Raw genomic sequence first — 144,179 nt, 5'->3', positions numbered from 1 at the left:
TCTATCTTTGTTGTCCACACTTCCTTCAGAGTTTTCTTGAGCGCTGTGTATTTCTTCTTTCTCTCAACTTTGGTCCATTTAGTTTCTCCCAACGTGTTTAGTCCTGGTTCTTTTGTTTTTTTGGCTTTTGTTTCAGATTTCAACTCTCGGATTTATTTTCTTAGGTCTCTCATGTTCTCTTTTATTTTTGGATCTTGAGCTTTAGAGAACCTTCCAGATATCTTGTCCTTGACATAATCTTCAGCCTTTACAAGCATCAAAAACTATGTTTTACCCCTTATTCTGGACATAGGGTTCTCTCTTGCTCTCTTTCAGCTCTCTTTTTCTTGTAGTGCTCTCGACATCTAGGTTTTTTATTTGGAAAATTGTAAATCCGGACATCTACTGTCATTTCTTCTTGTTCGCTCAGGTTATACAAGCATTCATTGTATGCATCATCATCTCATTCAAAATGCTCTAGAGAGTTGTAAAACTCTTCTTCCTCTCCTTTTACCATTTTATCTCCCTTGGGTTGCTCGAGGATGCATCTCTGTCTTCCCCTTGTACCACATTGAGCATAAAATACAGAACCACATCTTATCCGTCCTTGTCGCAGAACTTCATTGTGGGTCCATCATCAAGAGCACACACATCTAGGGTTTCTAGAATATGAGTCCATTCCAATGGCTCAAGATCTTCTTCGGGAAATGGTTTGGGAATGTATTCCTTATCTTCAATAGCTCTTTCAAGAATACACTCTTCTCGTTTCAAGATCCCACAATGTGATGCACCACACATCCATAGCTCTTTGGGCTTACCTAACCATGTTAGGAGTTCTGATCCTACTAATGTAGCTGAATCAAACTCCTCCACCGGGGTTCGATTCACATCCTTGTAACTATGGCCTTTTAGGTGGTTTAATTGTGTTGTGGTTTCCATGTGTCTGAGGTATATATGATCATATCCCCAGTCAAAACCATCTTAAGTTGTCTCATAAAGGGTCGTCCAAGTATGATATCATAAATGTTCTGCTTGTCAAAAGCAACTATAGCAAAGGTATGCTCATACTCTATGCCACAAGAGGTAGCAATTACTTTGTCTAGAAGTCCTAAGGGCTTCTCCATGTATCCATCGACTAGTTGTAGTTTCATCCTGGTAGCTCTCAAGGCAAATTTTCCCCATTTTTTCCATATCTCTTTGGTTGTGATAGCAACACCAGCTCCACTATCAAGAACTTCCATGGTTTTTACAGTTTGGAATTCTATTGGAAGCGTAGTATTTCCATCTTCACCGTCGCAATACTCTCCTATCTTGTTTAGTGGCACTCGTCTTGTGCTTATCTGAGGCTTTTCCAACTCTCTGATTCCTTCTTGAATCCTTAAAGTCGGGTCTTTTGCTCCAAACTTCTCTAAGAATTTTCCAACTGTAGCCCACATGTTTGGTCATATTTGGAGAAGCTCTGCTAGCATAATAGTGCAAGTCATAGGTATAGACAATATGTCTATCAATCCTTTGGAGTCCATTGTCTTCTTTGAGGAAAGTCTTTGTGAAGGGACTGCCTTCACATCTTATTTTGCTTCATACTCTCTCATAAGTGTAGGGCAAGGTTCTCAGAGATAGAGGTTGGCTATCCAAAGATCTCACGGATCCTTTGTGTCCCCTATATGAGCGAATATCTAGATCTGCTAGAGATCCCGCCTCAAATTTCTCAATAGGAGGAAGAACACATCCCTCTCATTACTGGTTTGGTTAACTCTTTGACTCAACTCATCCACTTCATTTGCTTCTCATATTTGTCTCAAAAGCTCGTCTAAGTCATCGTCCTCTTTGTAGGCCTTTGGTATTGTAGGATGGAAGCCTCTTGATTCCTGATTTGTGGTGTTCATCACTTCCCTTGGCTTTTTTATTAATTTCTCGGTGGGTTTTATTTCAGCTTTGGGATTATCAGCTATCCTTCCATGCTCATGTCTCGGTGGGACCCCTAGTGTGGGATCTAAAATCTCTATCATACCCTTCAGTTTTTATGTTGATGGTTCTAACAAAGCTTGGGCTGTTTGGATCATCTTCTAACACATTTTCAGCCTTTTCTTTTCCAACTCTGCATATGGGTACGTCATCCATCTTTGTTCTTGAGTCTAGTTAATCTTGAGTCGTGCCTCATAAGCTCTCATAAGTGCATCTAGGGGTCATTCACTTTCTCAACAAGTACAAACCCGCCCGAACTTGCACGCTTTGGTCTCTTTTTCTCATTACGTTCTCCGATCTCTAGAATTTAAAGGATTAGTTTGATTCTAAAAAAATCTCTCTAACCTATCCCTAGTTTGTTTTAACTCCTCAGCTAGGGCTGTCGATTCATGTTCCTTCCTAGCTTTCATGCACACTTTCCTAGCCTCCCAAGTGTCGCGTTGACTTTTTCGTTCATAACTAGCACATCTATTTTGGGTTCCTCAATTATTGGTTCTTCCCTTGATTTTTGAGCTTGCACTCTTGTGACAACCTGTATAGGTATCACCGTTTCATTCTCAGAACCACTACTTGACGGCATTCCCCCTAGTATGTTTCACATTGTTTTCACTTTTTTATTTGGGTTTTTTGAACAGTCATTGATCAAGTGAGTAATGCCGCAATCTAGACAATATATATAATAATTTTTGCATGAGGACAGTCTTTCATAAGGTAGTCATCACCACACTTGTAGCACGGTCCTAAAGGTTGGTGTGGCACTCTTGGAGCCACCCCCTATTGATAGGCATGCCTTTGTCTTGCTAATCGACCGTTGGTTATGAACAATAATGTTCTCTCATCTAAGTTGTATCTCCCTTCACCTAGAGCATGAGTAATTGTTGGTGGTCACATTCCCAATCATGCTCCAGGGTTCCGGTGTTTTTGGCTCTTCGAGTGGATAGTATGTTGAACTAGCCATGTATTCACTTGGCTCTTTGTAATACACAAGCACAAGCACTAGGGATTTTTCCTCCGATTCATCTATAGTGGGTGCGTACTTAATGCCAACTGATCTAGCTCCTGGCAGAGGTGGCTGCTTCCCCAAAAGTGGTTATGTTCATTCAACCCCCTCTGGTCCTAGCAAAGTCCCTATTATATACCTAGGCATTGGTGGTACATGAGGAGGTGCTACTTGGGCTGGTGGGGCATATTGTCGCTCTCTCACATATCCCTTGTTGTAGTAACACTCTGTACCATGATTCATCTATTTTTGTTCAATGGCACACCACTTAGGTTGCTTAGCCTCCTGTGGCTTTGCAAACGGGCTTCTCCTTTTGAGCACTTCCTCAATAAGTCTCTCTTGATTTACAGTTGCTTCACTCTTTTGTGTTGACTTTGTGGTCTTAGCTCCACTATGCTTTGATGATGAATTATTATTTAAATCCTTATAGTCGCCTTCTTTGTAGACAACACAGTTGTCTACTAGGTATAGAGCCTCCTTGGTCAACTCGTTTAGAGTTGAGATCTTCTTCATATGCAAATCCTTTTAAAGGTCCGCATTTCTTAGTCCTTGGATAAATATCAACATTAGTGGGGACTGAGTTGGTAACTCTTCCATAGGGTAGAATTTTACGTAGTGTTTCAACCTTAAAGCTGATTTCCTAACGAATACTCCTTCTCTTTGCTTGAACTTATCGATTTGCAAGACCGTATTATGACATATCCCTCTTTAAGAGAATTCCTTGTTAAACTCGTCAAATACCTCCTCCATTGACTCAAAATCTCTACGCTCAATAGAGTCAAACCAAGTGGCGGCATCCTTCTCTAGAGTTAACCCAAATCCTACGAACTATATGGGAAGTTCTAGTACTTCCTCAAACTTAATGACATGCACAAATACTGCCACGTGATCCCTTGGATCCCTATTTCCAAAATATTTCTTGTTAACCTAATTTTGGACTTGAGAAGGTTTGATCCTCCAGTGATCCATCATTCTAAGCATAGGATCCTCCATTCCTCCTCTATGAGCTCTTTTTGGCCTAGGATATGGTACATGGTCCTCCCCTAGGGGTGCTCCTAATCCATAATTCCTCATTGGTCTAGCAAGTGGTGTGATCCTATGCTCGGCTTCTTTCTTCTTGTTCTCCTTCTCAATGTGGTGCTTCAGTCCTAGTTGGATTTGGCATTTTCATTCTACTCTCATCCTGGTATTGCTGATGGAGTGGTGGTTTTGGTGGTGCTTCTATCCTTGAGAGAGAGTGATATCCATCCCCTTTTGTGTTCAGGTCTGGTGTCACAAACTGCTTGATTCATGCTTAAAATGATAGTGGCGATGTTTGTGAGTTTTGAGGGTTGGAAAATGGTTGTTTATCTAATTGTATTGTGGTGTCATAATCGTCTTAGAAGCAATTTGTAGACTTGCTGGGGGTTTCTATGGGCTTTTGCTTCTCATTTGAAGCCTGTGCCATCAATTATGGCGTTGTCACTCTCCCTACATCTTCTAGGTGAATTGGCTCACATTCTTGTCCGTATTTATTAACAAAAATAATATGGTTTTCATTTATCAAATCATACAAAAACAAGTACAAGACTTTGTCTATGCTTAATTCATTCACATGGGGTTCCATCCACTGGTAGTAAGAGGTGACTCTTTGTTAGCAGCGGCTAACACAGGCTACAGGCTACACCGATTATGCATTAAGCTAGAGATGTGCTATGGATGTGCACAATATTTCCAACTCACATTGTATAAGGTATTGGGATCATTGGGATTTACAAAGCTGAATATGATAGCTAGATGGCTCTTTGTTAGCAGCGGCTAACACAGGCTACACTGATTATGCATTAAGCTAGAGATGTGCTATGGATGTGCACAATATTTCCAACTCACATTGTATAAGGTATTGGGATCATTGGGATTTACAAAGCTGAATATGATAGCTAGATGGCTCAAACTTAAACCCATAGTAGAAGGGATTGTGGTGCAAGCCTTTATAAGGAAGTCTTTATGCAAGGAGGCTTCATTCTTGAGTACCCACTCTTGAGGATCCACTTTTGAGAGCTCTCTCTCTCTCTCTCTCTTGTTCACTCTATGGATGGCTTAGCCTTGAGCTTCATGACCATGCTTAAGAGGCTAGTGCTAATCTATTGTAATTAGAGAAGCATTCTTAATCTAATCTCTACTTTCTTCATTAGTCTCAATTCTTCTATTCATTATGTCATGAAGTACTTCACCTTTTCTTCTAGATTTGAGTGTGTGTGATAACTTCTTGCTTATTAACCACTCCTATCCTTCTATGAGCACTCGATTTGCCATATTTAAGATCTCTAATTCGGTTGATTAAGTTGGTTCTTAATCTTGTGATTATTGTATGTGCCCTATTGTTTGTTTGTGTATGGATGGGTTTTATGAAACTCTAGCACCATTCACCTTGCGTGTATAGTTTTCGATGAAGTACCTTGATTGGCATGTGGTGATTGGAGAGGCCAACACCAATGCAGTTAGTGTGTGCTTGTCAAGAGTGTGCTTTGAGATTCTAGTCTATGGCAAGTCGGAATTTAGTGGACTTAATGTGTGTAGGTGATGCTTGATTGATGATGTGATTAGAGTTAGTGATTCGTGGCTAATCTCTATTGCATTGGATGAGCATTCTCTTGAAACCTCTCATTTGATACATCCAATGCTCGTGCTTCCATGTCCTAGCCGGGTTGCCGATCCTAGGATTGATAATTTTGTTGGTCTTGGGTTAATTAGGCTATGTTATGATTGTCCCCAACATTTGGCACCGTTGCCGAGGACTTCCAAAGTTGTATATGCTAGCTAGAGGGCTCAAACTTAAACCCATAGTAGAAGGGATTGTGGTGCAAGCCTTTATAAGAAAGCCTTATGCAAGGAGGCTTCATTCTTGAGTATCCACTCTTGAGGATCCACTTTTGAGAGCTCTCTCTCTCTTGAGTATTCACTCTATGGATGGCCTAGCCTTGAGCTTAATGCCCATACTTAAGAGGCTAGTGCTAATCTATCGTAATTAGAGAAGCATTCTTAATCTAATCTCTACTTTCTTCATTAGTCTCAATTCTTCTATTCCATTATGTCATGAAGTACTTTCACCTTCTCATTATTCTAGATTTGAGTGTGTGTGTGTGTGTGTGTGTGTGATGACTTCTTGCTTATTAACCACTCCTATCCTTCTATGAGCACTCGATTTGCCATATTTAGCATCTCTAATTAGGTTGATTAAGTTCGTTCTTAACTTTGTGATTAGTGTATGTGCCCTATTGTTTGTTTGTGTGTGGATGGGTTTTATGAAACTCTAGCACCATTCACCTTGTGTGTGTAGCTTTTGATGAAGTACCTGATTGGCATGTGGTAATTGGAGAGGCCAACACCAATGCAATTAGTGTGTGCTTGTCAAGAGTGTGCTTTGAGGTTCTAGTCTATGGCAAGTCAAACTTTGGTGGACTTAATGTGTGTAAGTGATACTTGATTGATGATGTGATTAGAGTTAGTGATTCATGGCTAATTTCTATTGCATTGGATGAGCACTCTCTTGAATCCTCTCATTCAATACATCCGATGCTTGTGCTTCCATGCCCTAGCCGGGTTGTCGATTCTAGGATTGATAATTTTGTTGGTCTTGGGTTGATTAGGCTATGCTACGATTGCCCCCAACATTTGGCACCGTTGCTGCGGGGATTTCCAAAGTTGTATATGCTAGTTAGATGGCTCAAACTTAAACCCATAGTAGAAGGGATTGTGGTGCAAGCCTTTATAAAGAAGCCTTTATGCAAGGAGGCTTCATTCTTGAGTATCCACTCTTGAGGATCCACTTTTGAGAGCTCTCTCTTTTTTGAGTGTTCACTTTATGGATGGTCTAGCCTTGAGCTTAATGTCCATGCTTAAGCGGCTAGTGCTAATCTATTGTAATTAGAGAAGCATTCTTAATCTAATCTCTACTTTCTTCATTAGTCTCAATTCTTCTATTTCATTATGTCATGAAGTACTTTCACCTTCTCATTATTCTAAATTTGAGTGTGTGTGATGACTTCTTGCTTATTAACCACTCCTATCCTCTATGAGCACTCGATTTGCAATATTTAACATCTCTAAGTAGGCTGATTAAGTTGGTTTTTAATCTTGTGATTAGTGTATGTGCCCTATTGTTTGCTTGTGTGTGGATGGGTTTTATGAAACTCTAGCACCATTCACCATGTGTGTGTAGCTTTTGATGAAGTACCTTAATTGGCATGTGGTGATTGGAGAGGCCAACACCAATGCAATTAGTGTGTGCTTGTCAAGAGTGTGCTTTGAGGTTCTAGTCTATGGCAAGTCGGACTTTAGTGGACTTAATGTGTGTAGGTGATGCTTGATTGATGATGTGATTAGAGTTAGTGATTCATGGCTAATTTCTATTGCATTGGATGAGCGCTCGCTTGAATCCTCTCATTCAATACATACGATGCTCGTGCTTCCATGCCCTAGCCGGGTTGTCAATCTTAGGATTGATAATTTTGTTGGTCTTGGGTTGATTAGGTTGTGCTACAAGGATTGCCCCTAACACTCTTCCCTCCTCGTGCTTGTAAATCTCAATATTTTCCTAAATTGTATCCATTCTCTCTACTCTCTTGTCATGAATGTAGAAGGCTCCAAATAGAGTGAGTTTAGGAGGTATTTTTTACCTTTGCTATGTTGTCTCCATATTGATTGTAATTTTTTGGGTCTTTGACAATGAGATAGTGATTTTCCATCATCGCGAAGCCTATTACCATCGTCGGTTACCATGATTACTGCCAATCCTCTCGCTGGCCGTTCTTCAATATAGATGCATTGACGTCCTTGAACATTAGCATACATTAGCACTCCATGGGTATTTGTTCCCTTTAGGAAGATTGCCATGTATTTTGGCATGTTTAAGGGTTTTTAAGAGGTGCTACCTCCCATGGTTCCTTGCTGTTGGAAACCTCCAAGTTGTTGGTTAGCCATCCACTGATATGATCCTTTGGAAGAGGTGTCAGTATCACTGCCCTCTTCTATGATTGGTTCTAGTGGATCTATCCTTTCTTGGTTTACACTCTCTTCTGTCGACGCTAAGCTATCATGATCTCCTACCACTCTTCGATCTCTTTGAAGACACCTAACAGATCTCAAATTCATCAAATCTTTCACACACACAACTATCAACCCAAACCTCTTACCTTAGATGCCTGCTCATGGTTGTTCTTTGCTCTGCTACATTCTCAACTTGTAAAGTACTTTGCACTTCCAAATGATCCAACTTGTAGGATCCTTGGTTTTGGCTATTTGTATAAAACTTTGACTCTACAATTCTTTGTTAAACTAGTGATTCTTACTTAAGTGCTCTACAATGTTGATTGTTGTCACTAGAGGGTTAATCTCAACCCAAAAATTGTATATAAGGACTTGATTCCCTCTATACACTGGTTTGAAAGGGCAAATGGGATCCTAGGGTTCCAAGGAAGACTTGTGGACCACCAAGTTCAGAGTCTGAGTCCTAAACTGGGCCTTTAGACATCATACATGTATTATGTCTAAATGCTCAAAATCAGCCCAAACTTGAATCTTGTACTCTCCTTGATATACTTTGTTCAAATCTAGACTTACTTTGAAGTTCTAACACCTGTAGGTAGGTCAATGTCTCCTATATAGATCTTGGTTGCTGCTAGCTTCTCTAAGAGGTTAACTAAGCCTAAAATGATCCAAATTGGATGAAACTTGGTCCTTAAGCTTTCTTTAGGGTGTTAAACACCCTAGTCAACTCTGATGTCAGCTTTGGTCTCCAAAAATGCCCTGGAGACATCATACGCATATTATGTCCAACTGGTCAAAATGAGGTGAAACTCAGTCTAGAGGTTCTCCACCACACAAGCAACTCACTGCAGCTTTCAAAATTCAATTTCAACACTTTTTGTACTAGATATGGTCAGAATGGTCCAACTGGAAGATTTTTAGACTCACTGGGTTTTGAAAAGATAGTGTCTAACATGAGAATACAATAGTAGGTGAGAGTTTGTCAATTGGATGCTTGGACAACAAGATATGGCATGTCAAAGTTTGGTGCAATTGACAGTGATGCAATGCCAGATTTTTTTCCCCAGTTTTGGTTGGCTCAGTTGGACAACTTGGTGAAGTCAAAATGCAGCCAAGATGGGGGAATTTGTAGCTGGCAAAGAGGGCTTTTGGTTATAATTTGCAGCTAGACAATCATAGCACCATGCAACAAATCGCAAGCAGTGGAAGGGGAGGGGAAAAGAAGTTTTTATGAGCAAAAAACCTTGAGTTTCTTCATGCATGCGGGGTAAGGCCCCACGGCCCGCCATGTGGCAAAGTTTTTGACCCACATGCGGATGCATCAAGAGGATAGATGGCGTATATATAGCACACTATGAACATTAAAAAGCATCACAAGGCATGGAAGAGCCCATGGCTATGGTGCATAACCCTCCTTCCTCACGCGAGTGCTGCGGGTGTTGCTTGTGTTAGGGATAGGCAACCCCGACGACGTTCTTGGGGGGTTTTGGATGGCATTGAAGCCTTCGTCAACATTGACAGATATTGGCGGTGTTGTGAGATGATGCTGATGTGGCTGGCATGCTAGGAGGCTGGTTCACATGCCCGCAGAGCCAAATCTTTTTTGAGGAGCACATGGGGGAGCACCAGCAGCACCGTCAGGGCTCCAAAAGGAAGGGGAGGCTCATATGGGCTCGAAATTGGCTAAGGGGTGAAGCCCGTGCAGTCAAATGGAGAAATGGGCCACCAAAGTGTCAGCAACATGCAATATATGCTAAATATAGGGTGTCAAGTGTGTGAAATGCAATCCAAAGAAGCCCAATTGAACTGCATGAGTGAAAAAAAAACCCATTTTTTTGCTTCTTGAAAGTGTGACTCCCTATAAGAGGGGTTTTTTTGAAATTGTAGAGGCTCTTGGCCATTTTTTGGTTTTGAAACATGGTGGAGAAGGAGAGCAAAGGGAGGATTGCTTTGCACAGTACATGAGGCTTTTGTAATGGTTTTATTTGGATGAAAAGCTCGCCATTGCCGCCCCCCTTTTCCTTTTTGCTCATGCATTTTGCTCAGTGTTGTCGGTGTCAATGCGGTTGTATGTAACCCCGAACCAAAGTCGTGGTGTGCAAATTTAGAGAGAGGGAAGGTTGGTGTGTGTTTGCGGTGTGGAATAGAGGTTTTGTGTGGGTGGTATTTGCTTGGAATTTTTGAGAAGTGTATGTGTGTATTGGCGTATTGGACAGGTGTTTGCAAGTGAATTGGTGTTGTTTTTGAAGGTGAAATCTAGTGGATTGGGGTGCTATGTATATCTTGGGCTATAGAGAGGCATTTGTTTGTGTTTCAGGTGTGTTCCCCCTTTCCATCTTCTAGTTCCCCCACTGAGGAGCACATTGATTGCTCCTAATTTGGTGAAGAAGTGCAGTTTTTTGCATTGGTAAAGATGGCGGCTCAAAGTTATGATCCACTTTCATAGACGAGGAGAATATCGATGAATGAATTGCAGATTTTGAACTGTATACGTTGTCATTGCGGATACCTAATGAAGACAACAGGAAGTAAACTTTTTTGTTAGTGATGCATGATAAAGCTAAAGTATGGTATGACGCATTGGAAGGTGAGTCGAGGCAAGCATGGCCAGCTTTATAGGCTCAATTCTTACAGGATTTTCACAAGGAAGCGTCTCCAATCGAGATGGATGCAAAGCTTAAAGCTCTCAAACAAGATGTAAGTGAGGATTTCAAATTTTTTTTAGATTGTTTTGAAGCATGTTGGGCAGAGTTGGTAACAACCCAATTAGCTAATGGAGACTATTTCAAGATGGACAAATTTATGGCGTGTCTGCATCCCAAAGTTAGAGAGAGGGTAGATTTTGAAAGTTTGAAGAAATACAATGGTGTAGTGGCAATTGCACAATCAAAAAGCAAGAAAATAAATAATAAAATTGAGCAGGGTGCAATAGGCTACGAGGTGATGGCTCCTATCCAACCTCATAGGCAAATAGAAGTTATCCAAGATGAGAATAATGGTAACAAGGGTGTAGCCATTGTGCCACAAAACTGGGTGCAAATGGTCCAGGACTTGTCTGAGCAGACGTAAGAGTTGAGGCTAAGTGTGATGGATAGGGGTCAACCAAGAGGAGTAAGAGGCACGCCACTACATGGCAGATGCCATAGCTTTGGAGAAGAAGGACACTATGCACCGAATTGTCCCCAACTGGCAAGAGAAAGATGAGGTATGTACCCACTATTTGGCAGAGGTAGAGGGCAAGGGTAGTACATGGCCAGAGAGAACAAGAAATTGAAAATCAAGTGCAATCGGCACCGCCTAATGGTGGTGAGGTCCCTAGGGTAAATGTCATCAGAGTGGATTGAATGCAGCCACAAAGGGAAACCACTACCCATTGCCATTCCAAGGTGAGATCTTGAATCCAGTAGCGGAGCCACAGGGGGCTGTCATTTCCCAAAATGCTTTTCAAAAGTGGGGTTTGCACACCATTGGTCCACTCCCAAAGTCGACCATTGGGAAAAAGTATATTGTGGTAGCTATTGACTACCTTACTTAGTGAGTTGATGCGAAGGAAATCAAGGAGGTAAATGCTCATGCTGTGGATCAATTTGTTTTTTTTAACATTTATTGTCGCTTTGGAGTACCATGGGTACTTGTTTTAGATAGAGGACATGGATTTAGAAGCAAGATTGTGCGATCATTGGTTGAGAAGTTGGGCATTCAGCACTGGTTCTCTTTGCCCCTACCATCCTCAATGCAATGGTTTAGTAGAGAGTGCCAGTGGAAAAATCATCAAGATGCTGACAAAGTATGTTTGCAAGTAGGAAGTAGAGTGGGAGGAGAATCTTGAAAAGTGTCTATGGGCGTACATGACATCTTACAAAGTGGTCCAATATCGCTCCGTTCGAGTTAGTATATGGTAAGGAGGCAGTGCTACCATTGCATACACAACTAGGAGCTTTGAATGGGATGTGGTGTGTCAATGCCACACAGCAAGAGGTGTTGCAAGATTGGATCTTGAGGATTTGGTGATGGATAGAGAGGCAACAACAAACTACTATGTGAAGCAGAGGGAGAAACGGATTACCAAGTTCAATCAAAGCTTGTCGGCGGATAAGAAGATAGAGAAAGGAGACCTAGTAATGAAGTACTTGGATTTTACCTTCCAAAAAAAATTCAAGAAGAAGTGGGCGGTCCGTACAAGGTATAGAAAGTTTTTCCAAATGGGACCTATCGATTGGCACGGGCAAATGGTAAGCTACTTAGAATCATGGTGAATGGTGTTCAGCTTAAGTTGTACTTTGATAGGAGTTTAGTACTACTTGATGTGAATCAAATTATAGCCAAGGGTTGGGCAGGCCACCTAGAGAAGACATAGTGTTGTGGACATGCAGTTTTGTACATACTATATATATGGTTATGTTTTTTTAATTTGTTTGAGTGCTAGCAAGGTGTTGCAGTTTTCAAGTTCAATAAAGCTATTTTTTGGCTGAGCATAAACGTCTAAGAGGGGGGTGGGAAATGATGCTAGAACCAAAGTTGCTCGATGGTGAAAGATATGTTTTCCAGTGCTAGGGATGTTGTCAGGTGTGGGGTAAAATGCTAAGGCAGATATATAAGGCATGAGCTAGCAAGGTGCAGCTGGAATGTATGTGTAATGTGGTTTCTTGGGCCAAAAGTGCTCTAGAAAGGTCCAATTGGGTTGGAAAATCCAAGTTCTCAAAGTGTTGGATTAATGCTTTGGAATGAATTATTTGAAGTGCTCTAGAAGCCGGTCCAGATGGCTCCTCAAGCGAAGCTACGGTGCAAAAATTATGATGGTTTTAGTTTGGAGTGCATTGTCGATTCCCGACAGGCAGGACAGGTGAGCACAGGAGGCCATGGATGGTCTTAGAATGTAAGCATGAAGTGCTCAAGTTGTGGAGCATTTCGGTCCTTTTGGATTGCGAATCGGATCCTAAATATGCAAGATATGGTCAGTTTTGAAATATTATCGGGGCCAATTATGGACCAGCTAGATTGCATTAGAGAATGTTCCAGCTGGGAGATTTTAATCCTTTCCAAGGTTTGGAAAGATAGAGTGTAGCATGAGAAGCCAGCAGCAGGTGACAACTCATCAATCGGATGCCTGGACAGCTAGATATGGCCTGTCAAAGTTTGGTGCAATTGACGGTGATGCGACGCTAGATGGTTTTTCCCATTTTTGGTCGACTCGATTGGATAGCTTGGTGACGTCAAAATGCAGCCAAGATGAGGGAGTTTGTAGGTGGTAGAGAGGGCTCCCAATGAAATTGTGCAGCTCAATGATCGGAGCACCATGCAACAAATGGCAAGTAGAGGAAGGGGAGGAGAAAAAGAGTTTTTTTCAAGTTTTTATGAGCAAAAAAACTTGAGTTTTCTCAAGCCATGGATGGCAAGGCCCCACGGTCTTCCATGTGGTAGAGGCATTTGACCCACATGCGGGTGCATCAAGAGGATGGATGGGGTATATATAGCGCACTATGAACATCAAAAGGCATCACAAGGTGTGGGAGAGCCCATGGCTATGGCGCATAGTCCTCCTTCCTCACGCGGGTGTTGCTTGTGTTGGCAGCAGGTGACCTCGACGGTGCTCTTGGGGGTTTTGGACTGCGTTGAAGCCTTCCTCGTCGTTGATGGCTGCTAGCGGTGTTGTGAGACAACGCTAACATGGCAGGCCCGCTAGGAGGCCGGTTCACATACCCGTGGGGCCAAATCTTTTAGGAGGAGCACATGGGGGAGCATCGGCAGCACCGTCAGGGCTCCAAAAGGAAGGGGAGGCTCATAGGGGCTCGAAATTGGCTAAGGGGTGATCCCCATGCAATCAAGTGGAGAAATGGGCCAAGGTGTCAATAACATGCAATATATGTTAAATACAGGGTGCCAACTATGTGAAATGCAATCCAAATGCTAGAAGAGCTCAATTAAGAAGCTCAATTGAGCTGCACAAGAAGAAAGAAACCCCATTTTTTGTTTCTTGAAAGTGTGACTCCTTATAAGAGGGGTTTTTTTGGTAATTGTAAAAGCTTTTGGCCTTTTTTTGGTTTTGAATGTGGTGGAGAATGACAGCAAAGGAAGGATTTCTCTACACAGTACATGAGGCTTTTGTAATTGTTTTCTTTGGATAAAAATCTCGCCATTGGCCCCACAGTGCATTGTCCCCCTCCCCCCCCCCTTCCCCTTTTCGTTTTGCTCGTGTACTTTGCTCGGTATTGTCGATGTCGGTGCAGTTGTGTGTAACCCCGAATCAAAGTCGTGGTGTGCAAAGTGAGAGAGAGGGAAGGTTGGGGTGTGTTTGCAATTTTGTGAGGGCCAGTCCTCCAGACCGTTCCAGGGAATGACGTAGAACTATCTGCAAGTATCCCTCCCACTTGGGACCGACACTCAGACAAGACTTCGATCTATCTCAAATACCAACCCAAGGGGGTACTTCCCTGATACCACTTATGAGGGCCATACCCAGACTCGACCCTACTCACCTCCCTCAGTCCTCCAGACCATTCCAGGGAATGACGTAGATCTATCTGCAAGTATCCCTTCCACTTGGGACCGACACTCGGACAGGACTCCGGTCTATCTCCAATGCCAACCCAAGAGGGTACTTCCCTTCATTCAATGATTCTATCCGCTTCTCATAATCAATTTGTCCTTGACAACTTTCCGCACGCAAAATCGTGGTCCTTAGTCTTCATTCTCTTGATCTTTTAACTTAAGGATCTGCTCTTGCTTTCTTGTTCTCCCTTGGTTCATGGCGATAACCCCTTTTTCCTAACAAGCAGGCACGGCAGTTATCACGTTCCCCTAAGAAGAGGGATCTTGCAATCCTACCTGGTCTCGCTCGTCCCCGATTACCCATTTTTATCCCACGTAGTCCTAGCGTTTAACATAAAAGTTTTAAATCAACATCCGGCCATCTGACCCCCCGGATCCGCCCACCCACTGAACCAGTTCATGAAAATCCCTTCTCGAGGTAGTACTTAACTACTACGAAATCAGGAAGACAGCAGTCTATAAGACATCATCAAACAACAAGCAGCATGCAATCTATTGCATACCCTCGTTCAGGGAAATTCATCTGGTTGTTCCCACCAGATCTTTATTTAGAAACTTTTAATTCATTTTCTTTCCTTTATTTGCTATAATTAGCTTGTAACTAGTTTTATTACTAATCATGCAACACATTTAGTTTCAACCAATTCATCTTGCCTCCCCATTCAGGCCAAGATAATCGGTTACAAGCCATCAAATGACAACACCTTCACAATATTCCCAGAATTAAGTGTTTGGGAAAGACTCATCAAGTAATTTAATCATTCCTTCCTAAGCATTTTATTTCGAGAGGTATAGCACCATCTGGTGACAGATGCACAGGATAGCCCCTATATTCCTAGCCTTTCCAGTTCCTTTTTAAGCAACCAAGTCGAACAAATTTCCTTAAGTAAATTCACACCATCCTCCCTGAGAATAACCTTCTCAGCCAACTATTGGCATCAGGCCATACCCGGATTATGGCCGATTTTCAATAAGATACCGTGGGTACTTCACTTGGCTGGGCAAAAATAAAACAAACCCATTCATCCCTTATCCCTCGGGCATGAATGACCTAGGTATAACAACTTGCCGGTTACACTGCCCTAGCCGAAAAGGACCAATCTCCGACAAGTTCCCCAAGAGAATCCTCTCAATGGGCTGGCCTTTCAATCAAATTGACCCCAAGAAGATCCATCTTGGTTCCCGGTCATTTCCAGACAATCTTCAAAACTCCTAGTTAAATCTATGTTTTGCAATGGGCTATCCCTATCACCTCTTGAGATTCCTTTTTAACTCCTAGTTGGTAATTTCCAGGTTCATTCATTTATCAACCTTAATTTCTACTTTCATTAATTATCTACCAGCCAAGTTTATTTAGAAAATACAATCGAGTTTTTGCCATAGGCATGTGATGGTTAATGTCTCTTCGGAAATGCCAACTTTTTAAGTTCAATCCCCATTTTGTCGATTCCCAGGTTTTTGCAATCCTTTGCCATCCATGGGGCATCTCCATGGAAGCTTGTAGAGTTTTTGGTTCAAACAACACGGGGATCAATTCCGCAAAGTTATCCCCCATCTCCCCCATCCCGTATTTGCAAACAAACTTGAAATTGAAAACTTTAGAAATACTCTTCAATACCAAAAATTGAACTACTTCTATCGAGGTTAGACAACTACTCTTTTCTTATGGTACCTAGCTTTCCATTTTCGGAAGCTTAGAAGGTCATCCTATAATTTATCAGTTTTCGAGCTTTCCATTAAAACTTAAACCTAAAATACAAGGTAGTCACTAAAGCTTACACCTAAGTGCAAAGTTACCATTAAAGCTTAGCTTATGAGATCAAATCTACCTTTGAAGCTTAACTTTATGATGCGTAGGTACTCTTATCACTTAACCCTAATTGCAAGGTTTCCATTAAAGCTTAAAACCTAAAAATACAAGGTAATCACTAAAGCTTACATCTAAGTGCAAAGTTACCATTAAATCTTAGCTTACGAGAGCAAATCTACCTTTGAAGCTTAACTTTATGATGCGTAGGTACTCTTATCACTTAGCCCTAATTGCAAGGTTTCCATTAAAGCTTAAAACCTAAAAATGCAAGGTAATCACTAAAGCTTACATCTAAGTGCAAAGTTACCATAAAAGCTTAACTTACGAGTGCAAATCTACCTTTGAAACTTAACTTTATGATGCGTAGATACTCTTATCACTTAACCCTAATTGCAAGGTTTCCATTAAAGCTTAAAACGTAAAAATGCAAGGTAATCACTAAAGCTTACATCTAAGTGCAAAGTTACCATTAAAGCTTAGCTTACGAGTGCAAATCTACCTTTGAAGCTTAACTTTATGATGCGTAGATACTCTTATCACTTGACCCTAATTGCAAGGTTTCCATTAAAGCTTAAACCTAAAAATGCAAGGTAATCACTAAAGATTACATCTAAGTGCAAAGTTACCATTAAAGCTTAGCTTACGAGAACAAATCTACCTTTGAAGCTTAACTTTATGATGCGTAGATACTCTTATCACTTAACCCTAATTGCAAGGTTTCCATTAAAGCTTAAAACCTAAAAATGCAAGGTAATCACTAAAGCTTACATCTAAGTGCAAAGTTACCATTAAAGCTTAGCTTACGAGAGGAAATCTTCCTTTGAATCTTAACTTTATGATGCATAGATACTCTTATCACTTAACCCTAATTGCAAGGTTTCCATTAAAGCTTAAACCTAAAATGATGCACCTAAACCTTCCTAGTATTAAAACACATGGATTAATAATCCTACTAGAAATGAAAATTACCTCCTCCAAACAAGAGGGAACTAGGGTTGAAGTCCTTCTTGAAGAGATGTGAGGCTCAAGGAGGAAGGAAGGGATTTATGGTGAAGAGGAAAGAGAGAGGAGCTTCTTCACAAAACCCTCAACGGTTTGGCCTTCAAGAGAGGAAGAGGGTTGAGGGTTTTGCCTTCAAGAAAGGGAGAGGGTTGGGGGTTTGGCCTTCAAGAGAGGGAGAGAGCAAGAGCAAGGTTTAATGGAAACTTGAGTTACTTAAGCATAGTCTTGAGCATGGCAAGTATGCAAGTAGCTTAGCAATATGTGTGTGTGTAAAAATACAAAGGAGAGGGGGTGTTTATATAGGAAATGGTGGGTGGAATTCTCTTCTCAATTCCTATTGGACCCCAATTCTCTTCTCAATTCCTATTGGACCCCAAATTCTCTTCTCAAATGCTATTGGACCCTATTTCTCTTCTCAAATGCTATTGGACCCCAATTCTCCTCTCAATTGCTATTGGACCCCATTTCTCTTCTCAAATGCTATTGGACCCCAATTTTCTTCTTAGTTCTTATCTCTTAACTTTACCTTTCAATTAAGTTAGTCCCTTTTTCTCCTAGTTCTCGATCTAGATCAGTTCCCACGCGGATTTTGACAAAGAAGTATAAAATAATTTTAATCTTAAAGGAAAAATATAGGGATGACGCAATTTTTTATCTGAAATATCCTTGTCTTTTCATTCTGGAGTAAAGTCTCGTTGTCCGTATAACTTATTTGTCGGTCTTACTTTTTCTAAATTATTTTCTAGGCCGAAAAATTTCTGAATGGCTCTAGGGTTTAGGGAGGGACCTTACAAGTTTGAAATAGAGGTTTTTTGTGGGTGGTGTGTGCTTGGGATTTTTGGGAAGTGTGTGTGTGTGTACTGGGACGGGTGTTTGCAAGTGAATTGGTGTCATTTTTTAAGGTGAAATCTAGTGGATTGAGGTGTTGTGTATATCTTGGCTATAGAGAGGCGTTTGTTTGTGTTCCGGGTGTGTTTCCCCTTTCCAACGGCATCCATACTATCCTCTAATGGCTAACAAAGCCTTAAAACTCAGATTGGAGTAGAATCCTCTCTAATAACATTGTCACATAGAGCTTCGACGAGACTCATGGATTTTTTGATATGATACGGCTCTTTGGCTTCAGACTTGACTATTCTATTCTCTTCAACTTGAAGAGGTAGTAAGTCCATACTCAATGGGTTTACCGCCAGCTCATTGAGTATGGTGTGTGGGTTAGGACAGGCATGCACGCACACACACACATGTCACTTTAATGTGTGGCTTATTGTTCTAAGAATGGATACTTTCTGATATTTAACACTACATGGATGGTAGATATAAGTTAAAAAGGTTTTAAGTAGGACATGGATAGCACCTGATAGGTTCATGGACACCTAAAATACGTCTTTAAGGCTAACGAATGTGTTGTCTTGTTTATATGGATGTAGGTGAGGAATTTATCTTTACTTAGAATCTTTTTGGCTTTGCCACTGTCCATCACTATCAAACCTAGCCTCTTTCACTTCATAATAAGTTGTTCTTGACTATCTTATATATAAAACACTAGAATGATACCTCATTCTCAATATGATGTACAAAAATGAATCAAAGACTAAGTTGTTTTTGTGCTAATCATTGTCCTTTGTCTAAAGTCAGCTATCTTTTGAACTGTTATGTTCTTTTGTGTATAAGTATAAGTCTAAAAACAAAAAATTAGGACACTAGCTTTGAGATTTTTGTCTATAGGCTTTGATGGACCCACTATTTATAATTCCTTGCTAGGTTGACATGTGTTAGGTGGTCTTTCCTTTTCTATAGGCCAGATTCCTACTCATAGCTATTGTAGTCTTTGACTTTGCTGGTTTTAGGTTGCAGGTTAATCCAAAATTCCTTACCCTTATGTAATTATTTTGATGCTTATGATTTAGGAAACATTTTACCTATAAACGAACTACTCTTGGATGGTCGGTTCGTTTGAGGAGTATCCATAGAAAATAGTTAAAGCATGGAAAAATTCTACAACTGACTATGAACGGCATCCATACTATTCTCTACTAGCTAACAAAGCCTTAAAACTCCGAGTAGTTGGCTTTAGACTTGACTATTCTATTCTCATCAGCTTAATGAGGTAGTAGGTCCATACTCAATGGGCCTACTATTGACTCATTGAGTATGGTGCTTGGGTTAGGACGGGCGCACACACACACATAATATGTCACTTTCATGTGTGGCTTATTGTTTTGAGAATGGATACTTGCTAATATTTCACACTACATGGATGGTAGGTATAAGTTAAAAATGTTTTAATGGACAACTAATATGTTTGTTGACACTTGTAAAACGTATTCAAGGCTAACAAATCTTTTGTCTTGTTTATATGGATGCAGGTGAGGACTCTTTCTTTACTTAGGATCTTTTTGGCTTTGTTGTTGTACATCACTGTCAAACTTGGCCTCTTTCACTTTAGAATAAGTTGTTCTTGACTATTTTATATACAAAACACTAGAATGATGCCTCATTCTCACTATGATATACACAATTGAATCAAAGGCTGAGTAGTATTTGTGCTAATCATTGTCGTTTGTCTATAGCCAGCTGTCTTTGAATTGTTATGTTCTTTTGTGTATAAGAATAAGTCTAAACACAACACACACACACACACACAAAGAGGTCCCCCCTTGAGGCATCCACTATGCATGCTACAAAGTAAAATAAATCTCCTTAGGGGTAAGCGACCTTGTTGCTCTTCTCTACCCACTCCTTCATGCAAGTCAATCAGGGCTCCTTGTGTGTGCAAGGGCTCATGCCATATCCCCTCATTGAACTCCTCTCCTCTCAACCACTCAACACATGCATACATGCAAAGCTCCCTCTTTTTGGGAAAATCTCTCTTCTCATAGACCTTCTTGGCTCTGATGCTAGTGTAAGGACATATGAAATACGCTTGCTCTTATCATCCAACCATGCCCTTATATAAATCCCCCTTTCCAAGATTATCGACTTTTTCCCCTTGCCAAGCTTTTCCAAGACCCTTGTCCTCACAAATGGTTCTTCGAGTATGTAGTTTCTAGTCTTCTTTTGCATCAAGAATTGTGTAGTGTTTTGTACAAAAATTATGGAATCTATGGGAGACATATTCTCCACCATTATTGATCCTTCAACACTTAAGCTAAATTCAAACTTAAAAATTGAAAACAAACACATGACAAAGACAAGATAGAGCCTACATACCTTTGCTCATGTCACATTAGAAGAAGAGCTTGCAAGCCATAGAGATAATCTTGAGTAGAGAAACTTTTGTTGAGGTGGAAAGTCTTGAGCAAAGACGATCTCAAATTCTGAGGCAAGTCAAAAAATTTGAACAAAGGATAACTTTCAAAAATTATGCAGTTAAGAGTTATAAAACATGAGAGACAAAGTTGAAGCAATTAATTCAAGAGCTGGAGGGACAAATGAGACCATAAAATCTTGCTATAGGTATTGGGGTGCCAAAAATCAATTTGCACAATAGTAAGAAAGAATTATCAAAAGCTAAAACGAGTTTGGCCAGCATGGTAACAATGTGAACATGAAGATAAAAAATCATGATTCTATTCATGCTATCTAATGTGAGATTTGACATTGAGCTTTGAAGTTCTAACCTAGAGTAGCTTTCAAGTGATGATCAAGGTGGTGAGCTAAAGCTCTTGATAGGATCCGGTCTCCTATTTAGAATTCAGATTCAACCAGCTATTCACAATGCCTCCAAGACATTTAGCAAGAGGAAGGAGGCCCACAACACTATTTGCTAAAGACTAGGACCACATTGACATAGTTACTGAAGAATTAGAGCTTTGATGGAGAAACCCATTCTGAGAATGAGGAAACTACTGTCAATCCTAGGAGAAGAGGCAGTGAGAGGCATATGCTTTCACAACAATGTTGTGGGCTTGGATATGGTTATCGAAGCTATGGGTTTGGACCTTTGATATTACTGTGCGCTAAGGTCGATGCATCATGGGTTCTCTGAGCAAGTCTTTTTGCTTCCACAGTTCCTTCCTCACCACAATATATGCTTTTATCTCCACTTTGGCTTGCCTCTTAAAGGTTATTTTGACATCTCACCTCATGCTAATGAGGTGGGGGTTATGATAACACACCGAATTATTCCAATAAATGAGTTACCTACTAATATGTGCCCTGCTTGTGCTAGTTGCTTTTGTGATCATGTGATGGATGGGCTAATTGACCTGTAGAAAAAAATATATCTTTGTTGTATCTCTTAACCAGTTCATCATATATTAAGATCTTGGTTCTTGTCTTGAGTCCTTGTTTCTTTAATTTCTCTTTATGGATATGATTAAAGTCCTTCTTAGTTTTCGATATCTGGTAGTTTGTAGAAGTTCCTGGGAGGATTACAAATATATCTAAAGTTATTTATATATTTATTTTGCAATTTTATATAGCAACCCGAGTTACAAGATTTAAAAGATAACACTAATCTTGCTATTATTTACCAAAAACAGTCGCATTACAAAAGGTTGCATTGCTTGAGTGACACAAAAGGTAAAAAGACAGAGCTTGTATTCATCGATTAAATGGGCTAGGGAATATTAATAGGATCGCAAAAAAGAATAAGAGAAAACACATTACAAAAGGTGAGAAAACTGAGAAGCAAGATGTTCCTAGTCCTCCTGGGAAGCATCTTCAATGGGAAGATACACCTTTTCTTTAAAAAAAAGAGCACTTGTCCACTTAGCATATAGCTAGACTTTTTCTAAGAATTCCCCAAACATGGCGTACATGTTGTTCTCAATCTTCTTGGGTGCTTGAAAATATGAGATTTTCATCAAAGAATTCCACACAAAAAATATCTAGCTCCACTCTTGAGACGATTAAAGGTGGTAGAGGCATTACCCAGGTCAAAAGGCATGATTATGAACTCATAATACCCAAACCTTGTATTGAAAGCTATTTCACGGGTTGATCTTCTTTTTTTGATCCCAACTTGGTAGTAGCCTAATCTAAGATCAATCTTGGAGAAATATATGGCATCCCTTTCTTCTAGTTAAGTAGGCACGTCATTGCCCGTGCCTAGAAATGGACGTGGTTGCATAGATTTGAGTACGGTCTTAAGTTCCTCATCACACCCAAAATCCTCTACAAGGGATGCAACAAGCTCTGAGAACAGAGGGGATTGGACCATGTAACTCTCCACCCAACCTCGCTATATATAGGCTCCTAGCTATCCAAATATAGCATCCCTTGATCGCATGTCCTTCTTGGCCCTTTGCCAGCCTGGTCTTACCCTAGGCATGACATTACTTCCCCTTGGAAAAGCATTTTTGTCATAAAAAACAAAGGTGGTGATATCTTCATAAAAACACTAATGTTTTTTGCAGTGGCATCCTTCGTGGATCCAACTATCCATTTGACCCAGATACGATTCAGTAGGAGGTTCAATGAAATCAAGAAGAACATCTTGATTTTCTACATTGTTGTCCTTTGCAATCGTTGTGTGTAACTGGCCTATCCAACATAGCGTATAGGCTCCATTTAAAACTCACTTGAGTATGCTAAATAAGTTATTACAAGTAAGATGTTTCCAAAAGAATACTTCTTCTCACTTTCCATGAAAGTGACTGACGGACGTAACGCATCAGCAAAGTATAATACATTGACTTAATATCATTCTTCATCAGTAAACAACTCCACCATAACCGGTGTTCAAGGTTGAGAACTTGACTTAAACAAGAAGATGCTAAACTTAGTTGCAATCTGCTTTGTCTCATGATAAGCAAACTCCAAGTAGAGAGATAATCTTTTTGATTGGGTTGTGTTGTGCTAACATACACCCTCAACATATTTTTTAGCACATGATCAATACTTGTAAATTGCCTGAGGTGTGTTTCCCCACGGTTTACATGCAATCCTCCAAAATGACTGTTAAACATGAAGCACCTAAACTGAGCCATAACCTCTATTGGTGATTGATAGATCTACAATTAATCTCATAGAGATAGTGCACATAGAGTGCGAAATGCTTTAGGAGCTATATATTTCATGAATGTGCATGCCGCTCCAAATCAGCCTTTGTTGAACACTAGCGCCCATAACACCTAGTGTGCATGCTTTCAGCAAAAACAGATCCAAACTTGTATATCCATAATCGTACTTGCCAATGCTTATGTCTAATGTTACGCTCACAGTGCACGAGGAAAAAGTAAATAATTTCCACGTGAAAACCATGCTAACATATTTGGACCATAATAGAATGGTACCAAAGGAACTAGTTCAATAACAAAACAGAACTTTGCTATGTGTATAAACAAGCATCCGTTAAAGTTGGTTAACAATAGTTTAACCTTAACAAGTCTCACTAAGTATTTTGACAATTTTTGGCCACTAAAATTGTTCTCGATAGAACAATGTGCTCAAAATGGTCTAATAAATGGATGTGGCCAGCACCGAGGGACTTTGTTGTGACACATAATTCAAATAATGGGCGCCAGTGTCAGTCTCAAAGACTCATATTCTCCACATATAGAATATGTCTCAAATAAGGATGTGCAAAAAAGAACATCCTACAAGTACAAGATGTAGTTGTGTGTGGAGGTATTGTAAACACTCTACAACATGAGTGAGAGGGACCTCGTTATCCTTACTTCACACTAGCTAAACTGAACTCCTTGAGTTCCTAGACCATATTGTATCCCATGTGACAACATGTGTCAAACCAAACCCTACATGTAGGTCCATAACTCCATAATGCAAAAATGTATGTTGGACACTACGACCCAAAATACTTTGCTCCTACATGACCTTGTCATGTCTTTTGAAGAGCAAAATGGATGAAAGTATAGAAGCCTATACATCATACTTGGAAAAGTCAATCAAATCATATTTGAAAATGGAATAAAACCAAATAAAATGCATACCTAGAGGTTGAACATAGTGTTGACTTACCCATAGTCAAATGAACATGACCAAATCTCTTACTTGAAAAGGCCTAGTTGCACTAATGAAAAGATTAGTGAAAAACAAAGAGTACTGCATTGGTAATCTGGAATGTTGCCTTTGCAATCCAAACCCCTTGATTAAAATCCATAATGTCAAACCCCTTGGTCATATTCTATATAAAAACTACTCAACCTAGCAGTCAACCGTAACCAACATAGTCTACCGTGTCTAGTAGTGATTGGAATCAACTTGGAAAGCTGAATTGTTTTACTATCCATTGCGGAATTCTTTCCTTAACTATGATGAGATCAAATTGTGACAATCCACCACAATGGAGTGATTGTGTATTAGCTTGGTCATACCCTTGAAAATACCACTCCTAGAGACACAGGCAGTGCTATAATGAAGCAACAACTCTTCTCAGCTTGGAATCTTTGTCATAAAATATAATATCTAACTTTACCAAATGATTTTCTCATATTAAGCTGATCATTTAATGTGGGAGAATAAATGGGAACAAGAGTTAGAATAGAGACATGTGCTTCTAGACCTATCTCAACACGGGACCAAAAGGAGAAATGGTTTCATCTCAATAGGGGTCCAAAAGTAGATGGTCTATCAAAGAGAAATGTGCAATAAGTGCTTCTAGACTTACCTCAACAGGGGACCAAGAGGAGAGATGGTTACATCTCAAAGCATACACTAAGTAAACACATAAGTTTAATTAACATGGCTGACAATAACCAAGAGAGTAGAATGAACATTGACAACTTTGATTTTGCACATGAAGGTGCTAATGATGATGCCCCCATGTTTGTTAATTATATTGTTACTAGGTTGCAACAAGCTATGGGCAACCCCGCTTTGCAAGCTGAAGTTACTCAACAACTGCGTGCTTATGGGATTTCCTTTCCTCTCCAAGAGGAGAGAGAGGTTAGGAGGCCTCTTGATGAGACCCCCAAAAGAAGACTCTCTCCCATACGAGAGGACGAATCCATATATCAAGAAAGTAATGAATCCCTAAGTTCCTCCAAAGATATGGCTCCACGAAGAAGGCGGACTAAATGATTGCCAACTCCTCCCAAGAGGAAACGGTTAACCTATAGTCCTTCTCCTCATCACTCCAAAAGGGAAGAGAGGAAACGAAGGAAGAAAAGGGCAAGAAAAAGGTCACCCTCTTCTCCTTCTTCTTCACCTTCCTCCTCTAATGATGAAAGCTATGGCTATTCTCCTAGAGAATACAAGAGGGGAGGACATCGCAAATCTTACCCCGCATGGCAAAGGTCACAAAAGCTAAAGAAGTTCAAAGAGGGAGAAAAGAGTATCTCTTTTTTCACCTATGATGGCACCTTTGGTGCTACCGACAAAGTATTGGCCTTCATCCACCAATTTGGTGCGGCCTTTGGAGACGAGAGCTTCACGGAGTCCTCCAAGCTACACCATGTAGCTATGCACTTCCAAAAATCGGCTCGTCAATGGTGGGCTAGCCGTCGTTGCAACGGCAAAGCCCCAAAGACATGGAAAACTTTACGAGTTTCCATCGTAAAGCAATTCCTTGGATGTGATGCAAAGGACAAAGTGCTTACCAAATGGTGAAGTTTAAAGATTCTCTCACATGAGTCTATCCACAAATATGTGGATAAGTTTTGGGATTTATATATCAAGGCTATTGTCTTTCAAAAGATAGAATTTGCCAAGCAAAAGCAACAATTCTGTGCAGGATTACCCAAAAAGATGGCCAAGTATGTCAACTCTCAACGGCTTGGTTCTATCACTGAAGTAATCCACCACACCATGGTTGCTTTGCGCATCAATTTTCAACAAGGGGCTAGACGGAATGTCAAGCCCATGGTAAATAAAGACAAAAGTGATTCCAAGAGGAAAACCAATGCCCAAAATTCTTACCAAGGCTATTCCAACAACAACAACAATCGATCCAAGGAGAAGGAGTTTACAAAGGTAAATATAAACTCTCTCTTAAAGAGCTAGAAGCTTTTAGTAAGGACCACAAATGTTTTAAGTGTGGGAAGCAAGGCCATGGTTATTGTCCTTGCCCCAAGAGAATTGCCCGCAATGAGACTCCTAGAGCCTCTATGTTTGAAGGTCCAAAAGAGGATACTCATTGCCAAGGATTTCTCCTTTCCTATGCTTGGGGAAAGATGCAAGAGCATGATGCCTTTCTTTTGTTTGACCCTAGTTCAACTCACAACTTCATATCCATGGAGTTAACCACTAAGCTATGCATACAAGCCCACAAGATAGGAGATGCATTGAAAGTCAATGGAGCTATCAAGGGACAAGACGTCTCAGTTACTTCTTTCATTGGAAAATTAAGACTTCATGTCCAAAGCTATGTGGACAAAAAGGATTTCTTCATCTCCTCTCTCAAACATATCATCTAAGGCATACTACAGGCAAGAGTCCTACGGACCACCAAGAGTATGATGCTAAACTAGCAAAAAAATACTATGGTCCTTAAAATTCTCAAGCCAGTCAATGAGATGGCTTATCATTTGAAGTTTCCCAACCATTGGCTCATGCACAATGTTTTCCATGAGAACCTACATAAGCCTTACAAAGGAGCACCACCAAAAGAAGCAATAGTTGCAGACCCTCCAAAAATTGAAGACGAAGAAGTACTTCAACCTGAGTCCATCCTACGGCATGAAGACAATGTATTAAGAAACGGTAAGATTATCTAACGATACCTTATTAAGTTTAAGAATTATTCTTTTAAAGATGCTAGATGGATGCAAAGAACCTAGCTTAAGGATAATATGAACCTTGTCAATGCTTACAATGTTGCACTAGAGTAAGCATATGAAAATGCATTTTAAATGAAAGATGTTTTTATCTTATAAGACTAGTTCTCTTTTTATTGTGCACAAATTTAAGAAGTATACATGCGTAAAATCATGTTTGTGGTGACGACGTCTCCCAAACACCAAGTAGAACTTGTCACTCTACTTTGGAAGTATGATATGGACTAAAGAGCAGACATGCTTGCGGCATCTACGTCTCCCAAGCACCAACAAATGGATTAGTCATCCATCTTGGAATGATGTTGAGGGTAAAAAGGGATCCTCTACCCGCTAAGTAACATGGACTAATGACTAGGCTTTATCTTCTCCACCTCATAGTAGAGGACGACTATGATTTCAAGAGAGAGGTAATGTCATAACATATAATGTCTAACTTTACCAAATGATTTTCTCATATTAAATTGATCATTTAATGTGGGAGAATAAACGGGAACCAGAGTTAGAATAGAGACGTGTGCTTCTAGACCTATCTCAACACGGGATCAAAAGGAGAGATGGTTTCATCTCAATAGGGGTCGAAAAGGAGATGGTCTATCAAAGAGCAATGTGCAATAAGTGCTTCTAAACTTACCTCAGTAGGGGACCAAGAGGAGAGATGGTTACATCTCAATAAGGGTCCAAAAGGAGGTACTCTATCAAAGAGCAATGTGTATCTAATGGAGCTTAAAATACCTTAGGGTTAGCTTCATTAAAGACTTCAAATGGTTAGTGTTAAAAGTCCTTTGACCTTAGACAAGCTAGGGCTGAGCTTGAGGTGGGAACCCAACCTAAGCTTGAGGTGCTTGTCGTGCTTGATGACTAAGGTGTTTGAGGTTCTTATCATGCTTGATGACTAAGGTACTTGAGGTGCTTGTCATACTTAATGGGGGGTAAGGTTCTTGAGTCAAAAAGAGACCCTACAAACTTAATGAGGAAGGTGCTTGAGAAGCTTCCCATACAAAGGGAGTAAGGTGCTTGAGTCAAAAAGAGACCCTACAAACTTAATGAGGAAGGTGCTTGAGAATCTTCCCATACATGGGGGGTAAGGTGCTTGAGTCAAAAAGAGACCCTACAAACTTAATGAGGAAGGTGCTTGAGAAGCTTCCCCTACATGGGGGGTAAGGTGCTTGAGTCAAAAAGAGACCCTACAAACTTAATGAGGAAGGTGTTGAAGAAGCTTCCCATGCATGAAAGTCCCAAAGTTAGGGGAATCTTTGACTTAACTTTTCACTCACCCAAAGGGCACCCCTTTTTCAAAGGGCACATGGGACACATGTCAGACTCTCCCTATGCTTAACCACATGGTGTGCTTGAATGCTATTGGTTGGGCTAAAGAGGTCCAATGAGCTTCTAGCTCCATCCAACAAATATCTAGATATTTTCAAGCTCTCTCTCTCTAAGGGGTAAGAAGGACACTTGTCCAAAGACTACCCATGTACTTGAATGCATGTTGCATGTGATTGGCTAGGGGGGAGAGGGGCCCAATGAGCTTGAAACATGTGTAAAAGCTACAACTCGCCACCCAAGCAAGCAAGGGGGGGGGGGGTGGGGGAATATACACCACACACACACACTCATTTTGTGGATTCATTCTCACTTGGTGAAAGTTGAGGAACTCCACCTCCTTCTCCAAGCTTGTAAGAAGTGAGAGCCTACACCAACACTCTTGGCTATGGAATGCAAAACCAACCAAGAGTCATGCTTCAATGCTTAAGCTTACAGTCTTCTTCATTACTATGCTATTATGTATGGTAGCAAGAAGAGTGATGATAAGTGAGGCACTATTTCTTTCTCCTATGGAATTGTTTCTTCTTCCTCTTCCCTACCCTCATTCCCCGCTAGCTCTCTCCACCTTCGAAGGTGTTTGAGGCCTTGGGACTGAGGCTTGGGATAGTTAATGCTTTCTACAAAGTTTATGTTAAGTTTGTGATGCATGAAGCTTTCCATCTTCATTGCATCACCTAGGTCACAAGGAACACAAAGATTGTATTGTACCAAGTCTCTCTTGATGAGAGAAACTATAATACAAATGCCTATTGGAGGGGGGACCGGCTCCGTCTGAATCCGGTCCTCAACTATTGTCATGTTCTCTAAATGCTCTCTCTGTTGCAAAAGTATTGTTCATGCCAAGTTAACTAAGGACCATATTAATGTTGCTACCATCAATTAAGTTCACCCGCTATGCTCACAAAGTAATCTCACAAAAGTGCTTCACCTAATTTCCTAATTCCGCTACTCTCAAAGTTCATAGATCATTTCCATTACAATCTTACTCACAATTGGATCTCAAAATAATCACATCTTGCCATGAACATGAGAGAATGATTCCTAACACCCAATTTAAAGTAGTCATACTAGGATTTTCTTGGGTTTGAGAACGAATTATTCACTTGATACGGAGGCCATGCCTACTTGCTATCCTCAGAAAGGATCCTTTGTATTGCTAGCACCTTGTGCCCAGAAATTTCCCACCACTGTAGTCATATACAACGATCACAAGCAACTAGATTAGCCTCCCACTAGCCTCAACTCTTTTTGAATAGAGTAGCTAATGTTAGAACGGAAGCATAAACCATGCTTTAGTGGAATGAGTCCACAATGCCGGCATGTCATGCATGCATATTAGAAAATAGTATGAGAAGTCCTTGGCTTCAATGATGGTCTCCACAATGTGAGCAGATGCCATACATATCTTACACAATGTGTAGTGGCATGGATACATCATAGTTGGCCATTGCAGACCATAATTGTGAGCTTCTATCCTCTTATTGCCAAATGCACATGCCATTATCCTTGGTTCTAATTCAATGTATAGTACTTGGTACGAAATGGAAGCCTTGCTTCTCATTATAAATGTCAAAGCACTTGCTTTGCACATGCAAAAAATTATGTTCCATTTAGAGATGAGAATTAAAAGCAAGAGGAACTTAAAATTGGCTAACCTTTTCGCCCATATGAGAGCAGTTAGTTGCCTTTGCTAGAATGCGGCTTGTAGCTATGTGTGATGAGAAAGTTAGAGTTGTCGGATGTACCTTGTATGCCCTCGTGGTTTGGTTCATACCAACCTCCAATAAAAGACAGGTAGACATGCTGCCAAGCTTTCCCTAGTTTGTAAGCGAATAGCATATTCCAAACTTTGGAAGCTGACAAGAAATATGCCCTGATGTGAAGCCTTGCTTCACATACTCTTAAAAAAGTGAGACAAAATGCAACCTGAGTGCTTGTAGCTAATAAGTGTGCCTGTTGACACACAAATATCAATTTAAAAGAGAATCAACATTGTTGATCTTGTATAGAGAATTGGCCTTGCCAAAGCGTACATCTTATTGAGAATCCTTTGATTGCCCAATCATGACATAGATAGCTCACGAAGCATAGCTATTAAATTTTAGCTTATTTACCAAACTATACTTGACCAAAGCAACATTTGCTTGTCAAATTGGCATTGTACAAATCTTGGAAGATGGAATGAATTCAAAATTGAAACTTAAATTTAAGGTACTTACCGATTTTTGTAACCACCACCTCTAGCATCGAAAAACGGAGCATCCTCTGGCATGATTGTGATTTCAATGTACTTCATGTACTTATTTTGCATGCACTCTGACAAACTGTAATTTCTTTGGAGAAGCCATGCCCCAATGGATAAATATAGTTAGGGAGTCATCCTCTTAAAAGCCTTGCTTTTCCCCTCCGCTTGACAACACAAAGAGGATACATGAAAAATCATTTGGGCAATTACATTAACAATGGCATTCTAGCCCATTTGAATAGTGGCTATGAAGCCATCTATTATAAAGTTGACATCTCTCATATCACTTTCAAATCTCATCATAGGTACATCATAAGGTAGATCCAATTGTAATGAAATGTCTATCTATAGTTTCCCCACATGTGGCTTATTGTAATACCCAAAGCCTACCAGGGAGACATTCGTATGGAGTAGTGGTGGTTGTGGTTCTATGCAGTGTGTTGGTTTTTGTAGGTTCAAGATGTTGTGTTGCCTTGATTTGGCTTGGCTTGCTTGGGGTGTTATATGTTGGATTTTCAAGCCCAAGAGGTGTCTAAGCCGCGTGGCAACACTCTCGTAATGCATGCAGCTATAGGCCACCGGTTCAGTTGAGTTTGCATGATACACATTTGGCTATATATATTGTAAGTAACAAAAGAAATGGAATATAGTGTTATGTTTGTATTGTAGTGTCGAGCTCTCTCTCTCTCTCTCTCTCTCTCTCTCTCTCTCTCTCTCTCTCTCTCTCTCTCTCTCTTTCATTCAACTTTCTGCACCACGCTCTTCTCCTCGCCATGATTCTTCTTCATTGGCACCCTCCATAGCTTCTGCATCAACATCTGGCATCAGAGCTTGGTTCTCTCCCAAGGCGGGCATAGCGGTTGGCGAACCCGCTCAGAGCCTTCACAAGGTGCTGCTCCAAGAGGCACATAGAGCGTCAAGCTCTCAGGCGGGCAGGAAGACAAGCATAGCAACGTTGGGGATAGGGGAGCCAGTTCGAAAGGTGCTGAGGTCTGGTCTCGGTTTATAGAGCCGGAGGTGCTGAGGTCGCATTTTACAGAGCGGCAAATGTGCAACCACATGCAAGAGAGAAGCCGAGCACAGAGCTTGTGAGCCACGTTGGAGGCTACTGCGGTGCCATCCTAAACCCCTACTCGCTGCTCGCGGTGCTTCACAAAACTGTTTGGTTTCCAAGAGGGAGTCGATTGTCTGCACACTACAGAATCGTTATTTTTTTTAAGGTTTTGGTTAAAAAATCTCCTATTGAAGGTAGGGTTCACACATAGTGTGATTACCCACTAAGGCCAACATTTCAAACCATCCACATACACTCCCAGGCTATTATCAGTGGTATTCCTCCTTGCACTGCTTGTGCTACATCAACAAAACAAAACAAAAAAACATTTTTGTAGTGACGATCAGGATTTTCCAAGCTTCTCAAAAGGCTCACTACAATGAAGCTTACAAACTTGTCAACGATCGACATGGACAATACTTGGCAACGGCATAGACGAAGCAGTCACAAAAAGACATACACATATGCAGCTTGACTTGAGGTATTTTGTACCAATTGAAGCTACCCATGAAGCTAGTGAAGAACCTTCCAACCGTTTGCTTCAAGCACTGGTCGGCATATCAACAGATGCAACACATGAATATCTGCTTCGAGATTGCGGTACAAAATTTTACAAAGTATTTTTGCCAGTTTAGTGTCATAGATTTGTCAATCATTTGTCTATTGTCACAACCATCATACACTTTTTAGTCAAAGCATCTTTACCTTAAAGTTGTCAGTCATGCCAAAAAATTTGTATGGGTTATAGACACTGCCACATAAAAAGTGGTAAGACCGCCCTTTGTTGTTTGGTCGGGGTTTGGTATGTCTCACACTGATGGTTGTTTGAGGGAAGTACACACACACATCTATGCTATAGTCAAGGGAGGGACTTCTACTCATGGTTTCAGGTGATTGGACTCTGCCATTGTCTGTATCAAGTCCATAGTCAGTAGTTTGGACTTGAAGGGGGGGGGGGGGGGGGGGGGGGGGGGGGGTTGTTGGGTTTTCAAGCCCAAGAGGTGTCTAAGCCACATGGGAACACTCTCATAATGCATGCAGTTGTAGGCCACCGGTTCAGTTGAGTTTGCATGATACTCATTTGGCTATATATATTGTAAGTAACAAAAGAAATGAAATATAGCATTATGTTTGTATTGTAGTGTCTCTCTCTCTCTCTCTCTCTCTCTCTCTCTCTCTCTCTCTCTCTCTCTCTCTTTCATTCAACTTTCTGCAGCACGCTCTTCTCCTCGCCATGATTCTTCTTCGCTGGCACCCTCCATAGCTTCTGCATCAACATTATATAGCTCAATAGCTGTGTATAGAGTAGTATGTGGTATGGGTACTATGGCAGTGGCAGTTGGTGATCTATTGAGATGATCCGTCAACCGACTGATTTTTTCACATTGAACTGATCATTTAGGTGGGAGAATAAATGGGAACAAGAGTTAGAATATAGACATTTGCTTATGGATCTATCTCAGCATGGGACCAAAGCCAATGAGTCCAAATGGGAGATGGTCTGTCAAAGAGCAATGCTAGCTAATGAAGCTTGAAAGACCTTAGGGTTAGCTTCATTAAAGACATCCAAAGGTTAGTGTAAAAGTCCTTAGACCTAGGACCTTAGGTTAAGCTAGGTTCATGTTTTAGGTGTTAACAATTAAGGTGCTTGGTTGACATGCTTGATAGCTAAGGTCCTTGGCCAAGTTGGCCCTGTGCTTGAGGTGTCCAAGTCCAAGTCAAAGCTGAGCCCTACAAAGAGGGGGGCGAGCCTACAAGCTAGGGATATGAGAGAGAGAGAGAGAGAGAGAGAGAGAGAGAGCCCATGCTCATACTAAGCTTATGCATGTTGACTAAGGTGCTTGAGAAGCTTCCCCATGCTTGGAAGGTAAGGGCTTGAGGAGCTTAAGTCAAAAAGGGTCCCCTACAAAGGAGGGGCGAGCCCCAAATCTAGGGATAATAAGCTTGACTTGACCTTCCACTCACCCAAAGGGCACCCCTTCCTTAAGGGGCACAATGACACATGTCAAGTTCTCTCTATGCTTAGCCACATGGGGTGCTTGAATCCTATTGGCTAGGCTAAAGAAGGGTCCAATGAGCATTTAGGATAATTAATTAATTGTTTAGGCATTTAACAAGCCCTCTCTCTCAAAGGGGAAAGGAGGACACTTGTCCAAAGGCTACCTTTATTACTTGAATTAGCCTAGTCTTGTGATTAGCTAGGCTTGAGAGAGCCAATGAGCACAAGGCATGAGCTAGAATGAGGGGTTGACCCAAGCAACTAGGGGGCTTGCTTGCAAGATATACTCTCTCACACACACTCTCATTGTGTGAAGTGCAATGTGCAAGAACTCTATCTCCTTCTCCAAGCTTGTTGAGAAGTTGAGAGCCTACACCAACACTCTTGGCTATGGAATGCAAATCCAACCAAGAGCCATGCTTCAATGCTAAAGCTTGCCATCTTCCCCATCTTCATTACTATGCTATTAAGCTATGCTAAGCAAGAAGATTGATGATAAGTGAGGAACTATTTCTTTCTTGTAAGAATGTTTCTTCTTCCTCTTCCCTACCCTCATTCCCTGCTAGCTCTCTCCACCTTCGAAGGTGTTTGAGGCATTGAGATTGAGGCCGGGACAAGTTAATGCTTTCATTTAGCTAAATTACAATCATAATTGTGGTGCATGAAGCTCTCTATCTTCATTGCACCATCAATGTCTCAAAGGAACACAAAGCCTGTATTGTATCAAGTCTCTCTTTATGGGGAAATTATAATACAAAAGCCTTCTGCTCCATATAAATCTAATCCTCAACTGTTGTCAAGTTCTCTAATTTTCTCTCTTACAAAGTATTGTTCATGCCAAGTTAATTAAGTATAATGGTTATGTTGCTACCGCTAATTAAGTTCACCTCTATCTTCTCAAAGTAGTCTCATAAAAATGCTCACTATAGTTCTCTTAATTCTGCTATCCTCAATATTCATAGGCCATTTGCATTACACCTTTGTAGTTGAAAACTTCTTACACAAGTGGAAAGGGTCACATAGGTGAGCATTGACACTGTACGGAGTGATTTAACAATAGGTGGTTCATACCCCTAAAAATTCCACTCTTGTAGACACAATCAGTGTTAAAGACTAAGAAGGAGATTCTCTCAAGTTGGAATCTTATTCACAACTAGACCAATGAAACAATCATATCTCCCCATTGAGAAAAATATTGAAAAACCCCAAAGAAAGTAATTATACTAAGTATTCTTTGGTTTGTTCGTTTAAGATATGCCTTGCATAGATTTAAGAGGTATGTCTATTCGGCATAACTCAATTGTGAATGTGTGGATGCAAGTCCCCAACATTGTAATGTGTGGATGCAAATCCCCAACATTGCAATGGAGAGATTGCCTGCCTTGAGGATCTCTTAAAAGGTTCATGTTATCTAGCTGCTTGTTGATAGCTAAACCATGCATGTCAGCTATAGAATAAAAGTAGCTTCTGTATTGCATGCACCTTATGCATAGAACCAATAATATATATAGTGCCTACTGATGCAGTCATATGTAATGAGCTCAAGCAAATATACTAACCGCAAGCTCTATTGGGTAGGAGATTAAAACTGTGGTTAACTCCTGCAACAACTTCAAGAGTCATCCAACAATAAACATCATTGAAAAAAAATAAGACCTTACTTATTCTGAAGTGATTATGAGACTCTAGTGCATGCGAAGATGACTTTTTCTGAGCCCCGCTTCGAGTACCAAGAAATTAACCAACCATTAGGTGGCAACAATGTCATTGATTGAGTTTCCCAAGTCTTAGCAAAAGTATAAATTCTGTTTGGGTGGACACACATTGCATGCAACTCAGCAAACATAAATAGAGAAGCCCTTGGCTATAATAACGGTCTAAATTTGTGTTAGTTGCTACTCTTAAGTGCCTTGCACTATGCAAAAACTGGCATTAATACAACACAATTTGACCTTGTCATATAGAATTGATGCCAACACCCCAACCCTTGGTGCTTTGTCGTTGATTCCAACTCAACGAACAGGGCTTTGGCATGAGAAAAAAGCCTTGCTTCCTTTCAAAACACATCATTGTGCAAGTTATGATACTTCACATGAAAGGTGTTAAACTCGTAAAAACATAGCAAAAATTTGACAATTTTCAACCTTGTTGCCCGTTGGTGCAAGTTGTCACAAAATTGAGAAGCAAATGCTTCTTGAAGTGTCATCAAATATCTAATATCTAACCAACCCAAATGATTTTCTCATATTAAACTGATCATTTAATATGGGATAATAAACGGGAACAAGAGTTAGAATATAGACATGTGCTTACGGATCTATCTCAACACGGGGCCAATGGTAAAGGGGCCCAAATGAGAGATGGTATGTCAAAGAGCAAGGTTAACTAATGAAGCTTAAAAGACCTTAGGGTTAGCTTCATTAAAGACCTCCAATGGTTAGTGTTAAAAGTCCTTTTGACCTTAAGCAAGCTAGGGTTGTGCTTGAGGTGAGAACCTTAGGCAAGCTAGGGCTGTGCTTGAGGTGGGAACCCGATCTAAACTTAGACAAGCTAGGGTTGTGCTTGAGGTGGGAACCCGGCCTAAACTTAGGCAAGCTAGGGATGTGCTTGAGGTGGGAACTCCACCTAGGTGCTTGCCATGCTTGATGACTAAGGTACTTGAGGTACTTGTCACATTTAATGAGGAAGTTGCTTGAGAAGCTTCTTATGCATGGGGGGTAAGATGCTTGAGTCAAAAAGAGAACCTACTCACTTAATGAGGAAGTTGCTTGAGAAACTTCCTATGCATAAAAATCTCAAAGTTAGGGGAATTCTAAAAGAGCACATGGGACACATGTCAGACTCTCACTAAGCTTAACCACATGGGTGCTTGAATGCTATTGGTTGGGCTAAAGAGGGGTCCAATGAGCTTTTACTTCCACCTAACAAATATCTAGATATTTTCAAGATCTCTCTCTCTCTCTCTAAGGGGTAAGGAGGACACTTGTCAAAATACTACCCATGTGCTTGACTACAGGCCGCATGTGATTGGCTAAAGGGGAGAGGGGTCCAATGAGCTTGTAGCAAGTAGAATTTTTGCCCAAAGCAAGGAGGGGGGGTGCTAGGAGGATATACACCATCACAAACACTCACTTGAGAGACCATTCTCACTTGGTGAAAGTTGAGGAACTCCACCTCCTTCTCCAAGCTTGTGAGAGTGAAAGCCTACACCAACACTCTTGACTATGGAATGCAAATCCAACCAAGAGTCATGCTTCAATGCTTAAGCTTTCCATCTTCTCCATCTCCATTACTATGCTAGCAAGAAGAGTATTAATAAGTGAGGAACTACTTCTTTCTCCTATGGAATGTTTCTTCTTCCTCTTCCCTATCCTCATTCCCCGCCAGCTCTCTCCACCTTCGAAGGTGTTTGAGGCCTTGGGACTGAGGCTTGGGATAGTTAATGCTTTCTTCAAGTTTATGTTATGTTTGTGATGCATGAGGCTTTCCATCTTCATTGCATCACCTAGGTCACAAGGAACACAAAGATTGTATTGTACCAAGTATCTCTTGATGGGAGAAACTATAATACAAATGCCTATTGGAGGGGAGACCAGGTCCATATGAATCCGGTCCTTACTATTTTCATGTTCTCTAAACTCTCTTTCTCTTGCAAAAGTATTGTTCATGCCAAGTTAACTAAGTATCATGTTTATGTTGCTACCATCAACTAAGTTCACCCGCTATGCTCACAAAGTAATCTCTTAAAAGTGCTTCACCTAATTTCCTAATTCCACTACTTCCAAAGTTCATAGGCAATTTCCATTACATGAAGAGTGAATTTTAGTTTGATTTGGCAGTCCTTGCTTGAATCCAATTGATAGCCATAGATTCAGATATACTAGAGAAGTTTGATGTACCATGTAAGCCCCTTGGCTTGGTTCATGCCAGTACCCAAGGAAAGATCATTCATATACACTTGTAAAATGCCCTCAAGTATGTTGATAACATCTCTCAAAATTGAAAAGCCACTATGCTAGATACATAAAATTGAAGCCTTGCTTCACATAATAATAATTCACTAATGAACATGATAACATCTCACTAATGAACCTTGATTGGATCGTTTTGATGCTGCTTCAGACACTCACATGCCATGCATGATAAAAATTGCAAGGGTTAAGCCATAATAGCCATACTGTGGTGAACTTGCCTTGCTTTCATTGTTGGGTTTAAGTCCTCTGCCAACGTGTCCAATGATCAATTGGATAGCTTTTGGAGAGCTTTGGCCCTTGGGCCCTCCTACAAGATCTCAAAAGGGAAAATTTTACCCTTGAGTTTGACAAGAAAAGATAGTTAGCCGTTTATGCAAAATCCATCCTTGCTTTTAGATCAAGGCACCATGTCCGAGGTGAAGATAATTTTTGGAAACCTCTTCATGACTTTCTGCAACATAAACTCGGTTAGAGATTAAGAAAAAAAACATGTCAATCATGAATTGCAAACCTTGTCACCGTTTTTTTGTCAATTTGGTATGTTTGATGCCATGCATATGGGGAAGCCTAGCTTCCCTCACATGGTGTTGTTAAAAACTTAAGCATCGCTCAAGAACGAAGTTAAAAATTTTACGATGTTACCAACCATACTCGACATAGCCTTGTCTGCCTTGGCCGACTTATGAAAGTTTTCTTGGTTTGCTTTAACAAAACTTTATCCTTGAGCAAGCCTTGGAAGGTCTACCCGACATCTCATGCCTTGCATGTGCATGGCAAAAATAATCCCTCACCAATTTGCTAATCGTTGTAAAAGGTTAACAAATCAGAGTATATTCTTGACATTACTTGCTTATCGTTCATTTCCCACGTGAGATCAATCTCCAAAAAGCCTTGTTTAAAAAAAACAAGTGGATGGAAGCCTTCTTCCTGAGTATCCCTCGCCGGCTTTGCTTAATTGTAATTGCCATTGCCTTGCCGACTTCAAAATAGGCATAATAACCTTTAACATCCTTCGAGCGTTGATGGCCTTTGCCTTTGCTAACTGCTGCGAGCCTTTTCCAATTTACCTTTCTAGAGCAATGAGAATCCGTTCTCATCATACTAGCTTTCACGTCCTAAGCATGCATGATGAGAAGATCGAAGTCCGAGATGCAAGCCGAAAGCATGTTGCCAAAGCCAAACTTCATGTCAAATTTGCTGATATGGTTGTGTGTACCAGAATCAAACATGGGAAAAATCTTTGAATGTCGATAAAATTTATTGTAAATTTCATGTCGGCAAATAATTTACCGAGTTCAAGGCCTTGCCATGAGTGAAATTTATCGCATCTTGCTTAATTTTCTCCTACGGTACGTCTGCGGGGAAGGCCTCTTGCCCAACTAGACCCAAGGATTTAAAAGTTATGGCCTTGGTGAGAAATGAAGGCTTCACAACTTCAATGGCGACAACTATTTGCGCGCGCGCGAGAGAGAGAGAGAGAGAGAGAGAGAGAGAGAGAGAGAGAGAGAGAGAGAGAGAGAGAGAGAGAGAGAGAGAGAGAGAGAGAGAGAGAGAGAGAGAGAGAGAGAGAGAGAGAGAGAGAGAGAGAGGCTGAATGTTGCAGTGCTTGTCAAGGCTCAACCCTATGATGAGAATAACTTTTGGCAGCCTTGCGACCCCAATGATGTCGGTATGGTGCAAGTCGCGATGGTGCCCTCTCCGTGTGCATGCTTTGCATGAGCACAAACATGATGCTCTTGAAGAATGTGACTTGCAACATCCTTCCATCTCCGTGACCCTCCTTGCTCAGGCTGCATCCCCTCCCCTTCCTCCATTCTCAAGCGGAGAGAGAGAGAGAGAGAGAGAGAGAGAGAGAGAGAGAGAGAGAGAGAGAGAGAGAGAGAGAGAGAGAGAGAGAGAGAGAGAGAGAGAGAGAGAGAGAGAGAACACACATCGTGCTCTTCAAGAGGAAGAGAGAAGGAAAGAACACAATCTCTATGCGTGAGGGTAGATGAGATACTTCCCTCCACAGTCAGAAGCTCCGTAACCTCACTTTGATACCGATGAAAGACCAAGGGGATTAATACATGCTCATGTCCACCCATCCATACTCCTATATATGCAGCCTGGCCCTTGATTAGGAGACCTCTTGACAATGCATGCATAGCCGACACTTTTCTAGGGGCGTGCCCTCCTAGTCCTACCCTTGGCGTGACATTGTGGAGTTTTCCAAATACATCCTTGATGAAAAGACCATTATGTGTCAATATTTTCATCTTGCAATTGTCTTCAAGATGAGGCACAACTTTTTTAGGTCCAAAGAGAGCACCTTTGATCAGATACAAGTTACAAACCTTGAGTGAGCTCCCTTGAAAAGAGAATATTGTTTATGGCACTTTACTAGAGCAAATGTTGCAATGCCTTGGCAAAGTTGATATGGTTATGTATGAGATCTACATCCTACCTCAATATATCGCTAATTATCTTGATGGAGTGGATGCAAATGATTTTGAGGGCAAAGACTTCTCTCCCAAAGTTTTAATGAGTTGTTACAGGATGGGTTTCTAAGCAAATATGTTTTATCACTTTGGTTTCTAGCACCAGACTACATGGTTTTGCTATATCACTAGAGGCAAACAGAGACTTTGGTAGTTTTGCATAGGCTTCTCGTAGCCAGTTTAGCTTCTTCACCATTTTCATCGTAGATAGTATCTTATCATTGAGGTATCTTGTGGTTGTATGGGTGTTTTCCCCACATTTCTTGTATATAGATCTACAATTGAGATTTTATTTAATGCAGAGGGTAAAATCCCCAACACACACACACACACACACACACACACACACACAGATGTTAACTAAAAAATTTAACTAACTCCTTGGTTGTGTTGTGCTTGCAAGAATTGTGTATATGAATACATAGTGCTCATAGAGAAAGGTGGGCTTGACTTAGAGGGCTCTCCCATAGGCCTTTTAATGGTGCATGTGGAGGGCCCACAATTTTTTTTTGGCTTGTGAGCTCCATACCTGCTTATGTTTCAAGGACAACAATGGTTATCAGCACTTCAATGGAGGCTTTTTTTCTGGGGGGGTACCTCAACCACCACCCACATCGATGAATCTCCCATTATACGGGTTGTGGACGTTTAGATGTGTGAGCTATGATTGGCTACTGTGAGCGCAGAGTGTTCAAAAACTTTCTTATGCCTGCACAGACCTTGCCCCACGCTCCTAGTAATAAGGAGGCATCTGGAGACGTCTAGACATTGGCACGGCCTTTGACTCCAACTGAAGAAGGAAAGGGTGAGAGAGAGAGAAGGAGAGGGTGCGAGAGGGAGAAGGAAACAAAGAAGAAGAGACTATAGATTAACAAGTGAAATAATCATGATGGCTTTCTAAAATAATTAGAACGTGATAAAATCATTAGGTTGAGTTTAAGTAGAATCAGTGTTCAAGAAAGGATTGCCTCAACTTAGCCTTGAGCCGGTTGAAAATGGAGACTACCTGGTTGTAAACCATGGTAAAGGGAAGAAAAACTGGTGAAATATGTGAGAAAATAGTTCAAAAATTTAGCAAATTTTAAATTTATGCTAGTATTTCCAGCTCGCTTCTTTGTGGGAAGGAAACTCAGTCGACGGCCGCTTAATAAAAGAGACTTTCCTGAATATTGACTAGAATTAAGTTATAGAATGTAAGAAAATTCAAGCCATGTGAGGTTGTGAAATGAAATGTGAAATTAAAAAAACTCATTAATATATATATATGTGTGTGTGTGTCCATAGAATTTACTAGAATTATGCAAGTGGAGTTTCACTTTAACATTCTAAAACAATAGAATGCAAAAAAAGTCAAGATATGTCAGGATATAAAATGAAAGTGGAATAAACACTTAAAGTAAGTCTCAATCCTGCACTTAAAACAATGAAAGTCTCCCTAACCGAACACAACGCTAAGGTTTCTTTTAGAAAGCAAAAAGGAGAAAAATAGAACATACCTTCCAAAAATTGGAAGGGTGCTCCGTTCTGAAATTCTCTCGCATTTACCCTCATTACTTCGTTAGCATAGAAGGCAAAATTGCAAATCTGGAAGCACGTTTATCCACGTGGCTGGCATTTTGCAACATCTGCATCCATATTATTAACATTCGCAAGCTCTTTTTAACGCAAGGAAAAAAAAAAGCGAGGAGTCACCTACACAGGCATCTTGAAGGCATGCGGCTCCAGACAGAATCCAGGTGCAAATCGAGGGTCCTCTAGCTCTATTTGCCTACGGCTACCTCCACACTGTCTAGTCTTTTATCTAGTCTCAGCCTGCGTCACGACTCACGTGCGATGGTCCTCGTACTCAAAATACTGCTAAGCAGCTCCTTGAACTCTCTGTTGCAGAGTGCAACTTCTTGAATTGAGGCACGTCTTGACCGAGAAGTAGGGCAGCAACAACTTCAAAGAGAATTCATGATGAGATCGTGTGCTCGGCGGTGCTTTGATCGAATATGTATGTCAAATGTGAGACTCTCACGAAAGCACAAAAATTTCTTGATGGGTATCCTTTTCGTGATTATCTTTGCAGGGTGGATAAAATATCTTGTAAGCATCACCGGTATATTGTAAGTCAGAGGCTGTTTAAAAAAGATTTCATACTTGGCACTTTCTTGGTCGATATGTATGCCACATGTGGTGCGCTTGAGAAAGCACAAAGAGTGCTTGAGGAGCTTCCTGTTCGGAATGTCGTCTCTTGGATTGCAATGATTGCGGGATGTGCGCAACAAGAGCAGGACCAAAAAGCTCTAGGCTGTTTTTAGCGGATGCAAAGCAAGCTCTCTCTATATCCCCATGTAAGGATCACTTGGAATGATGTCTCTTGGAATGCACTGGTCACGGGATACGCACAACAGAAGCAGGGCCAGAAAGCTCTAGGCTGTTTCAGCTTCCTATCAAGAGTGTGGACTCTTGGAACATAGTGCTAAGCAGCTCCTTGAATCTAAGCAGCTGTGTGTTGCAGAGTGCAACTCCTTGAATTGAGGCACATATCGACTCACAATAGGGCAGCAACAACTCAAAGAGAATTCATGATGAGACGTGTGCTCGGCGGTGCTTTGATCGAATATGTATGTCAAATGTGAGACTCTCACGAAAGCACAAAAAGTTCTTGATGGGTATCCTTTCCGTGATTATCTTTGCGGGGTGGATAAAGTATCTTGTAAGCATCACCAGTATATTGTAAGTCAGAGGTTGTTTAAAAAAGATGTCATACTTGGCACTGTCTTGGTCGATATGTATGCCACTTGTGGTGCGCTTGAGAAAGCACAAAAAGTGCTTGAGGAGCCTCTTGTTCAAAACGTTGTCTCTTGGATTGCTATGATTGCGGGATGTGTGCAACAAGAGCAGGACCAAAAAGCTCTAGGCTGTTTTCAGTGGATGCAAAGCAAGCTCTCTCTATATCCCCATGTAAGGATCACTTGGAATGATGTCTCTTGGAATGCACTGGTCACTGGATACACACAACAGGAGCAGGGCTAGAAAGCTCTAGGATATTTTCAACTTCCTATCAAGAGTGTGGACTCTTGGAATGTAGTGCTAAGCAGCTCCTTGAATCTAAGCAGTTGTGTGTTGCAGAGTGCAACTCCTTTAATTGAGGCACGTCTCAACCCAGCAGTAGGGCAACAACAACTCAAAGAGAATTCATGATGAGATCGTGTGCTCGGCGGTGCTTTGATTGAATATGTATGTCAAATGTGAGACTCTCACGAAAGCACAAAAAGTTCTTGATGGGTATCCTTTTCGTGATTATCTTTGCGGGGTGGATAAAATATCTTGTAAGCATCACCGATATATTATAAGTCAGAGGCTATTTAAAAAAGATGTCATACTTGGCACTGTCTTGGTCTATATGTATGCCACATGCGGTGCGCTTGAGAAAGCACAAAGAGTGCTTGAGGAGCTTCCTGTTCGGAATGTCGTCTCTTGGATTGCAATGATTGCGGGATGTGCACAACAAGAGGAGCACCAAAAAGCTCTAGGCTATTTTCAGCGGATGCTAAGCAAGCTCTCTCTATATCCCTAAGGATCACTTGGAATGATGTCTCTTGGAATGCACTGGTCACCGGACACGCACAACAGGAGCAAGGCCAGAAAGCTCTAGGCTGTTTTCAGCTTCCTATCAAGAGTGTGGACTCTTGGAATGTAGTGCTTGCAGGATTTTCTGCACAAGAGAAAGCTCTATTCTATTTTCAGCAGATGTGAAGCAAGGGCCTCTCTCCAGATGCAATCACCTACGCATGTATCTTGAAGACATGTGGCCCTATGCAAGATGTTGATATGGGCACAAAATTCACAATTATATTGCGAGTCAGAGGCTAATAAAAATGTTGTGCTTGGCACTGTCTTGGTCGATGTATATACCAAATGTGGTGCGCTTGAGAAAGCACAAAAAGTGCTTGAGGAGCTTCCTGTCCAAAATATCGTCTCTAGGATATCTATGCTTGATATGTATGCTGAATGTGGTGCCCTCACCAAAGCACGTAAGGCATCCTTTTTGGGATGTCCCTTGTAGTGCTTTGATTGCAAGATGAAAGAGACTTTGATGCAAGCGTGGGCGATTGCATGTGGAGAGAGACCCTCCGTTTCCTCCAATATCATGTTTGTTTCGAGCAGCTGTTTTCAGCGGATGCAGAGCGAGGGCCTCTCTCTAGATGCAATCACATACGCATGCATCTTGAAAGCACACAAGACGCTGGTTTGGGCTTAAAAATTCACTCTGATATTGTTAGTAAGGGGTTGCTGCAAAAAACTGTCATGCTTGCAATGCCTTGGTCGATATATATGCCAGATGTGGTGCTCTTGTGCGGGATGTCGTCTTTGGAAGGCATTGATTGTAGGATATGCCCAACAAGGGCCAGCAAGCTCTGGACTGTTTTCAGCAGGTGCAAAGCGAAGGCCTTGCTCCAGACACTGTCACCTATATGTGCATCTTGCAGGCATGTCGCTCTATGCAAATTGCTCTCGAAAAGAGATGGTGTGCACTGCCTTGGTCAATATGTATGACACATGTGGGACACTTCAGCAAGGGTTGTTTATAAAACTTGTTGTGCTTGGGAATGCCTTGGTCGATACATATGGTGAATGTGGTGCGCTTCAGAAAGCACAAAAGGAGCTTGAGGAGCTTCTTGCCCCAATGCATTGATTACGGGATAAGCGCATTAGGAGCCCGCGCCAGAAATCTCTCGGCTCTTTTCAAAGGATCTGAAGCGAGGGCCTCTCTCCAGAAACAATCACATACGCGTGCATCTTGAAGCCACATGTGTGTATGCAAGATGCCAATATGGGCTTAAAATTTCACTATGGTATTGTTAGTCAGGGGTTGCGGGAGAAACTTGATTGATATGTACGCCAATGTGGTGCTCCTGTGCGGATGTGGTCTTTTGGAATGCACTGATTTGCAGGATATGTCCAACAACAGCTGGGCCAAGAAGCTATGGGTTGTTTTGAACAGGTGCGATTCGCGAAGCGATGGCCTTTCTCCAGATGCTATCACCTACGTATGCATCTTGCAGGAATGTGGCTCGATGCAACATGCTCTGTAAAAGAGATGGCGTGCTTGGCACTGCCTTCATTGATACGTACGCCAAATGTGGGACACTTCAGATAGGGCTTTTTCAAAAAGTTGTCCTACTTGGCAATGCCTTGGTCGATACGTATGCTGAATGTAGTGCACTTTAGAAAGCACAAAACGTGCTTGCGAAGCTTCTACTCCAGAATGTCGTCTCCTGCAGTGCATTGATTTTGCAGGAATGTACGCCAACTGTGGGGCACTTTAGATACGACTGCTTCAAAAAATTGTCGTGCTTGGGATATGTTCTTACGCAAGATTGTCATATGGGTAAGAGAATTCACGATCAACTGGCGCTGCTTGGCAACGTGTTGGTCCATATGTATGTCAAATCTGGTGCCATCATGGAAACATGAAATGTCTTTATAGGCATGCTCTTCACTTGAAATGCGTTGTCTGCAGAATACGCCCAAAACGTGCTTGAGGAGCTTCCTGTCCCGAGTGCCGTCTCTTGGAGTGTATTGATTGCGGGATACACACAACAGGAGCAGGGCCAGAAAGCTTTTGGCTGTTTTCAGCGGATGCAAAGGGAGGGACTCTCTCAGATGCAATCACATAAGTGTGCATCTTGTAGGCATGTTTCTCTACGCAAGACGTCGACATGCGCTTATAAATTCATTCTGATATTGTTTGTTAGGGGCTGTTGCAAACCTTTGCCATGCTTGGAAATGCCTTGGTTGAGACATATGCTAAATGTGGTGCACGTCAGAAGCACAAACGTGGCTATGGATCTTCCTGTCCCGAATGCCATCTCTTTAAGTGCATTGATTGCTAGATAGCGCAATAGGAGCAGGGCCGAAAAGCTCTCAGCTGTTTTCAGCGGATGCAAAGCGAGGGCCTCTCTCTATATGCAATCACATAAGCGTGCATCTTGAAGGCACACAAGACACTGTTGTGGGCTTAAAAATTCACTCCGATATTGGTAGTAAGGGGACGTTGAAAAAAACTGCCATGCTTGGCAATGCCTTGGTCGATATCTATGCCATATGTGGTGCTCTTGTGTGGGATGCCGTCTTTTGGAACGTACAGATTGTAGGATATGCCCAACAACAACGGGACGGCAAGCTCTGGGCTGTTTTCAACAGGTGCAAAGCGAGGGCCTTTCAAGTTTCTCTAGACGCTATCACCTACGTGTGCATCTTGCAGGCATGTGGCTCTATGCAAATTGCTCTCCAAAAGAGATGGCGTGCTTGGCAATGCCTCGATTGATGTTGTTCATAAAAATTGTCGTGCTTGGCAATACCTTGGTTGATACGTATGCTAAATGTGGTGCACTTCAGAAAGCACAAAACGAGCTTGAGGAGCTTCCTATTCCCAATACCGTCTCTTGGAGTGCATTGATTGCAAGATACGTGCAATAGGAGCAGGGATAGAAAGCTCTCGACTGTTTTCATCGGATCCAAAGCGAGGGCCTCTCTCCAAATGCAATCACATATGCGTTCATCTACAAGGCATGCGTCTATACGCAAGATGCCAATATGGGATTAAAAATTCACTCTGATGTTGTTAGTCATGGGTTGTTGTAGAAAAATGTCGAGCTTAACAATGCCTTGGTTTATATGTACGCCAAATGTGGTGCTCCCGTGTGGGATGTCTTCTTTTGAAATGCATTGATTGCAAGATATGGCCGACACCGGCCCACGTGCCAGGAAGCTATGTGCTATTTAGAACAGGTGCGAAGCGAGGGCCTTCTCCAGATGCTATCACCTACGTGTGCATCTTGCAGGCATGTGGCTCTATGCAAGAGGCTCTCTAAAAGAGATGGCGTGCTTGGCACTGCCTTTGTCGATACGTACGCCAAATGTGGGACACTTTCACTAGGGCGTTTTCATAAAATTGTCGTGCTTGGCAATCCCTTGGTCGATACGTATGCTGAACGTGGTGCACTTCAGAAAGCACAAAACGTGCTTGAGGAGCTTCATGTCCCAAATGCCATCTCTTTGAGTGCATTGACTACGGTAATGTACGCCAATTGTGGGACACTTCAGCAAAAAGTTGTCATGCTTGGCAAACTCTGATATTGTTAGTAAGGGGCTGTTGCAAACAATTGCCATGCTTGGCAATGCCTTGGTCGATATGTATGCCAGAAGTGGTGCTTCTCTTTTGGGACGCACTGATTGCAGGTTATGCCCAACAATGGCCGGGCCAGCACGGTTTGGGCCTTTTTTAGCACATGCAAAGCAAGGGCCTTTCTCCAGACGCTATCACCTATGTGTGCAATCTTGTAGGCATATGACTCTATTCAAATTGCTCTTGAAAAGAGATGGCAAGAGGCTGATATAGGCACAAAAAATTACCTTTTTATTGTTGTTCAGAGGCTGTTGAAAGAAGATGTCGTGCTTGTGCACAATTTTGGTCAGTTGACACATGTGTTGCGCTTCAAAAAAGTGACGGTTTCTCACCAGCCGAAGTCTCTTGGAGTGCTTTTATATCCAGCTATGCCAAGCAAGGGCAGGTGAGGAAGCTCTGAAATTCATGTCCTTCATGACCATTTCCCCCGAAATGTTGCTTGTCGAATGCATTAAATGATGGGAATGGCGCCTCTTTCAATGCATAGGTAGTGGGATACACACCGCAAGAGCAAGCCCAGAAAGCTCTAGGCTATTTTTATCTTTCTGTCGATAGTGTGGACAAGGAGAATGCACTCACTGTGGGACGTGCGCAACAAGAGCAAGGCCAATGAGAGATACATGAAAGAAGTTGTGCTTGCCTTTGCCTGGGACTATGTGTACATCACATATGGTGCTCTTCAGAATGCACAAAAAGCACTCGAGGAGCTTCCACTCCACCTCACACTATCATGTTTGTTCAGAGCAGTGCGGTGATACGAAAGGTTAAATGTAATCTGCGTGCATTGACGATAATTGCACGGTGAGTAAGAATTACCATTTTTTGATTTTTGACACTGAGAACGTAGTTAATGAATGCCTTGAAAATTGCATGCTGCCGTTGGAATGGCACGTTCCCTCGTATTATAAAAATTGGGGAGGACTGTGCAAACTCCCCCATGCAAAGAGACTTGCATGTTTTTTTTTTTTGAAACATAAAAACGGAACAACGAACAATTAATAACATTGACATCTTCTGTGATTACAAACATTGATCTTGACAAAACTCTAACCCTGTTTGAGGTTTTTGCAAGGTAAGCTTTGAAACACTATGATCTTGTCCTAAACACGCTCTCAAGTAAAAAAAATCAAGCACTCTTTGATAAAAAAATCTCCCTCCCTCTCTCTCTCTCTCTCTCTCTCTCTCTCTCTCTCTCTCCTTCATTTTAATGTCTCACCTCCCAATTAATAAATATCTTAAGACATAATTTATAGCATCAAATAATAGAATTTGACGTTTTTTTTTTCATTTGAGAAATGTTGAAGTGGCATATACAAATGACAAGAATTCAGACAATAGAGCGAGATTGACTCAAAGAATTGATACAATCTAAAATCTAAAAACATATTTAGACATATCAACATTGGGACATGAAGATCATCGCGTTGTCAAAATAGGATTATGTTAACTCAAGGTAATAGGATTTGTGGAAACAAAGCACAAGCTCTATCTCTCTCTCTCTCTCTCTCTCTCAGAATTTCTCTTCTAGGTTCTTGTTTTCTCTTACCCTTGGACCGACTTCAATTCAATACAAATGCGGCTAACGAAACACTCTAGTTGCCAACAAAGTTTACTTGTATGATGTGGTGTGACACGGCTCTTCCATCATTGGGGGGCCACGTCAGCCGGTGGCAAGCATGTGCCGTGTTCCAGTTACGCCGTGTCAAAACCTCAGCACATGGACCTGTGCGATCATCATGTGACCAGTTTTCAACAGAGACCAGATAAGGGTTCAGAAGCTTTCAGGCTTTAAGCTGTCGTCTCAAAAGCGACCTCTTTTCTGCGGATTCCTTTCCATCGTCGTCGCCCACAACAACTGGAAAGCAGCAGTTTACTCAGACCCGGCCTTGGCGTGCCGAGCTTTTCGTATAATGGTAGACATACCTTTAGCGTCCCTCGTTTGATCTGAGGATCTCCTTACAGTCAGGTGGTCTTGTGTAACATTATGAAGCTTTTATCACATCTGTAAGTTCGAACCTTTTGCAACATTCTCTTCTGCTTTCGCTTCCCTTATTTGAGGTTTTTGCACCCGCTTTTCCCCAATGTCATTCTGATTGCTGAATCATCCCCTCCTGTATTTTCTGGGCAAGCCACAATGTATCAAAACTAGAAGGGGTTCCGTCCTTTAGTTTGCAATTAGCGTGTTGCTCCATGGTAATCGCTGGCTCTCTGGGCATGGCAACACCATATGCAAAAAGTGCGAAATTATTCAGTGGATTTGGTTTAGGGAATACTCACAAGCCTCTTGATCTGCTCTCCAATTATACCTACTCCAAGGCAACTTTCAAAGTTGACAGGTCTGATCTCCAATAACCCCGAGGGCCCGCCTAAGTGAAACATCTTTTTCGAAACTACCTATGAAGGCATGTTTTCTCTTCACTCAGGGGTCAGCTCTTGGATACCTTTCTCAATCCAGTCAAGAACTTTGAAGTGAGTAGTAATGCATCACTCAGAAAATCCTTTGTCATTGCAAGGCCCTGGATCCTCTCCCTTTGCTGCAGCAGGATTAGGTTCGAAGAAGGAAAAGAAAAAACAAGCAAAAGAGGACAGAGATAGGCAGAAGCAGGTGGAAAAAAAGAGGCGTAGGCTTGAAAAGGCGTTAGCTACATCAGCAGCTATTCGCTTGGAGCTTGAGAAGAAAAAGCAAAGAAAAAGGGAAGAGGAGCAGAGATTGGATGAGGAAGGTGCTGCTCTTGCAGAGGCAGTTGCACTGCATGTATTGCTGGATGAAGATACAGAGGGAGTTACACACCTAGAAACATATGCCGAAATTGACTTTGCAAGTCTCAGCATACTTTCTAGAAGCGACCAGACTCGCGTAGGGACTGACAATTGTGTATCCTATCTCAGCTCTCATGGACCCTTGGATTGCATGCTCTCTTCAGGAATAAAATATCACAGCAGTTTTGCCTATGCTTTCATCAATGGTGGAGGAAACAAAGAATCTTTACATTCCTTGGCATCACATAGTGAGTTTATGAATAGTCTGAACCAGAGCCGTCAAGTAGCAGTTAGGCTGGACTACGAAAATCCAAAAGCATGGATTGAAAACAACAGGGAACAAAGACATCGAGTGTGTTCAGATAAAGTCACTAATGCAGGTGTTGCCTTTGATTTACCTTTCGAACCTGTGACCATGCATACCGTAGGTGATAGAAAGATGTACAATATAGATGCTGGTAAGAATGTGCTGGATGCTATAGTGCTCAAAGCGTTGGATTAGGGACAACATCTGCAAAAATGCAGCTGTGAAGTAGGTATGATATCCCGACTTATTCTGAGTTTCAAGGCTATAAGTCTATTATTGCTTTTTTGTTGCTACGTTACTAAGTTTTGAGCGTACAAATTGTCCGTGGCTTTTGCGTGAGTGATGGTGTTTCTAAAACCTGTCACGTTGTATTAGATAAAGGTCATTTTGCAGATGTTTCCTAATCTTTCTTCTTGGTGGGTAGAGGAAACAAGATCTGTAATTGTGAAAGAGTGGTAAGGTGAGATGTTTTGGCATGTTAAATGCTTGTTTTGTTAGTCGTTTCAGTTAGTGAATGACGTTACAATGGTTTTTAATGTCAAAGGCATTAATACATCCGATTGATCGATACTGCTATGGTGGAGAGGATCTGAGCATTTGAGTTTATCTATGCCAGTGGAAATATCATCCAACTTTGCCAACTCATGAAAACCTTTTCGTTTGTCATGTTTTCATAGCCTTGTTGCTAAATTAGCTTATCTGAAGGAAAGATAATTGTAAATGAATTATTGGATTCATAAGTGAGGGTTTTCTCGCTTGAGACATGAGGGAAAGTAATTCTAAATGAATTATTGGATTTATAAGTGAGAGGGTTTTACTCGCTTAAGACATCCGAGTACAAATATTTCTAGTGCGTCATTTAGAGTAACGATGAGAGCACTGTGAACGGGAACATATGTAGGGCCACGAAGAACGGGTACTTATGATGCGTCACATCGGATTGGTGACACATAGAGCATTGAGACGTATTCGACCATCCGGAACAGGCATCTCTGATCTGTCATGGGATGGGTGACATAGAGGACCGCCAAGGAGATTGTATTGTAAGTTCGGTGAGAAAGGACTAGGTAATGGGTATTCTTGATGCGTCACAGGGCGGGTGACGGGAGCGTCGGAAAGGAAATATTCCATAGTCAGTAGGTATTCCGGCCTAAGTTAGAATTGTGCACAAGAAATGAGGCAAGCACTTGAATGGAGATGGTTTCAGAGGAAACTTTGATAGAATGTAGTTGCTTTATGAGAAAGCGGGTTGCTTTTTGGGAAAGCAGATGCTTTCTGATGAAGGGGTCTATGTTAGCATTGCATCTGTGCATGAAACTAGATCCAGGGGACGCCTGCGTTGTGATTGTGTAAGCATGGTTTTCAGCTTATAAGTTTTTACTTTAGCAGGTTCAAACTATTTTATCAAATGGTCGGCCGCCCACTTAATAAGTGGGCAGCCACTAGATTAAAAAAAGCAGCAAAAACCTAGTGCCCCCCACTCTCTCTCTCTCTCTCTCTCTCTCTCTCTCTCTCTCTCTCTCTCTATGCGCCCCCTCTTTGCCCTATTTTTGCCGGGAAGACCCCCTCCCCTCTATTCATGCCAGCTGCGAGCTATAAAAGCGGACTCTCTCACTCACAGGTACCAGAAAAGCCAGCGCTAGAATTGAGCCCATGCTCCCTCAGATTTCAGCCGCCAAGATGATGCCACCAGTGATTGCTATGGCTGCCCCTAGCGCACTAGATGTCGTGAGGACCAAGTAGCGAGTTCCATCGCGAAGAATCGCACGGAGATATTGTTTTCATGGCGACACGTTGCTGTTTTCCTCTGTTTTCAGCCTACGAACGTCGTACACAGGGCTGATTTACGAGAAGGAATATAACTGGCCTCTACAACTGTAAGGTGTAGCGGAAGTGAATGTTGAACTTTGCTCAAGATGAGTGCTCCGAACTGTGCTCAAGATTCCGTTCCTTTAGTGAGAGAGTGCAATGGACACAAACCAAGTGGTAAACAGTGTGAATGAAGGTGTTGAGACTTAGAGATAGAGAGAGAAGAATACGACACCAGAATGTTGTCAAAACCCTCCTCCGAAGGCCCCACTCTCTATGGTGAGAGCGGTCTACTATTGATTGCACAAATCTCTATAATGCTTCTATGTCGATGACGACGGCGATGATGACGATGCAACGACAACATGCTGAAAACGCAGATGCTGAATTCTGCGTTTTCCGGGCTGAATCTGCAAACTTCGTTGGATCTGACCGTGCGGCGAGGTTCTGCTGCGGGAAGGTGAGATCTGCTAGGTTCGGGACTTGTTCTGCTGTCTCTAAATGCTGAAAACTGAAAACACTGGTGCTTCTGTGGTCTTGTCGCGACGAATTTGCAAAAACGCTAGGGTGCTCTGCAAACTCAAAAACGCTAGGGCTGATGTGTGTCTTGCTGCAAAAACGCTACTGATCTGGTGAGTCCTACTGTCGCCAGGTTTGCCTGCAAATGCAAAACGCTAGGGGCTGATCTGCAAACAAAAAACGCTAGGGCTGAATTTGGGGCTGCTGCAAAAACGCTAGGCTTTTGCTGTCCTGTTGTTGCCGGGGCTGATCTGCAATGCAAAGCGCCAGGGGCTGATCTTGCTGAAAAACGCTAGCTGTGTTTGTTGCAGAAAACGCTTGGGGTCACCTGTTGCAAACACGCTAGGTGTCTTGTTGGGGGTCTTGCTGAGAAGGTATAACCGGCCTGTACAACGTAGAGGGCGGTACTATTTCAATTACCTGTTAACTATACACAGAGCACTGAGAAGGGAAGAGAACACAGTTGCGTCAAGCGACTAGAATGTCACTGCGCACACGAGACCGACACCCTGTAGGCCCCAAAGACTGGCGCCCCTTTCGGTATTTCTTTATTCAAATTAAGATAGACGATCCGACCACTTAGCACAAGCTTTCACAAAGCTGTCCAAACCTGGCGAGGGCTGAAAACGCAGGTTTTCGACCTGATTTTGGCAGCATAATGGCGCCAAAACCCCTGTAGGTCAAAAGCACCTGTCTAGGACGGATTCCCTTGCTATCTGGAAGCTTTCTAGTGAGCTGTCACAGAATTTCAGCGGGCTGTAATTCCCTGTTTTTCACTGTCGGGTGCCCAAAAGCCTGTACACACATCCCAAGGCTCTCACGAGGCTCCCTCGGTGTTCCCTTGCAGTTTAGGTACGAAACCCTAAACCTGCAGAAAAACACAGCAGGCTGTAATTCGCTGTTTCGGATTGTTTTTAGCGGAGCGAACATGCCTACGTGTGTCCCAAGGGCTCCCGCACGCAATGGGACAGTTCCCCTGTGAATTGGACGAGTTTTCACGCGAGAAAACTCTCCGAACTCGCAATTTCTCGCGATGGAACTGTGCGTACTTGTGGGGGATTAGCAATTAGCTAAACCGATTCCTGTTCAGAAGGCTCTTGCCTTGGCAAACGCGCATAAACCCCCAGAACTGTACATGTTCATCTGAGTAGCCCAACTAGTGGGGCATTACCATATGTGCCAAAGGGGAGAGAGAGATGCATGAGAGCAAATCATCGCGCTACATGAGACAGAGGAGAAGGCAAGATTTCCATTAAAGCTGTAGACCTGCACCCACTACTCACACACACTGTAGCTCACTTATGTTCAAAAATCAGCCTCCTCTCTCAAATTGGGCGCCCCCTCTTCATGCTGGAAGTGGCAAAACTGCCTGGAGCCGCCATGTGTCTAGTTTGCCCCTTTTGAGTTAATTCTCTAGTTCCCACTGACTTATAAAGTTATAAGTGACTTTCCGAGTGGCCCAGACTTCATTTGGCGCACACAAACTTCCATACTCATCAGAATTCAGTGCTAACTGGCTCGACCAGTCCCAGACTGACCGACCCAGACTCCCGCTGTGAGAAACCTATTCGGCCGCGGTTGTTTCACACTGGCCATGCAATGTCCACTTGCACCTTTTCAAGGGTTCCGGGGAAAACAAGTAAAAATAAAAATAAATAAAAATATCTAGTACTTATTTACGAAAGGCAACAGGAAAAATACACCTCCTGGTGACACACCCCACCCTTGAAATACTGCAAGCGAGCTCGCTTGCATGCCAATAATACATGCAGTATCTCCTGATATCACATAAATTCTATGATGGGAATCCAAGATATACATGCTTCCGGAAATGTATCGTTGGACGATTAAACAATCCCACCAACCTGGCTACGACACAACATAGAAGCCTTCTAGTGTACTCTGAAGCACAAACTTCTCTAGCTAAATTCTGTATGGAAAGAGTAGATACAATTGCTTAACTACTCTCTTGAGCATCATGAACCATGCTCTTGCCTTGCTCCAAAAAGTCTACGTCAAGTCACTGTGGGTTCCATCTGAAAGGCTTCAAGATACAATTGTAATAGCTGAGGGGAATCAAGCAATTCAGACTCTTCCATCCATTTGGCATCCAACGATGGATAGTTCTTGAACTTCACCAAATAGCGTCTTGCAACCTTTCCTCTAACCTTTCTTTCTTTATGTGCCAATATCTGTTCAGGAACAAGGATTTCATCCAATTCTTCCACTTCGGGTTGTTCCTCATCAAGCATATTCTCTACCACATCACCAACAAAGGGTCTTAGAAGGCTGACATGAAAAGCATTATGTATTTTCCAGCCTTCTGGTAGCTTTAACCTGTAAGCTACATCGTTGATCTTTTCTGAAATCTGAAAAGGACCATAATATCGCATACTGAGCTTAGGAAACAAGCGTTCCTTGCCTTTCCTTTTCCTTAACCTGGCCTTTTCAAAGCGCAAAAGCACCCAATCACCAAGTGAAAATACAAGTTCACGACGATGATGATCAGCAGCTTTCTTTTGCTTAGCCTGAGTCTTCTCAAGAGCAATCTTTATCTTCCTGTATGTTTCATCCATATCTTGCATATACTTGTCTGCCTCAAAAATCTTGTCCTTAGTCTGCAAAATGGGCGGGACTTTCTTCCCTCCTTCCACTATCTCAAATGGTGCCTTACTTGTTGACGTATGCACAGTGTTATCAACCAATGGAAGATGGTGTTCCCAAGTTGCCTTGTGCTCTGACACATAACATTTGAGCAGGTCCAGAACAGTAGAATTTGCCTCTTCTGACTGTCCATCAGTTTGCGGATGAAACGAAGAAGAGAACTTTAGCGTAGTGCCCATGTTCTCAAACAATGCCTTCCAGAAAAGACTCGTCATACGTGGATCCCTGTCACTGACAATTGACTGAGGTATCCCGTGATATTTAAAGATATTGCTCATAAATATCTTGACCATGTGTTCTGGCTTTATTTTCTTCCTCACAGGAATGAAATGGGCCTGCTTACTGAACCTACAAATGATAGTCCAAATCCCATCATTGCCTGTTTGCGCCCTTGGAGGATCAAAGATAAAGTCCATTGCTATGCTTTCCCATGGCCTATCTGGGATCGGCAATGGCTGCAACAATCCCGATTGCTTTTGTTTGTCAAATTTGACTTTTTGGCATACTAAGCATGATCTTACAAATGTGTCAACATCTTGACGCAAAGCTGGCCAATAGAAGAATGCCTCAACCCCTTTCATTGTCGCATCAATTCCACGATGCCCGGCATAAGGTGGAGCATGACTTTCCATCAAAATCTTTGGCCGTAACTGTTTAGTAACGCATAACTTTCCATGCATCATGAGAAAGTCATTCTTAAGCATATAGTGCTCATGATGTTGCCCATCAACAAGCTGGTCATAGATCCTTGCAAAATCTGAATCTTTAGCATATTGTGTCTTCATTTCGTCGAGTTCACAATGGTACGGAATTGACACTGCTGAAATTTGGGGCTTTCGTGACAACGCATCAGCCACCACATTCTTTTTCCCTTGCACATGCACAATCTGAAAATGGAACATTGACAAAATGTTTGCCCGTTGCATGTGCTTCTCAGACAACTTCGTCTGTGTGAGAAAATATCGCAAGGTTTGATGATCCGTTTGGACAACAAAATCAGCCCCTAGCGGATAGTGTTTCCAACTAGTGAGAGCATGAATTACTGCCAGCAATTCTTTCTCATAGACTTGCAAGTTCCTTTCAGTCTTCAAAAGAATTCTGCTCTCATATGCGACTACTCGGCCATTCTGCATTAGAACTGCACCAAGACTATGGCCACACGCATCACACTGAACCACAAAAGGTTTTGAAAGATCTGGCAAAATGATTACCGGATCTGAAGTCAGCTTCTCTTTCAAGTGTTTGAACGCTAAAATTTCCTTGGCTGTCCACTTGAAAGTAACTCCTTTTCCTTGTAGTGCATGGAGTGGAGAAGCAATCTCAGCGAAATATTGGATGAACCTCCTGTAGTAGGGACATAAGCCTAGAAAGCTTCGGATGTCATGTACGGACTTCAAGTCTGGCCATGATCTAATTGCTTCCACTTTAGCGGATCCATGCGTACCCCATCCTTTGAAACAATGTGCCCAAGGAAGTGAATCTCTTGCAAAAAGAATTCACTCTTCTTCGCATTAATGAGTAGCTTGTTCTTATGTAACTCATTGAAAACTGCAGTCAAGTGATCCCTATGCTCCTCGTCAGACTTCGAATAGACAATCATGTCGTCAAAGAAGGTACCCACGAAGTTTCTATGTGGTCTAAAAATTCTGTCCATCATTCTATTAAACGTGGCAGGAGCATTTGTGAGACCAAATGGCATAACAAGAAACTCATAGAGACCAAATGTTGTCCTGAACGCAGTCTTATGGACATCTTCTAGCCTAATGCGTATCTGATGGTACCCACTCTTTAGGTCTATTTTTGTAAACAATGACGCTCTCTCAAGCCGATCAAGAATGTCATCTATCCTCGGTATGGAGAACGTGTTCTTGATAGTATTCTTATTCAAGGCGCGATAGTCAATGCACATGCGCCATGAACCATCCTTCTTCTACACTAAGAGTACAGGCGAACAAAAAGGGGATGAATTGGGTTGAATCAGCCCCTTCTCTAAAAGCTCGTTGTCACCAGCGTGTGACTACTATCTATCCTTTTTGTTGATTTCTTTCTTATTATCTATTTACTTTCACTTTTTGGAAACACCCCTCGGGAAATCTAACTACCCTGCATTGCATAGCTAGTGTGGAACTGTCCAGAGGGAGTCCAGGCCTGAGGGCAAGAGAGCACTAAGGTTGGACAAGGACTATGGTTAGCTAAGTGGGGTCATTGACTAGCCAAAGTGGAATCCTTTGCTACAGAGGCTACATTTCAGTTCTGGATGTGGCCGCAGTGTACAAAGAGGGTCGGATGACCTAGAAAGATACAATGGCAGCATCTCCTAAAATTTAGGGAACTGCTATTTTGGGACCTGAAAATGTGTTGACGTCATTACCTCCGGAATGACAAGGGGAACATTTTCTTACTCTGCCGTGAAGTCAACTGGGCAACCGGTTGGGATATTTTTAGACGGCAACCCCGAAACGGGAAAATGCTTATAAATGTGCCAGGTGGCACATTCTGGTGCAGTTTCTAATGCAAGAGAGAGTTGGCACTGAATTTTAAGCTGGGAGAGGCTCATTTGCAGCTTTTGTCACAGGTTAAGAGCTATGGAGTGCTTGCTTTCCCTCCTATGTACAGTGCGGTGCCAGGAGTGATGCCCTGCACGCTACGCACTGCCCTCTCTCTCCCCTTTGGCAGTATGTTATGCCCCTCTAGTGGGCTCTTCATTTGACCAATGTACAGTTGTGTGGGTTCATGCGCGATTGCCGAGGCAAGAGCCTCTTGCACAGGTACTGGATTAGCTAGCGGCTAATCCCCCCGCAGGTACAGGTGAATTCGGATAGGTTTCACGCCAGAAATCTCGTCCGATTCAAAGGGCAAGTAGCCCTACAGGTGCAGGAGCTCGAGGACTTGCTAAGGATGCGACCGGCACGCGAAACGGAGCCCGAGACAGTAAATTACAGCCTGCTGTGTATTTTTGCAGGTTTAGGGTTTTGGCCCTAAACGGACCCTAATACCCCCAGGAGGTTCGGGGACGCAAGGGGACCGCTGTACAGGTGATCTGGCGCATTTTCAGGGCTGAAAACAGAGAATTCAGCGTGCTGCAGATTCTCGCCAAGTTTTGCAAAGTGCCTGTATGCGTCGGGAAAGTCAGTCAATGCGTGGGAATACTGTCTGTGAAGGGTCCTAGTACAGTTATGCTGTCGAAATCAGGCCGGAACAGTAGAAATTCAGCCAAGTTTGTGCTGGGCAGCTTGTAGGGATCCACAACATTTATTCCCTCTTTTAAAGAATAAAGAAATACCGAAAGGGGCGCCTAAGTTAGGGGCCAATCTGGTGTCGGTCTTCTCATATAGGTGCATTCTAGCATCTGTATCCCATTCCCCTCTCTTGTGTCACTATAGCGCAGATATAATAGACGACTAATAATGGGTGAAAGCTAAATCAAGGTTTGAAGTAAAGTCTACCGCCCTTTTTGGATTGAACAGGCCGGTTACATGGTTCCATCGACGGGATTAAATCACTTTTTCCCATAGAAGTGAGCCTTGGTCAGATTGGGCTTGAAGACACAGGGGATCATAGACCAGACACAGGGAATTGCAATTATGGCTGACAGACCAGATGATGTGACTGAAGAGGTTTCCTCTTCACAGGGTCAACAGACACATGAAGTGGGTGAGTCCTCAAGACCACCACAAACAGATGACGATATATTCAGGACCCAGTTGGCTACTGCTGTGGCTATGTTCACACAAGTAATGCAGAACCCGAGGTTTTTAGCCTTTCTGCAACCTCCTGTTCCGTCTCAGCAAGTTGGGTCACTGGATCATATTCAAAAGCCTGTTAAGGCTCGAGCACAGGTGATTCATACCGCACAGTCAATAATGGAAACACCTGTACACTTGACGGAGAACATGCAGTCTCCACAACCTATGCCTAAGGTGCAAGAACAGGTGGCTGAGATGCTTTTCAAGCTGTACCAGTTCAGCCCGCCACCTTTCAGCAGCCTATAGCTGGTTCTAATGGGCAGGGAAGCAACCTATAGGCTATGCAACAGTTCTTCCCACCACCTTCAGTACACCCTGGCTATTTTGGAGGTGGATCGGTATTCCAGAGCATGGCTGGTCATGCACCTGGAAATCAGTTTTACACGCCAGGAACAGTGTTCGGGGGTGCTCAAACGATGATGCCTAACTCCATGTATGGTGTCACAGGCATGCTACCAGGGTTTCAAAGCACTCAGGGCCAATTTGGGATGCCACAGGCAAATTTTGGTATGGCTGGAATTACAAATCAGCAGCCAAATATGGCATTTCCAGGTCAAGTTAATAGCGGCCAAGGAACACAGATGAACCCTAATAGTGTTCCCATGTTTCAGTCACTACCATATGACAATTTAACGCCGCTAGAGAGGCCAACTCCGTACAAAGAAGGTGGCAAAGGTGTGTCATTCACGACCTTTACAGGGTTTGATGACAGGAAGAAGGCTCTCTCATTCCTCCAGTAGTTTGACAAGGCCTATGCAGGGGGAAACTTTACAGAGGCTTCAAAGGTCCGCAAGGCAACCACTTTCTTGACAGGGAATGCGGGACAATGGTGGACAACTTTATTGCTTCAACGGCAAGCTCTGTCCACATGGATTTACTTCAAGCAAATTTTTGCAGCAGCATGGTTATCTGATGACTTTGAAGCAGATGTCATGACAGAATGGCACCAGCTAAATGCTGCCACTTGCAGAAATCTGGATGATTACAATCGGAAGTTTTGGAAAGCTCTACCTCCAGTAACTTCCTATAGGTTTGTGCCATTGACAGAATAGATTCAAAAATACTGTTGTGGCCTACCCAAAGGATTGAGAAAATACTGCACGAAGACAAAAGTCACTACTTTGATGCAGCTCATCGAGGTAGCAAACACTGGCAATGGTTTGCTCAAGGGAGAAGATTGTGAATTTAACATTGGCGTCAAGGCAGGATCAGGCAAGAAAAATTCAGCCAAGAAGCACGTTCCCAATGAGGCTCCTAAAGGGACTCAGGAGTCAGCCAACGCAGGGAAAGACAAAGCTACGGCTGAATCAGAAAAAGGACCAGCAAAGAAATGGAAAAGACGTTTTCCTCGCAAGTCAGAAGAGCAAAAGAAGGTCCTGAGGACAGAGAACAAATGCTTTATTTGTGAGCAGCCTGGCCAGATTGCTTAAAACTGTCCTACAAAGAAAAGGCCAGCTGATCTTGAAGACAAGGAGGAAAGGAAAGGAAAGAAGCCCATGGCTGGTCTAGTGCCAGATATGGTGGGCGACAAGCGAAATTCAGATGCAAGTGAGCTTCGCAGAGCATGGGGAAAGGTCAGGGATCAAACAGTGCTTATCTTCTTTGATCCAGGTGCCAAAGCCAACTTTATTTCCCCAGAATTGGCTTCAAAGTTGGGAATCAGGCCTGAAGAGATGGGGTATACAGGAGAGGCAGGTTTGGCATGTCCTGGCCATACAGAGGCTGTGACGCCCATCATTGGAAAGTTGCGTCTACATATCCAGTCCTATGTAGATGCTGAAGAATTTTACATCATGCCACTGGACGGATGTGATGTGTTGTTAGGTATTCCTTGGTTGTTTCGTGTACAGGGAATCATGGATGCCTACAACAAAAAGATCACTGTACAGAGCAGGGGAAAGACTCACATTCTGGATGTAAAGCTTAAAGGGGAGTCTATTCCTACTGTATCAGCTTCTGCTATTACTTCTGTAATGAAAAAGCATCTTTCTGCGTACTTGGTTTTTGCACGTGAAGTGTCAGATTGTGATGAATCAAATTTATCTGTGCTAGATAAAGAAAGGTCAATATTTTTACAACAGTATAGTGACTTTTTTTCCGATTCATTACCGTCTCAATTACCGCCAGAGAGACCCGAGGACCATGCGATAGATTTGGTGCCAGGCAGTAGCCCACCAAATAAGCCTCCGTACAGGGTTAGTACGGCTCAGCAGAAAGAGATAATGGGCCAAGTACAGGAGTTGTTAGAAAAGGGGCTGATTCAGCCGAGTTCATCTCCATTCTGTTCTCCAGTGTTGTTGGTACAGAAAAAGGATGGCTCATGGCATATGTGCATCGACTACCGTGCACTGAACAAGAATACCATCAAGAATAGGTTCCCTATACCTAGAATTGATGATATTATGGACAAATTAGAAGGAGCAGCTATGTTTAGCAGGATAGATCTAAAGAGTGGGTACCATCAGATCCGCATTAGATTAGAGGATGTGCACAAGACTGCTTTTAGAACGACGTTTGGCCTTTACGAATTTTTAGTGATGCCCTTTGGTCTCACAAATGCTCCTGCTATGTTCAATAGGATGATGGACAGAATTTTCCGTCCACACCAGCAGTTTGTTGGTACATTCTTTGATGACATGATAGTCTACTCAAAGAATGAAGAGGAGCATAGGCATCACTTGGCCATTGTGTTCAAAGAGCTACGCAGTCATAGGTTGCTCATCAATGCAAAGAAAAGTGAGTTTTTTTTGGAAGAGATTCACTTTCTGGGATACATTGTCTCAAAGGATGGTGTCAGAATGGATCCTGCAAAAGTTGAAGCGATCAAGTCATGGCCAAATTTGAAGACGGTGCATGATGTCCGAAGCTTTTTGGGACTATGCTCCTATTACAGAAGGTTTATCCGAAATTTCGCTGAGATTGCTTCACCTTTACATGCTCTTCAAAAGAAGGCAGTCACCTTTAGATGGACACAGAAAGAGATTTCAGCTTTTAATCTCTTAAAGGAAAAGATGACTTCAGATCCAGTCATTGTGTTGCCAGATCTTAGGAAGTCATTTGTGGTCCAGTGTGACGCCTGTGGTAGTAGCATTGGTGCAGTGCTAATGCAGGATGGCAGGGTAGTAGCCTATGAGAGCAGAATTTTGCAAGGGCTAGAGATGACCATGCAGGTCTATGAGAAAGAGTTATTGGCTGTGATTCATGCGCTCTTAAGTTGGAAACACTACCTGCTAGGTGCAGATTTCGTTGTCCAAACGGACCATCAGACCTTGCGATACTTCTTGACACAGACAAAGTTATCTGAGAAGCATATGCGATGGGCAAATATCTTGTCCATGTTCCATTTTCAGATTGTGCATGTGGAAGGCAAGAAGAACGTTGTGGCTGATGCCTTGTCAAGGAAGCCACAAATTTCAGCTGTGTCGATTCCTTATCATCATGAACTTGATGATATGAGAGAACAGTATGCAAATGATGAAGATTTTGCAAGGGTCTTCGAGCAACTAATGGATGGACAACGTCATGAACACTATCTTCTCAAAGATGGGTTCATGATGATGCATGGCAGATTGTGTGTCACAAAGCCATTGCGACGCAAAGTTATGGAAGAGAGTCATATCCCACCGTATGCAGGGCATCGTGGTATCGATGCTACAGTTAAAGCGGTTGAGACATTCTTCTACTGGCCTACATTGAGAAGAGATGTGGATGCCTTTGTGCGAGAATGCCTAATATGCCAAAAGGTCAAGTTTGACAGGCAAAAGGCACCAGGGTTATTGCAACCACTACCTATTCCAGATAAACCATGGGAAAGTATTGCTATGGATTCTATCTTTGATCTTCCGAGAACGCAGACAGGAAAGGATGGTATTTGGACCATCATTTGCAGATTCAGCAAGCAGGCTCATTTTATTCTTGTCAGGAAGAAGATAAAGCCAGATCAGATGGCACGCTTGTTTATGAGCAATATTTTCAAGTATCATGGCATGCCACAGTCGATTGTTAGCGACCGTGATCCACGCATGACAAGTTTGTTCTGGAGAGGCTTGTTTGAGAATATGGGCACCACGCTCAAATTCTCTTCGTCATTTCATCCTCAAACAGATGGGCAGTCAGAAGATGCAAATTCTACTGTCCTAGATCTGCTGAAGTGCTATGTGTCAGAGCATAAAGGAAAGTGGGAGCAGTATTTGCCATTGGTGGAGTATGCATACAATAATACAATGCATTCATCAACTGGCAAGGCACCTTTTGAGATAGTTGAAGGTGGCAAGAAAGTTCCTCCCATACTGCATACAAAGGACAAGATATTTGAAGCAGATAAGTATGTTCAGGACATGGATGAAATGTACAAGAAGGTCAAAGTGGCCTTGGAAAAGACTTAGGCAAAGCAAAAGAAAGCAGCTGATCGTCACCGTCGTGAAGTGGTATATTCACTTGGTGATTGGGTGCTTTTACGCTTCGAAAAGGCAAGGTTAAAGAAGATGAAGGGCAAGGAAAGACTGTTTCCAAAGCTCAGCATGCGTTACTATGGGCCTTTTCAAGTATGCGACATAATCAGTGATGTTGCATATAGGCTGAAATTGCCTGACAGTTGGAAGATTCACAATGCGTTTCATGTGAGTCTTCTCAGACCCTATGTGGGTGATGTGCCAGAAGATATGCCAGCTGAAGATCAGCCGGAAGTCGAGGAACTTGACGAGATCTTGGTCCCTGAACAGATTTTGGCACACAAAGAAAGGAAAGTGAAAGGCAAGGTTGCGAGGCGTTACTTGGTAAAGTTCAGAAACTATCCACCAATGGATGCTAAGTGGATGGAAGAAGGTGAACTTGCAGAGTCACCAACTGTGTTATCACTTTACCTGGAAGCCTTCGATTTGCAATCTACCTTGACCCCTTGAGTTTCAAAGCTAAATGGATTGTCAGTGTGACAATGGCTTCTGAAACAAATGATGTACATGGTACTTAAAGTGAGCTCAAATGAAATACCTGTTACATGAATGTTAGAGCTGTACAGATTGTCAGTTTCGCAATTGCTCTTATGGAATGTCCAAAAGTTTGGTTAGTCCTATAGAAGTGAGTATTTCTTGTCAGTTTGTCAAGGATACAATGATTGCTTCTATTGAAGAGTACATGTGTAACTGCATTCTTAAACTGTCGGTTTGGGTATGCTCGAAAGTGTTACGGGATCCAACGTGTACTATAAGACAGTGGCAAAATGTGCAGCTACCATTTTGTCATTGGAAAGTTAGTGACTCAAAGCAATGGCAGAGTGCGAAGCTACCACTATGTCATTGGGACAGGGTTCACACGCAGGCAATACATGAGTCGACGAGGTGTTGAATACACCAGGGTTGACAATGAGCATGTATGTGTCGTATATGTGTCGACAGGTGTTGAATACATCAGTGTTGACAGTAAGCATGTACGACATAGATGCAAACGAGGACGTTTGAGATTTCAAGAGGGGGGTATGTCACCAGCGTGTGACTACTATCTATCCTTTTTGTTGATTTCTTTCTTATTATCTATTTACTTTCACTTTTTGGAAACACCCCTCGGGAAATCTAACTGCCCTGCATTGCATAGCTAGTGTGGAACTGTCCAGAGGGAGTCCAGGCCTGAGGGCAAGAGAGCACTAAGGTTGGACAAGGACTATGGTTAGCCAAGTGGGGTCATTGACTAGCCAAAGTGGAATCCTTTGCTACAGAGGCTACATTTCAGTTCTGGATGTGGCCGCAGTGTACAAAGAGGGTCGGATGACCTAGAAAGATACAATGGCAGCATCTCCTAAAATTTAGGGAACTGCTATTTTGGGACCTGAAAATGTGTTGACGTCATTATCTCCGGAATGACAAGGGGAACATTTTCTTACTCTGCTGTGAAGTCAACTGGGCAACCGGTTGGGATATTTTTAGACGGCAACCCCGAAATGGGAAAATGCTTATAAATGTGCCAAGTGGCACATTCTGGTGCAGTTTCTAATGCAAGAGAGAGTTGGCGCTGAATTTTAAGCTGGGAGAGGCTCATTTGCAGCTTTTGTCACAGGTTAAGAGCTATAGAGTGCTTGCTTTCCCTCCTATGCACAGTGCGGTGCCAGGAGTGATGCCCTGCACGCTACGCACTGCCCTCTCTCTCCCCTTTGGCAGTATGTTATGCCCCTCTAGTGGGCTCTTCATTTGACCAATGTACAGTTGTGTGGGTTCATGCGCGATTGCCGAGGCAAGAGCCTCTTGCACAGGTACTGGATTAGCTAGCGGCTAATCCCCCCGCAGGTACAGGTGAATTCGGAGAGGTTTCACGCCAAAAATCTCGTCCGATTCAAAGGGCAAGTAGCCCTACAGGTGCGGGAGCTCGAGGACTTGCTAAGGATGCGACCGGCACGCGAAACGGAGCCCGAGACAGTAAATTACAGCCTGCTGTGTATTTTTGCAGGTTTAGGGTTTTGGCCCTAAACGGACCCTAATACCCCCAGGAGGTTCGGGGACGCAAGGGGACGGCTGTACAGGTGATCTGGCGCATTTTCAGGGCTGAAAACAGAGAATTCAGCGTGCTGCAGATTCTCGCCAGGTTTTGCAAAGTGTCCGTATGCGTCGGGAAAGTCAGTCAATGCGTGGGAATACTGTCTGTGAAGGGTCCTAGTACAGTTATGCTGCCGAAATCAGGCCGGAACAGTAGAAATTCAGCCAAGTTTGTGCGGGGCAGCTTGTAGGGATCCACAACATTTATTCCCTCTTTTAAAGAATAAAGAAATACCGAAAGGGGCGCCTAAGTTAGGGGCCAATCTGGTGTCGGTCTTCTCATACAGGTGCATTCTAGCATCTGTATCCCATTCCCCTCTCTTGTGTCACTATAGCGCAGATATAATAGATGACTAATAATGGGTGAAAGCTAAATCAAGGTTTGAAGTAAAGTCTACCGCCCTTTTTGGATTGAACAGGCCGGTTTCACTCGTTGACCTGACTCATAATATCTTTCTGTTGGGCTGCACTAACCCTGTATGGTGGTCTATTCGGTGGACTAGAACCTGGCACAAGATCTATAGTATGATCCTCAGGTCTCTCAGGAGGTAACTCCCCTTGCAAAGAGTCCGAAAAACAATCACTGAAACCACTCAAAAAAGTTGACCTGTCTTTATCTAGGGTAGACAAATTAGATACAACTCGAGGTACTTCTTTTGCAAAGATCAAGTACGTAGAAAGATGATTCTTTATTACAGATGAAATAGCAGAAGCAGAAACAACTGGAACAGACTCACGTATAAGCTTTACATTAAGGACATGAGTCTTTCCTCTATGTACAAGGGTAATCTTTTTGTTGTAAGTATCCACCATAGAATGCAACCCGTAACACCATGGGATACCCAGTAACACATCACAGCCCTCAAGTGGCATAATATGAAATTCTTCCGCATCCACATAGCTCTGAATGTGCAGACGAAGCTTCCCCAAAATGGGAGTAATGGGCTCTGAATGACCTGGGCATGCCAAACCTGCTTCCCCTGTCATACCCATCTCCTTTGCACGAATGCCCAACTTTGATGCCAATTCTGGTAATATGAAATTTGCACGGGCTCGTGGATCAAAGAAAACCAGCACTGTCTGGTCTCTAACATTGCCCCAAGCTCTGCACAGCTCCGTGGCATCTGTGTTTGGCTGGTCTCCAACCAAATCTTGAACAAGTCCTGCACTTGGCTTTGGCTTCTTCCCTTTATGGTCTGACTTGTCATCCTTATCCTGTGACTTCTTCTGTGGGCATTCATTCGCAAAATGTCCTTCTTGTTCACAAATGTAGCATTTCTTGGCCTCCCTAAGAGCTTTCCGTTCTTCAAAAGTTTTGCCAGAAAAATGCCTCTTTTGTCCTTGTCCTCGTCCCGAAGAAGACTTAGACTGCTTCTTGGACGTATCAGCTTCTTCAGTGGAGGGCTTCTTTGTGGAAGGCTTTGTTGCAACATTGCCTTTGGCTGAAAACTGTTTGCCCTGGGACCCTTTCTTGTGGCTATTAAATCCATCGGAATCTCCCTTTGACAGATTGCTGGCCACTCTTGCATTCTCTATCAACTGAAACATATTCATGACAGTAGTCTTTGTGCAATAGTCCCTGATTTTCTTGGGCAATCCGCAACAATACTTCTCAATCTGTTCTGACAATGGCACAAACCTGTAAGGGGTGACTGGCAATAGTGCAGCCCAAAACTTTTTATTGTACTCTTGCAAGTTCGCACACTGTTTAGCATTCAACTCGTGCCATTCTGTCATCACATCCACTTCAAAAGTGTTGCAGGCGCAAAAAGCTGTTTGAATTGGACCCACGTTGTTGGGGCTTGACCCTGGTTCAACAATGCGGTCTACCATTGAAGCACATTCCCTTTCAAGAAAGTGGCAGCCTTGTGTATCTTTGAAGATTCCGTGAAGTTTACTCCAGCATAAGCTGCATCGAATTGGTGTATGAAGGTCAAAGCCTTTAATTGATCCTCAGTTCCTCTGAAAGTTTCAAACTTCACTCCCTGCCCACCTTCCTTGTAATCCTTAAGCTGACTCATAGGAGCCACATTATCATAAACAGGTGCCTGTATAACAGTGGTGCTCCATGAGTGTTCATTCCAGCACTCGCATCAACTGTTTTACCTGTCATATCTGCATTTTGTACGTATGGCTGCGAAAAACCAGCCATACCAAATTGTGTTCTAGGCACTCGAAACTGGCCGTAGGCACCGTGAAAACCCGGTTGGACACCCATGTTCGCGTACATAGGGTTACCCATGCTTGTTTGCATTGTGCCGAACACATTCCCTGGCATATAACGTGTGGAAGGTCCAGCCATAGCTTGAAACACTGAACCACCTCCAAAATAACCAGGATAAGTATTAGGTAATGGAAGGGTCTGACGCATAGCGTGTTCATTACTCCCTTGACCATTCACAAACGGTTCCTGTCCAGCTAAAGCAAGTTGCTTTGGATCATTGGACACCGCTAGTTGCTCAACCACATGGGCTTTCCCTCGAGCATCATGAGTCCTCTGTGCATTGGAAATCTCCTTTTCCTGCAACGGCTCAGTCGTGCCTTGTGTAGGAGGCTGAAAACCCTGTGTCGGAGCCTGTAAGAACTCCTGCATCCTTGGGTTGTTAGCCAACTGCTGAAACATGTCCATGCAGCAACGTAGTTGAGTTCTAAACAACCTGTCCTCTTCTTGAAGAGTTGAAGGAACTTTCTCCGTGCCATGTGAGGAAGATCCCTCTTCAAGTACTTGGTCTCTCTTTTCTGCCATAACGACAAGCTCTGTGTTGCTTTCACCCACAACAATCCACGCTGCACTTTTTGAAGAAAAAGTGACTATCCCGTTGATGGAACCATATAACCGGCCTGTACAACGTAGAGGGCGGTACTATTTCAATTACCTGTTAACTTTACATAGAGCATTGAGAAGGGAAGAGAACACAGTTGCGTCCAGCGACTAGAAGTCACTGCGCACACGAGACCGACACCCTGTAGGCCCCAAAGATTGGCGCCCCTTTCGGTATTTCTTTATTCAAATTAAGATAGACGATCCGACCACTTAGCACAAGCTTTCACAAAGCTGTCCAAACCTGGCGAGGGCTGAAAATGCAGGTTTTTGACCTGATTTTGGTAGCATAACGGCGCAAAAACCCTTGTAGGTCAAAAGCACCTGTCTAGGACGGATTCCCTCGCTATCTGGAAGCTTTCTAGTGAGCTGTCACAGAATTTCGGCGGGCTGTAATTCCCTGTTTTTCACTGTCGGATGCCCAAAAGCCTGTACACACATCCCAAGGCTCTCACGAGGCTCCCCCGGTGTTCCCTTGCAGTTTAGGTGCGAAACCCTAAACCTGCAGAAAAACACAGCAGGCTGTAATTCGCTGTTTCGGATCGTTTTTAGCGGAGCGAACACGCCTACGCGTGTCCCAAGGGCTCCCGCACGCAATGGGACAGTTCCCCTGTGAATTGGACGAGTTTTCACGCGAGAAAACTCTCCGAACTCACAATTTCTCGCGATGGAACTGTGTGTACCTGTGGGGGATTAGCAATTAGCTAATCCGGTTCCTGTTCAGAAGGCTCTTGCCTTGGCAAACGCGCATAAACCCCGGTCCCCCAGAACTGTACATGTTCATCTGAGTAGCCCAACTAGTGGGGCATTACCATATGTGCCAAAGGGGAGAGAGAGATGCACGAGAGCAAATCATCGCGCTACATGAGACAGAGGAGAAGGCAAGCTTTCCATTAAAGCTGTAGACCTGCACCCACTACTCACACACACACTGTAGCTCACTTATGTTAAAAAATCAGCCTCCTCTCTCAAATTGGGCGCCCCCTCTTCATGCTGGAAGTGGCAAAACTGCCTGGAGCCGCCATGTGTCCAGTTTGCCCCTTTTGAGTTAATTCTCTAGTTCCCACTGACTTATAAAGTTATAAGTGACTTTCCGAGTGGCCCAGACTTCATTTGGCGCACACAAGCTTCGATACTCATCAGAATTCAGTGCTAACTGGCCCGACCAGTCCCAGACTGACCGACCAAGACTCCCGATGTGAGAAACCTATTCGGCCGTAGCCGTTTCACACTGGCCATGCAATGTTCACTTGCGCCTTTTCAAGGGGTTCCGGGGAAAACAAGTAAAAATAAAAATAAGTAAAAATATCTAGTACTTATTTACGGAAGGCAACAGGAAAAATACACCTCCTGGTGACACACCCTACCCTTGAAATACTGCAAGCGACCTCGCTTGCATGCCAATAATACATGCGGTATCTCCTGATATCACATATATTCTATGATGGGAATCCAAGATATACATGCTTCCGGGAATGTAGCGTTGGACGATTAAACAATCCCACCAACTTGGCTACGACACATATATCAAGCATAGAAGTCTTCTAGTGTACTCGCAAGCACAAACTTCTCGAGCTAAATTCTGTATGGAAAGAGTAGACACAATCGTGGTATTTAGTCAATTCTATGCATGATGGAGTTGATGGTTAGAACCATGCTCTTGACTTGGTCCAAATAGGCTATATTAAGTCACTGCGGGCTCCATTTGAAAGGCTTCAAGATATAGTTGCAATAGCTGAGGTGAATCAACCAATTCAGGCTCTTCCATCCATTTGGCATTCAAAGATGAATGGTTCTTGAACTTCACCAAGTAGTGTCTTGCAACCTTTCCTCTAACCTTCCTTTCTTTATGTGCCAATGTTTGTTCAGAAACAAGGATCTCATCCAATTCTTCCACTTCGAGCTGTTCCTCATCAAGCATATTCTCTGGCACATCACCAACAAAGGGTCTTAGAAGGCTGACATGAAAAGCATTATGTATTTTTCAGCCTTCTGGTAGCTTCAACTTGTAAACTACATCGCTTTTTTTTTTTCCGAAATGTGAAAAGGACCATAGTATTGCATACTGAGCTTAGGAAATAAACGTTCCTTGCCTTTCCTTTTCCTTAACTTTGCCTTTTCAAAGCGCAAAAGCACCCAGTCACCAAGTGAAAATACAAGTTTACGATGGTGACGATCAATAGCTTTCTTTTGCTTAGCATGAGTCTTCTCAAGAGCAATCTTTATCTTCGTGTATGTTTGTCACAAAAATACGGAAGTGTAAACTGACTTTTAATTGTATTTCAAATACTTGAGAATTGGAGAGGGAGAGAGAAAGCTTGACACTTCATTGGGGACCAAAAGATGGGCTGGGTCCCCCCCCATAAAGATATTATCTTTATTACTAAGGGAGAATTTTTACAAGCATGGGAACGGGGCAATGACCTGTCCTCTATTCTTTCTTTTCTGCTTCTGACTGAGAGAGTGCGAAAACTACTCTCTGATTACTGAGAGGATTTTCCCTCTGCTATGAGATTTTGGGAAGCGCTCGGAAGCGAGAGTCTATCTTCCACAAAACTCAGCGGAAGCTCTCGAAAATGAGTGTCTACCTTCCGCTAACCGTGTCCCTTTATGCATAATCATTCCTACAATAAAAACAAGGGAGAAACACGCAAAATGCACGCACATATGCGTGCTGTAATTTTCTGCACATAACTTGAAAATGTTACCTGAGCACGTTCCTATGCCGAAATAGAGACCTTTTTCGCGATGGAATCGCACCAAACTTTGTTTTCGCGTAGTGTAGGTAGGGAAGAACTAGATTCTATGAGTGCTTTGCTGAAATTTACCCTAAAAGAGATGATTAGGGGCTGAAAACAGAGAATTTACAGCCACCACACTCTATGGAGAGTGCCTGCTGCAACCTCTTGCGATGAATCTTCACCAAAAGCTGGCTATGGCTATGAGAACCCTTGTTTTCTAGACAATGTTTGCACGAGGCCACCACATATGTCGCAAGGGGCTGCTCTCAAGCTTCTATGGAGGGCTCCAATGCGTAGAGCATACTCACAATAGGGGGGGTAGGAGCACTACCAACACTGAGAGAAGTGGGGGAGGGTGTGCTCTTATTAAGCTAGCCAAAGAAGGGGACACAAGGAAGAGAGAGAGGGTGAGAGTGAGAGTGAGAGAGCTAGTTTGCATTGATAAGTGTGCCACTTGGCACACTTAATAACTTAAAAACCTTTCAACTTTCACATTTAAAAGTTCATAAGCTATTAATGAATGTACAAATTGAACCACAATTGCACACATGGATGCAACCAATGAAATGTTAGCTGCTCCCCATCACAATGCCGTACCGAAACTGCTCTGGCGTTACCTGTTCGCACTTGTCCGGCCATTTGGTTCGGCACAAACAATTAAAAATCATTTTAACTAACTTATTCTAAGGCCGTTAAAATAATTCAGGCCTTAGGGTTACTGTTCTAAGGACCCCATCTCATTTTTGTGCTTGCACTGACGCGCATAATTTTTTTGAGCATGAAATCTAGGCTACTATCTACCCCTTCATTGAAGAACAGATACTTAATAACTTAAAAAGCTTTCAACTTTCACAGTTAAAAGTTCATAAGCTATTAATGAAATGTGCAAATTGCTGCACACATGGATGCAACCAATAAAATGTTAGCTGCTCCCCTGCACAATGCCGTACCGACACTGCTCTGGCATTACATGTTCGCACTTGTCTGGCCATTTGGTCCGGCACAAACAATTAAAAATCATTTTAACTAACTTATCCTAAGGTCGTTATAATAATTCAGGCCTTAGGGTTACTGTTCTAAGGACCCCATCTCATTCCTGTGCTTGCACTGACGTGCATGATTTTTCTGAGCCTGAAATCTGAGACTACTATCTACCCCTTCATTGAAGACCCGATTTCCCAATCACTAGGGCTTCAGGGTATTTTCTGCTAGGGTCTCCCTGAGGTACTCTGCCCCAATTTGGGTGCACCTGAGGTCCTAGAACTGCTAAATCTATTCTGATGTGTACACAACTAATTAGATAATTATTTCCTCGTATATTAATTATTTACAAAGGCTGACATTGTTACAATGTTTCATCCATATCTTGCACATACTTGTCTACCTGAAATATCTTGTCCTTTGTCTGCAAAATGGGCGGGACTTTCTTCCTTCCTTCCACTATCTCAAATGGTGCCTTACCTGTTGACGTATGCACAGTGTTATTGTAAGCATATTCAACCAATGGGAGAAGGCTCTTGGTATCTATGATCTCTTGACTGATCAGAGCCAACATCCAAGGCCTCCGTATCCCACACTATCATTCGAGGCTCTTACCAAATAAGTCTCCTTTGTGCACAGCTTGTGGGATACTACTAGAGATAGATATGCTAGACTGGCCCTTGAGTCTTCCAGACAGTTAGCTCTTTAGGGGGACACTTCATACTGGTATGCACAAATGACATCGTGGTTCCAGACGCATGGCTTCACAATGGACAGGCTACCCCCTTTTCAATACTCTCTTTAGGCACCCTTGATGTCTCTTACAAGAGTGGAGATTACTAGACTCATTCATCTGGACCTCATTCAACTGGATACCAGGAGGACACGGATAGAGCCGCCACAGGAGTTGGGCACGAAGATGGCTTTCTATAGAGAGCATCTTCTCCATCTCATAGGAGATGGGTGTCACCAGTGTGTGACTACTATCTATCCTTTTTGTTGATTTCTTTCTTATTATCTATTTACTTTCACTTTTTGGAAACACCCCTCGGGAAATCTAACTGCCCTGCATTGCATAGCTAGTGTGGAACTGTCCAGAGGGAGTCCGGGCCTGAGGGCAAGAGAGCACTAAGGTTGGACAAGGACTATGGTTAGCCAAGTGGGGTCATTGACTAGCCAAAGTGGAATCCTTTGCTACAGAGGCTACATTTCAGTTTTGGATGTGGCCGCAGTGTACAAAGAGGGTCGGATGACCTAGAAAGATACAATGGCAGCATCTCCTAAAATTTAGGGAACTGCTATTTTGGGACCTGAAAATGTCTTCGCGTCATTACGTGCAGTTTGACATGGGGATCATTTTGTTACTCTGTGGCCAAGTCAACAGAGGCTGCAGGTGAGATATTTTTAGACCCGAGGGTCTAAAGCGGGAAAATGCACAAATGAGTGACACTTGGCACTTTGAGGCCAGTTTACTACTTATAGAGAAGGCAAAAACGTGATTTATAGTTGGGAGGCTCATTTTGCAAGTCTCTGTCACAGGTTAAGAGCTATGGAGTGCTTGCTTTCCCTCTTATGCACAGTGCGGTGCCAGGAGTGATGCCCTGCACGCTACGCACTGCCCTCTCTCTCCCCTTTGGCAGTATGTTATGCCCCTCTAGTGGGCTTTTCATTTGACCAATGTACAGTTGTGTGGGTTCATGCGCGATTGCCGAGGCAAGAGCCTCTTGCACAGGTACCGGATTAGCTAGCGGCTAATCCCCCCGCAGGTACAGGTGAATTCGGAGAGGTTTCACGCCAGAAATCTCGTCCGATTCAAAGGGCAAGTAGCCCTACAGGTGCGGGAGCTCGAGGACTTGCTAGGGATGCGACCGGCACGCGAAACGGAGCCCGAAACAGTGAATTACAGCCTGCTGTGTATTTTTGCAGGTTTAGGGTTTTGGCCCTAAACGGACCCTAATACCCCCAGGAGGTTCGGGGACGCAAGGGGACCGCTGTACAGGCGATCTGGCGCATTTTCAGGGCTGAAAACAGAGAATTCAGCGTGCTGCAGATTCTCGCCAGGTTTTGCAAAGTGCCCGTATGCGTCGGGAAAGTCAGTCAATGCGTGGGAATACTGACCGTGAAGGGTTCTAGTACAGTTATGCTGCCGAAATCGGGCTGGAACAGTGGAAATTCAGCCGAGTTTGTGCGGGGCAGCTTGTAGGAACCACAGCGTTTATTCCCTCTTTTGAACAATAAAGAAATACCGAAAGGGGCGCCTAAGTTAGGGGCCAATCTGGTGTCTGTCTACTCATACAGGTGCAATCTAGCAGCCTGTATCCCTCTCCCCTTTGTTGTGTCTTGAAAGTACAGGTAAAATAGACGACTAATAATGGATGAAAGCTAAATCAAGGTTTAAAGTAAAGTCTACCGCCCTTTTTGGATTGAACAGGCCGGTTTCATGGTTCCATCGACGGGATTAAATCACTTTTTCCCATAGAAGTGAGCCTTGGTCAGTTTTGGGCTTGAAGACACAGGGGATCATAGACCAGACACAGGGAATTGCAATTATGGCTGACAGACCAGATGATGTGACTGAAGAGGTTTCCTCTTCACAGGGTCAACAGACACATGAAGTGGGTGAGTCGTCAAGACCACCACAGACTGATGATGATATATTCAGGACCCAGTTGGCTACTGCTGTGGCTATGTTCACACAAGTAATGCAGAATCCGAGGTTTTTAGCCTTTCTGCAACCTCCGGTTCCGTCTCAGCAAGTTGGGTCACTGGATCATATTCAAAAGCCTGTTAAGGCTCGAACACAGGTGATTCATACCGCACAGTCAATGGAAACACCTGTACACTTGACGGAGAACATGCAGTCTCCACAACGTATGCCTAAGGTGCAAGAACAGGTGGCTGAGATGCCAGTCTTTCAAGCTGTACCAATTCAGCCCGCCACCTTTCAGCAGCCTATAGCTGGTTCTAATGGGCAGGGAAGCAACTTACAGGCTATGCAACAGGTCTTCCCACCACCTTCAGTACACCCTGGCTATTTTGGAGGTGGATCCGTATTCCAAAGCATGGCTGGTCATGCACCTGGAAATCAGTTTTATACGCCAGGAACAGTGTTTGCGGGTGCTCAAACGATGATGCCTAACCCCATGTACAGTGTCATGGGTATGCAACCAGGGTTTCAAAGCACTCAGGGACAATTTGGGATGCCACAAGCAAATTTTGGTATGGCTGGAATTACAAATCAGCAGCCAAATATGGCATTTCCAGGTCAAGTTAATAGCGGCCAAGGAACACAGATGAACCCTATTAGTGTTCCCATGTTTCAGTCACTTCCATATGACAATTTAACACCGCTGGAGAGGCCAACTCCGTACAAAGAAGGTGGCAAAGGAGTGTCATTCACGACCTTTACAGGGTTTGATGACAAGAAGAAGGCTCTTTCATTCCTCCAGCAGTTTGACAAGGCCTATGCAGGGGGAAACTTTACAGAGGCTTCAAAGGTCCGCAAGGCAGCCACTTTCTTGACAGGGAATGCGGGACAATGGTGGACAACTTTATTGCTTCAAGGGCAAGCTCCGTCCACATGGATTTACTTTAAGCAGATTTTTGCAGCAGCATGGTTATCTGATGATTTCGAAGCAGATGTCATGACAGAATGGCACCAGCTTAATGCTGCCACTTGCAGAAATCTGGATGATTACAATCGGAAGTTTTGGAAAGCTCTACTTCCAGTAACTTCCTATAGGTTTGTGCCATTGACAGAACAGATTGAAAAATACTGTTGTGGCCTACCCAAAGGATTGAGAAAATACTGCACGAAGACAAAAGTCACTACTTTGACGCAGCTCATCGAGGTAGCAAACACTGGCAATGGTTTGCTCAAGGGAGAAGATTGTGAATTTAACACTGGCGTCAAGGCAGGATCAGGCAAGAAAAATTCAGCCAAGAAGCACGTTCCCAATGAGGCTCCTAAAGGGACTCAGGAGTCGGCCAACGCAGGGAAAGACAAAGCTACGGCTGAATCAGAAAAAGGACCCGCAAAGAAATGGAAAAGACGTTTTCCTCGCAAGTCAGAAGAGCAAAAGAAGGTCCTGAGGACAGAGAACAAATGCTTTATATGTGAGCAGCCTGGCCACATTGCTTACAACTGTCCTACAAAGAAAAGGCCAGCTGATTCTGAAGACAAGGAAGACAAGAAAGGAAAGAAGCCCATGGCTGGTCTAGTGCCAGATATGGTGTGCGACAAGCCAAATTCAGATGCAAGTGAGCTTTGCAGAGCATGGGGAAAGGTTAGGGATCAAACAGTGCTTATCTTCTTTGATCCAGGTGCCAAAGCCAACTTTATTTCCCCAGAATTGGCTTCAAAGTTGGGAATCAGACCTGAAGAGATGGGGTATACAGCAGAGGCAGGTTTGGCATGTCCTGGCCATACAGAGGCTGTGACACCCATCATTGGAAAGTTGCGTCTACATATCCAGTCCTATGTAGATGCTGAAGAATTTTACATCATGCCACTGGACGGATGTGATGTGTTGTTAGGTATTCCTTGGTTGTTTCGTGTACAGGGAATCCTGGATGCCTACAACAAAAAGATCACTGTACAGAGCAGGGGAAAGACTCATATTCTGGATGTAAAGCTTAAAGGGGAGTCTATTCCTACTGTATCAGCTTCTGCTATTACTTCTGTAATGAAAAAGCATCTTTCTGCGTACTTGGTTTTTGCACGTGAAGTGTCAGATTGTGATGAATCAAATTTATCTGTGCTAGATAAAGAAAGGTCAATGTTTTTACAACAGTATAGTGACTGTTTTTCCGATTCATTACCGTCTCAATTACCGCCAGAGAGACCCGAGGACCATGCGATAGATTTGGTGCCAGGCTGTAGCCCACCAAATAAGCCTCCGTACAGGGTTAGTGCGGCTCAGCAGAAAGAGATAATGGGCCAAGTACAGGAGCTGTTAGAAAAGGGGCTGATTCAGCCCAGTTCATCTCCATTCTGTTCTCCAGTGTTGTTGGTGCAGAAAAAGGATGGCTCATGGCGTATGTGCATCGACTACCGTGCACTGAACAAGAATACCATCAAGAATAGGTTCCCTATACCTAGAATTGATGATATTATGGACAAATTAGAAGGAGCAGGTATGTTTAGCAGGATAGATCTAAAGAGTGGGTACCATCAGATCCGCATTAGATCAGAGGATGTGCACAAGACTGCTTTTAGAACGACGTTTGGCCTTTACGAATTTTTAGTGATGCCCTTTGGTCTCACAAACGCTCCTGCTACGTTTAATAGGATGATGGACAGAATTTTCCGTCCACACCAGCAGTTTGTTGGTACATTCTTTGATGACATGATAGTCTATTCAAAGAATGAAGAGGAGCATAGGCATCACTTGGCCATTGTGTTCAAAGAGCTACGCAGTCATAGGTTGCTCATCAATGCAAAGAAAAGTGAGTTTTTTCTGGAAGAGATTCACTTTCTGGGACACATTGTCTCAAAGGACGGTGTCAGAATGGATCCTGCAAAAGTCGAAGCGATCAAGTCATGGCCAAATTTGAAGACGGTGCATGATGTCCGAAGCTTTTTGGGACTATGCTCCTATTACAGAAGGTTTATCCGAAATTTCGCTGAGATTGCTTCACCTTTACATGCTCTTCAAAAGAAGGCAGTCACCTTTAGATGGACACAGAAAGAGATTTCAGCTTTTAATCTCTTAAAGGAAAAGATGACTTCAGATCCAGTCATTGTGTTGCCAGATCTTAGGAAGTCATTTGTGGTCCAATGTGATGCCTGCGGTAGTAGCATTGGTGCTGTGCTAATGCAAGATGGCAAGGTAGTAGCCTATGAGAGCAGAATTTTGCAAGGGCCAGAGATGACCATGCAGGTCTATGAGAAAGAGTTACTGGCTGTGATTCATGCGCTCTTAAGTTGGAAACACTACCTGCTAGGTGCAGATTTCGTTGTCCAAACGGATCATCAGACCTTGCGATACTTCTTGACACAGACAAAGTTATTTGAGAAGCATATGCGATGGGCAAATATCTTGTCCATGTTCCATTTTCAGATTGTGCATGTGGAAGGCAAGAAGAACGTTGTGGCCGATGCCTTGTCAAGGAAGCCACAAATTTCAGCTGTGTCGATTCCTTATCATCATGAACTTGATGATATGAGAGAACAGTATGCAAATGATGAAGATTTTGCAAGGGTCTTCGAGCAACTAATGGATGGACAACGTCATGAACACTATCTTCTTAAAGACGGGTTCATGATGATGCATGGCAGATTGTGTGTCACAAAGCCATTGCGACGCAAAGTTATGGAAGAGAGTCATGTCCCACCGTATGCAGGGCATCGTGGTATCGATGCTACAGTTAAAGCGGTTGAGACATTCTTCTATTGGCCTACATTGAGAAGGGATGTGGATGCCTTTGTGCGAGAATGCCTAATATGCCAAAAGGTCAAGTTTGACAGGCAAAAGGCACCAGGGTTATTGCAACCACTATCTATTCCAGATAAACCATGGGAAAGTATTGCTATGGATTTTATCTTTGATCTTCCGAGAACGCAGACAGGAAATGATGGTATTTGGACCATTATTTGCAGATTCAGCAAACAGGCTCATTTTATTCCTGTCAGGAAGAAGATAAAGCCAGATCAGATGGCACGCTTGTTTATGAGCAATATTTTCAAGTATCATGGCATGCCACAGTCGATTGTTAGCGACCGTGATCCACGCATGACAAGTTTGTTCTGGAGAGGCTTGTTTGAGAATATGGGTACCACGCTCAAATTCTCTTCGTCATTTCATCCTCAAACAGATGGGCAGTCAGAAGAGGCAAATTCTACTGTCCTAGATCTGCTGAAGTGCTATGTGTCAGAGCATAAAGGAAAGTGGGAGCAGTATTTGCCATTGGTGGAGTATGCATACAATAATACAGTGCATTCATCAACTGGCAAGGCACCTTTTGAGATAGTTGAAGGTGGCAAGAAAGTTCCTCCCATACTGCATACAAAGGACAAGATATTTGAAGCAGATAAGTATGTTCAGGACATGGATGAAATGTACAAGAAGGTCAAAGTGGCCTTAGAAAGGACTCAGGCAAAGCAAAAGAAAGCAGCTGATCGTCACCGTCGTGAAGTGGTATATTCACTTGGTGATTGGGTGCTTCTACGGTTTGAAAAGGCAAGGTTAAAGAAGATGAAGGGCAAGGAAAGACTATTTCCAAAGCTCAGCATGCGTTACTATGGGCCTTTTCAAGTGTGCGACATAATCAGTGATGTTGCATATAGGCTGAAATTGCCTGACAGCTGGAAGATTCACAATGCGTTTCATGTGAGTCTTCTCAGACCCTATGTGGGTGATGTGCCAGAAGATATGCCAGCTGAAGATCAGCCGGAAGTCGAGGAACTTGACGAGATCTTGGTCCCTGAACAGATTTTGGCACACAAAGAAAGGAAAGTGAAAGGCAAGGTTGCCAGGCGTTACTTGGTAAAGTTCAGAAACTATCCACCAATGGATGCTAAGTGGATGGAAGAAGGTGAACTTGCAGAGTCACCAACTGTGTTATCACTTTACCTGGAAGCCTTCGATTTGCAACCTACCTTGACCCCTTGAGTTTCAAAGCTAAATGGATTGTCAGTGTGACAATGGCTTCTGAAACAAATGATGTACAAGGTATTTAAAATGAGCTCAAATCAAATACCTGTTACATGAATGTTAGAGCTGTACAGATTGTCAGTTTGGCAATTGCTCTTATGGAATGTCCAAAAGTTTGATTAGTGCTATAGAAGTGAGTATTTCTTGTCAGTTTGTCAAGGATACAGTGATTGCTTCTATTGAAGAGTACATGTGTAACTGCATTCTTAAACTGTCGGTTTGGGTATGCTCGAAAGTGTTACGGGATCCAACGTGTACTATAAGACAGTGGCAAAATGTGCAGCTACCATTTTGTCATTGGAAAGTTAGTGACTCAAAGCAATGGCAGAGTGTGAAGCTACCACTATGTCATTGGGACAGGGTTCACACGCAGGCAATACATGAGTCGACGAGGTGTTGAATACACCAGGGTTGACAATGAGCATGTATGTGTCGTACATGTGTCGACAGGTGTTGAATACATCAATGTTGACTAGGAGCTTGTACGACATAGATGCAAACGAGGACGTTTGAGATTTCAAGAGGGGGGTATGTCACCAGTGTGTGACTACTATCTATCCTTTTTGTTGATTTCTTTCTTATTATCTATTTACTTTCACTTTTTGGAAACACCCCTCGGGAAATCTAACTGCCCTGCATTGCATAGCTAGTGTGGAACTGTCCAGAGGGAGTCCGGGCCTGAGGGCAAGAGAGCACTAAGGTTGGACAAGGACTATGGTTAGCCAAGTGGGGTCATTGACTAGCCAAAGTGGAATCCTTTGCTACAGAGGCTACATTTCAGTTTTGGATGTGGCCGCAGTGTACAAAGAGGGTCGGATGACCTAGAAAGATACAATGGCAGCATCTCCTAAAATTTAGGGAACTGCTATTTTGGGACCTGAAAATGTCTTCGCGTCATTACGTGCAATTTGACATGGGGATCATTTTGTTACTCTGTGGCCAAGTCAACAGAGGCTGTAGGTGAGATATTTTTAGACCCGAGGGTCTAAAGCGGGAAAATGCACAAATGAGTGACACTTGGCACTTTGAGGCCAGTTTACTACTTATAGAGAAGGCAAAAACGTGATTTATAGTTGGGAGGCTCATTTTGCAAGTCTCTGTCACAGGTTAAGAGCTATGGAGTGCTTGCTTTCCCTCTTATGCACAGTGCGGTGCCAGGAGTGATGCCCTGCACGCTACGCACTGCCCTCTCTCTCCCCTTTGGCAGTATGTTATGCCCCTCTAGTGGGCTTTTCATTTGACCAATGTACAGTTGTGTGGGTTCATGCGCGATTGCCGAGGCAAGAGCCTCTTGCACAGGTACCGGATTAGCTAGCGGCTAATCCCCCCGCAGGTACAGGTGAATTCGGAGAGGTTTCACGCCAGAAATCTCGTCCGATTCAAAGGGCAAGTAGCCCTACAGGTGCGGGAGCTCGAGGACTTGCTAGGGATGCGACCGGCACGCGAAACGGAGCCCGAAACAGTGAATTACAGCCTGCTGTGTATTTTTGCAGGTTTAGGGTTTTGGCCCTAAACGGACCCTAATACCCCCAGGAGGTTCGGGGACGCAAGGGGACCGCTGTACAGGCGATCTGGCGCATTTTCAGGGCTGAAAACAGAGAATTCAGCGTGCTGCAGATTCTCGCCAGGTTTTGCAAAGTGCCCGTATGCGTCGGGAAAGTCAGTCAATGCGTGGGAATACTGACCGTGAAGGGTTCTAGTACAGTTATGCTGCCGAAATCGGGCTGGAACAGTGGAAATTCAGCCGAGTTTGTGCGGGGCAGCTTGTAGGAACCACAGCGTTTATTCCCTCTTTTGAACAATAAAGAAATACCGAAAGGGGCGCCTAAGTTAGGGGCCAATCTGGTGTCTGTCTACTCATACAGGTGCAATCTAGCAGCCTGTATCCCTCTCCCCTTTGTTGTGTCTTGAAAGTACAGGTAAAATAGACGACTAATAATGGATGAAAGCTAAATCAAGGTTTAAAGTAAAGTCTACCGCCCTTTTTGGATTGAACAGGCCGGTTTCAATGGGTTTGTGATTCGACCCAGCTACATGGACTGTAAGGTGCAGTGGAAGTGAATGTTGATAGTCTTCAGGATGAGTGCTCCGAACTGTGCTCAAGCTCTGGCAAAATGATTACCGGATCTGAAGTCACCTTCTCTTTTAAGTGTTTGAAGGCTAAAATTTCCTTGGTTGTCCACTTGAAAATAACTTCTTTTCCTTGCAGCGCATGGAGTGGAGAAGCAATCTCAACAAAATTTTAATTGAACCTGCTGTAGTAGGAACATAAGCCTCGAATGTCATGTATGCACTTCAAGTCTGGCCATACCTAATTGCTTCCACTTTTTGGCGGGATCCATGCGTACCCCATCCTTTGAAACAATGTGCCCAAGGAAGTGAATCTCTTCCAAAAATAATTCACTCTTCTTAGCATTAATAAGTAGCCCGTTCTTACGTAACTCATTGAAAAATGCGGTCAAGTGATCCTTATACTCCTCTTCGGACTTTGAATAGACAATCATGTCACCAAAGAAGGTACCCACGAAGTTTCTATGTGGTCTAAAAATTCTGTCCATCATTCTATTAAACTTGGCAGGAGCATTTGTGAGACCAAATGGCATGATAAGAAACTCATAGAGACCAAATGTTGTCTTGAACGCAGTCTTATGGACATCTTCTGGCCTAATGCGCATCTGATGGTACCCACTCTTTAGGTCTATCCTTGTAAACAATGATGACTCTCCCTCAAGCCGATCAAGAATGTCATCTATCCTCGGTATGGGGAACCTGTTCTTGATGGTATTCTTATTCAAGGCGCGCTAGTCAATGCACATGCGCCATGAACCATCCTTCTTCTGCACTAGAAGTACATGCGAACAAAAAGGGGATGAACTGGGCTGAATCAGTCCCTTCTCTAAAAGCTCGTTGACCTGACTCATAATCTCTTTCTGCTGGGCTGCACTAACCCTGTATGGTGGTCTATTTGGTGGACTAGAACCTGACACAAGATCTATCGTACGATCCTCAGGTCTCTCAGGAGGTAACTCCCCTGGCAAAGAGTCCAAAAAACAATCATTGAAACTACTCAAAAAAGTTGATCTGTCTTTATCTAAGGTAGACAAATCAGATACAACTTTAGGTACTTCTTTTGCAAAGATCAAGTACGCAAAAAGATGATTCTTTATTACAGATGAAATAGCAGAAGCAGAAACAACTGGAACAGACTCGCCTTTAAGCTTTACATCAAGGACATGAGTCTTTCTTCTATGTACAAGGGTAATCTTTTTGTTGTAAGTATCCACCATAGCATACAACCTGTAACACCATGGGATACCCAGTAACACATCACAGCCCTCAAGTGGCATAATATGAAATTCTTCTGCATCCACATAGCTCTGAATGTGCAGACGAAGCTTCCCCAAAATGGGAGTAACAGGCTCTGAATGACTTGGGCATGCCAAACCTGCTTCCCCTTCATACCCATCTCCTTTGCACGAATGCCCAACTTTGATGCCAATTCTGGTGATATGAAATTTGCACGGGCTCGTGGATCAAAGAAAACCAGCAATGTCTGGTCTCTAACTTTGCCCCAAGCTCTGCACAGTTCCGTGGCATCTATGTTTGGTTGGTCTCCAACCAAATCTGGGACAAGTCTTACTCTCGACTTTGGCTTCTTCCCTTTATGGTCTGACTTGTCATCCTTATCGTGTGACTTCTTCTGTGGGCATTCATTTACAAAATGTTCTTCCTCTTCACAAATGTAGCATTTCTTGGCCTCCCTAAGAGCTTTCCTTTCTTCAAAGGTTTTGCCAGAAAAATGCCTTTTTTGTCCTTGTCTTCGTCCCCAAGAAGATTTAGACTGCTTCTTGGACGTGTTAGCTTCTTCATTGGAGGGCTTCTTTGTGGGAGGCACAAAAGGCTTTGCTCCAAAATTGCCCCAGGCTGAAAATTGTTTGCCTTGGGACCCTTTCTTGTGGCTATTAAATTCATTGAAATCTCCCTTCGACAGATTACTGGCCAGTCTTGCATTCTCAATGAACTGGAACATATTCATGACAGTAGTCTTTGTGCAGTAGTCTCTGATTTTCTTGGGCAATCTGCAACAATACTTCTCAATCTGTTCTGACAATGGCACAAATGTTAGGTGCAGCGGAATGAATGTTTGAACTTTGCTGAAGATGAGTGCTCCGAACTGTGCTCAAGGTTCCTTTTCGTTCTTATGGAAGGTAGAGCCTTCTGTTCTTAATGAGAGAGTGCAATGATCACAAACAAGTGAATGGACACTGTGCGTGCAAGTGTATGAGACTGAGTGTCACAAAGTGATGACGTGGCAGAAACCCTAAAACCTGCAAACCCTAATTTATGCCAGAAACCCTAATATGTAAAAACCCTAATTTTTGGAAACCCTAACCCTAACTTCTGGCTGAAACCCTAAATTTGGCTGAAACCCTAATTTTGGCGGTAGAAATGCAAGTGGTAGCAGTACAGATTTCCGGGAATTGCGGCGGATTTTCCGGACGCTGATTTGCAGCTTTTGAGCGACGCAATGTTGTTGCTTTTTCTCTACGCATGGGCAAGGAGAGAGAGAGAGAGGATTGATTGCTTTATTTTGTAAAAACTCAAGTGAGTTTGTGAGAGAAACAAAAAAAGAGAGTTTGCTTTTGATTTGGAAGCTTTTGGGGCTCTGCTTTTGGGCATCCCTTGTAAACTTTAAATAAGTGGTGAGGGCTCACTCTGCAGAGCATCTGGATGCAGAGTCTGAGAGTGAAACCCTAACCGCTCTCTTGTACTTTGATCATTGATTAATACATAAAGAAATACCGAAAGGGGCGCCAGTCTCTGGGGCCAATATCTCTAGGCACGGAACTCCGCCGGGCCAGTGCAAATTTATTGTGATCTATGAATTGTTTTGAAGTGGTTATTTAATGCTGTCGTGATTGATTCTTGACTTGGAGTGTTATATTGGTATCAGAGCACGGCCGATTTCTCTTCTACGAGAAATCCGATCCCCATTTTTTTTTCCGCGGCACCTATGGCTTCACGCAAGGATCAGTCGACTCCCTCTGCATTTGGAGATGCGGGTAGGGATCACAACGAAGATTCCGGCAGAGAGTATAGCCCGCCTCAGCCTACTCAGGCGGAGCAACGAGAGATGAAGCGTCGTCAATTGATCGGCGATGCAACAAAGATGATGCTCAGTTTTGCGAAGGATCCGAAATTGGCAAAATATATGAGTGAGACTTCTTTTCAGGAAGTGCATGCGCAATGGCAGAAAACCACTACACCACCCTCGAAACCCGCTCTCAAGAAACCTTCTGATCACAAACAATATTCAGAGAAGGAATTAGAAGAGGTGGTTGATGCACGGATTGCTCAGCTTTTTGACGCGCAGAAGAAAGCCAAAAAGCACGGCAAAAAGCAGAAGAAAGGCATTGACTTCCCGGGTTATTTGGGTCGTCAGTCGACATTTGACAAAGCAAAGAAATAGAAGAAGCGTGTTCACTTTGAAGGAGTACCCAGTTCTTCTTCTTCTTCTTCTTCTTCGAGTTCTTCTAGCTCTTCAGATTCGAGCGAAGAAGAAGAAAAGGCAAAAAGCGAAGCAAGAAACAACGCTTCGGAAAGGGCAAGAAAAAGGCAAAGCAGCCTAAATCTCGCCCAGTGACTAACAGTTTTACAGAGGACTCGTCTACAGATAGTTCAGACTCCGATGACGGAAACTTTTATGTGAACAAGAAGAATTTTTATAAAGCCAACCAGTATGACTTTCCGGAAGATAAAAGCAAGAAAGTTCGAGAGTTTAAGGAAGGTGGACACTCCATCAAATTTGACACTTTTTCAAGATACTCAGATGCTTCGAAGGCTTTGTCTTTTATACAGCAGTTTGACATTGCTTTCGCGGGAAGACGCTACTCAGAGCACTCCAAGATTCGGAGAGCTGCCTCTTACTTTAAGGGGAATGCTCGCACTTGGTGGTCCACGCTTCTTTTAAACAAGACTGCGCCAGTTAAATGGCTGAAATTTAAGAAGCTTTTTATTTCTTCTTGGTTGATGCAAGAGTATGAACGCGATATACGAGTTGCTTGGAACCGTCTTCGGATGACCAAGAAAGATACAATAAATGCTTACTGTGAGAGATTCTGGAGCTTTTTTCTACCCGCCTCTTCATTCAAGAAGATCTCGTTTAGAGAACAGATTGAGCGGTTCTCCTTGGGTCTACCTACAGAGATTCGAGATCACTGCTTGGAACAGAAGTCAGCTTCTATTCAGGAGTTGATGAGTTATGCGAAGCGGGGCTTTGCCATTCACTCTAGCAGTCTGACCTACCTCACCGATGAGGCCATGACACAACGAGCCGAACAGACTTCTGGGAATGAAAGTAGAAAGAGAGAGAGCAACCCAGAGAAGAAGGATGCACGACCCAAGCTTCCTCCTCAGGAGCAAGCTCGCTTCATCAAGGAGGGGAAGTGCTTTGGATGCAAGGAACATAGACATATCTCCGCGAAGTACCCTAAAAAGGCACAGAAAGAACAAAATGATAACGACGACGACAGGCCTGAGAGTTCGAGAGCAGTTGAGGAACGTGGCAGAAAAGGCAAGATGAAAACAGGACTGGTTCTAGATTGTGTGGGTACGGATCCGAACACCATGGACGAGAGTACAGAACTTTGCTGAGCTTGGGCAAAGTAAAAGATCAAGAGGCCCTGATCTTCTTTGATGGAGGAGCCAAGGCCAACTTCATCTCATCGGAATTGGCGGCGAGGCTCGAGATCACTTCCGATCGGATGGGACCACTTGCGGAGGCAGTTCTAGCGGCACCCGGCAGGGACGTAGCCATTACACCTCTCATTGGCAAACTTCGGTTGCATTGTCAGGGGTATTTGGGGCATGAGGACTTTTCATATTGGGTTGTGATGTTCTCTTTAGGATTCCCTGATACCACAAGAACAACGTCGTGGTCGATTATCGGGCGAGGAAAGCGACATTGACTACAGAGAAGGGCAGAACAATTGTACTTGATATTAAACTGAAGGGCGAGTCTGTCCCTATTGTATCGGCTTCGGCCATTTCTAAATTAATGAAATCCATTCTGTTTGTTACTCGATCTTTATGAAAGAATTGAGCGATAAGGATAGGACAAATATGTCTAAACTTGATAAAGAACGCCAAGATTTTCTCCACTCTCACGCCGATTGCTTCTCAGAGGGCCTACCAGGCAAGTTACCACCTGCTCGTCGTGAAGATCATACCATTGATCTGATACCTGGAAGCACACCACCGAACCGGCCGCCTTATCGTGTGAGCCGAGCACAGAATGAAGAGATTATGAACCAAGTGAAAGACCTCTTGGAAAAGGGTCTTTTCCAGCCTAGTACTTCACGGTATTGCTCTCCAGTGTTGTTGGTTTTGAAGAAAGACGGATCTTGGAGAATGTGCATCGATTATAGAGCTCTCAACAAAATCACCATCAAGAACAGATATCAGATTCCTAGGATCGATGATATACTCGACAGATTACAGGGATCCTCGTGTTTTAATAGGATTGATCTGAAGAGTGGATATCATCAGATCAGGATCGCGCTAGGAGACGTCTACAAGACAGCTTTTCGGACGACTTTTGGCTTATTTGAGTTTTTGGTGATACCTTTTGGCTTAAACGATGCTCCTGCGACATTTAACCGGATGATGGACATGATTTTTCAAGAGTACAGGCTATTTGTTGGCACTTTCTTTGACGACATCATTGTTTTCTCCAACAATGAGGCAGAACACAAAAATCATCTGCTTCAGGTCTTTCAAGCATTACGAGATCACAAGTTAGTGATTAATGCAAATACCAGAGATACACTTTTTGGGACACATTGTCTCAGCACCAAGAGTGCAAATGGATCCGGCCAAGATAGAGACTATCCGTGATTGGCCCCATTTGAAGAATGTATATGAAGTTAGAAGCTTCTTGGGACTGTGTTCGTACTACAGGCGGTTCATTCGAAAGTTTGCAGAGGTTGCTTCCCCTTTGCATATCTTGACATAGAAAGGAGTCCCTTTCTTGTGGGGATCCTCAGAGGTGACTGCCTTTCAAACATTGAAAGAGAAATTGACTACATGACGAGTTTTGACTTTGCCGGACTTGCAGAAGTCATTTGAAGTATATTGTGATGCTTGTGGTCGTAGTCCGGGTGCGGTCTTAATGCAAGAAGGCCATGTCATTGCTTATGAGAGCCGATTGTTCTCAAGGCCGGAGATGACAACACAGATTTATGAGAAAGAGCTTTTGGCGGTTATCCATGCTCTTACTCAGTGGCGGCATTACCTACTCGGAGTGGATTTTAGTGTCTTTACAGACCATCAGAGTTTGCGCTCCTTCTTGTCACAGAAGCAGCTTTCGGAAAAGCAAATGCGGTGGGCGAACATCTTGTCACAGTTTCACTTCCAGATTGTCCATGTGCAGGGATAGAAGAATGTGGTGGCAGATGCTTTGTCTCGAAAGCCGTTGGTTCCGGCTATTTCCGCGATACATCATAGGAGCTTCGAGGATATGGTCGACCAGTATGCCACAAATACAGATTTTGCAGATGTTTTCACACGGATACGAGATGGGGAGACAGTAGTAGGATACTCCATTCGGGAAGGCTACTTGATGAGAAAAACCATGCTGTGCGTTACACAACCGTTGAGGGAAAAGGTTATGACTGAATGCCACTGTCCACCTTTTATTGGTCACCGCGGCATTGCTACCACCATGAAAGGGGTAGAGAGATACTTCTTTTGGCCGAGACTCAGAAAGGATGTGGAAGAGTTTGTGTGCAGTTGCTTAGTATGCCAGAAGGTCAAGTTTGACAGGCATAAGGCACAGGGATTGTTACAGCCTTTACCCATACCCACCCGCCCTTGGGAAAGTATTGCAATGGATTTCATTTTTCATCTCCCGAGAACACAGAGTGGTCACGATGGTATCTGGACTGTTATTGACAGATTTAGCAAACAGGCTCATTTCATTCCAGTGAAGAAAACATACAAGTCGGGTCACTTAGCGAGACTGTTTGTGACCGAGATCTTCAGATTACATGGCATGCCTGAGACGATTGTCTCCGACAGAGACCCCAGATTTACGAGTTTGTTTTGGAAGGCAATTTGGGAGAACATTGGCACGCGGTTGCAGTTCTCGTCATCGTTCCACCCGCAGACTGATGGGCAATCTAAGATTGCAAATTCAGTGGTTCTAGATTTATTGAAGTCTTATATCTCATATCAGAAGACTCAATATGAAAAGTACCTACCTTTGGTGGAATTTGCCTACAATAAGACGATACACTCTTTGACGGGGAAGGCGCCATTTGAGATTGTTGAAGGTGCTGCGAAGGTTCCACCCTTCCTGAGCACGAAAGATAAGATTTTTGAAGCGGATGAATATACGCGAGACTTGATACGGCTTTTGCCAAGGTTCGCGAGACTTTGCAGAAGTCTCAAGAACGACAGAAAAAGGCAGCGGATCGCCATCATCGCGACTTGAAATTGAAGGAGGATGATTGGGTGCTCTTACGTTTTGAGAAGGCACGCCTAAGAAAGAAAAAGGGAAAGGAGAGGCTTTTTCCAAAGCTTAGTATGCGGTACTACGGACCTTTCCAGATCAGTGAAAAGATAAATGATGTCTCCTTCCGATTGAAACTGCCAGATACTTGTACCTTTCTCGGCTAGCAACATTTATCTTCTTGGTGAGCGAGGAACTTGATTTGGAGGAGCTCCGCTTACCACACTTTCAGGTTGGGTCCTTTATCAAGGACACCAAGGAGGATTCACAATGCATTTCGTGTGAGTCTCTTGAAACCTTTTGAAGGTGATGTGCCTGATGAGCAACCCGAAGTGGAAAAAAACAAGGAGATCCTTGTTCCTGAACAGATTTTGGCACATAAGGATACGAAGAATAAAGGTAAAGTCCGAAGGCGGTTCTTGGTTAAGTTCAAGAACTATCCTGCATTGGATGCGAAGTGGATGGAGGAGGAGGACCTAGAAGATACTCCTCAGATTGTGAAACTTTACCTCGATGCTTTTGGTTTAGCATAGTCTACTCCAAATGGAACCTAGAATTCAGCTTGGCCGGAGATCTGGTGCAGTGGGATGCGTAAGAGAGGAGTTACTCCGCTCCTTTGTCAACGGATGCCTTGATTTAGATACTAGAGTCACTGATGTCTCTTTGAGCTTGAGGGATACTGAAAGCTGACAGTATTCTGCTGTATGACTTTATGAAATGAAATTCATTATTATGATACTGATTTGTTCTTGACTTCTTTTAAGTGCAGGAAGTGATAGACGAAATGACTGTTGCAATAGGGGTTAGTCAATCGGACATCGATGAAGTCCCAATTGGATCTAGATGCGATTGCTAGCTACACTGCCAATAAATCATGGTCTAAGATCCGAATGAATGTTGAATGTTGAATGTCATGTGATGTCTTGTGATGTCTAGTGATGTCCTGTGATGTCATGTGATGTGACTGTCGATTGGTACATGTGCTAGATGTGTGTTCCTAGTATGTAGGTACTAACAGTCAGTGTCTGCTAAGACGGTTTATGACCTCTGTCTGTTTTGCAGGCGTAATCGAGGGCGATTACAATGCTTTCAAGAGAGGGGTATGTCACAAAGTGATGACGTGGCAGAAACCCTAAAACCTGCAAACCCTAATTTATGCCAAAAACCCTAATCTACAAAAACCCTAATTTTTGGAAACCCTAAATTTGGCGGCAGAAATGCCACGTGGCAGCAGTACGGATTTTTGGAATTGCGGCGGATTTTCCGGACGCTGATTGGCAGCTTTTGAGCAACGCAATGTTGTTGCTTTTTCTCTATGCATGGGCAAGGAGAGAGAGAGAGAGAGATAATTGATTGCTTTATTTTGTAAAAAGTCAAGTGAGTTTGTGAGAGAAACAAAAAAAGAGAGTTTGCTTTTGATTTGGAAGCTTTTGGGGCTTTGCTTTTGGGCATCCCTTGTAAACTTTAAATAAGCGGTGAGGGCTCACTCTGCAGAGCATCTGGACGCAGAGTCTGCGAGTGAAACCGTAACCGCTCTCTTGTACTTTGATCATTGATTAATACATAAAGAAATACCGAAAGGGGCAGTCATTGGGGCCAATATCTCTAGGCACGGAACTCCGCCGGGCCAGTGCAAACCTATCGTGATCTGTGAATTGTTTTGAAGTGGTTATTTGGTGCTATCGTGATTGATTCTTGACTTGGAGTGTCCAAGTCTGTTATACTGAGAGATAGAGAGAGAAGAGAAATACCACACGAGAGACGTTCTAAAACCCTCCTCTGAAGGCCCCACTCTCGTCGGCGAGAGTGGTCTACTATTGATTGCACAAACTGGTACAAACTGAATGCATGTGACCGATGCAATTCTAGGCTAGATCGATGACGACGACGGGGATGGCAAGACCGATCTAAGGGCTGAAAACCGACGCCTTTGTACTGCTGTCCAAAGATGCAAATGGCTCAAATCTGACGCTTCCTATGTGCTGTCCAAAAACGCTGATAGGCTGAAGTCTTAATAGCTGAATTTCTGCTGTCCTCAAAAACGCTAATGGCTGAAATTATCTAACACCAAAAACGCTGATGTGGGCAGGTTCTTAATGGCTGAAAACTGCTGGTCTTTAGGGCTGAAAATCGCCATGGCTGAGGTTGCAAATCTGGAAACGCTAGGGCTTCTGAAAAACGCCAAGGTTGCAAAGCCTTCTCAGAGGAAAAACGCTAGCAGATTGGGGATCTTTGGCGATGCTTGCTTGGAGGGAAAGACGCTAAGACTGAGGGTATGCTGGCGATGGATCTTGATGAAAACGCTAGGGAAGGGAGTCTTTGCTTGGAGGAGAAACCGCCACCGATGGATTTTGATGGGAATGCTTATGATCATGCTGTGTGCAACCAGAGGATATGCATCTACACTAAGTGTCTGGACATGCATAGTTTGTGAACAGACTCACAAAAGTGCCAGATCACTTCTAAATCTAGACTGACTTGATTGACTGAACCCTTGTCGTGCTGTAGCTTGTCTATGGACACATAGGTTTGGACGTGTAACGTGACAACAAATTTGTAAGAGGTGAGTGGCAACAGTGGGGCCCAAAACTGTTTATTGTACTCTTCCAGATTCGCCCACTGTTTAGCATTCAACTCATGCCATTCTGTCATCACATTCACTTAAAAAGTTTTTGTCAGCCATGTAGGCGCAAAAAGCTATTTGAATTGGACCCACGTTGTTGGGGTTGGACCCTGGTTCAACAATGCGGTCCACCATTGAAGCGCATTCACTTCCAAGAAAGTGGCAGCCTTGCGTATCTTTGAAGATTTCGTGAAGTTTCCTCCAGCATAAGCTGCATCAAACTGTTGCATGAAGGTCAAAGCCTTCAGTTGATCTTCAGTTCCTCTAAAAGTTTCAAACTTCACTCCCTGCCCACCGTCGGTCTTTATATAGGAGAGAGAGAGTCACAAATGAAAAGACATGTCTCATGGTGAAGAGACATGACTGTAGGTGTAAAGACATCCTTATGGCGCTTCATATTGATGGCTGCCCGTTCCGCTTGAGCCTTATTAATAGCTTTTAAAGAAAAAAGGACCCCCCTTCCCCCTTGTGTGAGTCTTGAGAAGTTTGAATGCTCCCCCAAACGGCCACCTCTCTCTCTCTCTCTCTCTCTCTCTACTTTTTTTGAATTTTGCTGCCCGTTCCGTTGTTACGTTCAGATTTTGAAACGTTTTTCCATTCCTGACATTGTTTCGGCGCCTAGAACCAGCCGGAACGTCATTTCGATACGGTTACCCCCGTTCCGTCCGTTCCCTGTTACTATGGTCACTAATCGTTGAAGAAGTGTGGCTTTTGGCAAAGAGGCATGTCTCTAGAGCAAAAAGTCACTAAGAGTCACAAATGAAAAGAGTCACAATGAAAGCACACATCTCATGGTGAAGAGAGATAACTGTAGATGTAAAGACATCCTTTGGACGAACAACTGCAACTGTCACCAGCGTGTGACTACTATCTATCCTTTTTGTTGATTTCTTTCTTATTATTTATTTACTTTCACTTTTTGGAAACACCCCTCGGGAAATCTAATTGCCCTGCATTGCATAGCTAGTGTGGAACTGTCCAGAGGGAGTCCAGGCCTGAGGGCAAGAGAGCACTAAGGTTGGACAAAGACTATGGTTAGCCAAAGTGGGGTCATTGACTAGCCAAAGTGGAATCCTTTGCTACAGAGGCTACATTTCAGTTCTGGGTGTGGCTGCAGTGCACAAAGGGGGTCAGATGACCTAGAAAGATACAATGGCAGCATCTCCTAAAATTTAGGGCACTGCTATTTTGGGACCTGAAAATGTGTTTGCGTCATTACCTCCGGAATGACAAGGAGAACATTTTCTTACTCTGCCGTGAAGTCAACTGGGCAACCAGTTGGGAGATTTTTAGGCGGCAACCCCGAAACGGGAAAATGCTTGTAAATGCGCCAAGTGGCACATTCTGGTACACTTTCCTCATGCATGGAGAAGTGGCGCTGAATTTGAAGGGAAAAGGGGCTCATTTGCAGAATTTTTCACAGGTTAAGAGCTATGGAGTGCTTCCTTTCCCTCCTATGTACAGTGCGGTGCCAGGAGTGATGCCCTGCATGCTACGCACTGCCCTCTCTCTCCCCTATGGCAGTATGTTATGCCCCTCTAGTGGGCTTTTCAATTGACCAATGTACAGTTGTGTGGGTTCATGCGCGATTGCCGAGGCAAGAGCCTCTTGCACAGGTACTGGATTAGCTAGCGGCTAATCCCCCGCAAGTACAGGTGCATTTGGAGAGGTTTCACGCCAGAAATCTTGTCCGATTCAAAGGGCAAGTAGCCCTACAGGTGCGGGAGCTCGAGGACTTGCTATGGATGCGACCGGCACGTGAAACGGAGCCCGAAACAGTAAATTACAGCCTGCTGTGTATTTTTGCAGGTTTAGGGTTTTGGCCCTAAACGGTCCCTAAACCCCCAAGAGGTTCGGGGACGCGAGGGGACCGTTGTGCAAGTGATCTGGCGCATTTTTGGGGCTGAAAACAGAGAATTCAGCGTGCTGCAGATTCTCGCCTGGTTTTGCAAAGTGCCCGTATGCGTCGGGAAAGTCATTCAATGCGTGGGAATACTGACTGTGAAGGGTCCTAGTACAGTTATGTTGCCGAAATCGGGCCGGAACAGTTGAAATTCAGCCAAGCTTGTGCGGGGTAGCTTGTAGGGAACCACAGCGTTTATTCCCTCTTGTAAACAATAAAGAAATACTGAAAGGGGCGCCTAAGTTAGGGGCCAATCTGGTGTCGGTCTTCTCATACAGGTGCATTCTAGCAGCGTGTATCCCTTTCCCCTTTGTTGTGTCTTGAAAGTACAGGTAAAGTGGACGACAAATTAAATGGGTGAAAGCAAATAAGGTTTAAGTCTAAGGTCTACCGCCCTTTTTGAAAGTACAGGCCGGTTTCATGGTTCCATCGCCGGGATTAAATCACTTTTTCCCATAGAAGTGAGCCTTGGTCAGGTTGGGCTTGAAGACACAGGGGATCATAGACCAGACACAGGGAATTGCAATTATGGCTGACAGACCAGATGATGTGACTGAAGAGGTTTCCTCTTCACAGGGTCAACAGACACATGAAGTGGGTGAGTCTTCAAGACCACCACAAACGGATGATGATATATTGAGGACCCAATTGGCTACTGCCGTGTCTATGTTTACACAAGTAATGCAGAACCCGAGGTTTTTAGCCTTTCTGCAACCTCCTCTTTCGTCTCAGCAAGTTGGGTCACTGGATCATATTCAAAGGCCTGTTAAGGCTCGAGCACAGGTGATTCATACTGCACAGTCAATGGAAACACCTGTACACTTTACGGAGAACATACAGTCTCCACAACCTGTGCCTAAGGTGCAAGAACAGGTGGCTGAGATGCCAGTCTTTCAAGCTGTAGCAATTCAGCCAGCCACTTTTCAACAGCCTATAGCTGGTTCTAATGAGCAGGGAAGCAACCTACAGGCTATGCAACAGGTCTTCCCACCACCTTCAGTACATCTTGGCTATTTTGGAGGTGGATCGGTATTCCAGAGCATGGCTGTTCATGCACCTGGAAATCAGTTTTACATGCCAGGAACAGCGTTCGGCGGTGCTCAAACGATGATGCCTAACCCCATGTATCGTGTCACGGGCATGCTACCAGGGTTTCAAAGCACTCAGGGCCAATTTGGGATGCCACATGCAAATTTTGGTATGGCTGGAATTACAAATCAGCAGCCAAATATGGCATTTCCAGGTCAACTTAATTGCGGTCAGGGAACACAAATGAACCCTAACAGTGGTCCTATGTTTCAGTCACTTCCATATGACAATTTAACGCCGCTAGAGAGGCCAACTCCGTACAAAGAAGGTGGCAAAGGTGTGACTTTCACGACCTTTACAGGGTTTGATGACAGGAAGAAAGCTCTTTCATTCCTCCAACAGTTTCACAAGGCCTATGTAGGGGGAAACTTTACAGAGGCTTCAAAGGTCCGCAAGGCAGCCACTTTCTTGATAGGGAATGCGGGACAATGGTGGACAACTTTATTGCTTCAAGGGCAAGCTCCGTCCACATGGATTTACTTCAAGCAGAGCGAGAATGCCTAATTTGCCAGAAGGTCAAGTTTGACAGGCAAAAGGCACCAGGGTTATTGCAACCACTACCTATTCCAGATAAAACATGGGAAAGTATTGCTATGGATTTTATCTTTGATCTTCCGAGAACGCAGACAGGAAAGGATGGTATTTGGACCATCATTTGCAGATTCAGCAAGCAGGCTCATTTTATTCTTGTCAGGAAGAAGATAAAGCCAGATCAGATGGCACGCTTGTTTATGAGCAATATTCTCAAGTATCATGGCATGCCACAATCGATTGTTAGTGACCGTGATCCACGCATGACAAGTTTGTTCTGGAGAGGCTTGTTTGAGAATATGGGCACAACGCTCAAATTCTCTTCGTCATTTCATCGTCAAACAGATGGGCTGTCAGAAGAGGCAAATTCTACTGTCTTAGATTTGCTGAAGTGCTATGTGTCAGAGCATAAAGGTAAGTGGGAGCAGTATTTGCCATTGGTGGAGTATGCATACAATAATACAGTGCATTCATCAATTGGCAAGGCACCTTTTGAGATAGTTGAAGGTGGCAAGAAAGTTGCTGCCATACTGCATACAAAGGACAAGATATTTGAAGCAGATAAGTATGTTCAGGACATGGATGAAATGTACAAGAAGGTCAAAGTGTCCTCAGAAAAGACTCAGGCAAAGCAAAAGAAAGCAGCTGATCGTCACTGTCGTAAAGTGGTATATTCACTTGGTGATTGGGTGCTTTTACGCTTCGAAAAGGCAAGGTTAAAGAAAATGAAGGGCAAGGAAAGACTGTTTCCAATGCTCAACATGCGTTACTATGGGCCTTTTCAAGTATGCGACATAATCAATGATGTTGCATATAGGCTGAAATTGCATGAGAGTTGGAAGATTCACAATGCGTTTCATGTGAGTCTTCTCAGACCCTATGTGGGTGATGTGCCAGAAGATATGCCAGATGAAGATCAGCCGGAAGTCGAGAAACTTGACGAGATCTTGGTCCCTGAACAGATTTTGGCACACAAAGAAAGGAAAGTGAAAGGCAAGGTTGCTAGGCGTTACTTGGTAAAGTTCAGAAACTATCCACCAATGGATGCTAAGTGGATGGAAGAAGGTGAACTTGCAGAGTCACCAACTGTGTTATCACTTTACCTGGAAGCCTTCGATTTGCAATCTACCTTGACCCCTTGAGTTTCAAAGCTAAATGGATTGTCAGTGTGACAATGGCTTCTGAAACAAATGATGTACATGGTATTTAAAGTGAGCTCAAATCAAGTACATGTTACATGAATGTTAGAGCTGTATAGATTGTCAGTTTGGCAATTGCTCTTATGGAATGTCCAAAAGTTTGGTTAGTGCTATAGAAGTGAGTATTTCTTGTCAGTTTGTCAAGGATACAATGATTGCTTCTATTGAAGAGTACATGTGTAACTGCATTCTTAAACTGTCGGTTTGGGTATGCTCGAAAGTGTTACTGGGCCCAACGTGTACTATAAGACAGTGGCAAAACGTGTGGCTACCATTTTGTCATTGGAAAGTTAGTGACTCAAAGCAATGGCAGAGTGCGAAGCTACCACTATGTCATTGGGACAGGGTTCACACGCAGGCAATACATGTGTCGACGAGGTGTTGAATACACGAGGGTTGACAATGAGCATGTATGTGTCGTACATGTGTCAACAGGTGTTGAATACATCAGTGTTGACTGTGAGCATGTACGACATAAATGCAAACGAGGACGTTTGAGATTTCAAGAGGGGGGTATATCACCAGCGTGTGACTACTATCTATCCTTTTTGTTGATTTCTTTCCTATTATTTATTTACTTTCACTTTTTGGAAACACCCCTCGGGAAATCTAACTGCCCTGCATTGCATAGCTAGTGTGGAACTGTCCAGAGGGAGTCTAGGCCTGAGGGCAAGAGAGCACTAAGGTTGGACAAAGACTATGGTTAGCCAAAGTGGGGTCATTGACTAGCCAAAGTGGAATTCTTTGCTACAGAGGCTACATTTCAGTTCTGGGTGTGGCTGCAGTGTACAAAGGGGGTCAGATGACTTAGAAAGATACAATGGCAGCATCTCCGAAAATTTAGGGAACTGCTATTTTGGGACCTGAAAATTTGTTTGCGTCGTTACCTCCGGAATGACAAGGAGAACATTTTCTTACTCTGCCGTGAAGTCAACTGGGCAACTGGTTGGGAGATTTTTAGGCGGCAACCCCGAAACGGGAAAATGCTTGTAAATGCGCCAAGTGGCACATTTTGGTGCACTTTCCTCATGCATGGAGAAGTGGCGCTGAATTTGAAGGGAAAAGGGGCTCATTTGGAGATTTTTTCACATGTTAAGAGCTATGGAGTGCTTCCTTTCCCTCCTATGTACAGTGCGGTGCCAGGAGTGATGCCCTGCACGCTACGCACTGCCCTCTCTCTCTCCCATATGGCAGTATGTTATGCCCCTCTAGTGGGCTTTTCAATTGACCAATGTACAGTTGTGTGGGTTCATGCGCGATTGCCGAGGCAGGAGCCTTTTGCACAGGTACTGGATTAGCTAGCGGCTAATCCCCCGCAGGTACAAGTGAATTCGGAGAGGTCTCACGCTAGAAATCTCGTCCGATTCAAAGGGCAAGTAGCCCTACAGGTGCGGGAGCTCGAGGACTTGCTACGGATGCGACCGGCACGCGAAACGGAGCCCGAAACAGTAAATTACAGCCTGCTGTGTATTTTTGCAGGTTTAGGGTTTTGGCCCTAAACGGTCCCTAAACCCCCAGGAGGTTTGGGGACGCGAGGGGACCGTTGTACAAGTGATCTGGCGCATTTTCGGGGCTGAAAACAGAGAATTCAGCGTGCTGCAGATTCTCGCCTGGTTTTGCAAAGTGCCCGTATGCGTCGGGAAAGTCATTCAATGCGTGGGAATACTGAGTGTGAAGGGTCCTAGTACAGTTATGTTGCCGAAATCGGGCCGGAACAGTTGAAATTCAGCCAAGCTTGTGCGGGGCAACTTGTAGGGAACCACAACGTTTATTCCCTCTTGTAAACAATAAAGAAATACCGAAAGGGGCGCCTAATTTAGGGGCCAATCTGGTGTCGGTCTTCTCATACAGGTGCAATCTAGCAGCCTGTATCCCTTTCCCCTTTGTTGTGTCTTGAAAGTACAGGTAAAGTGGGCGACAAATTAAATGGGTGAAAGCAAATAAGGTTTAAGTCTAAGGTCTACCGCCCTTTTTGAAAGTACAGGCCGGTTTCAGCAACCATTGGGTGAAGGGGTGTGACTAGTCGTTGGCGAAGGAGTGTGGCTTTTGACGAAGAGGCATGTCTTTAGAGCGAAGAGTCATGACCTCGAAGTGTAGGGGTTGATGTAATAACTAAGTCACGATTGTGACATTCCCTCCCATTTAAAATAAAACCCTTGTGTTTATTGCTGTATTTTTTCATCTGTCTGCCAAGTAGAATCTGACTCATCCAAGTCCATTCACTAAACAAGAAATTTTGTTGTGAGTTTTCTCTTTCTTTCTTTCTGACGCACATGAAGAATGTTTTCTGGAACTAGAATAATATGTTCATCTTCGATTTCTGGTACATAAGAAGATAAGTTTACAAGAGGTGAATTTCCTTGAATGTATCGTTTGAGCCAGGAGATGTGAAAAGCTAGATGAATCTTTCCCCATGAAGGCGGAAGTTCCAACTGACAACCGAATTCTTCTTGATGATCTTGAAAGGTCTGTAGTAATGACCGTACTTTGTTCGAAAAGCTATCTTGTATTCATCACCAATCCGAATACGAATCTGATGATAACCTGACTTCAAATCAATTTTTGAAAATACCTTTGCTCCAAATAATTGATCGAATAATTCGTTGATGCGAGGCAAGGGAAACTTGTTTTTCATCGTCAGCCATTTAAGAGCACCATAGTCGATGCAAAGACGCATGGATCCATCCTTCTTTTTGACCAATAATACTGGAGTGTCAGAAGGACTTTGGTTGGGACGGATTTGACCTTTATTCAATAAATCTTCCAATTGTCACTAAATTTATTGGGATTTGTATAACTGGCCAGTATACAGTAGAGGGTGGTACTAATTCAATTACTTGTCAACTTTACTCAGAGCACTGGGAAGAAAAGAGAGCATAGATGCGTCTAGCGACTAGATCGTCACTGCGCACACGAAGACCGACACGGTGTAGGTCCCAGAGAGTGACGCCCTTTCGGTATTTCTCATTCAATTGAAAATAGACGATCCGAACACTTAGATCAAACTCTCACCAAGCTGTCCAAACCTCCTAATAAAGTTGTCTCAACTTATGGCCAAGCGAAAAGGGGGCCATGGGACACAAAGAGCATAAAAAATTTGCGTAGAAGTCTGTTGTCGTGGCAGCAATACGGATGTCGCGATTTTGTGCTGCTGACATGGTAGTCGTACGGAATTTCTGTAATTCACGTTGACAAGTTGAGGGGCGCCAGCTTTTGGGGTTCTGCTTTTAGCAACCCTATGTATCATTAAAAGGACCCAAGGGCCTCACTCTGCAGAGCATCTGGACGCAGAGTCTGAGAGCTGAGGACCAGCGGGAGTTGTACTTTGCTCAAAGATTAATTCAAAAAGAAATACCGAAAGGGGTGCTGTCACAAACTGATGACGTGGCAAGGAACCCCAGAACTGCGTCGACAGGCTGACTGTACGGACAGTCCATGTGGTAGCTGTACGGACGCCGAAAAATGTGTTGGAATATGCGTTGATTGGATGTTGACGTGGCAAAGCCCGGGTTTTATTGCGCTGATGATGTTGCAGTATGCTGTATGGAATTCCAGATTTTACGTTGGCTGATTTCTATGAAAGCTTTTGGGGAAATTGCTTTTGAGATTTAAAAGCTTTTAAGTTTAGAGATTTTTGCGACTGTGCTTTTGGGCATCCCTTGTACTTATAAATAAGTGGGCAGGGCCTCACTTCTCAGAGCATCTGGACGTAGAGTCTGAGAGTGAGCACATGCCAACTCTCTTGTACTTTGAGCATAGATTAATATAAAAAGAAATACCGAAAGGGGCGCCAGTCTTTGGGGTCCAATACCTTTGGGCATGGAATTATATCGGGCCGTGTCAATTTTGTCAACTGTTTTGAATTGAATCTGTCACGAGGACGTGGCAACTGCTAACCTTAGTCGTTGGTTTCTTTCCAATGATTTTTGTTTTATTTTTGAGACCCTCTTTTTGAAGTTGCAAATGGTAGGACATTGTATTGATCGACACTGGAATTTGTGTAGTAAGAGGATGTCTAGGCTCAGTTTAAGATCATATAGGTCCCCCCGTCGCACTTAGCAAGTTGGTGGATACTAGAAAGTGAACTCAATAAAGGCATAAAGCCAAGGTGGGTCACCAAAGGAAAGTACCCGACAGTTGGGCCACATTGCATTTTTGGATGCGGTCCCAATGGGGATAGATGGTTAGAAGACCAGTGGGAGCCCAACGGCAGGCTCTTATTTTGCTTGATCCTGGCAGTACATACAATTTCATCTCTACAAAGATAGATGATGACTTGAATTTACAGCCCAACCGTTTTGGAGTTTCTATTCAAGCACAATTTGTTTTCAAAGGGCAGAACTCCAGCTCTACTCCAATCATAGGGGAAGCTGAATTTGAAGGTCGACAACTACAAAGATCAAGAGTCTTTCTTACTAGCTTCACTTGAAGGGTGTGATGTCATCTTGGGAATGCCTTGGCACTACAAGATGCATCCCATTCCTGACTATGTTCAGAAAACTTTATCCTTTGATCATAAAGGAAAGGAATATCTTGTACTTGTGGATGCAGGTGATTGGCGTATCTCCATCGCCAATCACATTGCAATCAAGAAAGTAATGAAAAAGTGTGTTTCACGTACTTAATTTTTGCAAGAGAGAGTGATGTGTCTGCTTCACAACTTTCTTCCTCTTTAGAGCAAAAAAGAATTAAGTTCTTTTGAAGATTGTTTTGCAGATGAACTTTCAAATGAACTCCCACCTTCCCAACCTGAGGATCATACAATTGATTTGATCCCAGGAAGTCTCCTCTAAATCAGCCCCCTTATCTGAGGATCATACAATTGATTTGATCCCAGGAAGTCTCCTCTAAATCAGCCCCCTTATCGAGTTAGTTTAATGCAGCAAGAGGAAATCCTCAAACAGGTCAACGAACTTTTGGAGAAGGGCTTAATAAGGCCTAGTACTTCTCCATATTGCTCACCTGTCTTGCTAGTACAGAAAAAGGATGGCACATTCCGCATGTGCATAGACTATAGATCTCTAAACAAGATCACAATCAAGAATCAATTTCCACTCCCTCCGATTGATGACATTCTTGATTAGTTACAAGGAGCAAGTGTCTTTAGTCGTATAGACTTGAAAAGCGGGTATCATCAAATCCGCATAGCTCCTCAGGCTGTCCATGGCAATACTTTCCCGGGGCGTGTTAGGCACAGGGAGTGGCTGAAGCTTACCATAACCTTTATGTCTGTCATATTTCACTTTTTGGCAGACTAAATAGTCGCGTACATATTTTTCAATAACCGCCCGGAGTGTTGGCCAAAAGAAATATCTTTCGAGGGCACTAGTGGTAGCAGCAATTCCTCGATACCCGGCATAAGGAGAATGATGTGCTTCATCCATCACCTTCTGTTGTAAGGGCTGAAGCCTGAGCTATGCATATTGCTTGTTGACGATATAGCGTATTATCCCTAATGGAATAAGGTGGCCTTGACTGACCAGCTTGAAGATCTGCCCAAATTGTAGCGAAGTCTGGATCTTGAGGATACATCTCACTGAGAGATTCTAGTCAGTGCATTGATATTTGGACGCCTGGAGAGAGCATCTGCAACTGCATTCTTTGTTCCAGAAGTGTGTAAACTCTGAAAATGGAACATTGAAAGAAAGTAGGCCCATCTCATGTGCTTTTCTGATAACTTTCTCTGTGTGAGAAAGTAGCGAAGACTCTGATGATCTATATTGATAATTAAAATAGCTCCTAACAGATAATCTTTCCAAATAGAAAGAGCATGAATTACTGCCATTAGCTCATTCTCATATATGGAAGCATGCAACTCTGCATCTATAAGGCGCCGACTTTCGTAGGCTATGGCGTGACCCTCTTGGTTCAAAACTGCTCCTACACAATCTCCATATGGATCGCAGTATACCTTGAAAGGTGTGTGAAGATCAGGGACGGTGAGAACAGGTCCATGACTAAGTAGATACTTAAGCTTGTCAAAAGCTTGTTTTTGTCTAGGCCCCCAATGGAATGGAATCCGCTTCTTTGTCAGATCATAGAGGGCACCTGCTATGGCGGCAAAAGCTCGAATGGAACGCCGATAATAGGAACAGAGACGGAGAAAACTTCATACATCATGTACCGTAGTTGGCGTAGGCCATTCTACAACTGCTTGAATCTTATTAGGGTCCATTCTCACCTGATTGTGAGATACTATATGGCCCAAATAGTGGATTTCTTTTAGAAAGAGCTCACTCTTCTTAGCATTCACAAATAATTTGTGTTTGCGTAATTCTTCAAACACTAATGCGAGATGCTTATAGTGTTCGTCTTCCTTCTTTGAGAAGATTAAGACGTCATCGAAGAAAACTGCTGTAAATCTTCTATATGAGTGAAAGATTCTATTCATCATTCTGTTGAATGTGGCTAGCCAGTCGTGCATTAGTGAGTCCAAAAGGCATCACTAAGAATTCATACAACCCGAAGGTTGTTCTAAATGAAGTCTTATGCACATCCTGAGGAGCTATGCGGATTTCATGATACCCGCTCTTCAAGTCTATACGACTGAAGACACTTGCTCCTTGTAACTTATCAAGAGTGTCATCAATCAAGGATTGGAAATCGATTCTCGATTGTGATCTTGTTTAGAGATCTATAGTCTATGCACAGGCGGAATGTGCCATCCTTTTTTTTGTACTAGCAAGACAGGTGAACAATATGGAGAAGTACTAGGCCTTATTAAGCCCTTCTCCAAAAGTTCGTTGACCGGATTTCCTCTTGCTGCATTAGACTAACTCGATAAGGGGGCTGATTTGGAGGAGAACTTCCTGGGATCAAATCAATTCTATGATCCTCAGGTCGGGAAGGTGGGAGTTCATTTGGAAGTTCATGTGTAAAACAATCTTCAAAACTTTCTAATAACTTAATTCTTTTTTCCTCTAAAGAGGAAGAAAGTTGTGAAGCAGACACATCTCTCTCTCTTGCAAAAATTAAGTACGTTGAAACACACTTTTTCATTACTTTCTTGATTGCAATGTGATTGGCGATGGAGATACGGCAATCACCTGCATCCGCAAGTACAAGATATTCCTTTCCTTTATGATCAAAGGATAGAGTTTTCCGAACATAGTCAGGAATGGGATGCATCTTGTAGTGCCAAGGCATTCCTAAGATGACATTATACCCTTCAAGTGAAGCTAGTAAGAAAGACTCTTGGTCTTTGTAGTTGTCGACCTTTAAATTCAGCTTCCCTATGATTGGAGTAGAGCTGGAGTTCTGTCCTTTGAAAGGAGATTGTGCTTGAATAGAAACTCCAAATCGGTTGGGCTGTAAATTCAGGTTATCGGCTAGCTTTGTAGATATGAAATTGTCTGTACTACCAGGATCAAACAGAATAAGAGCCCGTTGGTTGTTAATGCTACCCCATGCTTTGAGAAGAGCTTTTTCTTTTCCATCATTGGTTATATTCCCTTGTACATTTGGGACTGCATTGGAAGAGGGTGGTTGCGGGGTTTTGGTAGGGCAATCACCCTTCATATGTCCAATTTGTCTACACGTGAAGCATCTTCCTTCGCTGATGTAGGTTCTCAATTCAGCAGGAGAGAGATATTTCCCTTTCTTGGGCTGATTTGGCTTTGCTTATGCATCGGAGGCGGCTCTTTTCTTCTTTTGAGGAAAAGAAGTAGAAGTAGGCTGTTCATGCAGAGCCTTCTTGTTAGGTGCAGCGGAAATGAATGTTTGCGCTTTGCTCAAGACGAGTGCTCCGAACTATGCGCAAGGTTCCTTTTGTTCTTATGGAAGGTAGAGCCTTCCGTTCTTAATGAGAAAATGCTATGATCACAAACAAAGTGAATGGACACTGTGCGTGCAAGTGTATGAGACTGAGAGATAGAGAGAGAAGAGAGATATGACACCAGAGACGCTGTAAAACCCTCCTCCAAAGGCCGTACTCTCGTTGGCGAGAGTGGTCTACTTATGATTGCACAATCTGGTACAATGGTGATGCATGAGATTGATGCAAGTCTAGGCTATGTCGACGATGACGACGGGACGACGAGACCGACCTAAGGGCTGAAATCTGCAATCTTTCTACTGCTGTCCAAAAACGCTATGGGCTGAAATCTGCTAATCTTCTATCTGCTGAATTCTGACTCTATGTCGGTGACGATGTCGATGCGACGACGACGCGCTGAAAACGCAGATGCTGAAATCTGTGTTTTCCGGGCTGAAACTGTAAACCGGGTGGAAACTTACCGTGCTGCGAGGAATTGCTGCGGGAAGGTGAGATCTGCGAGGTTCGGGACTTGATCTTCGGGTGCTAACTGCTGAAAACTGAAAATGCTAATGTTCCTTGACTTTCCGTCGCGGTAAAGGTGCAAAACGCCAGGGCTGATTTGCAACCAAAAACGCTAGGGCTGAATTTTGGTCCTGCTGCTGCCGAGGTTCTGCAAAATGCAAAATGCTAGGCTGATCTGTTGATCTCTTGCAAAAACGCTGGGGCTCTTGCTGTCTGCGGTAGCCGAGGCTGATCTGATGGGGAAAAACGCTAGGTAATGCTGGATCTGCAAAACGCTAGGTCTTCTGGGGGTGTCTGATGAGAAGTTGCCTGTTGAGCATGGAGCTCCTGCTGCCTCTTCTGCCATTTAGTGCTAACTTGGGTTTGCTTATATATTTTCTTAGCAAAATTGCCCTACCTACTTTTGTTGGGAAGTCACTTAAATTAATAAGTGAAAAATACCAAAAATAGGGAAAATAGGCTAAAATCACTGGAAAAATTCCCGAACTGATTCTGATGGGAATGCTCATGCCGTGTGCAACCAGAGGATATGCATCTACACTAAGTGACTGGGCATGCACGGTCTACGAATAGACTCACAAAAGTGCCAGATCACTTCTAATCTAGACTGACTGGACTGACTGAACCCTGATCATGCTGTAGCTTGTCCACGGACACATAGGGTTGGATGTGTCAAGTGACATCCCCTCCTTTTAAAAGCGAGGTATTGGTACCGAACTTTATGGCGTCGAGGGAGATCGCCAATAGCATCCGGAATCCTGGAAGGAACTCTTCGCCGGCCCACTCTGATGTGTGGGTCGTGCGGTACTTGAACTTCATAAAGGTCTGCAATGCTTGCTTCTTTGGGCCGCGCCGAAAGCGACACAAAGTCATCTTCAATGCTTCAACTTTGTTGAGAGTCATGCTTCTTTCTTCTTCAAGAATCTCTATGGCTGAAAATTCCTGAAACCACTTTCAACACAAAACCATGAACATACCTATTCCATGTAAAGTGAGTGGAAAAAATCTTGTCTTCTCGAAAGACTGTGTATGCAATGTAGATGAACATAGAGACAGAGTGACAAACCATTCATCAAACACATTCAAACAATGAGATCGAATCTTTCTCTTATGATCTAGAGCAATGAACTGTGGCAATTCACAATGGAAATGTGTCATGCCAAGGAAGAGACATGGAATGTGACTTCCTTGAATGCATACTTTTCAACTTTTCATGAATAATCCGCATACATTCGTGCTCATCCGTGAGTGAAACGTGCTCAACGTACAATATGTCATGCCTAGGAAAAGGGATCACATAAAGACGCTGACTTACAAGAAACGATCACGAATGAAACACTCGAACAATGCGTGCATATCAATCATGCGAACACATAATACTTCCTGTGAGGGTTCTTTGAACCTAGGCTCGAGAGCCAAGATCGGTTCTTCCTGAATGATTGAATCGTCCTGTGGGGGTTCTTTGGACCTCGACTCGAAAGCCAAGATCGGTTCTTCGTGATTGATTGAATCTACAACGAGGTTAGCTTTGCTAGCAAAAGCATCCACTAGCACATCATCCTTGTGAACAGTCACATAATCTTCATGCAACTCATCATGCTTGTGAGAAATCACATCTTGATCATGCAAATCATCATGCTTGTCATTGGCATCCAAATCATCATGCTTAGCAATATCGTTCAAATCATCATGCTTATCACAATCATGCAAATCCTGTGTTATGCTTTGGAGAAGAAGAGACTGAGAGAGTCTCCTTTTCCCAAATCTTTTGCATTCGTGCCTGCACTTGAGAAAAGAGTCGCAAGAACTCTTTCATGTGTTGGTCGCTCTTTTCTTTGAGGGCTTTGTTCTCGCGATCAAATTCCGCTTGTCTTGCTTTGTTCTCGCGATCAAATTTGGCGTCACTTTCTTTTTCTTTCAAGTCGTACTGACGCTGTATGGCTGCTATTCCTTCTTTGTATTCACGATCTATGGCTGCCCTTCGTTCTTCGTAGGCCTTTCTTTCTGCTTCTCTTTTTGCTTTTCTTTCTTCGCGGTCTAAGTGTCTTTCCTTAAACAACTGCTTCAACTCCTCCATAGGAGTTAGTGCAATCCTTGACATAGATGGGGAAGGGGGAGGGTCGGAAAAACCTCCTGGTGGGGAAAATTCTTCTTCGCCTCTCTCATGCTCATCACCTCCAAGCGAAGTATCCATTCCGCTTCGAGTGATGACCATTCTAAAGACGTGGGTTCTTGTGGTCTTGGGTTCTTAAGTTCACGAGGAACTTGGGTTCTTGGGTTCTTGAGGGTCTTGAGGTCTTGAGGTTCTTGAGGTTTTCTTTCGCTTGCAAACCGCGTTTGAGAAGGATTTTCTCTTCACCCGAGTTCTACTCTTTTCCGCGGGCGCACCCCTTGGCGGCCTTGCGCTCACACCAAGGTTGCTTTTTCCCACCTCACGTTGATTGGCCGGCCGCTAAGTGCACGGTCCGCTCTCAATGAGTGAAAAGAGACACAAGGGGAGGTTGGACAAGCCCTTCTTTCTTGGGATTCTTGTCACTCTTCAAAAACACGATTAGGAATCGACACGCCCAAGTGAACTTGGGTTCGTGCGACCTCAACAAGCAAAAAAAAATATTGTGATTCTTGTGGTTCTTTCCATGAGTGATACAGAACACTGCCAAAGCTCTGATACCAATGTTAGGTGCAGCGGAAATGAATGTTTGCGCTTTGCTCAAGATGAGTGCTCCGAACTGTGCTCAAGGTTCCTTTTGTTCTTATCGAAGGTAGACTCTAGAGCCTTCCGTTCTTAATGAGAGAATGCTATGATCACAAACAAAGTGAATGGACACTGTGCGTGCAAGTCTATGAGACTGAGAGATAGAGAGAGAAGAGAGATACGACACCAGAGACGCTGTAAAACCCTCCTCCAAAGCCCCCACCCTCGTCGGCGAGAGTGGTCTACTTATGATTGCACAATCTGGTACAATGGTGATGCATGAGACTGATGCAAGTCTAGGCTATGTCGACGATGACGATGGGGACGACGAGACCGACCTAAGGGCTGAAATCTGCAATCTTTCTAGTGCTGTCCAAAAACGCTATGGGCTGAAATCTGCTAATCTTCTATGTGCTGAATTCTGACTCTATGTTGGTGACTATGTCGATGACGACGATGCGACGACGACGCGCTGAAAATGCAAATGCTGAAATCTGTGTTTTCCGGGCTGAAACTGTAAACCTGGCAGAAACTGACCGTGCGGCGAGGAACTGCTGCAGGAAAGTGAGATTTGCGAGGTTCGGGACTTGATCTGCGGGTGCTAACTGCTGAAAACTGAAAACGCTAATGTTCCTTGACTTTCCGTCGCGGTAAAGGTGCAAAACGCCAGGGCTGATTTGCAACCAAAAACGCTAGGGCTGAATTTTGGTCCTGCTGCTGCCGTGGTTCTGCAAAATGCAAAACGCTAGGCTGATCTGTTGATCTCTTGCAAAAACATTGGGGCTCTTGCTGTCTGCGGTAGCCGAGGCTGATCTGATGGGGAAAAACGCTAGGTGATACTGGATCTGCAAAACGCTAGGTCTCCTGGGGGTGTCTGTTGAGAAGTTGCCTGTTGAGCGTGGAGCTCCTGTTGCCTCTTCTGCCATTTAGTGCTAACTTGGGTTTGCTTATATATTTTCTTAGCAAAATTGCCCTACCTACTTTTGTTGGGAAGTCACTTAAATTAATAAGTGAAAAATACCAAAAATAGGGAAAATAGGCTACAATCACTGGAAAAATTCCCTAACTGATTCTGATGGGAATGCTTATGATCATGCTGTGTGCAACCAGAGGATATGCATCTACACTAAGTGATCGGGCATGCACGGTCTACGAATAGACTCACAAAAGTGCCAGATCACTTCTAATCTAGGACTGACTGGATTGACTGAACCCTGATCATGCTGTAGCTTGTCCACGGACACATAGGGTCAGATGTGTCACGTGACACTTCTGCTTGGCATGATAGTTGCTTTCCTCCATCCTCCTGGGAGTACCCTTGTCATGTATTCCATCAACTATGTGAGCTAATTCTATAAGTATCTGCAAGTTATCTCGAGGGTAAAGCAAAGCCAAATCAGCCCAAGAAAGGGAAATATCTCTCACCTGCTGAATTGAGAACCTACATCAGCGAAGGAAGGTGCTTCACGTGTGGACAAATTGGACATATGAAGGGTGATTGCCCTACCAAAACCCCGCAACCACCCTCTTCCAATGCAGTCCCAGATGTACAGGGGAATACAACCAAGGATGGAAAAGAAAGAGCTCTTTTCAAAGCATGGGGTAGCATTAACAACCAACGGGCTCTTATTCTGTTTGATCCTGGTAGTACAGACAATTTCATCTCTACAAAGCTAGCCGATGACCTGAAGTTACAGTCCAACCGATTCGGAGTTTCTATTCAAGAGCAATCTGCTTTCAAAGGGTAGAACTCCAGCTCTACTCCAATCATAGGGAAGCTGAATTTGAAGGTCAACAACTACAAAGATCAAGAGTCTTTCTTACTAGCTTCACTTGAAGGGTGTGATGTCATCTTGGGAATGCCTTGGCACTACTAGATGCATCCCATTCATGACTATGTTCAGAAAACTTTATCCTTTGATGATAAAGGAAAGGAATGTCTTGTACTTATGCATGCAGGTAATTGGCGTATCTCTATTACCAATCACATTGCAATCAATAAAGTAATGAAAAAGTGTGTTTCCATTACTTAATTTTTGCAAGAGAGAGAGATGTGTCTGCTTCACAACTTTCTTCCTCTTCAGAGAAAAAAAGAATTAAGTTCTTTTGAAGATTGTTTTGCAGATGAACTTCCAAAGGAACTCCCACCTTCCCGACTTGAGGATCATACAATTGATTTGATCCCAGGAAGTTCTCCTCTAAATCAGCCCTCTTATCGAGTTAGTCTAATGCACCCAGAGGAAATCCTCAAACAGGTCAACGAACTTTTGGAGGAGGGCTTAATAAGGCCTAGTACTTCTCTATATTGTGCACCTGTCTTGCTAGTACAGGAAAAGGATGGCACATTCCGCATGTGCATAGACTATAGATCTCTAAACAAGATCACAATCAAGAATCATTTCCAAACCCTCGGATTGATGACATCCTTGATAGGTTACAAGGAGCAAGTGTCTTTAGTCGTATAGACTTGAAGAGCGGGTATCAAATCAATTGTATGATCCTCAGGTCGGGAAGGTGGGAGTTCATTTGGAAGTTCATCTGCAAAACAATCTTCAAAACTTTTTGATAACTTAATTCTTTTTTGCTCTAAAGAGGAAGAAAATTGAAGTAGACATATCTCTCTCTCTCTCTTGCAAAAATTAAGTACGCTGAAACACACTTTGTCATTACTTTCTTGATTGCAATGTGATTGGCGATGGGGATACGGCAATCACTTGCATCCGCAAGTATAAGATATTCCTTTCCTTTATGATCTAAGGATAAAGTTTTCCGAACATAGTCAGGAATGGGATGCATCTTGTAGTGCCAAGGCATTCCTAACATAGTTGACACGTACGGTCACGTACGATGGTTACACGTACGAAGACGTGCGGTACTAATCGAACTAAAAAAAATTAGACGTACGTTGACGTAACGTACGATGCAAAAAAATAAATCATATATTTTTCAGAGCTTTTACTCTATTATGAGTAACTACTTAGTATTAAGTACATACAACTCAAAGGAGATGTCTTACAAGTAAGAACATTAAAGATTTGGCCATGGACATTGGAAACGGCAATGTTCGAAAAAAGATGATCATGATTGCATTTGATTTCATAATTCATTACATAAGTAGAGAGTCGAGGCTCGAGAGATACAAGTGACAAAAAGTAGTACAAAAAAGTAGTGACACAACTCATAGTCTCATGGCCCATGGGTACAAACTTTAAAGCATAAAGGGAGAGTTCTAAGTGCTCATATCGCTCTCATCACCGGAGTTGTGGTCCGAGCTTGAGCTAGAGCTTGAGCTAGAGGTAGCTGCATCATCCTCATCACTACTTGCATCAGATGCACTAGATGCAAGACCATAATCTCCCTCACTAAGGATGTTGCCCTCATCATCAAACTCTGGCTCTCTAGGATCCGCAGGTCTAGAAATGGACACATTCTCCAAAGTGGTGTCCGCCATAGTAGATCCGCTACCCGAGCCTCGCCGCACATAGGTCCTGGGTGTCCGTGCCGACGCTCTTCCACTCCCACGAGCAACCGAAGTGGAAGCTCCTCTACCTGTAGTTGCCAAAGCTCGCACAACCACCTTCTTGCGGGACCGTGTGCGAGAGACATGGCGATCAATCTCCTCCAACTCCAAGTAGAGGTCTCGAAATATTTGCTTCTCCTCTGGATCGCGATCTTTGTTGAGACTCTTAAGAGTCTCAATGGAGAGCTTGCATTCATCTACATTCACCTATTTGTCATTTACAACATGCAAGAAGATTAATGGAGTTAGCAATTTGGTGTGCCAAAAATATGAGCACATGATACATCATACATATTACATCATACATGTGAAAGCATAAATAAAGAGTATGATGTAGCCAACTCAATTACCTGCCTAGCCATTGGCATCTCGTGCATGGACCTCAACATGCGTAAATTGGAGCGACAATAGATAAGCCGCTCCAATTGCTTCGTAGAAAGCTTGTTGCGGATCTTGGTGTGTATAAGAGAATACACCGACCAATTCCGCTCACATGCACCCGATGAGCAATCCTAGAGCACATAGATGATAGAAGAGAGGCATGAGATTTGAATTGTGGGAATTTTCAATTGAGAGGTGACTTATGTGACATGTCACATGAATGATGAATGTCAAATGATGACATGATTGAGATTATAAATTTATAATTTATGGTATGGTATTATGTATAATTATTAATATATATGATATACCTGTCCAAGAACCCTCAATGCCACCCTTTGAAGGTGAGGCAATTGATAGCCAAAACATTCCTACCAAAAAAGAGGCTTCACTAACGAATCCCTCTTCCAACACACCGAGGAAGCGAATGCCGTGCCTCTTTGGTCTCCATAGTTGATGAGCTCTTGGAGAAACTCTCCATGGTGTTCTTCATTGAGTATCTTTGGAAGGTACTTGTCGCGCTCCTCTTGAAGTGCTTGATCCGCAAAGATTGATGGCTTTTTGAAAGCCGGATGCAAGAGGGCGGCAAAGCCATGGATTGGTCACCTCATCCAATCCCACCGCTTTTTAACAAGGAAGAGAATGTCATCTCTCTTTGGAGAGTCCTCCAACACATCACTACAAAGAGAGAGAAAGATAGTCAAGCATGGAAGGGTAGAACCGTAGATAGAAAAAGACAACTTACAATGTACATAAATCATAAGGTGATATGTTTACCGTGAACCATCGGGTGCTCCATCAAGAATGGTGGATCTCTCAATCTCCTTGTAAGCCTCCTCCATGAAGTGGTAAAGGAGACCTATGGTAGACCCTTCCATGTCGGTCATCCGAAGCACCTTATACAATGGCAATACCACCATGACAAGACCCTTGACCTCTTGCCAAAACCCCTCCTTCAAGCAAAGCCGTTGGATGGCCTTTGCATCTTGTTGGGATGATTGGGTCTCTTCTTCAATCCATGCTTTGAACTCATCCGAGACCATTGTCTTTTGCAAGTTGGTTTGCACATCATAGAGGCGCTCAAGGAGGAGCCACATAGTGGCAAAGCGTGTTGCGGAAGGCTTCTTCAACTCCAAGCCGCAGTAAGTGCGATATATCGCAATTACTCTCACCTTTTTGTTGATGAAGTTGACGATGGAGAGGGCTTGGGATAGAATGTCCTTTACCCAAGGTAGGTCGCCAATGTCCTCCAAGAGGAGGTCAATGCAATGTGATGCACATGGAGTCCATACTATGTGTGGATACTCCGCCTCTAGCTTTTTGGCCATGGAAGCACAATTGGAGGCATTGTCAGTGATTACTTGAATGACGTTGCTTGGACCGATCTACATATGGAGAAAGAAGGGAAAGTGAGAAGAGCCAAGGCAAAAGACAAAATTGAAAATAGAAGATACTTGAGAGTGGAATCAAAAATTCTACCTCTTTTATGGCTTGACGAATGTGGCGGTAAATGAAGGCACCCGTGACCTTTTTCCCCCTTGCTCCCGCATCAACCGCTCGCAAGAAGTAGGTGCCAAGAGGGCATGAGACAAGGATATTAATGATTCCCCTCTTCTTGCGGTCACTCCATCCATCGGTGAGAATAGAGCAACCATACTTTACCCATCCGGCACGCACGGGGTCAAGAGACTTGTCGATTCGTGCCCTCTCTTCATCAAGCTTTTTTGGTGCGCATGTCATGGTATGACACTCCCGTCCACCCTTCACATGGACCAACCGCGGCAATAGCCTTCACCATGCGTTTCCAACGATCCGTGCGAAGAATATGAAAAGAGAGATTGCACTCAATGATGGTGCGTGCAATCTCTATCTCCGCTTGTCGTTGCCTCTCTTTGAGGAAAGACAATGGACCGGAAGTTCCACCCACCGTTTGTGAAAGAGTAGCTTGCTTTGGAGGCCGCCCACCATGACTTCTTTTGCTCTTCTTTGAGACGCTACCACCCTCGGTGGAGGCCATGGTAGCGCCGCCGGATGCAACGGACATTGATGGAGAAGCATCCTCTCCCGAATCGGAGGGATCATGGTCGGGCGGAACCACCTCCTCCAATGCCTTTGCAACCGCCTTGCGCGTCTTCAAGGGGAGATACTTTGCTTTGCACTCTTGGAGAATGTCGTCGGGGATATTCGGACAAGGACCCGCTTCCCCTCCCATCTTGGTCAAGTGGATGATAAGGCGGGTGGAGCTTGAGGTCATGGTCTTCGAGCAATATTTGCAATACGATTTGCAAACATTTTGCTTGTTCTTCACCCTTTCAAAGTAGCGGCAATGCTTGTTGAAGGCTTCATGAAGAGCGGGCGGCATTATGGAGAGCTTGAGGGATGGGGAGTGATGAGAGAACTTTAGAGTAATGGAGAGCTTGAAGGAGATGGATGGAGATGAAGGGAGCTTAAGGAATAATGGAGAGCTTGAAGGAGATGAAGAAAGCTTGAGCCTTGAAGGAACAATGGAGAGCTTGAAGGAGATGAAGGGAGCTTGAAGGAGTAATGGAGAGCTTGAAGACTTGATGGAGTGCCAAAGCTTGAAGCCTTGGCCCTTGATGAATGGAGAGAGCTTGAGGGAGCTTGAGTAGGGAAGGAGATGAATGAGAGAGCTTGAGGGATATATGGAGAAGAAGAGAGGGTAGGCAACCTTATATAGGTTTTGAGGAGAGAGGGAGAAGAGGGTTAAAGAGAGAGCATGCTTCAAAATTCAAATTCCATGTGCCATGGCCATAGCCCATGTGGCTTTGTGTGTGTGTGTGTGTGTGTGGATGTTGGGGGGGGGGGGGGGGGGGGGGTGGGATGGCACATTGGCTTATGATGCCCCAAGGGCCAAGGCTCCAAGGCCCCCAACGTTCAATTTTAAACGTTCAAAAACTGCCAGCACGTGGCGCTACAAAACGGCTGTAAAAACAGTCAAAAAAGTCCGCCAACGGTCACTTTTTTTTTGATCGGACGGAACCCGGACAGAACGGACGGGACGTTCCGTTCGACGGACGTGGACAACCCTGATTCCTAAGATGACATTATACCCTTCAAGTGAAGCTAGTAAGAAAGACTCTTGGTCTTTGTAGTTGTCGACCTTTAAATTCAGCTTCCCTATGATTGGAGTAGAGCTGGAGTTCTGTCCTTTGAAAGGAGATTGTGCTTGAATAGAAACTCCAAATCGGTTGGGCTGTAAATTCAGGTTATCGGCTAGCTTTGTAGATATGAAATTGTCTGTACTACCAGGATCAAACAGAATAAGAGCCCGTTGGTTGTTAATGCTACCCCATGCTTTGAGAAGAGCTCTTTCTTTTCCATCATTGGTTGTATTCCCTTGTACATTTGGGACTGCATTGGAAGAGGGTGGTTGCGGGGTTTTGGTAGGGCAATCACCCTTCATATGTCCAATTTGTCTACACTTGAAGCATCTTCCTTCGCTGATGTAGGTTCTCAATTCAGCAGGAGAGAGATATTTCCCTTTCTTGGGCTGATTTGGCTTTGCTTTACCCTCGAGGTAACTTGTAGATACTTATGGAATTAGCTCGCATAGCTGATGGAATACATGATAACGATAGTCCCAGGAAGATGGAGCAAAGCAACTATCATGTCAAGGAGAAGGCTCTCCTTGAACAGCCTACCTCTACTTCTTCTCAAAAGAAGAAAAGAGTTGCCTTCGATGCAGAAGCAAAGCCAAATCAGCCCAAGAAAGGGAAGTATCTCTCTCTAGTTGAATTGAGAACCTACATCAGCGAAGGAAGATGCTTCAAGTGTGGACAAATTGGTATGAAGGGTGATTGCCCTACCAAAACCCCGCAATCACCCTCTTTCAATGCAGTCCTAGATATACAGGGGAATACAACCAAGGATGGAAAAGAAAGAGCTCTTCTCAAAGCATTGGGTAGCATTAACAATCAATGGGCTCTTATTCTGTTTGATCCTGGTAGTACAAACAATTTCATCTCTACAAAGCTAGCCGATGACCTGAATTTACAGCCCAACCGTTTTGGAGTTTCTATTCAAGCACAATCTGTTTTCAAAGGGCAGAACTCCAGCTCTACTCCAATCATAGGGGAAGCTGAATTTGAAGGTCGACAACTACAAAGATCAAGAGTCTTTCTTACTAGCTTCACTTGAAGAGTGTGATGTCATCTTGGGAATGCCTTGGCACTACAAGATGCATCCCATTCCTGACTATGTTCAGAAAACTTTATCCTTTGATCATAAAGGAAAGGAATATCTTGTACTTGCGGATGCAGGTGATTGCCGTATCCCCATCGCCAATCACATTGCAATCAAGAAAGTAATGAAAAAGTGCGTCTCAACATACTTAATTTTTGCAAGAGAGATTGACGTGTCTGCTTCACAACTTTCTTCCTCTTTAGAGAAAAAAAGAATTAAGTTATTAGAAAGTTTTGAAGATTGTTTTGCAAATGAGCTTTCAAATGAACTCCCACCTTCCCGACCTGAGGATCATACAATTGATTTGATCCTAGGAAGTTCTCCTCTAAATCATCCCCCTTATCGAGTTAGTCTAATGCAGCAAGAGGAAATCCTCAAAACTTTTGGAGAAGGGCTTAATAAGGCATAGTACTTCTCCATATTGTTCATCTGTCTGTCTATTCCGCATGTGCATAGACTATAGATCTCTAAACAAGATCACAATCAAGAATCGATTTCCAATCCCTCGGATTGATGACATTCTTGATAAGTGACAAGGAGCAAGTGTCTTTAGTCGTCTAGACTTGAAGAGCGGGTATCATGAAATCCGCATAGCTCCTCAGGATGTGCATAAAACTTTATTTAGAACAACCTTCGGGTTGTATGAATTCTCAGTGATGCCTTTTGGACTCACTAATGCAGCAGCCACATTCAACAAAATAATGAATAGAATCTCACTCATATAGAAGATTTACAGGAGTTTTCTTCGATGACGTCTTAATCTTCTCAGAGACGGAAGACGAACACTATAAGCATCTCGCATTAGTGTTTGAAGAATTACGCAAACACAAATTATTTGTGAATGCTAAGAAGAGTGAGCTGTTTCTAAAAGAAATCCACTATTTGGGCCATATAGTATCTCACAATCAGGTGAGAATGGACCCTGATAAGATTCAAGCAGTTGTAGAATGGCATACGCCAACTACAATACATGATGTACAAAGTTTTCTTGGTCTTTGTTCCTATTATCGGCGTTTCATTCGAGTCTTTGCCGCCATAGTAGGTCCCCTCCATGATCCGACAACATTCCATTGGGGGCCTAAGCAAAAACAAGCTTTTGACAAGCTTAAGTATCTACTTAGTCATTGACCTGTTCTCACCGTCCTTAATCTTTGCACACCTTTCGAGGTATACTGCGATGCATCTGGAGATTGTGTAGGAGCAGTTTTGAACCAAGAGGGTCACGCCATAGCCTACGAAAGTCGGCGCCTTAAAGATGCAGAGTTGCATGTTTCCATATATGAGAAAGAGCTAATGGCAGTAATTCATGCTCTTTCCATTTGGAAACATTATTTGTTAGGAGCTGATTTTATTATCAAGACAGATTATCAGAGTCTTCGCTACTTTCTCGCACATCGAAAGTTATCAGAAGAGCAGATGAGATGGGCCAACTTTCTTTCAATGTTCAATTTCAGATTTTACACACTTCTGGTACAAAGAATGCAGTTGCAGATGCTCTCTCCAGGCGTCCAAAGATCAATGCAATGACAACAATTTATAATGAGGAACTAGAATCTCTTAGTGAGATGTATCCTCAAGATCCCGACTTCGCTACAATTTGTGCAGATTTTCAAGCTGGACACTCAAGGCCTGCTTATTCCATTCGGGATAATACGCTATATCATCAATAAGCGATATGCATAGCTCACCCCTTACGACAGAAGGTGATGGATGAAGCACATAATTCTCCTTATGTTGGGCATCGGGGAATTGCTGCTACCACTAGTGCCCTCGAAATATATTTCTTTTGGCCAACACTCCGAGCGGACATTGAAAAATATATACGCGAGTGTTTAGTCTGCCAAAAAGTGAAATATGACTGACATAAAGTTTATGGCAAGCTTCGGCCACTCCCTGTGCCTAACACGCCATGGGAAAGTATTGCCATGGATTTTATTACGGATCTTCCTAGATCCAACGATGGAAATGATGCAATTTGGACTAAAATAGACAGATTTAGTAAGCAAGCACATTTCCTTTCAGTGAAGAAGACGATCAATGCTGATCACATGGCTATAATATTTCTAGCTCAGATTTTTAAACATCATGGATTGCCTAAGACTATACTCAGCGATAGAGATCCACGCATGACTAGTCTATTTTGACAAGCATTGTTCGAGAACTTGGGAACTAAGCTTGATTTTTCGTCAGCTTATCATCCTCAAACAGATGGTCAAAGCGAAATCGCTAATGCCACTATTTTAGACCTCCTCAAGTGCTATGTTTCGTAACGACAATCCGAATGGGAACAGTACTTACTGTTAGTTGAGTTTGCGTATAATAATACGATACATTCCTCAACTGGTAAAGCTTCCTTCGAAATTATTTATGGGAAGTTACTCTTACTTTCCATTATGGTTACCAAAGAAAACATCTTCGCCGCTTATGAATTTGTGGGCAATATTGATATTGCCTATCAACAAGTAAAGCAAGCAATTCTTCGTACTCAAGAGCCACAGAAGAGAAAAGTAGACAAGCACAAAAGGAATCTCAATCTTGAAAAAGAACAATATGTCCTACTAAAGTTTGAGAAAGCTAGATTGAAAAAGCGAATCGGAAAAGTGAAATTTGTTAAACTTTCCCATAGATTTTACGGCCCTTTCAAGATTACAGATAAAGTCAATGACTTGACTTTTAGATTGGATTTGTTTCCTCATTGGCGCATCCATAATTCTTTTCATGTAAGTCTTCTCCCATATGTTGGACCTCCTCCAAAGGCGCCAATACAAGAAGATCCTCCAGAAGTCGAAGAGACTCAGGAAATCTTTCAACCTGAACCGATAATACACCACTCTGAGAGACAACTAAAGTCCGGGAGCCTACATCGAAAGTATTTAGTCACTTTCAAGAATTACATCTCTTTAGATGCAAAGTGGATGATTGAGTCCGATCTCAAGGACTACCTAGACATCTTGCACAGTTATGTTGACGCCCTCAGTTGAGGTCACTGTTTAGAACCAAGAGGGATGTAACTATGTCAGACTTTGTAAATAATTAATTTATTTACAAGGAAAGAATTATCTAATTAGTTGTGTGCACATCAGAATAGATCTAGCAGTTCTGGGGCCTCAGGTTCGCTCAAGTTTAGGCCAGAGCACCTCAGGGAGACCCTAGCAGAAAGCCCTAGTGATTGGGAAATCGGGTCTTCAATGAAGGGGTAGATAGCAACCTCAGATTTCAGGCTCAGAAAATTACGCGCGCTAGTGCAAGCATTGGAATGAGATGGGGTCCTTAGAACAACAGTAACCCTAAGGCCTGAATTATTTTTACGGCCTAATTAAATTATTTTAAATGATTTGCGTTGGACCAAATGACCGGACAAGTGCGAAAGGTAATGCCAAAGTAGTGTCGGTACGACATTGTGCTGGGGAGTAGCTAACATTTCATTAGTAGCATCTGTGTGTGCAGTTGTGAGTTAATTTGCACATTTCATTAATAGCTTAGGGACTTTTAAATGTGAAAGTTTAATGGTTTTAAAGTTATTAAGTGTGCCACTGCTAGCTCTCCCACTCTCACTCTCACCCTCTCTCTCTTCCTAGCGCCCCTCTTCTTGCTGGCTTAATAAGAGCATCCCCTCCCCCATTTCTCAGTGTTGGCAGTGCTCCTACCTCCCCTATTGTGAGTATGCTCTACGCAGAGCCCTCCATGGAAGCTTGACAACAGCCCCTTGCGACATATGTGGTGGCCTCGTGCTTCCATTGTCTAGAACAAGGGTTCTCATAGCCATAGCCAACTTTTGGTGAAGTTTCATCGCGAGAAGTTGCAGTATGCACTCTCTTCGTAGAGTGTGGTGGCTGTAAATTCTCTGTTTTCAGCCCCTAATAATCTCTTTTAGGGTGAATTTGAGCAAAATACACATAGAATCTAGTTCTTCTCTACCTACACTACGCGTACACAAAGTTTGGTGCGATTCCATCGCAAAAAAGGTCTCTATTTCGGCTTTGGGAGGTGCTTAGGTAACATTTTCAGGTTATTTGCAGAAAATTACAGCAAGCATGGGTGCGTGCATTTTGTGTGTTTCTCCCTTATTTTTGTTGCACGAATGATTATGCATAAAGGGACACAATTAACTTAAGGTAGACTCTCATTTTCGAGAGTTTCCGTTGAGTTTTGTGGAAGATAGACTCTCGTTTTTGAGAGCTTCCCAAAATCTCATAGCAGAGGGAAAACCCTCTCAGTATTCGGAGAGTAGCTTTCGCGCTCTCTCAGTCAGAAGTAGAAAAGAAAGAATAGAGGACGGGCTATTGCCCGGTCCCTGTGCTTGTAAAGATTCTCCCTTAGTAATAAAGATAATCTCTTTATGCGGGGGGAGCAACCCATTTTTTGGTCCCCAATGAAGTGTCAAGCTTTTCCTCTCTCTCTCTCTCTCTCTCTCTCTCTCTCTCTCTCTCTCTCTCTCTCTCTCTCTCTAATTCTCTTGAGTATTTGAAATACAATTAAAAGTCAGTTTACGCTTCCGTATTTTTGTGACAGCTTTCTAAAAATTCTTCTTCTTTGCGTAAAAGTTGCTATCATCAGAGTCCGAACTATCTGAAGAGAGTTTTCTGTAGAACTGTCAACCACGGGGTGAGATTTTGGCTTCTTTGCGTTTTTCTTGCCCTTTCCAAAGCTTTGCTTTTTGCTTCGCTTTTTCCCTTTTCTGTCTTCTTCGCTCTAGTCAAATGAGCTAGAAGGACTGTCAGAAGAAGAAGAAGAGCTGGGTACTCCTTCAAATCGAACACGCTTCTTCTGCTTTCTTGCCTTTTCAAATGTCGATTGACGACCCAAATAACCCGAGAAGTCAGCGCCTTTCTTCTGCTTTTTGTCGTGCTTTGTATCTTTGTTTTGCGTGTCAAAAAGCTGAGAAATTCGTGCATCAACCACCTCTTCTAATTCTTGCTCTGTGTACATCCTGGGCATAGGAGGTTTCTTGAGAGCCGGTTTGAGGGGTGGCTCTGTGGTCTTCTTCCGCTGCGTATGCACCTCATCGAAAGAGGTCTTGCTCATATATTTTGCAAATTTTGGCTCCTTCACAAAATTGAGCATCATCTTTGTTGCGTTGCCGATCAATCGTTGACGCTTCATCTCTTCGAGCTCTGTCTGAGTAGGCCGAGGCGGGCCATACTCCTCGCGTGAATTTTTGTTGTGATCTCTTCCCGCATCGCCGGTTGTAGAGCAAGTCGACCGATCCTTGCCTAAAGCCATACGGGAAAAAAATTAGGGATCAGATTTCCCGTAGAAGAGTAATCGGCCGTGCTCTGATACCACTGTAACTGACTTGGACACTCCAAGTCAAGAATCTACTGCGACAACACAAATAACCACTTCAAAAGAGTTTACAGTTTACAATTGATTCGACATTGGCCCGGCGGAGTTCCGTGCCTAGAGACATTGGCCCCAAAGTCTAGCGCCCCTTTCGGTATTTCTTTTTATATTAATCTATGTTCAAAGTACAAGAGTGCGGGCAGGCGTTCTCTGCGTCCAAATGCTCTGAGTTATGAGGCCCTGCTTGCTTATTGAAAGAGTACAAGGGATGCTAAAGGTAGATCCTCAAAAGCTGGTAAAAATCAAAAGCTTTGAGTATTTTTAAAAGCCTCATAAAAATAAAGCAAAGGCTCTTTCTCCCTCTCTCTCTCATGCTTTAATAAAATAAAGCAAAAGCGTCTCTCTCTAAGTCCTTGCGTAGAAACCCACGTAGCCAAAAGCTGGCCAAAAGCTTGTGTTGAGATTTCCGTACGATCAGCCCTGAACTTCCGCTTTTTTCCGGCGTGAAATGCGGGACTGCCGTACTGGCCTACCACGTTAGCAAAACAACGTGAGTTGCGGGGCTGCTGTACTGGCCTGCCACGTCAACAAAACAGCGCATGTGAAAGGCTCGTTCCTGGGGGGTGTGTGTGTGCGGATATGTTCTCTGCTGTCCCAGATTGTCCAGACACGTCACCAATTTGTGACAGGTGGCGTGCCACAACACACTCACATACACTCTCTATTGGCTGCCGGACAAAATTGTTGACGTGGCACTGCAGTACGGACAGGCCCGCAAGCTGACACGTGGCAGCATGTACGGACTTCCGCGTTTTACGGACAGCTGGGTTCAGCTTTTGCGTGGGCAATTAACGCCAGCTTTTGGTTGCTTTATTGGCTATGCAAGGAGATAGAAAGAGAGAGAGAGAGCTTTAATTTTTTAAGGCTTGCTTTATTTGTGGCCAAGTATGGCTTGAGAGAGAAACCTCTTTTTAGCTTTATGAAGAGCTTTTGATTTTCAGCTTTTGGGCTCTACGTTTAACATCCCTTTGTAAACTTTAAATATGCGGGCAGGGCCTCAAAACTCAGAGGATCTAGACGCAGAGTGAAACGAACATTGGGAGTGGATCTCCCGACTACACGGACCGCCTACAGACACGCGTCGGACGAACCACCCGACCATAGCCACCATCCGGCAGCTCCCTCGTGCTGGGGCCAGCGTTCGAGGACGTAGGCGTGCACGTGTAAGACCGAGCGTCCCATATCACCCGGCCTCACCTCCTCGAGGTGACTTGCGCACTCCTAGCCTCGTGGGCTAACCATTGGCACTCTGCCAGTGGGGGTCGATAATTGCAAATGAGGCCTTGGCCTCCCTTTTATAATAATGGCCGACCTCACTGGCCGTGTTCACACTACGTTCGCCCGGACACTGGACGCCCATCCTGACGGTGTCTGGGCTAGATCCCCTCTCCTGTGAGCGGGACATAACATACCTTCCCCCTTAAGAAACATTGATGTCCTCATCAATGAAGTGGAGATACTGAGCTTTCAGAGCTCTAACTGGTTCCCAAGTAGCAAACCTTTCAGATTGACCCTTCCATTTAATTAAGTACTCGTCATAAGCCTTTTGGCGCAAATGACGGGTACGATGATCTAAAACTGCTTGTGGTTCTTGAGGAGTATACTCAATTTGCATATCTTGCCATACATTTTCCTCGATAGGCACAACAACGTCGCCTTCGCCTAATTTTACCTTAAGGCTGCTGACATGAAACACTGGATGTACACTAACATCCGAAGGAAGAGCCAGTTTATAGTGTGATCAAGAACGGACCACAATATCTAGTTGAAAGCCTATAATGCTTTCCTGTTCGCATAGTCTTGGAATCCTTGGGTATCTTCAGATAGACCCATTGTCCCACATTTAGAGTCCTTGGAGATCTCTTTTGATTAGCATAAGTAGTGACTCAATCACGAACGGTTCTTATACTATCTTTAGCCAATTCAAGCATTTCTTGCATGTCATACAGAAAATCACGAGCTTGGCATTCCTTGACTTTTTCTAAGCCAATAGTGATTGGGGATTTAGGCTCAAGTCCATACATCAGCATGAATGGACTAAATCCAGTAGCAGAATGCTTGCTACTATTATAGGCAAACTCTAACTGTGGAAGATACCTTTCCCAATCAGACTGCCTATAAGAGACATAGGCTCCCAACATGTCCTCTAACGTCTGATTTATCCTCTCAGTTTGTCCGTCGAACTCAGGATGGTCAGAAGACGACATACTTAGCTTTGTCTGGATATGAGCAAACACATCGCGCCAAAATCGGCCAGTGAACTTAGTATCTCGATCATTGACGATATCTTCTGGCAAACGATACAGCTTATAAAGCTGATCGACAAATAAAACTGCCAACTCATGGCTTTTCACTGTCGACTTCGTTGGTATAAACTTCGCCATTTTTGTGATTCTATCGACCACAACCCAAATAGCGTCATTGCCCCGACTAGTATTTGGCAAACCAACGATAAAGTCCATGGAAATACTCTGCCACTTGGCATCTGGGATTTCCAATGGATGTAGCAAGCCAGCTTTCCTAAGGCGCTCTGCCTTATTGACTTGACATTGAGCGCATCTCTTCACATAGCTCTCTATGTAAGAGCGAATCCTTGGCCAATAGAAATATCGCTTGACCAAAGCCAAAGTTCTTTGGATGCTTGGGTGCCCAGTGCTAGGAACATCGTGGCATGCGCACAAAATCCTTTGTCGAACCTCATCGATTTTCGGTACGCAGACTTTATCATTTCTGAACAATAATCCACCTCTAATGGAATATTGTTGCTGTCTTTGTCTCCAGCACGACTCACCTGGGTCTCCGGATCACCCAAGCCTGTACGTGAGTCATGCCCGGCTTCGACCTCGTTCCATATCTTGCCAAAATGGCCATCGGAACGACATAGCCCTCGGAGAGAGAGATAGAAATCCGTCGAGATTTCAACCACAGACAAGGCATTAACCTCAAAAATCTTGCTGAGCGCATCAGCAACTCGATTGCTCGATCCTTTTCTATAACGGATCTCAAAGTCAAACTCTTGCATAAGCTCAACCCATCTAGCTTTCCGGCCTCTGAGATCACCCTGATCACAGATATAGTGCAAGGAGTGATGATCTGTCCATGCAACAAACGTAGAGCCATAGAAGTAGTGCTGCCATTTCCTCAGGCCGTGGACTATGGCGTAAAGCTCCTTCTCATATGTTGGATAACGCATCTCAGCGTCAGAAAGCTTCTTACTTTCAAATGCAACTGGACGTCCATCCTGGTATAATGCCGCAGCAATAGCATAATCACTAGCATCCGCTCCAAACACAAACGGTTTGCTAGGATCCACAATGTGCAATATTGGCGCAGTAGTCACCAAGTGCTTTAGTGTCCGAAAGCTCTCGTCGAGACGCTCATTCCAGACAACAGGGGGGTTATCTTTATGATGAGGACCCGAAGTCTTCGGCCCTTTCACCCTCCCTTTTAAAAGCTGCGCAAGCAGAGTAGCAACTTTAGAGTAATCCTTGATGAATTTGCGAAAGAATCCTGTAAAGCCTAAAAAGGACTTTACTTGGCGCACATTCTTCAAAATGGACCAATTTCGCACTTTATCCAATTTTTCAGGGTCGACGTGAATTCCATCGCGAGTAATGATGTGACCCAAGTACAGAAGCTCTTTCCTAAAGAATTCACACTTAGAAGCCTTAGCATAAAGCTTCTCAGTATTCAGTACTTTGAGAACAACACGTATATGCGCTAAGTGCTCAGACAAACTTCGGCTGTAGATCAAGATATCATCGAGAAATACAACAACGAAGTTGCCTAGAAACGGTCTCGGCAGATCATTCATCATCTGCTGAAACGTAGCTGGAGCATTGGTCAAAACAAAAGGCAAGACCAAAAACTCGTAGTGACCATAACGCGTATGGAAACCTGTCTTAGGAATATCTTCCATATTTGGTGATAGCCTGATCGCAGGTCTATCTTCGTAAAATACAACGCTCCATGGAGCCGATCCATCAGATTGTCCATGCGCGGGAGCGGATACTTATTCTTAACAGTGAGCTTATTCAACCCTTTGTAATCCACGTAGAAGCGCATAGTGTTATCCTTCTTTCGAGAAAGTAACACTGGCGCTTCGCACCGGGATTTACTTGGCCGAACAAAACCCCTGTCGAGATAATCTTTCAGCTGGCGCTGAATCTCATCCTCCTCGGTTTACTAAACCAATAGGGTTGCTTTGAGAAGGGCTGACTACCAGCCACCAACTCAATGCCATGATCTACTCCTCTCGAAGGCGGCAAGCCAGGAGGTAGATCATTAGGAAAAACATTCTCAAAATCAATCATGATTTCTCGGATAAGGTGGGAATCATCGGAATTCCCAAGTTCAACAGAAGAACATGAAACATTTTTACGAAATTCAGTGATAGAAGTACCAAGCACTAATGAATCAAACCAAGCAAATGGTACACATTGATAAAAGTCAACATCAGAAGACTTTGTTTCTTTATACATTTCCAAAGCTGTAATTCTTTATACATTTCCAAAGCAGTAACAAATGGTATTGCAAAACCATTATTTACAGACTTCTGATTACAAAGCGATACAGATACATGAGGCATGTCTTGCTTAACAAAAACAAGAGAGTGATGTACATAGTCTATATACAATGAGTCTTGTTCATCATAAAACCATGGAATTTCTAAAATAACATCTGCTCTGTCTAGGTGCATGATGTGGAAATCCAGGTTCTCTTTGTAATCAGCCAGATCGAGCGACAAATCTGGAACCATCCGATTCCATACATCTGTATCCTCGCATGAGCCATCCTCACGCGATACTCATGGTCACTGTCCTGCGTCCGGCGCAGGCTCAGTTTGTGCACCAATTTTGCATCTGCAAAATTGTGTGAGCTTCCATTATCAAGGAGGACGGTCACGTCGTGACCATTGATCTTCCCGGGGAAACGAAGAAGATCGTGCTTACCAAACACTTTGGTGCTAAAAGTACAATTAGTGCATGAACTGTGCACTAGATGATGGATTTCAACTTGAATGACATCAGAGTTACTTGAGATCTCGTGAATTTGAACCGAAGGACGACCTTGCGGTTTCTTTGTCTTCTTCTTGGGGCAATCCTTGATTTGGTGACCCGTCTGGTCTTACCCGAAACAACCCCCCTTCTTTACTGCATCAACAATCGAAACATTTTTGGCTTTCTTCTTCTTCTCTTCTTCGCCAAGATCTTCTCCTGAGAAGATCTCTCGACGGTGATTTGGACTTGTGCTGGAATCGGGGTCGCTTCCTCGAAGCGCTCTCACTAGATTGATGGTCTGCAGTTCTTTTCTTCTCATAATTCGCTCCATTTTCAAGGCCTTTGCCACTGCATCCTCGACGTCAGTCGGGGCTTTGTCCTTAGTTATGGCCCAACGGTAATCTTCATGTAATCCCAGCAGGTACATGTGCACAGCGTGCGTGGAATCCACCTTGCAAAAGGTGAGCGCTTCTTTGAAAGCTGTCGTATACTTATCAAAAGATAGAGCTTTCATCGGAAGACTGCAATTTGGCGTAAGCTTTCAAAGGATCCATTTTGGTGAAATCCCTCTTGAATTTCACATAGAAGTCAGCCCACTTCGTAGGCTTCTCTGTCATATCACGCCACTAGGTAAGCGCCTTACTGTGCAAATAGAGAGGAATGGTCTGAATCCTCCGTTCATCATGCTCCCCATGGAGGTCAAAATACGTGGTCCACTGATGCAGCCAGTTATTTACGGCTAGTTCCGTAAACTCCTCTTCCCCTGAAAAATTTGTAGTTTTGTACGGAATCGTGGCAGTCGGACCACCCTGTGAACGTCCAAAAGCAGCAATCTGCGTCCGCAATTGCTGGAGATGGGTTTCGCTCTCGAAAATACGCTCAGTCGTCGACTGAGCCGTATTTTCTAGAGCAGTAAGCTAGGAACTAAGACCTTGCACGACCCCTTCGAGAGAGGCCAAGTGAATGTTCGTCTGAACGTGCGCGTTTTGCAGAGCGGTAACACGCTGGTTGAAGCTCTGGAAGGTACTTGTAATCCATGTGTATAGAGCATGCGTGAACGGAATTTGAACATTACCTGGCGCGTCGTCACGCTGCACATCCGAGCTGGAAGAATCCATGACAACGCGCGTGAAAAACTGGAAGTTTCACGCGAAACTGGGCCTTTTTCTACACTTTTCGGTTGCGAAAAGTTGAACTCCGAAGAGCGCCGCGCGTCAGCGTACGTGTCCGAAGGCAAGCAGGTGATGGCGGGAGCGCGGTAGTGCGAGCAGGTGAGAGAGAGAGAGGTGGTGGGAGAGAAGCAGAGGGCTGAAAATTGAGTTTTGCTTCTAAAATTCACTCTCTGTAAGAGATTTTTTAATAATGTACAGGTTCGACACTTTCTCTTAAAAAAAACTCAAAAGTGTCGAGGCCATTTAGAATGGGGCACTTAAATTAAACTCTTTAAGTGGGTTAAAAAAAAACTCAACGCAGTATGAGCTGCCTGCGAAACAAAAAAATCGAACGCAAGCAGCGAGAGGAGGTGACGCGTGGAGAGAGAAATTGAATACTCGAGCGTGTGCTCACCCGTGCCAGCACACGAAGGGGTCGCTAGATAGGAGCCAGCTCTAATAGAAAAGTCCACCCTGGACCTGCTGCGGGCGCTCTCTCTCTTTGTCCACTTGCGCAACCTCTCTCCCTTCTTCTGCAGCGCAAGAGCTCAGCTCTCTCCTCTTTGCCCTCTCTTCACTTCACACTGGAGAGTGCAAAGAGAATCAATGCGCCCTTTCTCTCTCTTTCTCTTTGTATTTACTCACTGTAGCACTTCACAGAGAGGGATACAAAGGGAGTTTAATAAAGAATGCTAAATTTAATGCCAAGTGAGCAAATTAAACAGCATAGAGTGATTTTCATCGAAATTCACAAAAAAAATCAGCAAATTAATAAAGGACTTCCTGATTTTTGACTTCCTGCTCGTTAGATTTGCTGAATTTTACCAATAATCAACAAAAGAAACACATTAAATTTCACCTGCAAACATGCTCATGAGAAGAAAATAATTGATTAAACAATTATATCATCAAAAATTAAATAAAACAGTGATTATCCGACTCTAACCAGCCCGAAGGTGTGCACACGGTCCTTCGTGCAGCCAAGCCGGCTCTGATACCATGAAACGAACAGTGGGAGTGGATCTCCCGGCTACACGGACCGCCTACAGACACGCGTCTGACGAACTACCCGACCATAGCCACCATCCGGCAGCTCCCCCGTGCGGGGGCCAGCGTCCGAGGACGTAGGCGTGCACCTGTAAGACCGAGCGTCCCATATCACCCGGCCTCACCTCCTTGAGGTGACCTCGCACACTCCTAGCCTCGCGGGCTAACGACTGGCACTCTGCCAGTGGGGGTCGATAACTGCAATGAGGCCTTGGCCTCCCTTTTATAATAATGACCGGCCTCACTGGCCGTGTTCACAGTACGTCTGCTCGGACACTGGACGTCCATCCCGACGGCGTCTGGACTAGATCCCCTCTCCTGTGAGCGGGACATAACACAAAGTCTGAGTGTGAGTGCCTGCCTGCACTCTTGTACTTTGAACACAGATTAATACAAAAAGAAATACCGAAAGGGGCGCCAGTCTTTGGGGCCAATATCTCTAGGCACGAAACTCCGCCAGGCCAGTGTCGAATCAATTGTGAGTTGTGAACTGTTTTTGAAGTGATCTTTTGTGGTGTCGCGGTAGATTCTCGACTTGGAGTGTCCAAGTCTGTTACAATAACCCTTACCCTAAACTATTTGTAATACATACATAATACAGATATACGGAGGGATGGCATACCCGATGTGCATGCGGAAATTTCTTGATGGAAGCCTCGCGATGCACCTCTTCATCGGAATTTGCCTCTTGGTAACCATCCGTGCCTCTTCAAGGTGCCTCTTCACCGGCTTCCATTCATGACGTGCTTCTTCTCCCGTGCCCCTTCTGCTTGAAGTGGTGCACCCTTCCCCAAGGGTCACCCCTCTTACTAGCGCTGGCTACAGGTGCCTTTTCTTCAGTGCTCGCATCCCTTCCCAAACGATCGCACCCCCATACACTGGCTGTGACACTCATCATGCGGCTGCCTTGCTAACATTTCAGGCACCTCTTTGTTGGCTGCCGCTTTGTTATAATCTTTCGCTGGATGTTTTACGCATTGCCCCAGCAACGCAAAAGTTAAAAAAAAACCCCCAAATTTATTAAGCCAAACTTGACTGACCTACCCAAATTTTTTAAACCAATGTGTACTGTTTAAAAAAACACCCACTAGCTCAAAATGAATTCCAGCCTTCGTTTACAGTCAGCGCCACACTCTCACCCACTCTTCTGCGCTGGCCTTGTGTGCACTTTGCACGCACGGGACATTACACCGTCATGGCCGACGCAAACCGGTGGGCAACTTTACCCTACGTCTCTTACATAGACGAGGTTCTCGGCACAGAATTGCCGGCGCACCCTCTCTCGGCACCTAAAGTCATTATCATTCCCAATATCTTGGAGCTCGAACTGTTCCATATACTGTTCTTGTTCTCGAAGTACTCGTTCCGGAACCTGTTTCTGTAGCAACATCTACTCCCGCACATGTTCCAGTTCTCGAGCCTCGCCGTGAGCTTATTCCAAGTTATCAATTACTTTCTATAAGGAGTCAACATGATTGGATCACAAGATGGCGACGACAATATTTTACCTGAGGACCCGATAGCAATTCTCGAAGAGCAGATGGCCGCACTTTCAATAAGCCTCGCATCGATTCACACTCGCTTGGATCAAATGCAGATGCAAACCTCTTCTTGGAGTCACCCAACTACTTCTCGGTCTCTTCATGCTACTACTTTGCCATCTTCTTCCGACGCTTCAATGGTCGCCACGGAAGAACCACTCAAACAAAAGCCTTCGGAACCCAAATTTTCTCACCCAAAGCATTGTTTCTCAGAGACAACTAGACACAAAGTACCTTCGTGCGAGCAAAGATTTTTTTTTAGCTAGATACTTTTGAACACCGTTTGAGAAAGTATTGTTTGAAATGGATGGTATTTGTTTTGAACTTGCCTTGGTGCTGATTTGAAATGTTGACTCTTGTTTTAATACTCGTTTCATTGATTGGTGATTTTATACTCGGGTGGAGTAGTGAGAAATGCTGTTTTGGTATTGTTTGAACCTCAGAACGACGCAGACGGGATGTCTGGGGAGCGTTTGGTTGTATGCTTGAAAAATATGGTGGTTGTTACTTTCGGCCGAACCTGGATGTTATGCGGGAGGAGTATTAAGAAGTCTGAGCAGTGGTTACTCTCAACACCTCCAAACAACGGAGGTTGCGGTCTAGGGGGCGTTTGGTTGTAAAAGGCCTCTATATCTCCCGGCCCGGACCTTTTTAGGTTATGCGGGAGGAGTGATGAGGGAGTTGTTGAATATCTCCCGCATAGTTAGACAGAATGGGAACGGGGGTCTCCGGAACGTTCTCGAAACGGGGAGGGCCTCGGAATAGCGGAACGGGAACGGGGGCCGGAACGGTGAACCTATGTCATGGGGAGGGCCTGTTTTTGACTCTTGAGAGCTTTAGGGTTTGGATTATCTAGAGAGGATGGGAAGGATACCCACCTTCCCCCCCAATGAAGCTTGTAAGTTGTGCCATATTGATGGCGCTTGAGCCTTGAGGCTTGAGTCATATTGATGGTTGCATGTTCCGGTTGAGCCATATTGATAACTTTTAAAGAAAAAAGGACCCCCCGCCCCTCCCTTGTGTTAGTCTTGAGAGGTTTGGATCTCCCCCAAACTGCCACGTCTCTCGCTCTCTCTCTATTAGTTTTTTTAATGTTGCTGCCCGTTCCGCCAGGCCGTTCCGAATGCCCGTTCCAACTGCCCGTTCCCGTTCCCTTGTTACGTTCCGGATCCGGAACGCTTTTCCGTTCCCGACACCGTTTTGGCGCACAGAACCGGCCGAAACGCCTTTTCGGTACGAATACCCCCCGTTCTGCGCGTTCCGTGTTACTATGATCTCCCGGCCCGAACCTTGTTAGGTTATGCCGGAGGAGTGTTCATCGGCGACTTTATGTTTCTATGTCTTGTAACATGCATATGTGAGCATTTGTGTTGCATTGTGATGTGCCAACCACTATGCCAACCACTAATTGGATGAGATTGCCTGGGTATGTAATTTTAGTGCATCAGGACACCCGTGGAAGATCTGTGCGGTCTGGGTGTGATGGCTAATTTTACTACGACGGAATATCAAGAGTTCCGATCTAGACAAAAGGAGAAGCCAACTCCTTGATCAAAAGAGGCCGAAAGGAAAAGCCAACTCATTAACAAAAAGAGCAATTGATTGTCCCTCAGAATGTCCCTCGGAATGACCATTTTCGAGCTAACTTGAGTTGTTTTGCAGATATCCTGTAATCATAGACGATTACTTTCTTTCAAGAAGGGGGGATGTCACAAACTGCTAATGTATGAAGTCACTGAAGAACAGAGGGCACGTCTTGTGACATCTTGATTCTTGTGCCTTTTTGGGGCACCGTGTAGTGATATGTCCTTGTTTTCCACATTCAAAACACTTTCCTGCTTTGAAATATTCATCTCACTGGTCTTCTGTCAGTGGAGGTCGTCTATCTCTCTGTCGTTTATTTCTGCTATGACTTGTTGAGGATTCATCTGATGGGTAAGTCAAGTTACCCGAATGTTTAGCAAATCCCCGCTTTGCATGCGCCATCAACTGTTGTATGGACTCGGACTTTCTTTCAAGACAGTAGTCTCGAATTTCTTTGGCAAGTCCACCTATCCTAAGGTATGTGTTTCAAATGGTTTTGGAGTTCTTACAGAGGGATATAAGATTGTACTCAGAGACTTGGATGTGGATAGATCTCTTGTATTCTCTTTGCAGCAAGCTCAGGGAGTCACTCCAGCTTCCTTGATAGAGCCTAGAGGTCCTATTCAGGTCTTTGTGGATGCTGCGGGGCGAGGTAAGGATTGTGAATCTTCGTGATCCTCATCTTGTGTTGGCTTCTGGCATATTGAGCATGTTTTTGGAGTATGTTTGCTCAACCAAGTCCTGTGGAGGTTCGATTGACCTCCTTTAGAATCTTTTCTATAACCTATATCTATTGATGGTGTTCAGGCAGTGGAGTTCTGATCTGTATGGCCGGCACAGGTTTTTGGAGCTTTGATTGTGGTTGGGTGCACTTAGTGCCATTCGTGGATATGATTGTCTATCTTGGGGCCATGCGGTTTTCTCTGTAGAGATTTGGTGTGCTTGATGCAGTGGTGGACTCGACATGCCAGATTTCTTCTTCAGTCTTGGAGGCCCCAAATACTTGGTATCTGTGGCTCTTCTAGAGTCTAGGCATCACAGGGGGTTTCCAGTTTTGTCCGATATGCCCACTACTCGGCCATTTTTAGAGGACGCTCCTATTTTATGGTGGGATTCTTCACCTTCCCTATATTTATGGGTCGGGGGGTATCAGGAAGGAGTCCAACACTGTGGTTGGTCCCCTATATTTTGGGCGGCCAGGGGGGAGGGGGGGGGGGGGGGGTGTTGTGTTTTGCAAATTAGTGAGGGAGCCTTGGTTTTGGGAGGTGTTGACGGACTGTGATTGTTATGGCTTGTAGTGTTGTAGATGACAGACAGTTTGAAGACAAGTTTCATTCACATAGGTGTGACTAGTGTGCTTAGGTGTTGGGGTTACAAGGTTGCATGTGCAAAGGCGATGTAAATGGATCTTTATGGAAAAACACTAATAGCTTGCCATTTTTATGTTTGGGGTTTCTCTTGTACATACACATGCATGCACACACACGGAGGCATACATAGTGGAAGATTCTTACAAATGTATTTGTGTGCATATGTCTGTATACAGTAACAGTATATCAGAAAAGAAAACAATGATTGTGTGTGCCCCTGCACATGTGCATGCGCGCTTGTGTGTATGTCGTGTGTGTACCTTGCTTACCAATTAATGTTGTGAAAATCTTTTGAATTTGACATTCCTGGTGTGAAAGGATACACATTTTGAATGATTGTACTGTTCTTCTTGTCATGATGCTTTTGCTAGTGAGTAGTAACAAACTGCTGACTCATTGTTATTTTTCAGACAATTGGCCACTGTGATTACTGAGCTAGCTGGAACTTAAGGGGACCTACTATTGAGAACCTACTTATTAGGTTGCGAAGTAGTGGTGAGCGGAAAGTTGAAAGCTTCTAGTTCTTGATCTGGCCATGATCAGTAGTGCTTTGGGGTCTTCGAATTTTCGTGTGATATTTGAGATTTATCATGTGTATTTAGAGAGTAGCATCTTCTTGTCTAGGACAGGTCTGATTGCTATATGTAATTTTCAACTCTTCTGGGTTGTCTTTATATTCTTCAAGTGTCCTTGCTGTAGAGAGGACCTTTTCGTATATTTACAGAATTTGTTTGTTCCTATTGGTTAATTAATTAATTGTGTTTAGGATAACCGTTTCTCCGATGGTGGATGTTATTGAGTTCGTTTTCGTTTTATCTGTGTAGTAGCTAGTTTCAAGTTCTCGTTGACTTAAATATGGAAGGTCGGCTTAAGTTGTTCTTACACTTCAAGTTTACATGCCTTCTTTTGAAAAAGGAAAGCTCAGTTGCTACCAAAGGAGCTGAAGGTACTTTGGAAGGGTTAAAGCAGTTTGGCTCTCATGGATGGATTCAATGGCATTCCAAAAACTCAGAAAAGAAGATTGAGAATTGGGAAAGACCTTGGCATTATTAGTATGGCTAAGCATGCTTTGCGCTTGTAAGGGCAACTATTCAGTCCCTGCTTGCAAGATCTGAAAAGGTGTGTCGTCTTCTTGTTTTCATCTCCAAATTGTATCTTCGTGACAACTTGTAAAGGTTTGTATGTTTCTGCAGGATTTGAAGCCACCTTAGTACTTTTAAACTTGTAACGATTACTGTAGCATTGCCAGCATGGGCTCTTGAGATTATCAAGACAAATCTGTGTTTTTGTATGTATGCTTTTTTTTTCGAGACACTGTATAAGATTGTTACCATTAATAGAAAAATACGTGAATACATGATGTATCATAGACAGCGTGTTTCTGCTATGTGCGAATGTATTTTGCAATAAGCTTGTTTTAGAGTTTGTATTTAAAAATTAAATAATCAAGAAGTTGTTCAGGTTTTGTAGTGTTGGCATGTTGGGCAGACCTGTAGTAAAATGCAACCATGGCTTGCATAAGTTAAGCATGGAAAATTAATATATCGAAGGCAGCCTGTCAATATAGCATTATGTTGTGTGCATGATGTTTGTCATTCATGAGTTGCTTCCGTTTCGTTCAAAGGTGGCATGTAACATGTAGGGGCATTGATGTACTATGATAAAAGCATTCAAGCTTTAAAGCTTGCATGAATAGAGCATGGAAGACTATTTGGTGTGCATGGATTTTCACTAATCTTCAATGTCAGCACTCTTGTGTATGGTATCAAAGCTTTGAGGCAATATGGCATTGCATATAGACGAGCGCAAATTATCTAAAGAAGTCTTCTTTTATAATCTTTTGGCTAATTATCTTCAATTTGTCATGTTATGGTTTGAAGCCGACACATTTTGTTGTCAAGGCAGCAGGTGATTTCCTCTGGAGATCTGAGAGTCTGCTTTTTATATTTTCTTTTGGCCAGTTATCTTTCTATTTTTTGTATTATGTAGTGCGACCCTACCCATCTACTTGCTAGAGATCATCTATGGGAATGCACAACCTTCAAAAGGTGGGATTTGGAAGTGAAAGGGAAAATGAGACGCCCAAGAATTGAACAGCAGTCACCCGGCTTCATCAAGTGTTGAAGGTTAACGTACACACCACTCACGTAGCTGCTACACTGTGCACGCCGGACTACTTTTAAATTACTAAAAGAATGAAATCACCCCCCCCCCCCCCCCCCCCCCCCCGCGCAACATAAGCATGCAGAAGCAAATGTGCAGAGAAGGATTTTCTCTCTTCAGCGTTAAAAATACAGATAGTCTCATTGATGTTTTGAATAGTCTCATTGTTAATGAGAGCTGATGTGGTGAATTGCTCGTTCACATTGCCTGCAAGAGTGCTTCTCTTGCTAGCTTTTGCCCAACACTTGTGTAGACTTGAAGTAGAGCGGGGGGACAACGGGTGACAAGTCATCGATAGTGCATTGCCAGCTCCTACTTGCTTGTAATAGCAACACTAGTCACCCTCGCAAGGGTAGGATCTATGGTGAGATGTTTGAGCACCATAGATCTCGAGCAAAGTAACAAAGTAAAGTTGGGCACCCGAGTTTACTTCACCCCCCTTGCCCCTCCCACCTTGAGGATTGAACCACAGAATGGGGTATGAGAGCCATTTGCGCTAACCACATTGCCCCCACTCATGCAATGAGAGCCATGTGCCCTAACCACATTGCCGGCAACATTCATGTAGTTTTTGAAGGGTGCAAATCAACCGAAAGGCAACATGTGGAGACCCTCACCTTCCTCTAGTTTTTCAAGCTCCATTATAAAGAGTATAGGTAATGGAGTATTGAATAATAGCAAAAAACTTGTGTACACAATGCTTGAGAAAAACCTAGGTTTAGTGTAATCCCACCTACAAATTTTCTTGACTATATTTGATACACCTTGAAGACCCGTGCCACGTGACATACAGAAAGGGCTTGGAGGGGATGGGAGTTGGAGACCAAGACAAAGCAAGAAACAGTGGATTGGGCGCAAAGAAAAGGGCCTCTCTCTCTCTCTCTCTCTCTCTCTCTCTCTCTCTCTCTCTCCATCCATAGGATAGGCCACACTCTCGTAAGGTTTAATTTGAAGGTTAGGACACCCACAATAATTGGAGGAAAAAACCTAGGTTTAGTATAATACCACCTACAAATTTTGAAATTTACCTCTTTTTTAAAAAAATTTGTTTTTACCAGCACTTACTTATCACTTGTCAAGAGTGAGTTTTAATGAATTAGAAACATAAAATATACAACATCCCCATGCTCTAAAAAAGCCATGGATGCAAAAAGGTTAACAACTTAACATCACAATTTTAAATTTAAAATTCAAGGTGAGAATATCTCTAAAGTTTAAAGAACTTAAATTAAAGTTTAGAGAAGCTACAAAGAAGTTTAGTGCAATAGCCTTATAATATAGTAAATTTGTTCGTAATGTTTTTGGAAAAAACATAGTATAGTTGAATGATTGAAAAGTCCTCACTTTAGTGTAATCCCACCTATAGATTTGGAAATTTATCTCTAAATTTTAGATTTGAAAATGGAAAAACCTACAAAGTAAATAATTTGAGTGTAATAGCCTTCAAATATAATAAAGTTTCTCCTGAAATTTCTCATATGTAAGTTTTTGGAATTTTTGGGAGAAAATATTGTGCCTCACCTCGATTCCCCTTACAAATTTTTGAGATTTGTCTCAAAAATTCTAATTTGTCTTTAAGCGCTTGCAAAAAACTAGGCTTAGTGCAATCCCACCTATGACTTTTGAGATTCACCTTTGAATTCCGAGTCAACCCAAGGCAAGAGCAAGAAATCTAGCATAAAGACCTTAAAAAATAACCAAGATTTGATAGAGTTGTCGAGTCTTGTCATCCGCCTTTTCTATCTGTTGAGGTCCGCTCTTACCTTGGGCTTGCACGCCTCTGCCTTGGATTTGTCGGATCAAAATTTTTCAATTACGTCAATTCTCGATTTTACGCTCCCGATGAAGATTACTACTGGGCAAAGGGCCTAAGAGCAGATTTCCCAGGCGTCTTAACCCTTACCCTTGTGGCTGAAGTTGGTTGATCCTATAATTGCGCCATAGTGGATATTAAGGATCTGGCATCCATTGAGAGGTCATACATGAGATCTCATTGACATATTACCAAGTCACCCCTTTCCAACACTAAATTTTACTTTGTTAGCCTAATAAGTCTATGCAAGATCTCAATTTCCATCACGTGTTACTTTATTACAACAACCTTCACAAGAGCAAACGATTGCAGTCAAGGGTGTAATCAACATAGTGTGTGTTGAAGGGAGGGCAAAAGGTCTATCTCTCTCTCTCTCTCTCTCTCTCTCTCTCTCTCTCTCTCTCTCTCTCTCTCTTTGCTTCCTTCCTTTTTCATCTTTTCCCCTCAACATTAGGCTGTAAGTGGACACTTTTGCTGTGTTAATCAAACAATTTCAGAACATGGGTATACGATATATAGAATGACTTTTGAAGAGCTTGATACGTTGGGCCCTTGTTACACATGGTGGGCGTACATGTTTGCCTTTGGTGGGGCAAGGTCCTTTCGTGAGTGTCCACACAGGGCTATCACATAGTGTGGACATCTCTCAATGAAAATTGTTGTTGTAGGTCGTTGTAGCCAATCAACAAGGGAGACTCGGGAGAGCTCCATGGTTAGGGTGTGCCTTGCAGGTGTTGCCCTCTACAAGGGATCTTACACATGACTTGGAAGCCACATCATTGATGAGTAGCGTGCCATCCGCCCCATGTGATTGGCTAAGCAAGTGGTGCTGATGTTGATTTTTCTGTTCGTCCCTCGCTTGTGAAACGGACCACAGCTTTTGAGGTAAGAAAAACTTGACATTTTTTGGGGTTAGGGATTTTACCTTCAACCATATGTCTTGCAAATATTTTTGAAGCCAAACTGTGTGGAAAAACAAGTTCTTTTTTGCTCATTTTTTGATTTAGATAATCTCATATATCTTATGCATAGCATGTTTCATATACTGGATAGCTAGGTCTACTTGCCTTAGACTAGTTATCATAAGCAACAATACATATATTTATTACAAGTAGTGATTTGTGCTATTGCAATGATGAACTTTACAATTTAGTGATTTTTAAAACATATTATAAATATAAAAGTGAAAATCTATTTGTGCTTATGCACTTAGTATCACAATAGAAAATTTCCTTGATTTTATGGCATTCAATATCTTGTATACATCTCTACATGACATAGGATGTTGTCACAGAAAGTATATTAATGAGCTACATTTAATTGGCCAAAATTAATATAATTGTAAAAGAATTGCATTGTATAAAATACAATAACTATTGTACGTTAAAGTAACTAATAATTGTGCTTCACAAGACCACTACTTTAAACATTTTCTCTAGTTGTACCAAAATTAGGCTAATATCAAGATGGGGGTATATTCTCTTGACTGTGCATTGGAAAGGTCAAATTATTGAAGCCAAGTATTGGATGTGTCATTTGTATACTTAATAGAATTGTCCTTGATTCTCTCAGTATGACCCTTTTTGATGGTTTTGATGCTTCTCATGATGATGTATACTAATAAAGTATCAAGTGAAAGGGATTGGGGTTATGACAGAAACAAGAGTGAGTTGTTCATGGTGTGATTAGTGTGTTAATTACAAGAGATTAAAGAGAATAAGCAAACTAATGAAAGTAGTAAATCATGAGTAGATCATTGATTAATTAGATGCAAATCATGAGTGCAAAATGGGTCAGGGGGATATAAGATGGACACAAAGTGTGTAGCTTGGGTTTTTTTTTTAATAGAGTAGAGGGAGAGCATCTGATGATATAAGCAATGATGTCAAAGCGTAAGCTTCCAAAGTAGAGGGGGTTTCCACTAGTTGGTGGTATCGTTGTGTCACACCCCCAACAAGCCTCCTTGTGTGTGTCATAGTAGTACCCAAATAGCACATAGATATCCTCCCCTGGAGAATTTGCTAGCAGGGTATAGGATCAAATGCATTTCTTTAGTTTTAACAGTAAGGTATATGCCAAATACACCTCTCCTAGAGAATGGTAGGCAACTATGTGGTAGGTCAAATACAAATGGGGCTTCCTTCGAATGGTGAATGCCTACTTCAAATCTTTAGAACTTTTGGGTTGTGTTTTGTTGTCAATGTTGGATGCAAAGTGTCGATGTCGTTGATATTTTTTGTGGTCGATGCTTCTCCTCCCCTCCGAATGTGTCGTTAAAATGTTCAAAGGAGATGCTGATGTTCGGCATGATATGTGTGCCAATTTTTGTGCAAATGTGTGCAAGTGAGGATGGTCTTACGCATTTTAGGGTAGTGTTTGATCCTTGTACAAGTATTCTATTTGTGAAGCTAAATGTGAGCGTGCTTTGTATGTATGCAAGTGTGGATGCAAGGGTTGCATACAAAATGCAAGGACAAATTCGTGCAAATGCCTGGTGTGGAGTTGCTTGGGTAATCTTCAGATTGAATTTTGCATACATATCATTGTGCATTGGAGAGAAAGAATTATCTAATGATATTTCTCCTTGCAAATTCCCCCTTAAGTTGCTTGGTGCTATCTCGGAGATCAATCTTCAAAATTAGTGTGGAGATGAGGTAGATCTCCACACAATATATGTCCGATCAAGTAACGTACTTAGAGAGAGTTTTTCACTATTCATCATAATATCCTAATAGAGGAAACCAAAAAGGTAAGTGCAATCCACATATCCAAATATCTACAAAATTGAAAGAGATATTTGTTAGCAGGCCCTCTAACAAAGACAAGAAGAACATGACAACAAGGAAAAACAATCACCTTTTACACAGTTTGAAGAAAAAACCTCAGTCAAGTATTTTTCTAAATGATGCATTGATTAGATGTCAAAGGGAAAACCTTAGGTATCAAATACCATAGACTAACAATCAAAGGGTGAACCTCAACATCAAATTACCATTAAATGAATTTTAAATGGAAAACCTCAGGTATGAAATACTACAATCATCAGCCAAAGGGCAAACCTCATGTAAAGAATAAACCTTTCAGCTTCTAGGAATTTGATATGCTTCCATGATACTAAGATGAGAGCAAAAAAATGTCTCTTGCATCCACTTGGTGCTTTCAAGGCCATGATTCTTATACTTCAAAAAATAATTGCGATGCAACACACCACTGCATGCCAAGGTGTCTTGATGGTCTATGATGGTATCAGGTGCAAGGATTTCAGAACTTCTTCTAAAAAAGGTGGATCATCAATGATAGAGAGTGAAGGTAGAGAACCTTTGAAAGGACGAAGAAGACTTATGTGAAATGTGATGAATTTTTCAAGAGTTAGAGAGAGCTAATCAAAAGGAATCAACATTAATACGATGCTTGATTTAAAGGGACCATAATATTGTGGCACTGGCTTGACAACAAGACTGGTCTCTATGATCTTAAGACATCTCTTTTCAATGCAAAGCATCACAAAATCTCCCTCTTTGAATTCCATGGAGTGTTTATTTTTATTTACTTGTTTGATAACGCATGTTGTAGTTTGTGAATTTCTTGTTTTGCTTGCTCCAAGGTTTGGGTGTGTTGTCGAGCAATTTCATCAACATGTAGTACTTTATGAGAAATGCGAAACAAGGGAGTTGGCAATGAGTACCCACGTACAATTTGAAATGGTGATTTTCCCGTGGATGAATGAGGAGTGTTGTGGTATGAAAATTGAAGCAAGTGAGTACATCATGTTCGTAAAAGATCTACAATGGTACTATTGGTCGCTTCGGTTTGTCCATTACATTCTAGATGAAATGCAAAAGTGAAGTCCATTTGAGTGCCTAAATTTGTAAAAAGTGTCACCCAAAAATCATTGAAAACTGCCTATCAAATAAGATATAATAGATTAAGGCATTCCATGCAAAATAAAAATATGCTTAAGAAATAAAATTGTTGATTGCTTAGCTGAGAGGTGTTGGGGTAAAGCCCCATGTGGTCGGTTAGGCCAGGTGCCTGCCCACTATACTTATTCATTATGTACATAATGGAATAAGGGGGCTCACATGTACAGAGTGAGTTTTTAGCCCCTGCAAACACAAGGTCTCCTCTTCTCCTCTCTTCTCTATTGCTGCACACACACTCACACATGCTCCCGCTCCCGGACTCTTCAATTGGTATCAGAGCTCAGGGATTGAAACCACCATTGGAGCTTAGCGGGGAAGCAGGCAGAGAAACAACAAAAACTGCAACACGTTTTTGCAGATCTATTTTGACCTACCAAAACGTTTTCATTCAAGCCGATTCTCATTGTATGTGACCGGTTTTTCGTCCTCTTCAAATTTGCAAAAGAAAGTTTTCTCAAAATCTTCACCAATTTTGAGATATGTCACTCAGACTGCCTGCACGTCTAGGGTACACAGGTACAAATTTTTACAGATCTGTTTTGACCTGTGAAAACAGCACTTTTCAGGTCCATTCCCTGTAAATCCAACCATTTTCGCGTGGTCTACAACTTTACAGAAGGAAGTTTCTGCAAATTCTGAGCGGTTTTGAAGATATGAGCTGACATGCTGCAAGGTATTCGAAAAGTTGAAGATTATGTATGCATACTGTGGTGATTTGCTACATTCGGAGAGCTCGGATTGAGCTTTGTCATTCTCTTGTTTTGCGCATTGATGTTTTGCTTTCAGTGAAGAGAGTGTGGGTTGATATTTTCAACACATTTATGCGCACACATTGAGAACAGTTCGTGGATGTATGCATTCTTGTGGACTCTCAGGTTCGAGAGTGGCTTCATCACAGGTTATGTGCATTGACTTACGCGATTGAGCAGATTACAGAAAATGTGGTGCACAGATTTATCGAGAGATTTGCAAGCATTTTTAGCATGATTGTGAGCTGAATTTTCAGCTTATTTGGATGCTCTTTGATACACATTTGGTACATGCTTGATGCTCATTTATATTGCCATGTGGATGCACATGATGTGTGCTTTTCGGCGGATGGTATTCTTCGCCTTGCAATGACATATGTGGGCTGATTTTCAGCTATTTTGAGCATCAATTTGTGTCACATTGTGGTTGGTTTGCATCCAAGTTTATGCTAGTATATGCTTCGCTTGAAGAGTGCGGTTGATGCACTTTGTGTTTCTGATTACAGGATTGTTTTCCAAGTTTAAGGAGTTGAGACTTTGGGGTAGCTCATGTATGCTTGAGTGCGGATTTTGCGCATGATTTGCTCATGGTTTTGAGCATGTTTATGGCATGTATGGTTAGATAGCCAAATACTACCGAAACTCTACCTGATTTTTCTTGCGAGTTCATTTGTTTATGCGCATGGTTTACAGTCGTGTTTTGATTGCATTTGGCACTGAGTGGTTGCTTTGCCATAGTTTTGGCATCGCATTGTGAGAGTGTTTGCTCACCGGATTATGTCATTTGACATACATGTGGTAATCTCTTCAGGAGGGAGATTGTTGATGATAGTTTCATCGATTACCACATAGTGCTCTTGGATTAGAGCGGGTTTTTTGGCATCATTTGAGCAGTTTTTCTCACTTGTTTGTTACATTGATCGCCATACTTGTTGACACTTCTCTTAGACAGCTCATGCCAGCTTATGTTGTATTTTGACAGTACTTGGTGTATGAGTTAGCCAGGCTTTGGATATTGTCAGTTGATTGACTTGTGCTTGGTATTGTCACAGGTTATCGCCATGGATTTGGCATGTACATCATTGTCACGGTTTGTGCTTTTCCATACAAAATTTGATGGTTCAAACTTTGAGCATTGGAAAGCAGGTATACATGATGCATTGACTCAGTTTGGCCAAGTGTTGCCACTACAGGGCATGGATGCTAGGCCAGAGTCAATGACTGATGATGAGTGGGAGGACTTGGATGAGCTTGCACGTTCGACGATCATGTTACACCTTGGTGAGTCTGTCTATCGCATTGGGTTGGATGCATGTACAACTAGAGAGTTATGGCAGAGATTGTGCAATGCTTTTGGCACAAATGAGTCTAGAGAGATGCCTACAGTCAAAGGACGATCTTGCAGACATAGAGATGTTGTGTGTTGGCATTGTGGTCATATAGGGCATGTACGTAGGCATTGTTTTCGACTATGAGACAGCGTAGGAGACAACACATGAGGGATGCTATCACTTTGGATGATGTGGGAGCATATGTAGCGTATGTGGCTACGCATGACAGAGATGTCACCTTTGCTTCCATGTTTACTCTTGACTTTCTTATGTCAGTTTTTGACGACACATTACATTCACATTGGATACTAGATGTGAGTGCTAGGTTTCACGTCACGCCGAGTCGTGAGTGCGCTAGTGGTATGCTTGGACGTGTGTGTCTAGCTGATGGTTCAGTGCATGACATAGTTGGTGCAGGAGATGTCAGACTATCGTTGCCGAGTGGTGCATCATATGTGTTGCGAGATGTACACCATGTGCCAGGTTTGAGACAGAGCTTGATCTTTGTGAGTCACTTATGAGACAGCGGATGCCAGGCAGTGCTGGATGAGCACAGTTTCCGATTGCATTGTGGACAGCTAGTCATAGCTAGAGGTGCTAGTGTTGGCACGATTCATGCGATGCGAGTACGTCATGTGCGAGACGGCACAATTTTTGTGAGTACGTAGCCATGCAAAGAGACGAGGCACGTCTCCTTTGCGGATAGGTTGCATGATGCTCTAGTTTGTGAGCATGTTGAGCCAATTGTGCAGAAGGGCATGTCATTCGTGGATACAATGATGGATATGGATGGCTTGAGTGCTGAGGATTCAGCCGTGATTCAGTCATTCATGGATATGCTTAGGCCACAGGCTGATGTATGTGAGTTAGAGCTAGTCATTGCTCTTACCACACATGGTTCAGGACAAACAGATGCTCTTGGTGCGCATGTGACATGCGATGAACACGAGGATGGATTCCAGGGATCGGAGTCCGGGTGTCAGGGTGATTTCCATGAGTGGAGTTCTGAGCCAGATTTGACTTAGATGGTCAGATTGGCAGACATTTCTAGGCTTGCATCAGCATTCGGGAGTCTCATGTATGAGATACTCATCTCGAGACCCGCCATTGCATTTGCAGTGGGAGCAGTTAGTCATGCAGTGACTGACGTTGGCCTTGAGCATAGGGGTACTTTGTAGCGTATGGTGAGATACCTGCAGGATGTGTGCGGCTTTGGTTAGGAGTATGGTGTCGATCGCTCTATACTTCCTCTATAATTAGAGTTGGATGCACACAGATTCAGTGAGCCAGTGGGCGTTGGCTGAGGTCATACCTGTGATGGCCTTGTACAGGTTTTGTACGGTTTTCTTTTCTCTCTCACGACCACATTGGCCTTTACGTGGGAGGTTGTTGGGGTAAAGCCCCATGTGGCCGGTTAGGCCAGGTGCCCGCCCACT

The 144,179-nt window shown here is 43.2% G+C and overlaps 1 protein-coding gene and 1 pseudogene across 7 annotated transcripts; one reads left to right on the top strand and one right to left on the bottom strand.

The window, feature by feature from the left end:
* Positions 1-48,967: 48,967 nt before the first annotated feature.
* LOC147448123 (uncharacterized) lies at positions 48,968-134,131 on the top strand. 6 transcript variants are annotated; one of them, XR_015189680.1, is made up of 4 exons: positions 48,970-50,567; positions 133,175-133,259; positions 133,680-133,883; positions 133,958-134,131. XR_015189680.1 is itself a non-coding variant. In XM_086523989.1 (2 exons), the coding sequence occupies exon 1, from the start codon at positions 49,751-49,753 to the stop codon at positions 50,531-50,533; it is 783 nt and encodes a 260-aa protein (XP_086380115.1). In that variant the 5' UTR covers positions 48,968-49,750; the 3' UTR covers positions 50,534-50,567; positions 133,685-134,131. The 6 variants fall into 6 exon arrangements, 3 of the variants coding, with proteins under 3 accessions (XP_086380115.1, XP_086380114.1, XP_086380113.1); XR_015189681.1 differs by having other exon boundaries at positions 133,685-134,131; XR_015189679.1 differs by having other exon boundaries at positions 133,680-134,131.
* On the bottom strand, positions 110,534-114,413 carry LOC147448124 (uncharacterized; annotated as a pseudogene). The gene is made up of 6 exons (XR_015189651.1): positions 113,005-114,413; positions 112,303-112,910; positions 112,132-112,203; positions 111,837-111,861; positions 111,495-111,656; positions 110,534-111,351 (listed from the first exon to the last, which is right to left on the bottom strand). The product of XR_015189651.1 is annotated as an uncharacterized LOC147448124 (transcript).
* Positions 134,132-144,179: the final 10,048 nt, after the last annotated feature.

Source organism: Adiantum capillus-veneris, chromosome 11, assembly GCF_014529385.1.
Source record: "Adiantum capillus-veneris isolate H3 chromosome 11, ASM1452938v2, whole genome shotgun sequence".
NCBI classification, from domain to species: Eukaryota; Viridiplantae; Streptophyta; class Polypodiopsida; order Polypodiales; family Pteridaceae; genus Adiantum; species Adiantum capillus-veneris.
The sequence above is the reverse complement of the archived record's forward strand: the minus strand, read 5'-3'. Positions and strand labels throughout refer to the sequence as shown.

Excerpts from the sequence above, each read along its gene's own strand:
- LOC147448123 (XM_086523989.1), top strand. The coding sequence starts at position 49,751 with ATGCATCACTCAGAAAATCCTTTGTCATTGCAAGGCCCTGGATCCTCT.